This window comes from Euleptes europaea, chromosome 8 (assembly GCF_029931775.1).
Source record: "Euleptes europaea isolate rEulEur1 chromosome 8, rEulEur1.hap1, whole genome shotgun sequence".
Lineage (NCBI taxonomy): Eukaryota > Metazoa > Chordata > Lepidosauria > Squamata > Sphaerodactylidae > Euleptes > Euleptes europaea.
Genome location: NC_079319.1, coordinates 55,112,392 through 55,256,570, shown reverse-complemented (window position 1 = coordinate 55,256,570; position 144,179 = coordinate 55,112,392). Strand labels below are relative to the sequence as shown.

The 144,179-nt window shown below is 41.3% G+C and overlaps 1 protein-coding gene across 1 annotated transcript; it reads left to right on the top strand.

Annotated features, from left to right (window-relative positions):
• The first annotated feature begins 34,785 nt into the window (after positions 1-34,785).
• On the top strand, positions 34,786-140,875 carry EPB41L3 (erythrocyte membrane protein band 4.1 like 3). The gene is made up of 25 exons (XM_056854824.1): positions 34,786-34,971; positions 47,180-47,377; positions 71,353-71,457; positions 72,918-72,960; positions 79,874-79,949; positions 81,383-81,601; positions 81,838-81,925; positions 83,793-83,945; positions 90,105-90,202; positions 93,553-93,728; positions 105,626-105,843; positions 114,055-114,618; positions 120,681-120,734; positions 126,050-126,085; positions 126,242-126,307; positions 126,986-127,177; positions 128,679-128,753; positions 129,921-130,643; positions 131,122-131,244; positions 134,110-134,499; positions 135,816-135,947; positions 136,794-136,892; positions 137,769-137,849; positions 138,106-138,222; positions 139,868-140,875. Exons 1-24 carry the CDS (start codon positions 34,786-34,788, stop codon positions 138,214-138,216), a joined length of 4,206 nt encoding a protein of 1,401 aa, XP_056710802.1. The 3' UTR covers positions 138,217-138,222; positions 139,868-140,875.
• The last annotated feature ends 3,304 nt before the right edge of the window (positions 140,876-144,179 follow it).

The following is a 144,179-nucleotide window of genomic DNA, read 5'->3' as shown; positions in this document are numbered from 1 at the left end:
TTTTGAAAATAAAAGCAGGCTTAAATGCAGTTATTTTTGATTGTGCAGCACAGTCGTACACAATCTGATTCAACAATTAACCTGGGAATAAGTTCCTTGAATGGTGTGACTTTGTAGCTGAAATGCACAGGAGGAGGATTGTTTTCTAGCATTATATCTATGCTATACTATGTTGAACTTCACTGGTGATTTTTAATATCTAAAAGAGTTGCAGTGCCCACTATGAAGTCTTATAAGTCTTATAGTGGCTGAAGGACAAATCCTGCAACACCATCGCATTTTTGTTAACTCTTCATTTTGAAATGTAGTTTTCCATTTTTAGATGAACAGCTGCCTTAATCAGGGTTTTAATATCCTAACTGAATGGAAGCTTGGAGTTCTGGAGTGGGAATAAAAGTGACACACAGAGACAGAATATTCTGATTAGATGACCATAAAACAATTAATGCAAGTCCACATTTGTACTTTCCACTTGAATGGCATAGTTGTTTAGTCACCTGCTGTAACTATTGTCCTAATAACTGCAATGGACAAGGGGCAGAAAGTAGAACATCCTCTTAAAATACACTGGGGATAGCTAAACCTTGCCCCACTCCTAATGGGACAGATGTCTTTTTTTGAATGTAGTAGTTTTTAAACCTTCACATTATGGCAGCTGGCGACTTAAAATGAGTTATTGCATAGGAAGATTCTGCGCTGATGTTGGTGTGGGGGGGTAGAAGGGTGGAGACACAGAAGCAACTAGAATTGTAGCAATGAAGTACAAGAATTGCTTTGGACATGACATCACCTTGGCTCAAGAAAACGAGGGTGGGGCAAGGCTACTGTCTGAGCCATCTTTTGTCATTTTCAATAATATCTGTTCAATAAACAAATATTTGAGTAAATGCTGCATCACGTTGAGTGGGGAACGATGATAGTTATTGGAAGGAAGGGCCAGTAGAGATGAACTGGAAGTGTGTGGGTCTTCCTGCACACCAGTGAGACAGGAGAAGAGAGAGAGAGAGAGAGAGGCGGCAAATCAAGATGCAATTTATTGCCCATCTTCCAGAAAAAATGTTATCATAGATGTTTGAGAAATTTGTTTGGATAAGGAATGTCAGTACAGACAGTTGTTTTTAGGCCACTATGTTTTTTTAGTCCCCAAACAGAGATCTTAACATCATGCTAATCGCATTCCTTTTAAAAACTTGTATAAATTCAACAGAACTAGGTTTTTTTAAAAGTGGATTGTTCCATCAGTATTACTATGGGTACTCATCTTAAAAAGAGGGAGAAAATAACTCATGAAAACAGCTGATGTGTTATTCAAGACAGCATGGTTCATTTATAACTGTGAATGTGTTGTTGGACTTGTGGCAAAGATAATGTATATTTTGGATTCTGCAAAGGAACAACCATCAAATAACATGTTTGGTCGATATTGTGAATGTTTTCTTAATCCAGAATTTACATGTTATTATTTATGAAGTATCTGAACAAATACATGATCTACTTTTCTGTGGACCTACTTTGCTCAGTAAGGTGTTTATTGGCTGGCTTTCAAGGTTGTACTTATTTAACTGTGGAGAGAAAAGCTTCAGCCTGTTCAGTTCTGAACACTATTAATCGTATATAGTTAAGCAAGATGACACTATGTGATTGCGCATCTATCAGTACTTTAAAGTATTCTCCCAAGGCTTTAAACTTTTGCTTTTCACAAACTGGAGATAAACACAGGGGTACAACTGTGAAAAGATGATTACTTTCCATCTGTGTCTAGAACTGAGCTATGATTATTTTACTAGGTTGAGTGAGTACCCGGTAAACTTGATGGATTGCTTTCATCAACGGTATACAAGCTGTAAAAACACCAAGCAATGCTGTGAGGGCCCAGAGAAGTGACAACTGAAATTAAACTCCACAACAGGCTGCTAATAAGTCTTTCCCCTCCAGATTGTAGGCATCAGATTTAGCAGTAAAACAATCCTTAAACATTCCTATTATTTTAATAGTGAAGGTTTCACTCACTTTTTAATCCCTAGTTAGATAAAAGTTGATGGGATAATTTTCAAAAGCTATTCATCAACTCCTTATCATTGCATTATTTTTTGAGAAATATGAAATCTACTTTCAGATTTCTGTAAGTTTTTAAATGAAAGGAAAGCCTAAAGAATAAATAAAACGTCTAAGCTCGAGCAAAGATATTTTTAAAAGACATAAAAGAGTATAATTTAGTTGTATTGAGATGGTAAACATACTGTTTCTATTATGTGAAGATAACTTTTATAGATGAGAAAGGTGAAAAGCTTCTGTTTTTTTCCAATACTCTTGATATCTGGGAGAAGAAAGAGTGTAGATTGCAGGAAGAAACAATCCGCTTCATCTTTATGGTTTTGGCAAGGGAAGTCCTACAGGCTTATTCTTCTAGCTCCTGACATAACTAATGGCTGTCATTATGGGCATTGGAGCAAAAGGGGCCTCTAGACAAATGTAAAGCATTGGATTTCCAAGAAGTTGAAATTGGGTTATCATTTTAAAGATACCGTGGCTAAGGGTGAATATGTTGAAAGTGAATCCTGACAAGATGGAGATAATGCTGTTTGGTAAGGCTGAGGTCAAACAGATAATGCTGTTTGGGAAGGCTGATTGTGCTTTTCACCTTTGATAGAGTCCAGCTGACGATTGCGGACTCAGTTGAGCCTAGGGGTTATACTTAGAGTTGCCAACCTCCATGTACTAGCTGGAGATCTCCTGCTATTACAACTGATCTCCAGCTGATAGAGATCAGTTCCCTGGAGAAAATGGCCACTTTGACAATTGGGCTGTATGGCATTGAAAGCCTCCCCCTCCCCCAACCCCGCCCTCCTCAGGCTCTGCCCTAAAAGCCTCCCACCAGTGATGAAGAGGGCCCTGGCAACCCTAGTTATACTGGATCTAGCACTATTGTTGAAGAAGCGAGAATGCAGATACAAAAAGGCATTCTATCAACTCCTTTTAAGCCTAGACGATGCCCCCCTACCTCAGTTTAGCTGATCTGGCTACATGGATCCATACTGTGGTTACCTTGAGACTGGACTTTTGTAAAACTCTCTACATGGGTCTGCCCTTAAAGACAGCTTGGGAAAAAAACAGTTGGTGTAGAATGCTGCAGCCTAGTTACTGTTGGGCACTAGGTGGAGCATGAATATCACACCCATTCTGCAGGCACTGAACTATGCGAGTTGTTTTCTGTTGCCCCAGAAGGTCGGACCAGAACCAACGGGTTGAAATGAAATCAAAAGGGTTTCCGTTTAGACATTAGGAAGAATTTTCTACAGTTAGAGCGGTTCCTCAGTGGAACAGGCTTCCTCGAGAGGTGATAAGCTCCCCTTCCCTGGAGGTTTTTAAGAAGAGGTTAGATGGCCATCTGTCAGCAATGCTGATTCTGTGACCGTAAGCAGATGATAAGAGGGAGGGCATCTTGGACATCTTCTGGGCATGGAGTAGGGGTCACTCGGGGTGTGGGGGGGAGGTAGTTGTTAATTTCCTGCATTGTGCAGGAGGTTGGACTAGATGACCCTGGTGGTCCCTTCCAACTCTATGATTACCAATCAGTTACAGGGTTTAATTCAAGGCTTCAGTTATCATCTACAAAGCCCTTAATGGCCTTGGACCCAGATACCTGCAGGACCGCCTTTGCTGCTATACTCTGCTGCAACAGCTTCACTTAGCAAAGCTTTCTAAAGATGTCAGTCTTCAAGTGCCCATTCATGTGCGCTCTTAGTGGTGGCTCCCTTCTTGTGAAACAGCTTGCTTAAGGAGCTCAGGAAGGCTCCCACATTCCTGTCATTATAAAGAATGTGCAAAACAGAAATATTCAGGAGGTTTTTTTTAAAAAAAGGGTTTAGAACCATAGTAGAATGGAAAGGGGGGCACCTTTATAATGGAATGGTATTGTAATCCAGTGCAATGCTTATTGTAGGTATCACCTGCTTTTAGTGCATTGTTTTATTCCTTGGAATCCACTTGCTGTATTGTTTATAGTATACCTTGCTTTAGTTTGTTGTTCACATTGTTCTCTAATTTTGTAATCCTAGTCCCATTGCATTGCCTGGTTCATTCTGTCTGATTGCACTGTTTTGCATCCTGTAATCTGCCTTGGCCCTGACCTGGATAGCCTAGGCTAGTCCGATCTCATCAATTTCAGAAGCTAAGCCGAGTCCCCCCTGGTTAGTATTTGGATGGTCAACCACCAAGGAATACCAGGGTCGTTAAGTAGAGGCAAGCAATGGCAAATCACCTCTGAACGTCTCTTGCCTAGAGAACCCCACCAGGGGTCGCCATAAATCAGCTGCGACTTGATGGCAAAAATATCTGGCTTGAGTCTCAGCAAGAAAGGTGGGCTATAAAATAAAGTAAATAAAGTAAATGAGTAACTTCAGCAGATGTGTTTCTGACACAAATCTTATCAATTTAACCTTTTTGTCTGTAACAAGAAAGCCAACTCACTCAATAGCCTGAATCATTCAGACTACAGAAGTAAAGTGATTAAGAGTGTGACCCTATGCAGTTATTCCAGGACCTTGCTGTATTCTGATGTTGTTGTTTTTCCAAATGAGATGCCTCTTCCATTCTTTGCCCCTTCCCAGAATGTAAGTGCTGTAATCTAACACCTACAGTGGTTAAACTAGAATCTGTGAGCCTGTCAGCATCTAACATCATAGGCTGGCATGAGAGGGTCTTCAGATCTAAACCTGGAAAATTTGTTGGTTTTTTCCCCTCCTTCATTTTTAAATTTTGTAACATTTACGTGATGAAGAGTCCTGATGAACTTGAAACCTTCCACAATGTTTTGTATCTTCTGAGTTGGGCCCAATAATAGGTCTTACTTGTTTCTTTTTCTGAATTTTGGGTGGGCCAATATGCCTTATGACTTTTTCCCTAATCAGTTCTAAAACCACTGATGTCATGAGATTGCACTGTAAGGCACTTCCTTTGACCAACAATAATAAAAGGATATGGATAATGCAGGATCCACTAAAATGTTAATTTCTCTAGCCCTTGAGATAAGATAATCCAATTGTGGTTTCAAATGTGGTTTGAAATCATCTGATCTAGGTCATGAACAGAATATTACTCCCACTGAAGTTAGCCGGTCTAGGTCTGGAGATCTCCTGGGAGTTCTATCTATGTCACTTTTGTAAGTTCCATGGAAGAAAAGACTTATAAAGAAACAGACTACTGGATGGACTTTTGTGAATTGGTTGTTTTTTGTGCATTGGGACACAATGTACTAAAAGACCTACACAAATAGATGGAAGTAATATAGGGTTTCTAGCCGAGATTGGAGTTTTGAGAATAGGTCTTTCAATTTCAAAGGCCTCCCATGAATTTTTTTCTATTATCTTTTGCAAGTCATTTATGTTTCACAAAAGTGTGTTCATTTTATTGTTCTCTTATTCCAAATGTTTTCATTAAATACTGTGAAGCTCTTTGCAAACTGAAAGTGCAGTACTGCAGCATAATTTAAAAGCAAGGGGGCTTGATTTTAGTTGATCTTTCCAGACCAAGATGTTAGAAGATCTAAAGGTACTTGAAGATACCAAGCTTGAGAGCTACACATGTATTTACTGTATTTAAGCATTATTCTTTCCTAAATTGTAAGGGATTAGCAGTACTTGCAGTATGCATGTTATAAAGTGGGCTATGTGTGACCCATTATGTATGATATTGACAAGTTTGTTACCTATAATTAGTTAATGATGTCCATGTGTGGTAGTGTTGAACTCTTACACTCAGTGGAAAAAAGTATGGCTTTATTTTTGCTGTGTTTAGAACAAAATCCTGTAAAGGAACAATTGTCCCACTTTGTAGGACTCGGAACACCATGTACATAATTGGAAAATATAGAGACATGATTTGAATTATGTTGAAATTGTGCTCTGGTGCTGGATGGGTGAGCTGTTGCCATACAGTACAGATGCCACAATGTGGTACTGGGGAAGAGTCTTGGGGCAAAGACACCATTAGGTAGGACGCTCCTTACCACTCTCAGGGTACTACATTGCTGGGTAAGTTCCTAACCACTGGGTTGTTCCTAACCACTGCAGGTGGTGCTTGCTAGTAAAACACATGGGTTGCCTTTTATCCTCTTTCTTTCTGTTTTTTTTACTACTGGCACCCCTCCTTCCTCTGCACCTACTTCTGTTGCACCACAGAAGTATTTAGGTGTATCTACAAAAATTGGTTTGATAGGACAATGAAAAGTATTGTTCTTTTGGTCTGCCCTGGTGAGTTTTAGCGGGGGGGGGGGGCGGAAACGGAAGGACCCTTCAGATGTCACTCACTTTAGCTACTTGGGAATTGGAAACTAATTCCTATGACATTCTACATATAACAAGCCCTAAATGTTTTGCAATTAACTATAAACTAGAATACTAGAATTTATGCATATACCCTGTTTTTCCTAAGTCTATCCCTATTATAGTTTCAGTGGGGAAGGGGGGAAATGCCTCTCCCTATCCCTGCAGACTTTAGTATTTATTTTCGGATAACATACAAAGTTGTTCCTTTGCATACTTTGATATCTTCTTATAATACTTCTGGCTTGGACATAATAAGTCTTGTTCTTATAATAGCTGAAGATGTATGTGAGATTGTTTAACAATGCAGTCCTGTCAACCCATTCAGCGCAGTCCTCTCTGAAACCTGACTCATTTCCAATTAAGCCTGCAAAGCTGAGAACCACCAGCCTATCTTATCTTGAAACTCTTTGAACCTTCCAACTCAACAGTCCAGAAATCAGAAACTTCTCTTCCCGTAACTATATAGACATATCTGAAGGCGTAGGCTATTGGGGGCCTATGCAGAATCAGTATCTTATGATAGAGTTTTTGCCTATCTAAACATTTGAGATTTATTTCAAAGTAATTTGAACAGAAGGGGGAAAAAAGGTCACCAGAATATAAGCAGTTCAGACTGCAACAATTTTAAATTAATTATTTGGTAGCAAGTCCCATTGGAGTCCTACTTCTGCAGCTCACTGAAATGTGTTAAGTCCCTAATGTGCAAGAACATGTAAATATAGTACATTGTAGTACCTGCACTGAAGAGGCTTACTTTAAAAATAGAACATAGACAAAGGGTTGAAGGAGAAAAAAGAAACACGTAGTGAGGTAGCTAACTCAAGGTCATTCAGCAACGCGAGCCAAAAATAGATATAATATTCTGCTTCATTCAGCACTGGAGTTTGTGTACAAAGGTGTTATTCGGTCGCATTTATTGTGCTACTCCATGTTGTTTAGGTCTAATTTTCATGAAGACAGGATGTTTTTTTTAAATAAAAAAGTTAGAATATGAGACATATTACACAACTGTTTTCCTTCAAGGTAACTGCATTAGAATGGGAATGGTTATATGGCAGGGCAACATAGATGGCCACAGACGTGGAATTGCTAATGTGTTGAGAGATGGTTACCTTCAGTTCAGCTGAGAGTCAGCTGAGAATATGATAGCGTTTATAGATATGATCAGTAATATTGTGAGAAAAGATACTTCTTGTATCTTATAGCAGGAGAGTCAGAATTTAGCTAATGGCTTTAAAGGACAATTGGTTTGGAACGAACAGGAGGAAACAATATTGTTGATGCAAGGCATTTTTCAGCCTAGGAAGCTACAGTAATAATAAATGTATTCCTTTTCCTTTCCTTTTATCCCTTAGAAGCTCCTTGATCAATTGATCTTGAGCAGCATATATCTAGTGTTGGAGGGATATAAGGATTGAAACAAATCTTGCCACTGACAATGTAGCCTTGGGGTCCCTATCGCTTAGTAAAAAAGGCATTATGTCAGTCACAGAGGCATTGGATTTGTATATTAAAAGGGGGGAAATATAGTGCGATCGAAGTTCCTCGTAAAAGCGGCATTCCAAAAGGTCATGGGCTAATGAGTCAATAGAGCCAGAAGAGCAAGGGCAGATCCTGTCTGAGTATGGTATATTCAGAATTCTGCCCTGCATTACCATAGAAGGGTTAGCATTCAATCTAGCCAAGCAAAAAGCTCTACAGAGGTGAGGAGTTGTCAGATAATATGCATAGGCAGGCAGACCACATGGAGGGGGTATTCCGAAGAACTGGGATGAATAGACGCGACGAGCACAAAAAGTAGTGCTGTTATAATCGAGCTCTTTAATGCACTTCTTAATTTTGGTAAAAGCTTCAGTTTTCCCAAGATCTAATAAGATATCCTGCGAGAAGCCCAACAATGACAGTTTCTCATCTAAGATTTTTTGCCATGAGGATTTAAAAGGGTCATGCTTCAGAGAAGTTAGGAACCCCTCAGTGCTAAAGCACAGTTTAAGGTGTAGTTTAAAGGCGGCCAACCACAACCTAGCTTCAAGTGACATTTGGCCAAACTCGGAACGAAGAGTAACGCCAGCAACACATCGAGGGGCATTTAGGAGTTTTCGTAAGAACTGAAGCAGTTGACGATCTATAGATTCATTGATGACTGTTATCCAGATGGCAACACCAAAGAGGATAATTGGGGTAATTTTCAGGTTAAAAACCTGAATAGCCCCTGGAATATATTTGCCACCTTTGGTGTGAAAAAAGTCGACAATAGCACCAACCCCAGGTTTAATTTTGTTGGACACTGCTTTTTGATGGGCATTCCAATTTAGGTTATGGGAAAACAGAATGCCAAGGTAAACAAAGCTTGACTTGGTCAACCTCAAAGCCATCTAATACCCAGCGAAAAAGAGGCATTTTTCTCCTCTTAGTGAAGATCATGATCTTAGATTTATGAAGGTTTATTTTAAGACCTTCCCGAGAGCAGTACTCAGAAAAAGTTTGCAAAGACCTTTTCAAACCAATTCTTGTGCGGGACAGGAGAACTGCATCGTTAGCATAGAGTAGAATTGGGGTGGGATGACTTGCAAGTTTTGGGGGGTGGCAAAACTCTGAGAAATTGGTTGCCATATCATTCAGGTATAGATTAAACAAGAGAGGAGCAAGGAGGCAACCTTGTCTAACTCCCTTGACCAGTTCAAAGGGCTTGGTTAGTTCTCCTTGGTTGCCACAGCGAACCTGAGCTGTGAGGTCAGTATGAAATTGCTGGATAAGCCATAGTAACCTCCTATCCACAGTAGGATGTGATAGTTTCAACCATAGCCTCTCCCTCAGGATGGTATCAAAAGCTCCCTTAAGATCCATAAAACCCGCATAAAGGGTGCCATTTCGGGGGGAGGAAATAAATGTATTAGGAACAGATAAGCCTCATAGAATGAAACAGTGCTGCACATTGGCTAAGAAGGGTTATAAATAAAATTTTGTGGTTAGAATATTCCTAAACTTAGCGTATGTTGGTAATGAGGGAAGGAGACCAAAGACAAACAAAACACTTTGCAACTAACAGTGCAACTCTAAGCAGAATTATATCCTTTCAAGCCCATTGACTTCAGTGGAAAGGAGTAGACTTAGGGTTACACGGGTAGTATGGCAGGTCACGTGTTCTCATATGGGTAGAAAAAGTAGTAAATTTCATGTTGGGTAAATGTAGTAAATTGTTGGCGTTTCATTTTTCTTTATGATCTTGAGGCATTAAGACTTTGAAATTTATTTTCTGTGTCTCCAGTTCACTGTTGCTGTGTACATCTGCAGCTGGCATATTTTTATTACTTTTTCATCTCCTTTCCCTCCTAAAAAGTAGCAGGAAACTGTATGAGGATTACTGAAGGAGGCAGAAGAATGTTTCTTGAGCAGTAGTTGTTTTGGGGACAAATAGGCCGTTCAGTATTAAGTATAGAATTAGTATTATCCAAGGAACTGAAACAAATGTTATAATATGATGGAAATTCTCTCTATAATTAGGGAACTAGGAGAGTAAAATGTTACCAGCAAGAACTCCTGGACTATGGGACAGTTTCCCTAGGAAGCCGTAAAAATCCCATCACTTGAATCATTTACAAGTTGACTAGACAGAGTATTCAGCGGTACAATAGAGAATGCCAGTTTACAATGTCGGGGGATGGTCAGAATGGCCTAGTTTTTCCCCCTATGGTTTTATGATTTATTAAAGAGTTTTGGAGCCTCTTTGCTAGGGGCTGACTAAATGGAATTTGAAACATAGCAATTAGAAGGGCCGTTTAGTTCAGTGCCAGCACATTGCTGGTTTTGATCACTTTGCTGTAGCAGCAGTGTGAATAATGTGGATAATTCTCTCCATTGCAACAGATTAAGTATGCAGTTGTTGATATAGTTCAGATTCTGTGTGCAGGTTAGTATTCCTTGTAAAGGCTAGTGATGAAACACAGTTAATTTGTTTAAGAGCATAATGAGATTGAAGGCCTGGCATTGTTTGATAGTTACATCTATGTAAATATAAAAGGCTGTGTCCATCTGTCTGTCAATTTGCCTGCGCCAGGCAAAACTCCTCAGAACACAAAGGTAGGTTCCTCAAAATTGGCCATTGGCTTCAGGATGATTGTGGGAGTTGCAGTGGCAAACATAAAAATAATCAGAAATGCCTAGCCTGTGCGATCCTCAGAAACCCTCTCCCTGCTTTTTGCATTGGAAGCTATGGTTGTCTGTGGCAGGGATAACTCATCCAAAACTGAAGCTAGGACCCTCAAAACTCAGTTCTAGCTTCAGGATGATGGCAGGAGTTACTGGCCCCAAAACGAGGACAATCAGAACATCCTGGCCGAGGTTATTTCAAGACCATCCCCCATCCTTGTTTGCTCTAGAAGCTACAGTGGACTGTGGCAGGCATAACTCATGTACAAATTAAGCCATGAGTCTTCCAATTGGCCACAAAGTGGCTTACATTGTTCTCTTCCCCATTTTATTTTCACAGCAACCCTGTGAGGTAAGCTAGGCTGAGTATAAATAACAAGGTCAACCAGTGAGCTTTCATGGCACAGTGGGGATTTGAACCTGGGTCTTCAAGACCATCACCTGAAACTCTAATTACTACACCATACTGTTGAACAGTAGCAAGAAACCAGTCCTGGGTAAGTGATGCAAATCGTGAGGTGGCAAGTCTCCTGGCAGTTTCTGCCAGGCCTGGTTCCAATGAGTCCTCTCTCAAAGGCCAGATCAGCCCTGGAAAGGGCTATGTCACCTCCCCATGCCTTCTAAAAACCAAGGCTTGAAGGCTGAGAATACTATTCTGATAGCTTAGCAACAGCCAAGGTCATTTTTTTACAGCTACAAGTGCTGCTTTTGTGCTATAGTTTTGTGGGATTTTAATCTCCCAGTGTATTTTATTTTAGATTGCAGATTTTTTCTGCAAACCTGGGGCTTTTTTTCAGATTTGTAGAAAGATCTGGCTCCAATCTGTCATATTTAAGTATCCACAGATTTGGCCATGTTGAGAATGAGATATATTGATTCTATGAGCACCATGCTTGTTACAATCATGAATAGATGTATGATGGAAGTGCAACATTTAATCTTGATTATGCCTTTATAACAGTCTTTCTTGTGGTGAGAGAGTTGCAGATGACATCTTTGGGAGGGCGAGGAACAGGAACAGGCCTCATTTTGGGCTTCATCAATATATCATCTTCCAGCTGTCTTCTTACTGCAGAGATGAAGTGGCAGAGGCTGTCAAAGATAGGACATTTTGGAGTACATTGATTCATAGGGTCGCCATGAGTTGGAAGCGACTTGACGGCACTTAACACACACACCACTGCCTCTTGGTTTCATCCATACTACATCATCCATACTACAGAATTCAAAAGGAATTTAGAAAACCATTGCTCTATTCTTTCAGGACTCCCACTAGTTAAAAATATAAGCCCATGTCTGGTTAAGTGCATGTTTTTAACTCTTTAAAAAAATAATACCAACAATGAACTTTACAGTGCAGTCCGAAACAGAGTTATACCCGTCAAAGCCCATTGAAGTCAGTGGGTTTAGATGTCTCCAACTCTTATTTAGGATATGTAGTGTAATTCCTGCAATTACAGTGTTTGTGGAAATTGGCCAGAAAACAAATCGCAGAAATATAAATCCCAGCAATGTTAGCTGATTTAAAAAGTTTTGTTCCATAGTCTAAACACTCAGTTGTGTCCATGAATTCATGTCGGAGTCTGTGAGTTCCTGAGTCTGTGAGATAGCAATCTTCAGTCAGTCAGCACACCCATCAGGATTATAAATGGTGTGGGGGGAAGTCACTGCAAACGATCTGTCGTGTAGGAAACTAGCAAACTGATGTGGGAAAGGCTCATTCGAAAGGTGGCTGATCACAGGGGGTGAAAACTTTAGAAAGCAAACCCATTCTAGTTTTGATAATAATTGTATTTTGCTATAAATTGTATTAAACAGTTGTGTTAAAGCGAAAGGTTTCAGTTGATGGCACGCTGTAGCTTGTGTACAGCTGGTTCAAGGAGCCTATTAGCATCAGGTGCAGTTCCCTCGGAGTTGAACTCGTGCCCATTCTAGTTCTTCTGAACTCCTACTTTATTGCTGTTTTGTCTCTAATTATCCCTTGCACAGAAGAAACTGTTCCCTTCCCTCAGCCCCTTATTGTTCTTTCAGACATTACTGCCTCACTAAACGGTATGAGTGATCACTCTATACTTTGTTATACACTTTTTTTGTTTTATTAGGTCTTAATTTTTAACACAGTCTTTTCAGCCCTACACTGTATAGATGGTTAAATTGGGGCTCCTTACCACATGCTTTCACTGGGATGACACTGCACTGAAAGAAAGAAAGTCTGTCAATGTTTTTTCATGCCAGATCTGACCTACTGTTTTGGCTTGTTTGCAAGAGCCTGTGCAAATGTTTGCTTTTCCTGCATGACTGATCTAGCCCTTCAGTGTTGGCTCTTTTGTTGCCTGGCTTGTTCTACTGTGAATTACATGTCAGAATAACACTCCATTGTGTGCAGCTTGCCCCAGTATTCATTCATGAGAATAAGGACTTCTCTGGATCTGGAATACTATATTATGAATTGTTTAAAATGTCTGACCTCATATTATTATTATTATTTTTAAAAGTCCCAGTATGCTCTTTGTATAGTTTAGCCTTAAATTCAGCAACACTGTTTATAATTCAAGAATAAGAGATGTTTCTTTACTAAGGTTCTCTATGATGACAAGCTCTCACTCAAAATTTGTCCACAAATTTAACAAATAAAAAGAAGAAAGCATAAGTGAAATACTCTGGGGTTTTTTGTATATGTTTGTTTGGGTGTTTTCAGATCTTAAATCTCACACCTTCTACAGTGGATATACCTGTTTAAATCATCCTTGCATACCAATGAGGAAAGGGAGTGTCTGCAAAAACTGATCCAAAAGATGCCAGTGTCCCTCCCCTGAGCTGACACCATGGTGTTCATTAGATAAATAGATAAATAGAACAGCAGGTACTATCTGCTGTGGATCTGCTGACCCATGCACTCATTACTTTACGCAGTAGAAGAAGGATCACTGCTTTTGTATTATGACTGGTTATTTTCTGATGAAGAATGATCTAGGGATATATGTGTATATGAAAGCTTGCTTGTATTATTGGCAACTCACATCTACCACAGCTTAGACCCCACAGTTAGACTTGTTCCACCTCAGGACGTTGTTGGAGCACAGTCTGGGCTTAGTTCTAGGGATGACTTTCAGTTGGTGAGGCTTGATGAAGTGGACAAACTACTTCTAAATGTGCAGCCCTCCATGTCTTGCCCCTTGCCCCTCCTGGGTAATCCAGTCGTGCCAGCTGGATTGGTTGACTGGTGCCAGGAGGTAAAAAATGCCTCTCTGTTGGAGAGTGTATTTCTGATTGCTTTGAAATAGGCAGCTGTGAGATCTATCCTGAAGAAGGCATCCCTGGACCCAAATGACCTAAACAGCTATTACTCAGTGGCCAATATTCCATTCTTGGGCAAAGTACTTGAGTGGGTGATAGCAGCACAGTTTCACATGATCTTGGAGGAGATGGATTATCTGACATATTTTAATATGGATTCAGGCCTGGTTTAGGGATGGGAATGGTCTTGGTCGCTCTGACTGATAATGTTCGCCAGGAAAGTGGCAGGAGATATGTTGCTGTTAATTCAACTGGACCTCTGTGCTGCTTTCAGTACCAATGACTGGTATCCTGGGGAGGCTGAGTCCACTAGGAGTAAGGGGGGGGCACCATGCTTCAATGGCTCCAACTGATTCCAAAAGGTGGTGCAGATTCAACTGATTCCAAAAGGTGGTGCAGGGAGACTGCTGTTTAACCCTGTGACATTTATACTATGGGGTTCCGCAGGGATCCACCTTATTTAACATCTATGTAAAACTTCTGGGAGAGGTCATCTGGGAATCTAGAGTGAGGTGCCTCCAATATGTGGATGACAGCCAGCTCTGATTCTTCTTCAGGTGTGTCTGTGGCATAAGTGCCTGGCTTGAAACCAAAACTTGAAGACTGGCAATATTATCATGGTTGCCAACCTCCAGGTAGTGGTAAATGACAGTTAGCCTGCTATACAGTTAGTTAGCAAATCAAAAATAGCAGAAAATCAAGCATTCAATAAATGCAAAGTATGTCTTTGTTCAATTTCAGGCATATAGTTAACATAAAATTATACAATCATTGTCTGTGCAGTACAATGCAAGATAAATCATAAACAACTTGTAATTACAAGTGTCTGAATCACCGTCAAAGAGTCTTATGCGAGTATCTCGCCAAACTTGCACCAAGGAGACGTGGATGTAATCTCAATAGCGTCCCGGCTCGGTGGTAAATAGCAGGTATCTTCCATTGCTGCTGTTCGGAGTATAATAACTCCTGAGTAAGACGAGTGGCAATAATAAATCACGTATATGTAATACAGGGTGCCGGATATTCCCTGTTTCGACCACTAGAGGGGGTCTTCTTCAGCTGCCACTGTTAAAAAATCATTTTCATACTGCCATCAATTGAAATATTCTATAATTATACATACTAGACCTAATGTAACATTTACAATTTTTAAGGTCTTGTATAACATAAATATGTATATTATTACATTATGTTTGCCAAATGGATAGCAAACAATGCATTTCTGATAATATATAATATTAACAACAGTATATTACAAATTACTCACACTCGGGTTGTATAGTAACACGCTCCTCCGTTGGATGGGATCAAATGTCCTCACTGCTCCACCCAAAACTTGGTTAAGTTAAAACCGCTCAGCTGATTGCATGCATCTGTCAATATGGAGTCTTAAAGGTATAGTATCAGTGTTACAAATAGCTGTATAAATCTGTTGATGTATTCAAACCATGAGGATGTAAAGATCCAAATAGATGTATGTATTTTGTTTCTTGTTGTCTTAATAGTAGGTCTATATCTGTAACATCATGGTTACGTTTAATGTATCTCCAAATAATAAAAAAAGATCTGTCTGTGTGATTTTTTTCTATGAAATTCTCCGTTAAGGGAACTTCCATAATTTTATTTCTGAAACTAGATAAGTTTTCTCCTATTCTGTATTTAATTGGTCTGTTGGTTTTACCAATATACCAGACAGGACATGAACATTTAATAACATAAATACAGTTTTTAGAATTACATTTATTAAAGGATGTAATGTAAAGATTTTCTCATCTTTCAAGAGTCTGTCATTTAGCCTCCATCTAAATGCTTGTCTATTATTCCACTCAAAAGAAATTGGGTTGTGGTCAGAAAAAGTTCTTGGTATAATGTGTACTTTACGTAGTTGTGTAAAAATAGACTTGCTTGCCCAAATCATATCTATTCTTGAGTGTGAATCATGTCTTGCTGAATAAAAGGTAAAAATCCCAGCAATCAATGTTTTTTGTCCCATTATTTTTATTCTGATTATCACAATTCTGCCTTCTTCATCCTTGTATACAAGTTCTGGAGCCACTCCTCTGGTTTTTGTTTTAGATGATGATATAAACACTTGACCCAGCATCTTCCTTTCCAAGTATTTTTTTATCTTTTCTGGCTATATGAGTTTCTTGTAGACATATTAATGTATATTTTTGTTTATGCAAAAGCTTAAAAATCCTTTCCCTTTTAATTTTTTCATTCAGTCCATTCACATTCCATGAGATTGCTTTAGCCATGATGTTTGTTTTTTACATAAGTAATCTTATGATGCTTGTCCTCCAACTGCTCCCTGTAAAGAGAGATCTTCTTCTTCTCTCTCTCCAGGAGAGGAACCCCCAGGTCTTTTCTGTACTTTCTTATAAATTTTCCAATGTCAGCTAATGAGTTGATAGTGATTCTAACCCCTTTGTATAAAAAAGTTAGGCCTTGTGGTAATATCCAGCGGTATTTTATTCCATTTTTCTTAACGTTGCCATGAAATCTTTGTAGATATTTCTCTTTGACATCAGATGTCGAGGGATGTCTTTTAAAATTATAAGATGGACTCCACGTATAGACATTGTAGAATCATAATGTAACTGCATAATAGCGTCCTTCATTCTGATGTCATAGAAGGTGATCATAACATCTCCTGGCTTAGATTTCTTTAGCCTTGCTGGTAAAGGAATCCTGTAAATCCTATTTATTGCATGATCTAAGGCCTGTTCTTCCTGTAAGGAATCCTGTAAATCCTATTTATTGCATGATCTAAGGCCTGTTCTTCCATTTGGGTTAAGCCAGCTAATGTCTTTATTAAAATTCCTCTATCAGCTCCATATTCTTCAGGCAGATTTCGTATGCGAAGATTAGTCTCTCTGACTCTCATATCCATCATTGCCAGCTGATCTTTAGTGGATTCATCCTGGGAATGTATTGCATCAATCTGTTTTTCATGACTTTCTATTTTTTCCTTTATGTCCTTCTGTTCTTCTGTAACTTTTTAAACTGATGTATCCAATGTTTTCATTTCCGCTTGAATTGTAGTGACTTGGGTCTTCACATCTTTAATTTCTCCTGTCATTGTATCCAGTCTTTGAGTGATGGATTGGGTAAAAGTATTCAGCATTGTAGTTAGTTGATCCATCTGTTTTTATAGCTGCTCTTGTTGTTTGGACAGCTGATCATACTGTTTAGTATTTGATTCAATTTGTTTGGCAAACATCTCTGTAATTTTCTTATCCATGACGACTTCTTGAGTGGGTTCTTTACCTTTAGACAATGCAGGTGAAACAGTATGAATGGATCCTGACCTTTGGCGAGGTGCTGACATTTGGCATTAGACGTTTATTTTTATATGATTTTGGCAGGTTCAGTGAAATTAGTCTCTAGAGTGTGGGTAGTATAATATCTTTTGGCAAGTGTGGCACAGTAAAAATCGCCGTTTAAAATTTCAAATGATAATTAAGGTTTAAAAGATCAAGGTACCATAAAGTTTTCAGGACGCTCTAGATCGGCTTTTAATCAGGAAACAGGAAGTTCGCCGGTATCTTGGAATCGCGGACCTTCCGTCATCACTTTCTCTATGATTTTATAGCATGGGAGCTATTTGAGTGTTGCACGGAGATGACGCACTTCTGGTCCTACGAGGTGTCCATCTCTTCCCGTCCCTCCTCCAAGGCTTTCTGATTGGAGTATGCCATTTTCCTAGAGGCTTTTCCGGTACCTCATCTTAAGAAGAACGTGACTGAGAAATTCTCACAAGCCAAAACAAACCGCAGCCATTAAATAGGAGGGCTTTAGCTCTCTTCCTCCACTGGCAATGCTAAATCCAATTGGTAGTTTGCCATGGCTTTCAAGAGTCAAATTGTTTAGTCTACCCACAAATGAAATTGATAGAATCTTCTGCTTTATCTGATAAGTTATTTGCCAAGGAAAATTCTTGTTCGGAAGGTAAGAAGACGTGGTTTTCGGTGGTGGTTTTATCAATCGGTTAACAAGTCTTTATGAAGGTGAAATCAAAAGAGTTGTTGTCACTCACTCAGATTTCAGGAAGTGAGGTATTCTTTTCTTTAAGATAGTTAATTGGCCGGTAATAGGTAGAGGAAGTCCAAGCCTGATGCCAAAGAAGCGCTGACGGCGATGATTTCCCCCTTTTCCCAGTGGGACAGCATCCAGACCTCCGGGGGACTTATAAAAGCTCCCTCGGAGAGTGTGGGAGTCACACCGCTTTCTTTGGGTTGCAGGGGTATTCCTGCTTCCCAATTCACTAATTAGAATTGGGTTGGAGCGTTGAAACACTCCAAAATATAGCGTTTCTTGGATTTCCCTGGGAGACTCTCCCAGAGAACTAGTGCTATGGATGAGCACACTACCGGAAGTCTCACACTACAGTCATCTCAATGGTGCATTGAACACATGAAGCTGCCTTATACTGAATCAGACCCTTGATCCATCAAAGTCAGTATTGTCTACTCAGACCAGCAGCAGCTCTCTAGGGCAGGGGTCGGGACCGTCAGGCCCAGGGGCCGTTCAGGCCCGCGAAGTCATTTGGTCTGGCCCTTCATGGGTCCTGGCAGATCTCTAGCTCAGAAGGATCTAAGACTGGTGATTCGCCCTCTCCCACGGACAGGAATAGCCTCTATTCAAGGCAGAGATTAGTTTGTTTTGCCGAGAAAAGGAACCTTCTCCCCTCCCCCTTGCAGAGGAGTCATTAGCTATGGAGCTGCTAGGACCGCCCAAGAAACTGTGTTAACCCTTTCCCACCCAGTCCATGGAGAAACGTATTTCCTCTGTACTACAGGAGGGCTGGGGGCGGAAGTGGCGACAATGGAGGGGTTACAGGAGGCAGGACCAGAATGCGCAGGGGGGAGGGGCAAGTTCTTAGCCAGTGTGTCCTCATTTTATCCCTGCAGGCAGAGGTAGCAGGAGCCGGCTGTAGAATTCGGCCCCAACCATGCAGAGCCAGAGCAACTCTAGCGTGTGGCTGGACGGCTACGCCCAGCTGCTGCAACAGATCATTTTGTGCCCCAGGTGGGCGAGTGCGCCACTGGTTGGATGCCTGCCTGCTTGCCTACGCAGGGGGGGGGGTCAGCTGGGGCAACTGCTTGCTTGGAGCTTGGTCAGCTAACTTTTAAGTTGATATTTGGTATGGCCAACGAGTGATGTTATAAATATCCAAATGGCCCTTGGCGGAAAAAAGGTTCCCCATCCCTGCTCTAGGGTCTCAGGCAGAGGTCTTTCACATTACCTACTTGCCTAGTCCCTTTAACTGGAGATGCCGGGGATTGAACCTGGGACCGTCTGCATGCCAAACAGATGCTCTACTACTGAGCCATAGCCCTCCCCCAGATTTTGAAGCTCTGTCTTGGTAGGTAGTCCTGCACAAGAAGTAGGTAGCATTTCTGAAAATGGGTCAGAATGCAAGGATAGACAGCCTGACAAACTCTGTGTGTGTGTGTGTGTGTGTGTAAAGTGCCGTCAAGTTGCAGCCGACTTATGGCGACCCTTATGGGGTTTTCATGGCAAGAGACTAACAGAGGTGGTTTGCCAGTGCCTTCCTCTGCATAGCAACCCTGGTATTCCTTGGTGGTCTCCCATCCAAATACTAACCAGGGCTGACCCTGCTTCTGAGATCTGACGAGATCAGACTGTGCCATGCTGCCTTCCCTCCTCTGACAAACTTTAAGGAATATAAAATCCTTAGTACTGTTGTCAATGAGGCCACCCCCCCAATAAGGACACTACATTTGCACACCCCAGAAGACCCTCTGATTCAGCTTCCAAAGGCCTGGATAAATAATACAGTTTTATATGAAGATGGGAGTCCCTAGCAGGAATTTCCTCTGGACCACTTGACACAGCAGTAGTCCACCTGTTGGAATGCTGTTACAAGCATGTTGATTAAAGGCCTTTTGTTTTCAGCCTCCATAATATCCATCTTACCCAGGAGCAATTGACTCAAGTTTGGTGGATTATAACCTGAGGCTATAGAACCCTCCTGACTATATGGCCTACCTCTGTAATTCAATCCTGAACCTAGGGAAATGTCATCAAGCTGCTGCTCAGCCCTTGTTGGATCAGACCGAGCTGGTGCACCTTCCCTGTAACTCAATCATTCCAACTAAATCATCTTACAGACCCCCTGGATTTTCACCCTCCTGCAACTCATCTTTCCCCAAACACATGAATAGGGCATCTTAAGTCCCTGGAATGTTGTAGTTGGTTCTGCTCCTGAGCCTTCCTTGTGACTGGCCTATTTCCCAGACCTTTCTTCTTTCACTAAATCACGGGATCCCCTTGCCTTTGATTCCCAACTTCATAGTTGGTTTGGTTTTTCCAACATCTTGGACCAGCATTTCTGATCTCAGCTCACAGACTCTTCTCTTCAGGATAAGGCAACATATGTTTTTCTTCTCACCCTTTACTTTCCTTTAAATTCCCCACTCAAACCCAAGTAGGCAACATCCAAGGATACTATTGCTAGAATTGTGTTACTATATTGGAATGCATTTAATTTTCTAGCTGTGTATCTTGTTGGGGAATTAAATATTTTATTTGAGATTCCCTCTCTGTTCCATTTTTCTCTTCTTAACTGGAATGCTGTATTAGATCAGGTCCCAGATGTATACTAGACTGTTCAGTCCAAAAACAATTCCCCCAGTGACACAGTCAGACCCTGCACATAGAAAGGTCACTTTGCATGTTATGGGCCTTATGTATGTACTGGTATGGATAACAGTACTGCAAAACATAAGTATGGATGAATAAGCATTTAATTTAACAAACCATGAATCTGACACAGTTTCTTTAGACTCCATCTTTGGAATAATGAAGAGAGCTTTATAGTGATTTTAAAAAAATTCAACAAATGATCCATATGGGTTTTGTCTAGCTGTGGCAGCTGGAAAGTTTAATTATAGGCTGAGAAGCCCTACTGGGATTAAGGAAAGTGTTAGCAGAAGGGGTGAATATTAATGACAGCTGTTTGCCACAGGCCCCAAGAAACAGTGCAAGAGGGGGGAACTAAAGTGTAATGTCCAACATGTGTGTTGTGAGTACTTAAAAAAACCTGGTTCACTATTATGGAGTGCGTTTATGTTTTCGGAGTTTAGGTTTCTTCACAGTGGAGCTTCCCTGCCCCTTCCAATGAAGATGTATTTACAAAAAGAGCAGCATTTTGCAGAATTGCACACCGGCAGCTGTACGTTGTTCCGTATATGTGTACCATGCACTGGTCCATATCTAGCATCTTAATTGTGTTTTCGTTTCCAAAGAATGGGTTTAAATGATAATTTCACTGAGGTGTAATACACAGGCAAATTGAGCTGCTCTTTAAATTTGAATGATAATGCCCTTCAGAAACAAATGGTCGTTGCATAAGGAACCTCCCTAAAGAAATACATAAAATTGCTGTAGGTCATCCTTTAATTTTGGCTTGGGTTTGAGTCTGTGTGTATGCATGGAGTCAATTTCAGCCTATCCTTCACATCTAAGACAACCTCTGCAAAAGATAATAGTAAGCTTCTATAGACATGTTTTTCTTCTTCTCGTGTTTGGAGACACATCAAAGAAGTTTTTCTTGACTCACTGTGGTGAAGTCTGAGAACTCAGACCCATGCTTGAAATTAAACTCTAATGTTGGCATGAGCAGGCACTGTCAGCAAAAGACAAAAGGTATTTACATCTCTGTGTTTAAAGCCCTAATGTTCTTCAGTAAACCTTCTGACATAAGGAAGAAAGCAAAGTGCAAGAGAGAGTAATTTATCTTATCTTGGGATCTAAAAGGTCAGATAAACTACTCTTCCTTGCACCTTGTCCCTCCCTTTTTTTCTCCTACCTAACTTGCGCAGCCTTATTTTCTTCTTGATAAGGAAGAAAGCACCGTGAAGTACTTAACATTCAGGACAAGAATTCACCACATGAGTTTCCTGTCTTGCTGAGGTAAGAAAGAACCAAAAGCAAACACCATCGTACAGAAGGTTGTGCATGTCAACCCTTCTTCCGTAAGGAATGTGCTATACGTGCCTGCTATCCATTGTTTAAATAACTTGGTTTGAAATTATTGACTTGCAGTGGGCAAGCAAGGATTCCCACTCCACCCACACATACACACTGGCAACTCAGGCAGTTTATGTTGGCATGCAAACGAGTACGGGGAAGTCCCAATTTTGGAGGTTAGGATGATACTTGGGTTCCCTCATTCAAATAACTGTGTTTTCCGTCTGACTCTTTAACCTGGTTAGCTGCAGCTCTTAGCACTGATAGTGGTTTGAGATAGAATCCTGTTCCCCTTTCCTGGAACATTCTTCTCCTGTAGCTAAGGACTCATAATTGCACCAATCCGAACAACCCCTATTTAGAACAGCAGGAGTGAATTTCAGTGCAAGCACCGGAGTCCTCCTGCCTGTGTGTCTTGCCTTTGTTGAGCAACTGGTGTTTTAGGTAACTGGAACAGTTTTACATGATTTTGGGTTGAACCAGTTTCTGGATTCTAACCCAGATGAGGTACTCTCGGTAATTACTGTTGAGCAACTGTAGGCAGATCTGCTTAGGAAGTATTGTGTGGGGGGGGAGGAAATAGAAGATATTTCTGCCAAGAATAGGTAAGCTGATATTTTAAATTGTACATGTAAATAGGTTATAAAATATTTTAAAATTAGCCAGTGTCTATAGATTGAAAATTTGTGTGTAACCAGTAATGTCTGTTATTGTACTGTTGTAACTTGTCATGTAATGTTGTCTTTTGATAGTTTCAGTTAGGGGTCTGCCTCTGAGAAAGTACTTTCTGAGACATTCCACTTAAGTAAATGTATGCAGAATTCTTCAGTTTATGTGTCTGCTGTTGCACACTTTAGATGGTGTTTATGTGTCTGCTGTTGCACACTGTAGATGGTAGCCCCACCCAAACTGTGCTGTAGCACAGGGGTATGAACCCAAAAAAAATGGTATTTTTAGGGTTCAGGTATAATAGACCTGAACATGTTTGTTAAATCCACAAAAGCTGAATCCCTATACCGATAAGGGTTTTTTCAGCTTTTTTTTCTGGTATCTGAAAGGTTTTGGGACCATTATACTCTATGGGGAAGCTTTGCGGAGCTGTGGGGGTGGTTTTTTTAAGGCAGAGGCACCAAATTTGCAGCATAGCTGCTGGTAATTCTCCTATAAGAACCTCTGTTTGGTAAAGATTGGGTCAGAGGGTCCAATTTTATGGGCCCCCAAAGAGGGTACCCCATCCATCCTCCATTGTTTCCGATTGAGGAAAAATGGGGATCCATAAAATTGGACCCCTGACCCAAACTTAACCAAATGTGGGGGTTCTTGTAAGGAAAGTAACCAGCAGCCATGCTGCACATTTGGTGCCTCTACTTTAAAAAACAGCCCCCAAATTCTCCCCATAGACTTCAATAGGAGCCTTAAACCCCCCCCCCCCATTATCGCCTATGGTGGGAAATGTTTCTCTGTGAGATTCTCCGGTCTGACAGGTTTATTGTTGTCAATGGGGAATCTGGTGTGTGTGTGTTTTTTTAAGATAGAGCACCAAAGCTGCCAAAATTGGTCCAGGATCCAATTTTATGGGCTCCCATTTTTTCTTCCATTTGGGGTCCCATAAAACTGGATCCCTTGTCCCAGTCTTTACCAAACTCAGAGGTTCTTGTAAGGAGAGGCACCAGCAGTTTTGCTGCAAATTTGATACATCTATCTTAAAAAAACAGGCCCCCCCAGAGCCCCACAAAGAGTCCCTATAGGCTTCAATGAAGCCGTGCTCTTTAAAATTTAAAGGCTTCAATGGAACCATGCTCTTTAAAATTTAAGACGCCCTTTAACGGCAGTCGGGGAAAAAGCTGAAAATTTCCGACTTTTCCAGCTCTAGTCATCTGCCGTCTTTTTTCGGTTTGGCATATCTAAATGCAAACCCCTAGTCATAAGTGAAACTTAATTTAAAAATGGAGAAATAGATAAATTAGTGATATGCTTTACATTAAGAGAGAACAATGGAAATGTACAGTAAAATAGGAATATGCAAAATGCTATCATGTAAGTTCAAATCAGAATTTTAAGATTTGGTTACATTTTTTGGTTGATATGCATGTGTTTGGAAGGACCTGGAAAATCAGAGATGTTGTTAACTAACCTCTCCTTGAATTCTCCCAGTTTCATGTTTGAAAGGTCTTTGTGACATAACTAATTACTAATGTTTATGTATGCATGTTACTAGAAGTGACAAGTAGACAGGAGCAATTCCAATTAGTATTAATAGAGAGACCAGTAGATTGCACAGATAGAACTACAACATGCTCTTCTAATGGACATGAATTTGCTCTCAACATATTAATAAATTATATCACAGCCAGCCAAGCATCTGGGATCTTATGTCTCATGAGCTTTAGAAGTCAGAAAAAAGAGGAAAGGGTTTGTATATTCCTGAAATGCTAGTGGTTCTTTACTTTGTAGCACTACCACAAGCATGGAAACTTTGAATTGAAGGAATTATTTTCCAAATCTATTACAAGTAAAGCACACAATTTTTCCCCATATATATACATCTCATGCCTATTTGATGGGAGGAAATATGTCTGGTTTAAATATCCTAGAATATTTTAATAAGCAAATAGTAAAATAATACTTTTTCCCTCTGAGCACTACACGTTGTTTGGAAACAAAAAAAAGGAGCACAACTAGGGCTGAAGAAACCTCCACGTAGAATGAGCCCAGAATGTGAAACCAAAGTTTAGCACTGGTTACAGTTCTAGTTTTGAGGAAATCCTGTTTAGCTTGAACGGATGCTAATATTGGTGGTAATATAAGATAAGGCGAAATGGGAGAAATTAGCTGTAAAAAATACAAACGCTCGGAAGAGATCCTCATCCATATAGTAGTCTATAGAACTGTTCCTACCGATTTAACCTAGAATCATACATTATATTAGGGTTTCTAGGATAAATGTACATATTACATGCATGTTTAAATCCTCAAACAGTCTTAAGATGTTAATTACCAGTGCTATTTGTGTGAGAAAATGTGCTGACCTCTTCGATTTGACACTGTAAAGATGCTGTACCAACAAAATATCTGTATGACTTCATTCATTTTGTGGCTTTGATGTCTTGAATGACCAAGGTTCCCACCTAGGGTAGCCAGCTCCGGGGTGGAGCTTGAGAAGGGCTGGCTTTGGGGAGAGGAGGGACTTCAGTGGGTATAATGCTATGGAGTTCACCTTCCAAAGCGGCCATTTTCTCCAGATTAACTGATCTCTGTCACCTGGAGATCAGTTGTAATAGCGGAAGATCTCCAGCCACCACGTGGAGGCTGGCAACCCTATTCTCATCTCATCCTTGTAAGTTTCCTATTTATTTATTTACTTCATTTACACCCCACTTTTCTCCCTAATGGAAACCTAAAGTAGATCACAACATTCCCCCCCCCCTTCTCCATTTTATTCTCACAACAATCCTGAGAGGTGGTTGGGCTTAGGTGGCTGTGACTGGCTTGCTTAGCAAGATTCCTTGGCAGAGGGGGGATTCAAACCTGGGTCTTCGAGGTCCTAGTCCAGCATACTAATCACTACACTATGCTGGGTATCTTATAAGGGACTGAAGGAAACAGCAGCCAGTAGATATTATAAAATAAACGTCATACATAGCAAGTAGTTCTAAATTATAAGCACTGTAACACAAACTGACATTAAGGATTATGGGAAGGCTGTGTGATAAAATGGAATGGTAAAATTGGGAGAATCCATTATATACATTTTGTAAAGACTGTATTGAAACTTCTGATTGCCAGGAATAAAAGTTAAGGGCTGGTTTACTTCGCTTACTCCATGTCCGTGTCAGTTGATTGAAATAGCAGCTGCAACATCAATCTTGAAAACATCTGAAATTTATGTAGGTGCACCTGGAAGATGTTTTCATGGATCAAACTGTGCCACTTTGAAAAGGGACTGGTGTTTATGGTTAAACTCAAAAGAAGTAAAAAAAATACTGTAGAGAATGAACATCAGAGTTAACCTTGTGTTGTAAAAGACCCTTGCTGGTAGATTGCAGCTGTTCTTTTGCCTTTAATTCTGTTTCTGATATTCAATACATCTGGCATAATAGGCAATTGCATACCACGGAAATCTATTTTCACAGCTGACATGTTGTTGTTTGAGCAGATGTTTTGCATACTTTTCAATTTTTAACCTTAATTCACAGCATAGACAAGGAATTGCACTAGTGAAATAGGGCTTTTTGTAAAATTACCCACAACCAAAATCAGTTCATAAAAGTATCTAAAACTGTAGTGAAAATAAGACTGTATTCCTAGACAGATTTACCTGCAAGTGAAATCAGTGGGACTTCATTTCCAGATGATCGTGTTTCTACCCAGTAGATTCAGAATTCTTAAATGTATGTCAGGAAATGTTTAAGTTGTATAGTAACAGATGATTTTCACTTTTCTGAAAGTGTTTCAGTGAAAAAATATATATAACAAAGACTCAGAAACCATATAATTAATCTAGAAGGAAGCAATACCCTGCACCACTTTAAGGCCAGTTCACGTGTTATCAAGTCCTTGTGTCCCCTGCATGGTTACCAGAAGCCCCGTTGATAAGAGATGCACCAAGAGTTCTGTGCTATATGAATGTTTCCCCAGTGGGTCAAATAGCACCTCCCTGGGGCTGTTTCAGATTGGAAAGGCTTACACTCCCTTTCTCCTTTCCCTGATCTTAGTGAGGCCTGTACATGCCTGGGAATTAAGTTCTTACCACAGAAATCCCACATTGTGTCTATGAACAGGCCCCATGGTGTACATAAGAACTTTGTAACGTGTCAATTGACAGATATATAACGTATCAGAATTACCGTATGTGGGTGTTATATGTGGGTATGTTGTGTGGGTATATCGCTCCATTGGTGCTATGGTTCTGTGGCCAAAGTAATATTAAAATCATGGGCTTTTGAGATGATTATTTAGTTGCCTGTATTCCCCCTCCCACCCTGACCTGGATGGCCCAGGCTAAATCTCATCAGATCTTGGAAGCTAAGCAGGGCTGGCCTCTTCCCACTTGAACTAACAGGAAGTTCAGGGGAGACATTTCAATCAGTCAGACATCACAGAGGAAAGGGTTAACTGCTACTCCTGACAACACTGCTATGCTAATCAAATTGGGAGCACTGTGGTAGAAACATAAATGTTGATGGAGCTAATCACAGACATAGCATAGCATATAGTTTGACATAGTGAACTGACAATTTTTTTGATATCATTTGCCTCATCACCTTAATATGTGGCAATATGTACTTCGACAGTGACATTGAGGGATCAGCTAGATGAGATGGAGATCCACGTATCTTACACACTTGGATCAGAACTGTTCTAAGAGTCATTTGTGTTTGCCACTCTTGATGGGGATGGAATGGTACTGTTATGTCTAAGAGTTCAATAGAAACATGTTGGCATTGATGAGGGTAAATCCATCATGAAGAAAAATCTGGCCAATGAAGAACCTAATAAGATATTTACATTGTGGATTTTATTAATTATTGCATGAATTACAATATTGAGTTGTATTTCCTAAGACCTAATGCAGGGGTCAGCACACTTGTATAATTATGTCAAAATGCAGGGCAAGAGATTAGCGAAGAGTATAAGAGTTCATTTGCATTCCTAAAAATGCATAGTTTAACATTCTTGATAACTGACATGTTAATTAATAACCTATACAGTCTCTGCAGCCCAAACACTGGTTATTGTGAGTCGTGTATTACAAAGTGGTACATGTGAGGTCTCGCAATAAAGTAATAAATAAACACAGGAGTACTCTGTATGTTTTGTTTTAATGCATTGGCATAAATGTGTGAATGGTATGCTCTTGAATTTCGGCAAACCTTTCATTTCCATTATTTCTCTTTATGTAAAACATGTCTTAAAAGTCCTTTAGTCCCCTAAAAACCTTTGCCTGCAGTGACCTTTACATACTGGTTAATCTAGCATCCCACCTACTTCTCCAATAGACCTTAATTTAAATATATGTGTGTGTGTGTGTGTTTATTTGTTTATTTTAAAGGACCACATTTGGCTCTGGAGCCATAAGTTGCAGATCCCTAGCTGAATGTGGTAAGTGAAATCCTGAGAACGTTAGATATATAGCAGCCCCGGTGGCTTATTTATTCTTTTTGGAATCTAATCAGGCTTGGAGGGTATTTACACTAGCTAGAAGTAATACCCTACCCTCTGCAGTACTGGAGGGAAGATTCAAGAAAATCCCTTACGAACAGAGACTATGCATCTGCCCACAAAAAGAAATCGAATTGATAGAGCACCTGTTTTTTGCATGTATCTTATACAACAAATTCGTAGCGAAACTATTAGACCATTGCTAGAAAGGTTTCCCGGAAGATCTAACAAAATTAGGCTTGAATATCTTCTGTCAGATAAGAACCACCATACGACATGATTGGTTGCCCGGTTTTGCACCCTGGTCTGTAATCACAGAAAAATTGGGAAGGGTCTTCAACCCTAAAGAGTGGCAGAAATTTCAGTTACTGAAATGACCTGATTTTTAGTATTTGCCCAGGAGAGAGTCTAAGTGCCAATCTGTTGTCAGGCATGTGTAGTTTCGGCTGGTATCCATCAGGACTATCCTGTGTTTATTAATAATCTTTTGTATATTACTTTTATTCTTTTTGTAATTAATGTTTTTATATAACTGCTGGTCATGGACTGTAATAATAAAGAACTTGAACTTGAAATCCTGGCAACATTGACATCAGGGACATCTCACTGGTGTAAATAGGGGCAGTGTTATACATAAGTTCCTTTGTTTTAGCTCGTTTTGGAGTTGGGCTATTGCATCCATTTGGTTTCAGAATAAAATGGCTGTGTTCTTTATTTTGCAGTTTATGTGTGTTGCATCCTGGTGCATTTACCCTATCACTGTGCCGGAAAGGCCCATTCTAAGAGATTCATTTTGACTCCCATTTATTTATCTTAAATGTGATCACTAGTATTATTAATAATATCTCCCCATTCTAACATCTGCTCCAATTCGTTGAACATAGCATTATGATCATATAAGATGTATATAATAAAAGAGGGAGAAGGAGTGGACAGGTTAAATTGCTGATAATTTTTAGAAGGTGAATCGATTGGAGACATGCCAGCACATTTTGAATAGTTTAACGATTTACTGATTTTTTTTTTATGTCCTGCAATACATAAAGGAACATTTAAAATTGTAACATTTTAACCGGTCACACTACTATAATCAAGGATGTACATGTATCTTTCTTTCAAGTTGATGATTCTAGTAATGTTGTAATGGTAGTCCCCTGTGCAAGCACCGGGTCATTACTAACCCATGGGGTGACATCACATCCCGACATTTACTAGGCAGACTGTTTACGGGGTGGTTTGTCATTGCCTTCCCCAGTCATCTACACTTTACCCCCAGCAAGCTGGGTACTCATTTTGCCTACCTCAGAAGGATGGAAGGCTGAGTCAACCTTGAGCCGGCTACCTGAAACCGACTTCCGTCTGGAGCAAACTCAGTTCTTGAGCAGAGCTTTTGACTGCAGTACTGCAGTTTACCACTCTGTGCCACAGGAACATTAAAACACAGTCAGTTGCCTGCCCTATGCAGCCATTTCTATCTGAACTCAAGTTATGAAATTTTATTTATTTTGGGAAAACAGCATAAACGCCTGTGCACAGTTAGGTAGCTAAAATCCCAGTGAAGTCAGTGGGGATTTAAGCACCCTAACTGTGCAGGATTATAGCCAAAGGCTTTCAGGAATCTGCAGCTCATTTCAATGGAGCTTCAAATTAAAAATGTTATTATATAAAACCGTGTAAAATTATGGTTTGAATCAATGAAGTTAAACCTTATTGAACCTTAAAAGAAATTTTTTTAGCACAGTTTGAGTTTTTGAGTCAGAACCACAAACCAGAAGAACATAGCAGGACATTCAGCAAACTCTGGCAAAGATTCAAATTGTTACTCAGGCCACTTCCAGAGACTTGTGAATTAAGTATACAGGTAGCTTGCTCATAGTGGTTAGGCAGGTTTGCAAATCTTAATTCAATTTGTAAGTACATGCAGTGCAGCTTTAAAGCCACCATGCTCGCCATAAAGGGGCAAAAATTGCCTAATACCAGGAAGGCCACACCAGATAGCAAAATGCATGCTTAGATTATGAAACATTTGTATTTCAGTTTGCTGGATGTCTGAATCTCCATTGGAAAGAAATTGAAGCCCAGATAGGCAGCTGAGATACTATCACTGCCACCCTAAGCATAGTTACACCCCTCTAAGAGCATTGACTTAAAATTGACTTAGAAAGGAACAACTGCTTAGGATGGTACCATAAACCAATTAAAACAAAAACTATTTTTTAACAAGATTAGCCATTTTATTGTGGCATTAGCTTTCATGGATCTGGTGGTGGGTCTGTAGTCCGCAAAAGCTTATGCCTTTAAGATGCTAGAATACATATTGTTGTTTCTGTAACAGACTAACATGAGATAGTCTTTGGAATTTGTTACCAAGGAAGGCAGGAACTAGTGATACTAGCAATGTGGTATCAGCAGTGCTTGGGTACTAGTGATACTTCTCCAACAAGAAAGTGATAAGGATCTAAATTAAGCTGTTCTATCTATGCAAGAGAAGTCATTACAGAGGATGCATTGTAGCTATCATTAATCACAGACACCGAAAGCCAGCTGATGCTAAACTGTAAATCAGGACAAAGGAGCACTTGGTTTTACAGTAGGTGAGAGGTTGAAAACCCAAGAAAATTAGACCTGAGCAATAAAAAAGTTGCAAGTCTACTGAGGGCTGTAATGAACCATTTTAGCGAATCTTTCCTCTTTTTCTAATGGCTTGATGAAATATTTATTATTCATTTATATTCAGTTTCCAGAAGTGTTAGGTTGCAATCATGTCATTTGCAAATACTCTTTTTGCTTTCTTTATGGTTTGAATGAAATCTGGATTATTTTATTCCTATACTCAGAAATTGTTTTATAAACTTTGTGTGGGAATATTCTAGTTCTTCCAGAATGTAATATTAAGTTGTCAACCCAATATAATGCCAAGCATGTTTTTTTCTGGAATTAGGGCTAAAGGACTGAAGAGGACTGAGCATAATGCCTAGGTGGGTTTAAATTCTAGAATTTCTCTCTGAAGAAAAAGAAACGCTTCACTGCTGAAGGCCAAAGGGCTGAAGGGGCATATTCAGGAAGTCTTAAGCCCCACCACCTCTCAGTGTGAAGAAGCATGAAAGGTTGAAAGACATTTGAGCCAAGATTAATCCATTCTCTGAACACAGGGGCTGTCAATACTCTTTGTAAGTGTATGTTACACTTATTACATAGTAACTACACCTATCTGGTATTGGGGGATAATTTCTAGATTGGAATGAATGATTTGCAGGCAGGTATATTTTAGGAATCTCCCCTTTCAGTGATTAATGCACGAATTCATTGTTATCTCTACCCCATAGTGTTATTTATGCCTTTTATCTCTCTTGAGAGAAGAATGTGGGTATGCTAATTAAAAATAGATAGAGCTGCTAGCAGGATCATTTCTCCCTGCGTAGCTGATGGTATGCCACATTGTACATATATGGCTTTTAAGACTTCATTACATGCCCCATGGAGCCCCGTGGCACAGAGTGGTAAGCTGCAGTACTGCAGTCAAAAGCTTTGCTCACGACCTGAGTTTGATTTCAACTGGTTTCAGGTAGCCGGCTCAAGGCTGACTCACCCTTCCATCCTTCCGAGGTCGGTAAAATGAGTACCCATTTCTCCCTGCGTAGCTGATGGTATACCTGTACATGCCCACGGAGGAGCCCCGTGGCGCAGAGTGGTAAACAGCAGAACTGCAGTCAAAAGCTCTGCTCACGACCTGAGTTCGATCCCAATGGAAATCGGTTTCAGGTAGCTGGCTCAAGGTTGACTCAGCCTTCCATCCTTCTATGGTCGGTAAAATGAGTACCCAGCTTGCTGGGTATAAAGGGAAAATGACTGGGGAAGGCACTGCCAACCACCCCGTAAACAAAGTCTGCCTTGTAAACGACAGGATGTGATGTCACCCCATGGGTCAGGCATAACCTGGTGCTTGCACAGGGGACTACCTTTACCTTCATGCCTACTGGTGGTAACCACTGCACGAGTAAATTGCAAATGGGAGAGAATAATGGGCATTAAAATCTCAACTATATTTTACACTTAGCTCATAATTAATTTCCATGATATTCTTATATTTTAATCTGGTAAATAGTCCTTCTTTTTCAAGCCATGTGATTGTGACTGTACACTAGTACCCTGTTACCTATCTAGTGGTATGACAGTACAACATGGTAACATTGAGACTAGACTACTGCAATACTCTCTACATAAGTCTCCCCTCAAAGTCAACTTGGAAACTTCATTTGGTGCAGAATGCTGTGACTTGGTGGAGAGCCAGCGTGGTGTAGTGGTTAAGAGCGTCGGACTCTAATCTGGAGAACCAGGTTTGATTCTCCACTCCTCCACATGAGCAGTGGACTCTAATCTGGTGAACTGGGTTTGTTTCCCCACTCCTACACCTGAAGCCTGCTGAGTGACTTTGGGCCAGTCACAGTTCTCTCAGAACTCTCTCAGCCCCACCTTTCTGTCTTTTGTGTGGCGGGGAAGGGAAGGCGATTGTAAGCTGCTTTGAGACTCCTTAAAGGTAGAGAAAAAGTGGAGTGTAAAAACCAATTCTTCTCCTTCTCCTCCTCCTCCTCCTCCTCCTCCATGTCTAGTACCTACTGTCTGTTTCTGTAGGTATGTTTCTACTACGTAATTTCTGTATCATTTAACATATCGTGGAAAACTTATTCTTCATTTCAACTGTTCCAGATTTCAGCTTGTTTCTGTTGCATTGATTATTAGGTGTCCCATCCTCTTGATTGTATTGACTTGTGTTGTATAATCCAGTTTGACCTGGACTAGTCTGAGCTAGTCCTGACCTGGGACTAGCCTGAGCTCATCAAATCTCAGAAGCGAAGCATGGTCGAGCCTGGAAAGTATTTGGATGGGAGACCTTCAAGGAATACCAGGGTCGTGACTTGGAGGCAGGCAATGGCAGACCACCTCTGAATGTCTCTTGCCTTGAAAACTCCGCCAGGGGTCACCATAAATCAGCTGTGACTTGACGGCAAAAAAGAAAGGAATAATATAAATTAAAAAAAATTACCATAACAGTTTGGTGTGACGTCATCAGGCCTCACCCAGTGATTCTTATGATTTTCACTGATGGAGACCTGGGAACCCTAGGGTATTTTGTTTTTTGCAGCATAGCCCCTCACCATAAAATGTTTGGCTACTGCTGTCTGTATTCATGCGGATTGTATGAAACAACCATTTCTTATAGAACTAATAGTCCTTCATGTATTCACTGTATGAAAGTTAAATTGATAATTTAAAAAAATACCTTTGTGAGTTTGGTTGTGTGTTTTGGTACAGATGATGTCAGTATCAATGGAATAATTATAATTAGTTGTCAAGTGGATTAGACATTGGAGGAATAAGGGCTGAGGAAAGTAGATCATCAATCATGCAGGGAAGAAGGATGTGCTATCTTGATTCCCCACTTCCTCCACCCCCCAGTCGGCTGCTACTTCAATTGCCCATCAATATTGTTGAAGTAACAGACAGGCCAGGATCTGATGACCTTTCAGAGAGCAGCATTTTATTAATATGTTAGTTTTATATATCAGACTTCCTCAAAGTAGAAGGTGGGGTGTGCAAGACAAGCTACACTGTGAGAAAGACTTGGCAGTGAGAGAAAGAGAGAGAGGTTTTTACAAAGGTACCCAGTGAGTTTTTTGACGGCTGTTTGAAGATTTTAAATTGATAATTTACAAAGTAACTGTCTAATAAACAATGAAGAAATTATCTCAATGCTCATTGAAAAGCTGATAGTAGAAGGTATATCTCCATCCATAAGACAGTTGGTTTTCTAGAGAGGATAACTGGATGGTTACTGTGCTTCTCAGTTAACTAGATTATATCTTGGTGACAAAGATAAAGTACAGCAGTCATATTTCCTTTCAGCCTGGCATAAATCAATGTATGGAGCAATTAAAGTTCAGATTGTAACAATGTTGTGTTTATTTTGTTTGGGCACTTGGTTGGTTTTATGGGTGTAGTATATCGCATGCTTTGCCATAGTCCTACATTTTGATTAATTTTGAGACCTTGATTATTTTGGATCCTGGGGAGTTGCTGACATACAAAGATTTTTGCACTGAACTACCAAGCAGGGACAGGACAACTTCAGTGTATTCTGCTTGGGTTTCTACCAGCACTGTTGAACACAAAGAATGACTGATCATCTGGTTGATGTTTGGGAATCCTCTGAACTCATAACCAAGTATTGACCCTAAGCAAGTGCAAGTCTGGCTAGTGGGTTTAGTGTCTAGACTAAGGAATGTTAGATAACTCACATTCCTTTAATGTGTAGAAACAAGGCAGGAGACAAAATATACAAGCTTGAGGTCCTCTCCCAATATAAGTATGCGTAGAGGAGGGTAGACATTATTACCCCTGCCGATCAAGTTTTAAGTTTGGTCAGCTGCACTTTGTGATAGTTATGACTGTTTCTAGTTCTTAAAATCCAGCTTGTTCATACCTCTGTTATGTATTTTAATGATAATGAACACCTGAGATTTGTATTTAAGGATTTACAACTTTTATGGGGGTTTTTTAAATTTTTGAATATGGTCAGAAAGACCATTCCCCCCCCCCCCATATGTTTTCAAACTTCTGATTTTTATTTGTAGGGTGTTTTGTTTTTTGAAGCATTTTTAAGCAATTGATTCTAAAACAAGCAGCAAGTTTAAAGTCAGCATTTCTGTCAAATTGCTTTAATATGGTTGGGGAGGGGGAGATGACCGTAGTTATATCCTGAGTGTGGGAAAACCATAAAGAAATTGTATGCTTCAGTTAAGCCAGAGTTATCACGTTTAGTAACATCCTTGTTTTGATTGCAGAATAACTGATCATGACTACAGAATCCGGATCAGACTCTGAATCTAAGGATCAGGATCAAGAGCAGAAAGAATCTTCTGGTCAACAAGGAACAGTGGGGCCCCAAGAACAGCAGCAGCAACTCAGTGAAGAACACCAGAATGTATTAGAGCAATTCTCTGCTGTAGCAGCCCATAGCACTCCCGTGAAAAAGGAGCAGGCAAGTTATCCAGTGCAATGTGGTTAATTATAAAAATTCTAATGTATGATAGCAAGCCAAAATATGGTTTTTCTCAGACACAAATATCCATCTCATTAAATGGCTTTTATGTCTTTTAAGACTGTTTCTTTATTAGAACTCTGGCATAATTAAGAATTATTGATCTACTTGGGTGTGTATATGTGTGGGTGGGTGTGGGTTACAAACTACTTTTTTCATTTCACAGTCATGTAATATTTTTGCAATTTGTGTCAGATTGTCCTTCCTGCTGTGCTTAATTTAGAGTCCACTGCTGCTGTTAGAAGAGAAAAAACTATCACTGTTTCATCTCCATGTTATTTCACACCAATTTGTGGAGAAGCAGAGGAACATTGGAGGCATTTTCTGCTTTGACACCTGCTGAAATCTAATTTCAGTCATGGTAGTGTGATGTTTGAAACCAATAAAATTTCTGTTTTACTAAGTCCTGAAAATTCTTAATTGATTGCATTCTGTCATGTGGGTTAATGTTAAACTCTAAAACATCATTCACCGTTGACTTTTTCAATAAAATATTGATTATGGATGTGAAAAAGATAAAACACGTTAAATTAGTCTCCAATTCCCTTCCTAAATGGGTCACAATCTCTTAAAAATAATTTGGATAGCAGGAAGATGGAACTGAATCTCATGGGCAGCATAATCCTAAGAGGTGGTAGTTGCAGTGTGGCCGGGGATGGTGCAGCCACGTCGCCTCCTCAGCGGGTTGCTGTGCCGCAGCCAACAACCCGACCAGGAAAAGCCCATGAAACTGTTGACTGTAGTTCCATGGGCTGCACCACCAATTTTTGCTGGTGTAAGTTCACAGTATTAAAAGAGGGTGTTCCAGGGAGCTGACTAATGTCAGCCTCACCCCTGGGAACGCTCCCTTTGGCACCAGCGTGAGCCCCTGTGCTAGAAGTGCACTGCCACTGCGGCTGCACCAGTACCCATACATGGTGCTGCTGTGCCGCTTCCCAACACTGGCATAAGTGGCCTGCCGCTGGCATAAATACCCTTTTCGACAGCACAAGTGGCATTTACGCTGGCACCGGGGTCATGCCACCTAACCCATTCCCCCCCTTAGGATTGCACTGTTAGAGCCCATTCCTAAGAGAGGGGTGGATCCGTGATGTCGGGGAGCAGTGAAGCCATGCCACCTTCTCAGAGGCTTCCCAGCCGCCATGGAGACAAAAAAAGACTTAAAAAAAAAAAAAAACAACCACAGGAAAAATGCCCCATTGCACAAAGCGAGGCTGCACCAGCAAAAAAAGGTGGAACAGCCATGCTTCCGCTCAAGGGGGCATTCTCAGGGAGAACAGGGTTAGGAAGTTGCCCAAAGGCAGTTCCGCCTCCAGGAATGCCCCCCCCCCCCATGACGATGTGGGCTTTCCTTTCTAGGAAATCCCTGCTGAAATCTCCAAAAAAGGTCTGGGAAAAATGGTTAAACTGTTCTTTTTCCGTCCGCGCACACACACACACACCGCCTTCACAACTGTACTAATGATGGATTTTCCTCAGATGCTAGGAATATTATACTGTGTCTTGCTGGCTCAAGGCTAATTGAACTAGCGGAACACTTTTTACATCAGTGGAAGGCTCCGCCGCTAGCAGAACAGAAATGTATCTGTAGGAATGGTAGCAGGCTATTTTTTTTTTTTAAAAAAGAGTAGTAACGTTTGATATGGTGCATTCAATAAGCTGCTTCAACAGTCTGTAACATATCAATTTCAGACAAATTTCTGTCACAAAACTGAAGATAATGTATTTCAGTTGTTCCCTATATTTCGTTAAAAAAACATTTCTATTACAGTGTTTGAGGCTTACCAACATGCAAAAAAATAACAGAACACAGCAGTTAAAATGGCTAAAACAAGATTGCCCCGATTCAAATTCTAAAAGTTTGCCTGAAAATGTATACCTTTTCTATGTATTAGAAGGGAGGTTTGTTGGCATTTATTTATTTATTTAGAACATTTTCATGCCACTTTTACACCCAGTTTTTAGTCCCAAAAGCAGCAAACTGTCAAAACCATTCAAACAGCCTTTCAAAATACACCAAAATTTTAAAACGAATTAAAAACAATAGTTAAAACACCAAACAGAAAGGAGAATCAGTGAGAGAACATCACACGAAACAGACAAGTCTTCACCCACTGGTGGATGAAAACGATCAAGCGAAGGGGACAAATGAATCTCTGAGGGGAGGGAGTCCCATAATTTTGGTGCTAGGACTGGGAGACGCTTTCTCGCGTTGCCACCTGCCTAGCCTCAGAGGTGTGGGCACCCAGTCAAGGTCCCCTGAAGACGACTGCTGTGCTTGGGTAGGTTCATATGGGAGCAGGTTGTCCTTAAGATATGTTGATTCCAAGCAGTATAGGGCTTTACAGCACCTTGAAGCTGATAGGGAGTTAGTATGGGTGGAACAAAACGAGTGAAATGGTCCCTATGACCCACTCCAGTCATTAATCAATATTTATATTAGAAGGCATATTGTATCTAATGGTAAATTGACTGGTTCTGACTGGTTCCCATGTGGACGGCAAAAGCAACAAAACCAGCCGCTAACAGATTATAGCCCTATCTAGAGATCCCAGAAATGTATTAAAAGAAATTTATCAAAAGAAAAGAAATAAAATTTTCCAAAAGTGGCCTAATTAGCACTATATTCTCTAGAAGGGATGTTATGTTGAGAGCAGTTAAGTGTCAGTTAAAGTAAAAAAACAAGAGGAGAGTCTGTTCAAGCCACTGGGACCTTAAAGAATCCTGGAGGGGAGATCTTGGGAAGTGCCGTAGGAATTTCAAAACTGATTCCCCACATAATTCCCTACCGCTCGTATCTATAATGAAAAGGGCCTGTTCTGCTTTGGTATTGTTTACAGGGGTAATTAATACAGACTCAAAAGCTTTCATGGAATCTCAGATCCAATGCTGTAAAATGGTTGCATTTGAAACCTAGCACTGTTTTATTTGCATATTAGTACCTAAAGAATTATTCCAGTTTCTGCTCATTAATCCCATAGGACGACAGACTAAACATCTTGCTTTTTCAAATCTGGAATCTTCACCAATACTAGTGCATAGTACATTTTTATATTTATTGCGATTTTCATCGTTTACACAGCACCATTCGTACACTTCAAATTTACAATCTAAATTTAGACTGGGGGAGGAGGGAAGGCTAGGAATATAACAGAGGGTGGCAGGGTTGCCAGGGAACAATACAGCTAAATGGCAGATACACTACAGGGTTGGCAATATGCTGTGCCTTGTATCCTGGAATGAACTGATTGCTGACTGCCTTGGAACTGGTATCACTTTATTTTTACTTACGTACTTCTTCTATGCCATTCAGGTGGACATACATGGATTCTCCCAATCTTTTTATCATCAGAGCCATCCTGTGAGGTAGTATACCCTGGTAGATAGCTACTGGCCTGTGAAGACCTTCCTGGTAGCGTGGTTGCTTTGAACCTGCATTTCCTCAGTGTTAGTTTGACATTCTCTAACCTTTGTATAAGCTATGTATTGTTTATCTTATTTAAGGTTATATTGTACTAGAAGAAGCTGATAGTCTTATGGCTTCCAGGAGGCTCTTGCCTAGTAAAGGTAATTCTGACCTTTACAGTGGAAGCAGTTTGGTTTGGAGAGCATATGCTTAGAAACGTTATATTTCTGTATATAAAGTTGGCAATCAAGTGTGATTTTTGTTAAGGATATTGGAATCTAAGGACAAGCTGGGAATACACTCTGAACAAAGTGTGGACTTGCATTTTAATCCTCTGTTATCAGTTTGAGAGGATAGGTGAACCCCTTTATGCACCTGATCACGTGGGCTGTGGCTCTTGAAAGCCCCTGCTACAATAAATGTCAAGGTGGTTCACAACTCTTTGTTGTGTATACTGCAACAGACTAGCGCAACTGCGCCACAGAAATTAAGACTACTGCAGGCAGTTCTTCGAAAGAGACAATGGAATAAGGATGAAATTTTTTAAAAAGGTTGAAATTTATTTCACAGAACAAAAAGATGACAGTAAAGATGTTTGGAACTAGGATAGACTTGCAGAGCAATCCTAGAAATGCTTTCCTCAGAGTAAGCTCCATTGAATAGATCTGAGTAGGATTCTGAGTACACTTGCTTAGGAAGACACTGTTGAACGTTGTACTCCCTTGCTACAAGTGAAGTATCTGTGCATACACCCTGTAGTTTAACTTCAGCAATCTTAGCTCTACCAAGGGGGCATTGCCACTATGGAGGTTGCATTCACAATTGTGAACATCTGTCAGTGTTGTTTATGTTGGCAATAGGGATTTCTGATTTACTATTATGGAATCCCTCACCATTTGGTGCAGTTGAAAGCAGTTGAAAGGATGATGGTTCACTACTACATGACTATTGAAGCATGTTCTGCAGCAAAATTCAAGAAATGAACAGAGTAGTATTGCCATAAGATACAATTAAACACAACTTGCAGGTCATAAATGCTTTTGGATCAATCATGGCCTTTTGTTGACTCATTAATTGGACTGGCTGTAAATATTCAAACATCAAGCAGGTTGTAGGAGCCAGATAAAACATTTGAGTGGTGTCGTTGCTGCTCCCCCCAAGACTGTAACCTTTCCTCCCTGTTAGATGTTAATTGATGGGTCAGTGGCCAGATTCTCAGCTTTGCTGGATGAATTTGTCACAAAGGAGCTTTTGAGCAAAATTGAGGTCTGAAAGAATGCATTTATGCATGTAAAATGCGGAATACTGAATACAGGTTGTGTCTCAGTGGTCATTTTTTGTCCTGGATTAGATAACTGTATGAAAGGGATGTCAGGTTACCTTAGGAAGAAGAGGCTTAATTCGCTCTGAAACTAGCTTGCTGCATGAACATGTCTTGACAGTTTTGGGTCCTCCTCTAATCGTTCCTGGCATGTTTTTGTGCACAGCACAAATTAATATAAGGTATTCCTGTGACTGTCTAACCTAGAATATTTCCCCCAGCATTGGTTTGTTCTGCTTAGCTACTTCTAGAAATTAGTACCTGTATGCTTTTCAATAGAAAATACATAAAGCTGGTTTTGTTTGTGTAACATTCTCCAACTGGTTTTTTTTTTTAAACAAAAGCAGCGATGGAAAGTTGCAATCATTAATGGAGGAATGGGGTGAGCTGTTCAACCCTCATGCTTCCATCAATTTTTCTGCTGAAAATTCCCCCATGGATCTTTTCTACCCACAGGGGAAAATATATGTGTAGGACAGAAAGATGTTGTAGAACTTTGGACCATGTATACAGTACATAAGAACATAAGAAAGGCCATGTTGGATCAGACCAAGGACCATCAAGTCCAGCAGTCTGTTCACATGGTGGCCAACCAGTTGCCTCTAGGAAGCCCCCAAACAAGACCACTGCAGCAGCATTATCCTGCCTGTGTTCCACAGCACCTAATAATAGGAATGCTCCTCTGATCCTGGAGAGAATAGGTATGCATCATGACTAGTATCCGTTTTGACTAGTAGCCATGGATAGCCCTCTCCTCCATGAACATGTCCACTCCCCTCTTAAAGCCTTCCAAGTTGGCAGCAATCACCACATCCTGGGGCAGGGAGTTCCACAATTTAACTATGTGTCGTGTGAAGGAATACTTCCTTTTATCTGTTTTGAATCTCTCACCCTTGAGCTTCAGCAGATGACCCCTCGTTCTAATATTATGAGAGAGGGAGAGAAAAGCTTCTCCCTGTCCACTCTCTCCATACCATGCATAATTTTATAGACCTCTGTCATGTCTCCCCTTAACCGCCTTCTTTCCAAGCTAAACCGCCCTAAGCGTTTTAACCGCTTCTCATAGGGCAGGTGCTCTAGTCCCCTGATTATTTTGGTTGCTCTTTTCTGCACCTTCTCAAGCTCTGCAATATCCTTTTTAAGGTGTGATGACCAGAACTGTACACAGTATTCAAAGTGTCGTCTCACCATAGATTTGTACAAGGGCAGTATGATAGCAGCAGTTTTATCCTCTATTCCTTATTTAATTATGGAAAGTGTGGAATTTGCCTTTTTCACAGCAGCCGCACACTGGGTTGACATCTTCATTGAGCTATCCACTACCACCCCAAGATCCCTTTCTTGGTCTGTCACTGCCAGCACAGATCCTATCGATGTATATGTGAAGTTGGAATTTTTTGCCCCAATATTCATCACTTTGCACTTGCTCACATTGAGTCTCATTTGCCATTTTAAAGCCCATTCCTCCAGTTTGTAGAGATCCTTTTGGAGCTCTTCATAGTCCGTTTTTGTTTTAACCACCCTAAATAATTTTGTGTCATCTGCAAACCTGGCCACCTTGCTGTTCACCCCCAATTCCAGGTTATTGATGAACAGATTGAAAAGCACCAGTCCTAACACAGATCCCTGAGGGACCCCAGTGCTCACGTCCCTCCATTGTGAGAACTGACCATTGATTCTTACTCTCTGCTTCCTATTTTCCAACCAGCTCTCAATCCATAAGAGGACTTATCCTCTTATCCCATGACTATGAAGTTTGCTTAGCAGTCTTTGGTGGGGGACTTTGTCAAAAGCCTTTTGGAAATCCAAATACATAATGTCCGCAGGCTCATTCCTGTCCACATGCTTATTGACACTTTCAAAAAATTCTAAAAGGTTAGTGAGACAGGACCTACCTTTATAGAAGCCATGTTGGGGTTTGCTCAGCAGGACCTGCACTTCTATATGCTTGACAATTCTACCTTTAATAATGCTTTCCATCAATTTACCTGGAACAGATGTTAAGCTAAATGGCCTGTAATCTCCTGGGTCCCCCCTGGAACCTTTTTTATAAATAGATGTTACATTGGCCATTCTCCAGTCCTCTGGTACAGAGGCTGATCAATGTAACATATCATTGTTAGAAGTTCAGCAATTTCCCATTTGAGTTCTTGAAGAACTCTAGGATGAATACTATTGGGTCCCTGTGACTTGTTAGTTTGCATGCTGTCTAAACGTTCTAGGACTTCATGCCTTGTTACCACTATTTGCCCCAGTTCCTCATTTTCCCCTCCCCAAAATCTCTGTGTAGGAGAAGGAATCTGCCCTGTATCTTCAACAGTGAAGACAGATGAGAAGAATTCATTTAGTTCTCCCTTATCGTTCCTTTACTCCCATTGTCATCCAATGGTCCAATCACTTCCCTAGCTGGTTTCCTACTCCTAATGTACTTAATGACTAAACTGAGGCTATCGTATTTTGGTCATGTCATGAGACGACAAGAGTCACTGGAAAAGGCAGTCATGCTAGGAAACGTTGAGGGCAGCATGAAAAGAGGAAGACCCAACAAGAGATGGATTGACTCAATAAAGGAAGCCACAGCCTTCAATTTGCAAGATCTGAGCAAGGCTGTCAAAGATAGGACATTTTGGAGGACTTTCATTCATAGGGTCGCCATGAGTCGGAAGCGACTTGACAGCACTTAACACACACATACACAATGTACTTAAAGAATTTCTTATTGTTGGTCTTGATGTGTTTAGCAATATGTCCCTCAGAATCTTTTTTTGCATCTCTAATTGTTTGCTTGCATTTCCTTTGTGCAAGTTTGTGTTTGCTTTGGTTTGCCTTGTTTGGGCAAGCCTTCTAGTTTCTGAAGGAAGCCTTTTTTTCCTCTAATAGCTTCCTTAACCTTACCTGTTAGCCATGGTGGTGATCTCTTGGACTTAATACCATCTTTCCTGACCTAGGGTATACAATATAGCTGAGCCTCTAGTATTGTAGACTTGAGTAACCCTCAAGCCTTTTCCAGAGATTTAACCCTCCTAACTATTCTTTTCAACTTCCTTTTTACCAGGTTCTTGTAGGTTATCCGGGCTGTGTAACCGTGGTCTTGGAATTTTCTTTCCTGACGTTTCGCCAGCAACTGTGGCAGGCATCTTCAGAGTAGTAACACTGAAGGACAGTGTCTCTCAGTGTCAAGGGTGTAGAAAGAGTAATATATAGTCAGAAAGGGGTTGGGTTTGAGCTGAGTATTGTCCTGCAAAAGTATTGTCCTGTAAGTATCAAGATAATGTGCTAATGAGGGTATGGTATGTTAATATGGAACCATTGTATCCTGAAGTGATCTGTTAATGTGTGTAATCCAAAACTAATCTGTATGGCTATTGTTGAATGTTGTCTTTGTCTGGAGGTGTTTCAGGGCAGGAAGCCAAGCCTTATTCATTCTTAAACTCTCCTCTTTTCTGTTAAAGTTGTGCTGATGTTTGTGAATTTCAATGGCTTCTCTGTGCAATCTGACAAAATAGTTGGTAGAATTGTCCAGTCTTTCAGTGTCTTGGAATAAGACCCTGTGTCCTGTTTGTGTCAGTCCATGTTCAGCCACAAACAGGACACAGGGTCTTATTCCAAGACACTGAAAGACTGGACAATTCTACCAACTATTTTGTCAGATTGCACAGAGAAGCCATTGAAATTCACAAACATCAGCACAACTTTAACAGAAAAGAGGAGAGTTTAAGAATGAATAAGGCTTGGCTTCCTGCCCTGAAACACCTCCAGACAAAGACAACATTCAACAATAGCCATACAGATTAGTTTTGGATTACACACATTAACAGATCACTTCAGGATACAATGGTTCCATATTAACATACCATACCCTCATTAGCACATTATCTTGATACTTACAGGACAATACTTTTGCAGGACAATACTCAGCTCAAACCCAACCCCTTTCTGACTATATATTACTCTTTCTACACCCTTGACACTGAGAGACACTGTCCTTCAGTGTTACTACTCTGAAGATGCCTGCCACAATTGCTGGCGAAACGTCAGGAAAGAAAATTCCAAGACCACGGTTACACAGCCCGGATAACCTACAAGAACCAATGAACTCTGACCGTGAAAGCCTTCGACAATATTTCCTTTTTACCAGGTTTCTCATTTTAGAGAAGCTTCCTCTTTTAAAGTTAAAGGAAATTGTGTGAGATTTCCCAGGCACTTTCCCACATACTTATAAATTAAATTTGATGCTTTTGTGGTCACTATTGCCAATTGGCTCAACTACATCCACATCCTGCATTAAGTCACTGGCAGTACCACAGAGTATTAAGTCCAGGATTGCATACCCTCTGGTTGGGTCCATGACCAACTGTTTGAGGACATAGTCATTGAGGATGTCTTGTACTATATTATCAGTACTATATTACAGAAGCACAAATAAGCAAATGTTGTAGTAGTTGTGTGTTGTGTGTTGCATTTTGATTGCTTTTTTGCCATGAAACTCTAAGCAGGCCCTAACCAGTAGATCAGAGCCTTTTCTTTCTGGTTGCAAATTCCTATATAGTTGCCAGGACAATGAAAAGAGGTGATTCAGTAACGGAGAGGATTTCTCCATGCCTCTGATCCTTGGCTTGTTCTTCATATACCTTCTATACTTGTCTTGTGTTTTTTTGTCCACAGACCTTTTGGATCTTCTGGTCGTGGTTTTTGACTTTGGTGAGGACACCACTCTAGTTTTCTCTCTTGCTACCTGAGTCTGATATCATGAGTCTTCCTGTCACATGCTTACAAGTTTGTGGGTCCCAGGTCTGGAAAAGACCACTGCATTAGACAGCTTTGGTCCAGTCACTTTCTTTCACCCTAATCTACCTCAGAGGGTTGCTCTGAGAGTAAAATTAGAATGTATGCTATCCAAGCAGGAGCGGAATTTGATAGCACGGGATGGGGGGCGTGAGGACCTACACCCTACAGATGAGGAACTGCATAATTTTATTTATTTATTTTATCACACTTTTACCCTTCCCTTCCCTCCCCGGCCCAAAGACCAGGCTCAGGGCGGCTCACAAGTACAGAATTTTAGTAGTCAGTTGATTTCTCCATCTCGAAAGGGACTTATGGACTATGATAGAGAAGAGGGTGGGGAAAGGGTGGGAGGTACATGGACTTTTTTTGTTTTGTTATATTTTCTATCCTATGTGGTAAACAATAACAAACTTAGTTTAAAAAAAGGCTCTTAGCTGATGGGGTGGCTGTAGGAGAGGGAAAAATGAGCTGAATTACTTTGCTTCTCTGGATATCTTATCGCATACCATGTTTGAGAATACTTGATCAGTATGTAAAATATGGCGCCCTTAGTCCTTGTTCTGTATTAGTAGTGATTTTGGTACACCTTTCCCAGAAGTATTTCCTACTGCTGAGAAGTTTTGCGAGCACAGGTATAATTCACTTTTCCTTACCCAGCTACAAAGATCAGGAAACCGTGGGAGATAATCTGGGTTTGGGTTCATCTTTACAACCTCGCTAGCAGTTTACAGTAAATTCAGAACCCTCTGTCCCATTAAGCACACAGTTTTCTGCATGACCACTGCACTCCTGTTGTATTGCTTTATCTTTTGGAAAGAGATACAGAGGAAAGTGCAGAAGAATTTAGGGTTGACAACAGAATTAGACCCTCAAAAGAAACAGCCTTGTAGTCTAGGGACTTGAATGGGTGTTTTTGTTTTGGTGCACATTCACTTGAAGCTGTCCAAAACGTGGCTCAAACAGTTTTGAATAAAATTGCTTATGCAATACTTCATTATGCTGTGTCCTGAACACAATGTGGCTCTATTCAGAGCTGAGCGTTGTCAGATGAAAAACTCCAGCTGGGCTTGTTGTTTGGCAAAGCAGTCAGACACATTGCCCAGGTTGAGACAGAAAGAGATAGAAGTGGACCAGCCCCATACCTTGTGAGAAAAGGAGTCTGGGACGTGGGGTGAGCCACACCAAATGCTGTTTAAGACAAGGTATAAATGGAGATGGGAGCCATTGCTCTCTCACCAAATGCTGAGAGGAGTCAAGTTCAGTGAGCTCACTGAACTTGAGTCCCCTCTACATAATCAATTTTTTCCAGAAACATTTCACCAAATCCTGTTTAAGACAAGGTAGAAGTGTAGACAGGAGCCATTGCTCTCTCTTTCAGACCCGAAGTATTACTGCTAATTTTTCCTCCTCCTTTTTTGAAGGCTTTCTTTTGTCATTGTAAAGCCGACACAGGAGGATCCATGGTGTTGAAATGTACTATTCATCCCTTCCTTCTATTCCATTTGCCTATTCAAGCTTAACTTAAGGGGTAAGAGATACAGGTCTTTATATCTTCTACCACTACTGAAGAAAAGGAGTTGAGGAGAGGAATGAACAAGTAGCTGTCCCGCCCCTCAAACATCCCCTTTACATACCACCAGTCCTCACCCCAGACTTGCTTCACATGTGGCTGTTTTAGAGAATAAAGTAGAACCAATGGGGGAAAATAATCATTGAATTACATGTAACCTGTAGTTCAACACTTGGTAACCTGATGCCTCTTGTCCGAGATGAATTTCATTTTTTTATATACTACTAAAAAAGAAAAAGAAAAACAATTATAATAGAAGGTCATTGGTCCTCACCTCCCATATGCTTTACTGTAAGCAATGGAGTTGTAAGTATTGTGTGACAGACAACTCTGGGTCTGAAAGCAGATTAAAGCTTTTGGTCAGATTTGATTCATTTTCATGGTGGCTCATTACAATGAAGGAAAAAAAGACTTGGAGGATTAACTTGAGATGAATGTCAGTGTTGCAGTCTGCTGACTTATTCTGAACTCATTTTGAGGCAAATCAGATATATATTTTTTGTGATGCTCAGATAGAAATGAGTAATTTTCAAAGATTTCTTTAATGCATTATTTTATTTTTATTACTAGTGAAATTCTGCTTGTAGACTAGCTTGGAAAGATATAGAGGTAACCATTATTGAAACACTGCTATCATAATGCAACTGCTGTGTGGGGAAACACACTGCTGGTGGGCTGGGGAAGCAGTCGCCCATCAGCGTCTGGAAAAAAGGCATGAATACTAGACCATCTGACAGCATGTTGGATCTCTCAGAATCAGATTCCTGAATAAGTGAAAATAAATCACTGCGGAGATTTTTCTGAACTCGTCCTCTGAAGAAGTCAATGTGCAACTGAGCAGCAATTAGTGTTTTGGTGACTAAAAAGGCTTTTTCAAAACATTGAATGGTGTTTATCTTTGTTGCAGTGCAGTTCTATAGCAATCTGAATATTCAGTTCTAAGTAGTCCTCTGTAAAAGGGGGGATCTGATTGTGCTTTGTGATTTTGAAAGCTTGTTGTGATCAGTCGCATTTTTAAAAAAAAACGAAATTGGGACTTTTTCTCCCTATTTTCTCTTTCTAGGGCACTGTCAAAGAACGCGAATTTGCTGCGGCAGCTGCAAAACAACTGGAATACCAGCAGTTTGAAGACGACAAGCTATCTCAGAAGTCATCCTCAAGTAAACTCTCTAGGTCTCCTCTAAAGATAGTCAAAAAACCAAAAAGTATGCAGTGCAAAGTGATCCTCTTGGATGGCTCAGAATATGGCTGTGAAGTGGAGGTAAAAAAAAAGGGGGGGCTTTGTCAGTGCCTGATATCCACTGTGCAATAAATTAATTGTATTTGGTTGAAGGTTGGGAGTAACAGAGCTCTTACATCTTCTTTTATATTTCAAAAGGAAAGTGTTCCCAAAAGGAATATAGTACTTAGGAACTCCTGTGGTTGGCACCCTGGAACACGGGCAGCAGAAAACTTAAAAGAAATTGACTATTTCTGCTTCCGGGGCTTCCTTTGATTCTGTCTCTTTGTGATGACTCATTTAGCAATCCAGCCTCTTCTTCAAAATACAGTAGTGGTCCTCATGATTGTGGAGAATGTCGAGAGCGGAGCAGCAGGAGAAACCAGCAATTGAAAATAGCAGCAGTATAGATTGCAAAACTGTCCAGATTGTCACAATCCATATCTGCGTTCTCTAGCTGTGTCAGAGTCCAGTGGAAGAGAACTGTATTAGGGCTTGGCAATGAGAAGGTTTTTTGCTTTGTGTATTTGATAAAGGATGGCCCGTGGAGAGTTTCTCATCTTTATTTTCAAGGCAAGGCTCTTGTGGGTGAGTGTGGAAAAGAAGCAATTTATTTATCACCCAGGGCTGCAGCATGCAGCGGTAGTGAAAAAGGCAGACTCTCTGGTAGAGATTATTAGGAAAGGATTTGAAAATAAAATGGCAAGTACAGAAATCTGTGGTGCTGCTGCATTTGGAATACTCTGGTCTAAGAAAAGACTGTGTAGAGGTGGAAAAGGTGCAGAAAAGGTCAATCTAAAAAATCATGGAATTCAAGCATTTGTATGGAGAGAGATTCTGGCGCCAGTCCCAAGAACTCTTTCCTGGAAGTAGCCCCCTGGAATAAAATTGGACTTAATTCTGTGTAGATTTGTTTAGGATTGGCTTGACAAATGCCAGGATATTTTGGGGGCAGTGCTTGGGGAAGGTGAAGTTTAGGGAAGATTTGACAGCACTTACAGATGGCGGTCTAGGTGTCCTCTGCTAGACTTTGTGGTCTTTACCATAGAGCAGGAGTCCTCAGTGTGGTGCTTGCCAATAAAGTGGATGAGGCCAGGTGTGGCTGTTGCCCACTAGAGCTTCTGATTGGCCATTGGTGTTCAGATTGATTGTGCAGACTTTTTAAAAAGTTGCTTCAGTAACAGCTGCTACCACAGTATAAGGATCTTCACTTTTTTACTACGTGTATATGCAAGAAAATATTTTTATGCAATATGTCCATTTTAAAAGGCAGCTTGTTAAGTAGAGCTTCTACCCGAAATATTGAAGATTTATTGTTAGAGATGCATAACCTCACTCCATGACATTTTGTGGTTGGCTCTGCCTCCTGTGGCAGTGATTCTGTGGTTGATGCTACCTCCTGTGACAGCCATTTTGTGGTTGCACCCAACATCCTATATCAGAATTCCAAAGGTTCCCACAGGATCAAAAAGGCTGGGAATCCCTGCCCTGGAGACTAGGGGAAATTCTTTTTTATTATTATTATTATTTATTATTATTTTTATAACAAAAACATAACATACATATAAAAAGAAAATACAAAAGAGTACTTATTTAACAATTAAAACTACTTATTAATATAAAAGATTACAAAATTCATAGTGCCCTGAAAAACCACCACCCACCCTAAATAGTGTCCCATCACCATCTTGGACTTCCGGAGAAGTGTTATGACAGTTTTAAAGAGTAAATATAATAAAATCATTATAAAAAACATAATCAATTTTCTACAACTCATTAACTAAATTAATAAAGTTCATTTTCGCCAGTTTATCCCAATACGCGACGGCCACTGACCATGTTTGTTTAAAATTTTCCATACCCTTACCATGTAAGGACTCTGTTAATTTGGCCATTCGCATATATGTCCATAATTGCTCTCTCCAAGCATTAATTGAAGGTTTATTTACTTGCTTCCAGGTTTTGGCTATTGTAATTCTTGCTGCTGCAAAACTATATTGACATATGTCTCTTTCAGGTATACCCAATAAACAAAAGGAAGGGTCCATTTTCAGTTTGGCGTTAATCAAATTATTCATTTCTTTTAACACTTTGCTCCAAATTTTTTTAATTTTTTTGCAAAACCACCATGCATGCATAAATGTTCCTTTATCTTTTTCACATTTCCAACATAAATCCGAATCGCCTTTTTTCATTTTACTTATCATAACAGGAGTAATATAAAATCTATATAACATTTTATGTAAATTTTCTCTTATTTCATTGGAAATTGTAAATTTATATTCTTTTTTCCACAAATTTTCCCACATTTCCAAGTCAATATTATATTCTAACTCCTTCATCCATTTCACCATCACAGGTTTAATTCTTTCATGTTCTAAATTCATTTCAGTTAATAATTTGTAAATTCATCCAATCCTTTATTTCCCTTGTTTAATATAATTTCAAATCTGAATTTATTTTCATTAAAACCCTTCAGCTTATCCTTATTGAATATATCTTTTAATTTATAATACATAAACCAATCTTTTATTTTGAGCTCTTCTCTACTCTTTAACAACCAAATCCCTTCCTTACACTCTATAATCTCTCTATAAATATCCATATCTAGATTTAATTGCATACCCCACTTCATAAAGGCTTCTACAGGATTAATCCAACCTGGAGTTTTATTTTCAAAAAATCCTTTATATTTTTTCCATGTTTGGAATAAACCATATCTAATGATATGAGAATTAAATTCTTTATTTACTTTCTCTTTCTCATACCACAAATATGCATGCCATCCAAAATGTAAATTGAATCCTTACTAGGGGAAATTCTGAGAGTGTCGTTAGGTTCAGGTTCAAATTTATTGCGTATGGCCAAAGGCCGAGAGTGTCACTATCTGGAGGCCATTATTTTCCTCTCACTCCTCAATTCTTCTGAGGCAGGAAATTGTAATTCCCGCTCTGAAGGAAGGGCATTGAGAAGCTTGGGTGATTCGTGTCCATTGCTAGGGAAGGCAGGAACTAAAAATTCTATTTCCTGTCTCCTGGGTGGGAATCGCCCTAAGCTTCCAGTTCTTTTCCTGCCTTGCTGGGGAGAGCACAGTCACAGCCAAGCTACTGAGAGTTAGCTATAGCTAGACGTTCTAGAGCTTCTATCATCTCTTCTTTGTCCTACTATCTTCCATTCACCTACTGTTCCTATTCTACAGCATCTACCTTCCTCGGATCTCTGTCTTGTCCCCTTTACCTTCATTCTTCTCTCTGGAGACTCTGCCCTGAGAGTTAAGATGGCTGCCGCATCGGATAGAGCTGCGGACTCTAAAATGGCCACCAGTCTCGCCTGTAGAGAGGAAGAAGATCTGCTCTCCGATGCAGACCATGATCCGGCCTTAAAAAGATCTTGCAACTTGGCACCCTCGGTCAGCCGCTCCTGCGGACTCTCAGAGAGGCAGCCTGGGAAGGCAAAAAATAGCGCAGTAAAGAGCCAAGAAGCAGCAAAGAAGAAAAGAGGCACGAAAAGGAAGTTTGGCGCCAAAACAACCCTTGCCACTGCCGCTACCAGCAAAGCGAGCCGTGCTACTGCTGCTACGATCCCTGCAGGCTCCAATGGCTCTCTAGACCTTCAGAATGCCTGCTGCTACCATAACATTGGTTGCCAACATCCCCTGCCAACAGAGAAGTCGTCGATGGGTAAAGTACACCCCCCTTGCCTGAGGGTGCAGGGCCCAAATTGATGACTTAGGAGCAGGTGGCAGCAATGATCAACAGTACATTTAGGAAGCATTTCCAGGTGCTTCAAGCCTTGGTTTGTCACCACTCCTCCCAGAGTCTCCCGCCTAACCAGCCTCCCCCCCACCCCCCACTCACTGGCCCAGATGGACTCCATGCAAATGGATCCCTGTTGCAGCCAGGGTGAGTGCACAAGATCTTGGCCCACTAAAGTGGCCATGAAATGCATGTATAACCCCCTAGATCACCCTGTAGGGGATGATTGTTTTTCCAGTATACTGAGCACTGGGGAGGATGAAAGAGAAGATGGGGAATTTGTTTCAGACAAGGAGTTACCCCAGGTGCAGCAACAGCAGGCTAGACTCTTCTCGTCCAATGACCATCAGTCGTTGCTAGCCAAGGCTCTCTTTGTCTTAGCTCTGTCTGATGAGCCTGAGGAGACAGAGGAGATTAAATCAAAAGCCAAATGCAAGGGAGTTAAAGAATACTTCCCTCAATGCAGCCCACAAGTTAAGAAGGTGCCCCAGAGTATTTTGAGAAGGTTATTAGATCAGAGTGGGACAATCCCATCTCCAATTGCCAGTTCCCCTCTAATATCAAAAAGCTTTATGAAATGGCACCATACGCTATGGACAAGCTGGAGCTTCTGGTAGTAGTTGCTCCGGTAACTGCCTTGCAATCTTCTGACATCTTGTCAGAGGATGATGTGGGGTTCATACAAGACCAGCTGGACAGGAAATCTGAATTTCTGTCCAGGAAAGTACTCGAAGCTTCCTCACTAGCTATGCCGGCCAACGCATCTGCTGCTATTATAGCCAGGGCATCCATCGCCTGGACTAAGAAAATCATTCAGCTGCTCCCAGATGCAGACAAGAGGGTTGCTGAGGGTCTGTCAAGGGTTCTGAAAGTTTCGTCCTTCTTGGCGGATGCATCCTTAGACGCCCTCAAGGTTGCATTCTAGAGGCTGAGGATTTCAAGACAAGGTTTGTGCACGACCCCTGCATTCAGCCTGTATACTATCAGAAGAAAGAAAGAAAGAAAGAAAGAAAGAAAGAAAGAAAGAAAGAAAGAAAGAAAGAAAGAAAGAAAGAAAGAAAGAAAGAAAGAAAGAAAGCAATGATTAATGTCTTCTTAGGAAAAGCAGTTTGAAACAAGTAATGTCCTCAGGATTTGCAGGAATACTTGACTGAGCTTGTATCAATGCAGAAGAAACGGCTAGGGTGGAAGCATCCATATATGTGGTCCACACCTGCACCGCCATATAATGTAAACACAAAACAGAGATTCTGTAGCCACAACAATCATTTCGCGAGTTTATAACTGCTTTGATCTGGCTGGTTTCCAAATCGATATTAAGGGGAGCCCCAATCCAGTGCAGTATTTGATTTTCCCCCCTTTCACTAACAGATCCATTTACCAAATAGCAGACTGCTTTAGAATCTCTCCTCAAATTTAAAAAAAAACTGTTTTGTTGCTGCTGTTTGAAAAACTGAAGTGCGAAGGCGTCTTGTGTTCGCAGTTGTATGGCTGTTTGGATCCTGCCTTTATTCCTGTCCCTGGCCATTACAATTCTTAACAAAAAGGATAAGCAAATGATGTATGAAACAAAACAATTAAAGCATTAAGGTTTCTGGGACAGAAATAACTGAGAAATATGCCAGAAACTGCAATTCACTGTTATTACTAGTTTCTTCCAGTGTGACCTCAGCCTGTAATATTCTTAGATAGGGTTCAAAGTGCTGTTCATCGCTTACAATTGTTATTAAGAAGTCAGTATGTGCTCTAACCTCCTCATCTTTCAGTAGTGCCTTGTTTTTGACACTTAACAATGGGATTTGTACTTTTTGAACTAATTTGATATAATCCTTCTGGTTGCTTGAGGCACTTGAATGGGAGGTTGTTTTAGTTTGGCACTTTTCTAATTATACTTAAGTGGACTGCTGTGCTCTTGAAGAGGCGATCAAATTGTATAGGCACTGTGGATACAAGTGGAGAATTTTCTCCACTTATTGAACAATGGCTGCAATGTGTGGGACATTTGTTGCTTTGTTATAGTAGAGTACCTCTGCCTGAATTACATGAAGCCTTTTAAGAAATCTGACCATTTGCCGTTAAGGTGTGTGTGTGTGTGTGTGTGTGTGTGTGTGTGTGTGTGTGTGCTGTCAAGTCACAGCTGATTTTTGCGACCCATAGGGGTTTTCAAGATAAGAGACCTTCGGAGGTGGTTTGCCATTGCCTACCTCTGGGCAGGCTGAGAGAGTTCTGAGAGAACTGTGACTGGCCCAAGGTCACCCAGCAGGCTTCATGTGGAGGAGTGGGGAATCAAACCCGGTTCTCCAGATTAGAGTCCGCCATTCTTAAATACTATACCATGCTGGCTCCCACCGGCAGCCCATTCCTGAGCTTTGTGGCGCCTGGGGAATATGCCTTGCCTCAGACTGAGGATAAACCAAAGGAGTGTGTGATACATATGCATATGTATACAGATAATGTAGGAGCTAGGCAAACAGTAGGAAGCTGTGTGTGTGTGTGTGTGTGTGTGCGTGCATGCTTGCCCCTTTCTGTTTGGGTCGCTTTGTAAAATTTAAGAAAGCCACCTTGAGTCTGAGAAGATAAGATGTAATATAAACGTTTTAAATAATAAAATTAAATAAGAAACTCTGACCCAAACAATGTAGAATGAGTACAGGGTCCTGCAGCATCTTTTAATATTGTAGTCTGGTTGTGCTCTTGCTGCTGTTGTCACAAGCAAAGACCCTAATTTGGTCTGACTCCAGAATTAGGACTAGGTCAGCAATCTTCTTAGTAGGATTTAGCAATCCTTTGGTTTTGTTTTTGTTTTTTAGATTAGTGCTGGCTTTTTAGGACTGTAAGCTCAACGAGTATTAAAAAAAGAAGTTGGCCCCAATAGAAAGTGTGCCGTATTATACAATGTCATTGACACAATGTACGTGTGTTACTTTAATGTAGAAAGTTTGATGTATTTATCTACACATACAAGTACACTAAAAGAAAATGGGTTTAATACCCAAACACAATTTAACTATAACTGCTAGATAAACTGTTGGAAATATTTTTTTCTCCTGTAACAGTATCTTTTGTATAAAAGGTAAATTAAAAAGAGAGATTCTTAATTTGACAATGATGATACTTTCTAATCTACTTTAAGAGGTTTATGTCTCATGGAGCCTTAGTTTACATTATACCATGCAACACTTAAGACATGTGAGTTACAGTAATGGTTTTAGTCTATAATATTTATTTTGTATTATGTATTCAGGGCAGTATGTTTTTTTTTACATTTGAGTAGAACAGAGATATTATAACACAGACTCATCTAAACAGAAAACTCAAGACAGCTTTGGCATTTGAAATTATAGCATTGGATCAAAGAAATGTTTATTTACAGTATCTACATTTGTGGCCTACAAATTAAGTATAACTCAGTCTTATTAAACTAAGCTCTTAAAAAAATTAAGCTGCTCACTACACTACAGGCATGCTACTACAGGCAGAGCATATATCCAGATGAAATAACTTTGGAGGCTTTGGGTGTTCTACCATTTAACATTTTAGGTAATTATTTTTAATATTAAATTCACGGCTCATCTCTCCCCACCCCCAGCTCTTGGCAAATGAATATCAGGAATGAATGTCGACAGGATATTGTTATGAGGTTTCCACATGAGCACAACTACTTTTGTAAACCAAGTCCAGTTTATATTATGGGACATGGAGAAATGTCTTCCACCCAAGAATTCACTCCAAGATTTCAATTCTTGTGATTTACTACCTCACACACTGCTGCCAGGTCACACTCAAAAGGGACAGAGGCCACAAAGAGCCAAATGGCTAGAAAGTAAACTTCCCTTAGGGGCAGAAAGGTCCAAATGACCCCTGTGTAGGACAGACTCCCTGAGATAGATTACAAATTCTTAGGACACAAAGAAGAAACTCACTTACTTTTGCATCTCGCTGATGGGTTTGAGCACAAGCCATGATCGGCTAAGTTTTTACCTAGGGACTTAAATAAAACTAGAGATGCAAGTCAGGGTCTAGTTATGCAACAACATGGAGCAGGGGGGTCTGTGGAGACTGCTTGGGCCCAGAAAGTACACATATTACAAATGATGGATCTAGGGCTGTGATGGGCATGTTGGCAAAGCTCCAGTCCAGTTCCTAGAATGACTCAAGTTCAAGAGTTCATAAAGTCATAGCAACTCTCAATTAAGGACTCTGCCTCAACCCACAGGTTTAACCCACAGGCTCATATTTGCTGAGTTCTATGTACGTCCCATCACTTAGAACATAATACCATAGTATTCTGTCTCAAACACTAGCCAGTGACTATTACATAGGGATTAGACGGTTAGGGACTCAGATCCCTGTGTGTCATTTTCAAGGTTATCAAACAACTATTTGCATGTCTTTAGAAAATATTTAGTAATTGCTGCCTTCTTTTAATAGCTGTTAATATTTCCATTTGCTATCAATTTTGATAGAACAATATTTTGCCATGAATAACTGTGTGTGTGTGTGTGTGTGTGTGTGTGTGTGTGTGTGTGTGTATGCAGTAATGCAGTCAAAAGCTCTACTCACGACCTGAGTTCGATTCCGACGGAAGTCGGTTTCAGGTAGCTGGCTCAAGGTTGACTCAGCCTTCCATCCTTCCGAGGTCGGTCAAATGAGTACCCAGCTTTCTGGGGGGTAAAGGGAAGACGACTGGGGAAGGCACTGGAAAACCACCCCGTAAACAAAGACTGCCTAGAAAACGTTGGGATGTGAAGTCACCCCATGGGTCAGGAATGACCCGGTGCTTGCACGGGGGACCTTTACCTATATATATATATAATGAGCAGTGAGCCTTCAGAAAGATACAGTGAGGGAAAAAAGTATTTGATCCCCTGCTAAATTTGCCCGTTTGCCCTCTGACGAAGAAATGACCAGTCCATAATTTTAATGGTAGGTTTATTGTAGCTGTGAGAGACAGAATAACAACAGGAAAACCCCCAGAAATCCAGAAGACAAAAGTCAGAGATTGATGTGCATTATAATGAGTGAAATAACTATTTGATCCCCTATCAACCAGCCAGGTTAGGGTTAGGGTTCTGCTGTCGACAGAAGCAATCAATCCATCAGATTCCAAACTAGCCACCATGACCAAGACCAAAGAGCTGTCGAAGGATGTCAGGGACAAGATTGTAGACCTGCACAAGGCTGGACTGGGCTAAAAGACTATTGCCAAGCAGCTTGGTGAGAAGGTGACAACCCTAACCCTAACTGTCAACCTCCTTCAGTCTGGGGCTCCATGCAAGATCTCATTTTGTGGAGTTGCAATGATCATGAGAACGGTGATGAAGCATCCCAGAACTACACGGGGGGAACTTGTCAGTGGTCTCAGGGCAGCTGGGAGCATAGTCACCATGAAAACAGTTGGTAACACACTACGCCGTGAAGGACAGATCTTGCAGAGACCGCAAGGTCCCCTTGCTCAAGACAGCACGTGTACAGGCCCGTCTGCAGTTTGCCAATGCACATCTGAATGACCCAGAGGAGAACTGGGTGAAAGTGTTGTGGTCAGATGAGACCAAAATCGAGCTGTTTGGCATCAACTCAACTCGCCGTGTTTGGAGGAGGAGGAATGCTGCCTACGACCCCAAGAACACCCTCCCCATCGTCAAACATGGAGGGGGACATATTATGCTTTGGGGGTGTTTTTCTGCTAAGGGGACAGGACACCTTCACCACATTGAAGGAACGATGGACGGGACCATGTATCGTCAAATCTTGGGTGAGCACCTCCTTCCCTCAGCCAGGGCATTGAAAATGGGTCGAGGATGGGTATTCCAGCATGACAATGACCCAAAACACATGGCCAAGGCAACAAAGGAGTGGCTCAAGAAGAAGCACATTAAGGTCCTGGAGTGGCCAGCCAGTCTCCAGACCTTAATCTTATCAAAAATCTGTGGCGGGAGCTGAAGGTTCGAGAAGCTACACATCAGCCTCGAAATCTTACTGACTTGGAGAGAAGCTGCAAAGAGGAGTGGGACAAAATACCTCCTCAGATGTGTGCAAACCTGGTGGCCACCTACAAGAAACGTCTGACCTCTGTAATTGCCAACAAGGGTTTTGCCACCAAGTACTAAATCATCTTTTGCAAAGGGATCAAATACTTATTTCACTCATTATAATGCACATCAATCTCTGACTTTTGTCTTCTGGGTTTCTGGGGTTTTTCCTGTTGTTATTCTGTCTCTCACAGCTACAATAGACCTACCATTAAAATTATGGACTGGTCATTTCTTCGTCAGAGGGCAAACGGGCAAATTCAGCAGGGGATCAAATACTTTTTTCCTTCACTGTATAATTGAATGTGTCATGTTATACTTAGGTTTTACTTCAGTCCTGTTTTTAGATTTCTGATTGGTTCTACAACCCTAATCCTATTGCATTGTTTATTGAATGTCCCATCCTGTTGATTGTATTGACTCACTTTGTGTAATCCGCCTTGAGTCCAAGTGAGAAAGGTGGACTATGAATAATATAAATAAATAAAAATAAAATTGTCCATAGCAGCCTCTTTTTAGTTTTTTTTAATATACTGTACATGCATCTATTCTCTCTCTCTTTTTTTGCTGTTTTTTCATGGGTGTGACTATTTTAAGAGGTACTAGGTTGGAGTCTATAGGCTGCAAAAGGATCACTTTTATAAAAGGGAGTTTCCCACTGCAGCCTCTTGTTGTCACACCACAAAATGTTGCTTTTCAGAGTCAGAGCAAAAACTAGTAAGGATGGGGTGGTCTGTCAATTTCTCCCTTTTCACGACAGCCCCCGCACTTATTCCCATATTGTTATGCAGGTCACCTGACACCCAGGAATTGCTTTTCAATTATGTGAGGGTGGGTAGAGAGCTCTCAGTAGAAACAGAAAAGATCCTTTTGGTAACCTGTTTCACTCTTCCTTTATACAGGAAGGGGAAAGGGTGATTTCTCCCAGTTATTCCTTCCCAGTACAGCCCCCATACCGCATCCCATATTGTTCCTGTTACTCAGGATTAGCTGGGGGCGGGGGCGAGATAGTTGCAGTGGGAAGCACAAAAATCCATTTGGTAAATTCTTTGTTAACTCTTGCTCCATGTAGTGTTTTTGTGAGGAGGGGAATTTCATTTCCTGAAATTCACTTTTTTTAGATATCCATTGATTCTTGAGCACATGAAGCTGCCTTATACTAAATCAGACCCTTGGTCCATCTAAGTCAGTATTGTCTACTCAGACCAGCAACGGCTCTCTAAGGTCTCAGGCAGGCAGAGGTATTTCACATCACCTACTTGCCTAGCCCCTTTAACTGGAGATGCCGGGGATTGAACCTGGGACCTTCTGCATGCCAAGCAGAGGCTCTACCACTTTGCCACGGCCCCTCCCCATAACACATGAAGCCACCTTATACTGAACCAGACCCTTGGTCCATCCAAGTCAGTATTGTCTACTCAGACGAGCAGCGGCTCTCCAGGGTCTCAGGCAGGCAGAGGTCTTCCACATCACCTACTTGCCTAGTCCCTTTAACTGGAGATGCCAGGGATTGAACCTGCCAAGCAGAGGCTCTACCACTGAGCTACTGCCATTTCCCATCGCTTCCCCCTAGTGTCATGGTGCCCCCCCAATCATATTTCCTTCCCATGTTCCATTCCTTCCCTGTCATAAACCCTTTTTTGCCTCCAAAGTCTGGTAACGCTTAACTTGCCACACCCCTTCCTCTTCTTCAGATATAGAAAACTCTTCACCAGAATTCTTCTAATCTTCCCTTTGCGCAAGTATGAGACAAAACCCCAGATTTAAAAAAAATATATTAAGTAATATTCTGCTGGAAATGGGCCAGCAATTACCAGCCAATGGATTTCTTGCTCCTGGCAAATGCACAGACTTTGGTAAACCTCCAGGCATTCCCCCCTCCAACTACCTAATCTCCTGAAATTCTTTACCTACCCTTCCCTTAATCCCCCCCAAATATAACAAAGCATCTTAGCCTTGCAGTTCATGCCCCATCCCCAGCTATGTCAACCCAGCAGTTTTACTACTCATATAGAGGATGGTGCCGAGTTGTTTTCTGTTGCTCCAGAAGGTTGGACCAGAACCAACGGGTTGAAATTAGATCAAAAGAGTTCCCGTCTAGACATTAGGAAGAATTTTCTAACAGTTAGAGCGGTTCCTCAGTGGAACAGGCTTCCTCGGGAGGTGGTAAGTGCTCCTTTCCAGGAGGTTTTTAAGCACAGGCTAGATGGCCATCTGTCAGCAATGCTGATTCTATGACCTTAGGCAGTTCATGAGAGGGAGGGCATCTTGGCCACCTTCTTCTTCTCCCACTGAGTTCGGAGTACATCTTCATCAGCGGTTTTGTCGTTCCTATGCTCAGGGAGGCAGGATCCAAAAAACCTTTGCTTCCTGTCACATGTGCTAGGACCACCCTCTGATATCCAGTTCTCTTCCTACCTTAGAGGGAGAAGCAGCATTTGTGGTTAGCTCTGTAGCAAACCTTTCCTAGCCTTTGCACTTCAATAATTATTCCTGTCTAACTTTATTTCTGTGTTTTTTCTTAGTCCTTTTCCTCTTGTATCTATTGTTTTCCCTCGTCTTTGCCTCTGTCTCCCCCTCCCCTCCCCCCTCCATTTACAATATGTCTGAGAGTGGAGATAGGGCTTCAGAGGAATTAATGTCAGGAGACGAGGAACAAGTTGAAGGACTCCTCCCCCCCCCGACAGCTTTCCCTAGCAGCGTCCAAGAGCCGCGAAGAGGGAGAACAGGTGAATCGGTCCGATTTGCAGGCGGCGGCACAAAAACGAAGCCTCCAGCTGGGAGACATTCAAAACGGCGTGGAAAAAACGGGCACGGACAAGATGGCCTCCGCAACTCCCCGTTCGGCCTCTAGAGGTTACGAGGGCTAACTTGATCCCAGTGATGCCGGCTCCTCTGGAATTCATGCGACTGGGACTACCCCGGGTAATGTTGAAAATGTTCATTTTTTAATTGCAGAAGGGGGGAGGGCAACTTAAGTCTGATAAATTTAATGCGGCAGGCATTGCGAGAGGAGTTGTCCCCACAAGAATTGTTGCTAATTTGGGCAGTCACAAGATCCAGAGCCTCATCCCCGGGTTCCAGGGCTTCCATCCACTCTGAGTCAGAACGTGGGGAATGCTCCAGCGACACACGCCATGCTTGGCCAACTAAGGCAGCAAGGAAGGCACCATTGTCCTCTTCCAGCAGGAACAGGTCCACTTCTCCCTCTTCTAGCGATAGAGAAGAGGGTGAGTTCTCCTCAGGAGAAGACAAGGAGGGGGAGGAGACTCAAAATCAGGATCAACAATCCCGGTTATTTGTCGGGGAAGATTATCAGGCGTTCCTGAGCAAGGTATTGGCAGCCTTAGATCTTCATGAGGATGAGGACTCAGAGGCTTCCAAAAGTAAGGCTAAGTTTAGGGGCATGAAGGAATTCTTCACCAGACTGAGGACCCATACCCGGGCTCTGCCTTTTCCTGAATACTTTGAGGACCTTCTCAAAAATGAATGGGAGAAGCCTCTCTCTAACAGACAGCTCCCCACTGCTGTTAGAAGAATGTATAATGTAGAGTCCCGAGCTTCTAACCTCCTTCAGGTTCCCTTAGTTGAAGCACCAGTCGCTGCTCTGCAATCCACCGGCTTACTTTCTGAGGATGGGGCTGGCAACATCAGGGACCCTCTAGATAGAAAAGCTGATTATGCTATCAAAAAGGCCCATGAGGCTTCAGCCGTATCCATACAAGCATCAGCTACAGCAGCATTGGTGGCTTGGGCATCCATCATGTGGATCAGAAAAATAATTGACTTGACTCTACAAGACAATAAAAGGGTTCTGAGTGTTCTTAACAGAGTTCTGAAAGCAGTAAATTTTATGGAGGACGCCACTCTTGATTCCATGACTATGTCAGCCAGGACACTGGCAGTTTCCTCTATTTCTAGGAGGGCACTTTGGCTCCGGTCCTGGTCAGATTCCAGCCACAACAACACTTGGACAAGTCCAACAGATTTAGTGAGAAACCCGGGAAACAATGACTGCTGGGACAGTCCGGTGGGAGGAAGACTCCAGCTTTTTGCCAATACCTGGGACTCCCTTCACCCAGACACTTGGGTGCAGAAGATTATTCACGAGGGATACAGTCTAGAACTACGCAAATCCCCCCAAAAAAACCCTTCTTTCTCTCCCCCTCCGCTTCCAAACCGGACAAGATAGCCTGCAGTCAAGCAGCCATAGACCACCTGCTTCAAATCAGGGCAATCGAACCAGTCCCCCAGACAGAACGATGCGCCAGGGTATACTCCATTTTCTTTACCGTTCCGAAGAGAAATGGAGATTGGCGCGCAATCCTAAATCTAAAGCATGTCAACAAATTTATCCGGCTCAAACGTTTCAGGATGGAGACACTCAGGTCCATCATAGAGGCACTCCGTCCCCAAGTGTTTCTGACGTTGATGGACCTGACGGAAGCATATTTACACATCCCCATGTACCCTGAGCACCGAACGTTTCTCCACTTTGCATACAACCTCAATCACTATCAGTTTTGGGCCCTCCCGTCTCTCATCGGCCCCGAGAGTCTTTACCAAGGTCCTGGTGACGTTGGTGGCTCACCTGAGAGAGGTAGGGATCCACGTCTTCTCATATTTAGACGATATCCTGATGAGCACTCCTTCAGAACAACTGTCCTAACAGCACACGGAGACCATCCTCTGGGCTCTAGAGCTCCACGGTTTCCTGGTAAACCAGATCAAGAGCACCCTCTCTCCGTCCCAGTTCATCCATCACCTGGGGGTGTTCATAGACACGAACCAGAATGCAGTCTTCCTTCCGTCAGACAATGTTTCCTCCATTGTCAAATTGACAAGGACAGTGATTCTTTCCAAATCATCCGGCCTGTCGTCCTTAGTCAGACTGCAGGGGAAAATGGTGGCATGCATAGGGATTGTGCCATGGGCTCACCTCCACATGAGGGACCTGCAATGGTTTCTCAAGCCATTTCAACTGCAGATAGCTCAAAAGAGGAACCCACGCCTCACCGTCCCGAGACAAGTGAAGGACGGCTTAAGGTGGTGGACCAGGTCCAACAACCTAGCCAAGGGTCAGAACTATCTCCTGATCACCACGATCCAGATTTTCACCTATGCCAGCTTGGAAGGCTGGGGGGCAATTCTGCAGTAACAAGTAGCACAGGGTTGTTGGACACCGGAAAAGAGTCACCTCCACATAAATTGGCTGGAGTTACGGGCAATCCAGAAAGCCTTGATAGAGTTTCAGCCAAGAATCGAGAACACTCACGTCCTGCTGAGAACGAACAATGTCTCAGCAAAAGTTTACATAAACAAGCAAGGCGGGTCTCGTTCCTCCTCCCTTCACGCAGAAGCCATAACAATTCTGAATTGGGCAGAGGCTCACTTGGCGTCCATCAGGGCAGAGCGAATAAAAGGAGTACTAAACGAGCAGGCAGATTGGCTCAGCCGACAGCAGGTGGACAAGGGGGAGTGGTCCTTGAAGAGAGAGACCTTCCTTCAAATAATGGAGAAATTCAGAAGACCCATCATGGACCTCTTCGCAACAGGGGAAAATCACCAGCTCCCAAGGTTCCTGTCAAGATTTATGCATCCAAGGGCAGAGGGAATAGACGCACTGTTGTCCCCATGGCCACGGGGACTCCTTTATGCATTTCCACCTCTACCAGTGATCTCCAAAGCTCTACGAAAAATCAGACAAGAGGGCCCTAGTCATCTTCATAGCCCCTTGTTGGCCCCGATGACCTTGGTTCGCGACACTGAGAGAGCTATCGATCCAGGAGCCATGGTCCCTACCTGCAGTCCAGGACTTTCTCCAACAGGGCCCCTTACACCCAGATCCAGCCTGGTTAAAGCTGACCGCCTGGCTCTTGAAAGGTCAAGGTTGCTAGAGACGGGCTATACCTCAGAGGTCGTCGACACCATGTTGGAAGCCAGGAAACAATCCACCAGGCACATATATGATTTTTCCTGGAAGGCCTTCACTAGATGGTGCGAGAGAAAACATACTGATCCAGTGACCATTTCCACTGGCAACTTGCTTGACTCTCTCCAAGAGGGATTAGCTCAAGGGCTGAAGGCATCTACTCTCAAACGACAGGTGACGGCGATCGCGACGGTTGTTCCCCAACTGGATGGCTACCCAACGTCAAGGCATCCCCACATAGTCACTTTCTTGAAAGGAGCCTCGGCCATCTCTCCTCTGACAATTCATAGATTTCCGGCTTGGAGACTTCACGTGGTACTCCAGGCTCTGACTCGACACCCATTTGAACCCTTATGGGAAACTTCCCTGGGTCACCTTAGGATGAAAGTTCTCTTCCTCACGGCTGTTACATCAGCTAGAAGGGTGTAGGAACTGGCGGCTTTGTCATCTAGAAAAAGCCTCTGCGTCTTCCACGCGGATAAAGTAGTACTACGTCCAGATCCGGCCTTTATCCCGAAGGTAAATTCTAAGTTCCATAGACAACAGGAACTCCATCTTCCATCCTTTTGCCCTCACCCTTCTCATCCAAAGGAGAAGAACTGGCACACGTGAAAAGAGCTTTACGCATCTTTTTGAGAAGGATGGAACCTTTCCGGCACTCGGAGTCTTTATTCGTTTCTATTTCATCACCAATAAAGGTTGCAAAATGTCAAAGGCAGCTATCAGCAAGTGCATCAAACAGTGTATCCGGCTGTGCTAACAAGTTAGCAACATACCAGTGCCGTTAGGAATTACCGCTCACTCAGTCCGCAGCGCCGCTACTTCAGCAGCATTTGATGGCCATGCATCCGTGGAAGAAATCTGTAAGGCTGCAACCTGGTCAAGCCCTTCTACGCTCATAAGACACTACAAGATAAATGCCTATTTTTCATCCGACGCGGCATTCGGCAGGAGAGTCCTCCAGAATGTTGTATCAAATGATCAATGAAGACTCCCTCCCAGTGAACGTCAGCTTTTGAAGATCCCACTGATGAAGATGTACTCAGAACTCAGTGGGAGAACGGAACCTTGGCTTACCTGTGAAGGTTCCTTCTACACTGAGGGAGGTGTACATCTTGCCCACCCAAGGTGAAGAATGGATCAAGATGAAAAATGACAAAGTGTCCAGATAAAGCTGAATTTAAAAAAATAATAATTAAAAATTGGGAAACAATACGTTATATATAGGAATAATAAATAAGGGGAATTAGAATAAAGTATTTTCATGTTCTACTTGTTACTAATTATTGGTTTTAAGCTGTGCTTTTTGCAGTGGCTGCTCCTTGTTCTTTTGGGTGCACATCTGTCTGTTTTTAAAAATTCTGCTATGGAAGTCCTCAAACTGGATATCAGAGGGCGGTCCTAGCACATGTGACAGGAAGCAAAGGTTTTTTGGATCCTGCCTCCATGAGCATAGGAACGACAAAACCCTCTGATGAAGATGTACTCCTCCCTCAGTGTAGAAGGAACCTTCACAGGTAAGTCAAGGTTTCGTTCTCTTTATTCCCCCTTTTTTTTAAAAAAAGAGGATTTTCACTTTCATTTCTCTTCCCCTCCTTCCCCTTATCTCTTCGAATTTTTATTTTATCAAAACACGATTAGAAACTGACTCCCAATTCCTAAAAAGAGGAAACATGAAACAGTTTATTAGATTTTGGGAAGAAATTGGGTAAAGAGGAATTAATTTATGTTAACAACCATAGCTCTGTGCAAGAAAGGAAAGGCTACGAATTCTCCCTTCCCACTCATGCTGTCCTCATGCTGTATTCTGCATTATTCCTAAGGATCCCCTAATGCAGGGGCTGCAGTGGAAAGGGACAAAGATTCCTTCTGTGAATTTGTTGTGTTCATGGTGTACAAGATCCAAACCAGTGTCCTTAGGAATGTGTTCAGCAGTATATGAAGTATTGCAAAGGCTAAACATGTTTTTAATCTTAAATGCTTGGAAGCCCTGAATCTTAGAAGAAGAAGAGTTGGTTTTTATACGCCGGCTTTCTCTACCACTTAAGGAAGAATCAAACCAGCTTACAATAGCCTTCCCTTCCCCTCCCCACAACAGACATCCTGTAAAGTAGGTGAGGCTGAGAGAGCTCTAAGAGAACGGTGACTAGCCCAAGGTCACCCAGCTGGCTTTATGTGTAGGAATGGGAAATCCAACCCGGTTCACCAGATTAGAATCCGCCGTTCATGTGGAGGAGTGAGGAATCAAACCCGGTTCTCCAGATTAGAGTCCACCCCTCCTAACCTCTGCTCTTAACCACTATACCATGCTGATTCTCTTAGTTCTGCGTTAAATATTCAGGGGGAAAATTGGTTGATTTTACAATCATTTTCTTCTCTAAAGATGGCCCTCCATTGCACTGTTTTCTTGCTTTTTTTCTACATATGTACCTGTTTTTCCCTCATGGAAACCAACCTAATAGGAATATTTTATGATTGCTTTCAGAAGCTGAAAGATTTCTTGCCTTTTGTAGACAGCTGAGGCTTTTTGTCTTGTTCAGCATTCCTTATACACATGAGACTGCAGTGTTGCATACAGAAACAGCAGTGCTGTAAAATGTGGCCAATGAGTCACTACAATAGATTTGATTTCAAAAGAGAGCATGTTCTTTTGTTCTTCATACTTGTTCAACTCATCTGTTGTAGATCAGTATACAAAGGGTAGCCAAGCATGGAATTAAAAATAGAAAAATGAAGCTGAGAAAAAAGGAAGGGGGGATAAGAGAAAAAGCTTCTGGATACAAATTTTAAACATATGTGAATGGACAAGCTAATATTGTACATGTCTGGCTGGAACATTCTAACATTTGGTAATTCCATGTTGTTGCCACCAGTGACACATGGAATACTGTGAAAATAGTGGACATATCCTGTATCTTGTATGCAGATACAAGGGTTATGTTTATATACATTTGGCAGCAAATATGTAGTTAATGGATGTATTCAACATCAGTCTCAGAGCTGAGATGCCTTGAAGGAGTTCTTACCAGTGTAGATACAACAATATACCCCTTCTCATTGTGTATGTGAACATTCACATATTCTCTCTCTTTATTTAGGTTTAGAGAACTTCCAGTTTGCTGATGTGATGTGCTAACTTATCTTCATACCCTGATACTCATCCTCCACCTGTTCTGGGTTGGCCAGGTGCTTTTGCTAACCAGTGTTTTCTGTGACCCTCTTTGCCCATTTTCTGTAATTACTGAGGAGAAACGTCTTCAACATGGTGTCCTTCAGGTTTTCTACAATAGATCATTTAAAGTGTATAGTGTATATATATTCCTCTAGAACAGTGGTTCTCAACCTTTTTTGCTCCATTCCCCCCTTTCACCATTGTTCAGAATATAATTCCCCCCTTCCCAAGATAGTCTAACTAAAATAAATAAATAAATAAAAACTAAAATTTTACAGATTGCACATAATCTACAGGACATCACACTTTCCTGAATAGTGGTCCAAATCTCCCCCCTCCCTGAAACCTTAAAATTTCCCCCCTGCTCTAGAAGAAGGAGGAGAGCTAGTTTTGTGGGGGAAAAGATAATAAAAAAGAGATTAGGAGAGTGGGGTAGGAGGAAGAGAACAATATTCTTCCTTCTGCATTGTCTCCTCCAGCCACTTTGTCTGTGTGATAGGAGGTGTAGACTTTTCCATTATGTGACTGCTCATTCAAGCAACAACTCCCTCCATTGGCTTATTCCTGCAATATCTACTCAGGCAGCTCAATCCCAACGAGGGAGGGTAGTTCTGCTGGGGACTGCACCTCCCCACTGCCTCCTAAGTGGCTTGCTGCCAAGCAGAGCAAGCTGAATATACAACCTCAAAGGAAACCCCGTGGAACTCTCCGTAGAGTTCCAGAGGCTACTCCCGCCTTTTTGCAGGCGTAACTTGGCACCTGCAAAAAGGGGTGTTTCCTGAGCTGAAAAGGCTTAGGAAGCTGAATAATGTTAGCTGTCTCCGGGAACATGCCCCTTTTGATGCCAGCACAATCTATTGCGCCGGGAAAATGCTGCTGGTGAGGCTGTGTTGAGTCCGAGGCTCGCACTGCCGTGCGGCTCCCCAAAGCCAGTGTAAGTGCCCCTGTGCCAGCGTTAGTGCCACTTTAGCTGGCACAAATGGCACTAACGCTGATGCGGAGGTCTCACTGGCTCCTATCCCCCTTTGGAACCCCCGTTAGGATCGCTCTGTTAGAGATGTACAGTTTCTGGAAACGTTGAAGCCACGGGGGAGGGGGGATTTCTTCAGAAATTTCTTCAGGAAAAAAATAGAAATTTTGAGAAAAATTGAAAAGGTAAACAAATTTTACTACAAATTTTACTACAAGTGGGAACTTGCAAAGGCTTGCTGGGTAAATTTTATTTTCCTCTCCCCCACTATTTTCTCTTTGCCTTCCTTGAAAGCCCCCCCATAGCCTCCCCCTTTTCTTGCCTCCTTCTCTCCTTCCTACCTGCCAACTAACCTATCCTTTATCTTCTCCCCATCTTCAGTTTTCTACCCTTCCCTACCCTGGCATCCTATATCCAGGAAAACTATTCCCTTGCATGGAGCTTGGCCAGGCTGGGTACCGCTGGCCGCCTTCCCTCAAGTGGGCCTCAGCAGTGCAGGGCTCCACCATCTCCCTTGCCTCATGCAGGGCTCAGCCACGCCAGGTTCCATTGCCATTGTAATCTGCCTTGCAGTATGCAGGGCCCGGCTGGGCGCCCTCCTCTGCCAGCATGGTGTAGTGGTTAAGAGCGGTGGTTAGGAGCTGTGGACTCTAATCTGGAGAACCGGGTTTTATTCCCCGCTCCTCCACATGAACGGTGGATGCTAATCTGGAGAACTGGGTTGGTTTCCTCACTCCTGCACATGAAGCCAGCTGGGTGACCTTGGGCTAGTCACAGCTCTCTTAGAGCTCTCTTAGCCTCACCTACCTCACAGGGTGTCTGTTGTGGAGAGGGGAAGGGAAGGTGATTGTAAGTCGGTTTGATTTTTCCTTAAGTGGTGGAGAAAGTCGGCATAAAAAAACAACTGTTCTTCTGCCTTGGGCCAGGTACCTTGTGCAAGGCTGGGCGCTGCTATCTGCCTCGCCTTGCCTCATGCAGGGCTGGGCACCACCCTGTACCTTTTGTCCTTTCACAGGTCCAGTCTTTGCATTTAAGTATCCTCTGTTTGGCTGACTTGGCTATTGGAATATATGAGGACCCATGATATTCACGGGAGGGGGGATCTGTTCTCCCTGTTAGCTTTGACCCACCATATCATCTCCACAGCTGCCACTTTACATTATATTTAAATTAAAGGTAAGGGGGGGAAGGAATCCCCCCACAAGCATCACAGTTCTTGTTCCCTCCACACACCTTGGTTGCAGCTGCCAATAGCAAGCACAGTGCAGCACCCAGACTGTGCTACAAGGCCTGCCATGCTCCGGCACCCTCCACCTGCCTGACGTTGATGCTGGTGAGCCCAGTGCAGCTTTCATGGGTTGACTGCTGTTGATAGAGTTTCTAGGTCCCTCTTCACCACCGGCAGGAGGTTTGGGGGGTGGAGCCTGAGGAGGGTGGGGTTTGGACAGGGGAGGGACTTCAATACCATAGAGTCCATAGAGTGCCAAAGCAGCCATTTTCTCCAGGTGAACTGATCTCTATTGGCTGGAGATTAGTTGTAATAGCAGGAGATCTCCAGTTAGTACCTGGAGGTTGGCAACCCTAGCTGTTGAAGAGTAGCAAACAGCCAGGATGAGTCATGCAAGGCACATTGTCGCAAGTCACAAGGTGGTCAGCTTGCAACTGTAATAGAAATTATCGCCTAAAACTGTATACTTTACATAGACATCTTCGTACAATACATTTTCAGTAAAATATTGGCTTTAAAGTCATTTTACTCATTCCAAAAGAGACAATATTTCACTGGCATTTCCAAAATTCATGTTCTTTTTTCCTTTGGAAGAATTAGAAAAAAGTCCTGGGGAGGGGGGAGATTTCCCCCCCTCAGTTCTCCAGATGAGGAATAAAGGAGAAATATACTTCAGGAAATATTCAACAATGGTAATGTTAGAATTAACCCTGGGGATTTAAAAGAGAAATGTATGAGGGGAAGGAGGGGAAGGCAATTTGATTAATAGTGGAAGGCTGGTAAGAAAAAAGGAAGAAGAAATTTGATTAGTAGAAGACTGGTAAGAAAATAGGAAGAAGAGGGAAATTATGATGATAGTAGCCTTTTTAAAGAGTGCATCCAGTACTGAAATATCAAAAAGAAGCTACAGAAGTGGATAGTGAGAGCAGAAGAGCATTTTTGTGGTACCCATGTAAGTATTTTCTTAAGAATCATGTCATGCTTATCCATTTTATTCTCTGTTTTCACCATCTTATGATCTTATGGTATGTATATTTTTAACATTAGATTATTACATCTAATTCTACAGTATTGTTAAATTCCGGTCTATGTAAAGTTTGAATGTTTATTGGCAGTTTGTCATTATGAAATCCTTTCATCATTGTGGGTATAAGCAAATATTTACATGTAATAATGTTTCAGTGTTGCGCACCTTGTCTTGCAGTGTATGTGTTTGTGTAGGTGTGCACATAATCTTTCCTGGACCTGAGATTCCTAAATTCTAATGGAATGTCTATAGTATCTAGCACAGGCTGTTATCAGGGCTTGCTTCCAAATAAGCGTTCATAAGATCAGTATGCCAGTCTTCCACAAATTCTGCTGTCTAGAAGCCAGTGGATCCGATAATTAGCAGTGACTCATCTTAGAGGAACTTGCATACACAATATTGCTTCTAATGGAGTTCCCCAAGAGACAATAATCATTTCTGTTGCTTGTAAAAGGTTTGTGATGTATTCAGGGGGGAAAAACAAAAACAAGTGCCAGTATTGTGAAACAGAAGTAGTGGAAAATATTGATTTAGTAATATGTCTGTTTATATGACGTGTCTCCCTTAAAACGTTGTGAAATTAAGTCAATATATGTTTGATCATCTTGTTCAGTATTTGCTTGATCATCTAATTCTTGATTGTCTAACTCTGTCACTATCTTCCGACAGCAGATCAAGACTTTTTTATTTCATTTGGTGTACCCTAAGCTTTTATTGGTGGTGTGGTTAAGAGCAGTGGTTTGGAGTGGTGAACTCTGATCTGGAGAACCAGGTTTGATTCCCTACTCCTCCACATGAGCTGCGGAGGCTAATCTGGTGAACTGGATTTGTTTCCCCACTCCTACACATGAAGCCTGCTGGGTGAGCTTGGGCTAGTCACAGCTCTCTTAGAGCTCTCTCAGCCCCACCTACCTCACAGGGTGACTGTTGTGGGGAGGGGAAGGGAAGGTGATTGTAAGCCGGTTTGATTCTTCCTTAAGTGGTAGAGAAGGTTGGCATAGAAAAACCAACTCTTCTTCTTATATGGGGCAGGCTTAATCATGTGCAACAATCTTCCCTAACCTCCCACATACGTTCCCTGTTTGCCTGATAGCACAGCTGCCATTGGCAGCTCTTTAAAGGGTTTGCTTGGTGATGTATAGGAGCTGTGCATTGTCTGGTTGTGTGAGCTCGTTTGTATGTTTATGTTTTTTTTAATATGTTTATATAGATTTTTTGTATTATTAAATATTTATTTTTCCTATTTGTTATTTGGGTTTATATCTCGCCCTCAATCCCTGGCCAAAGCCGTGCTCAGAGTGGTGTGCCGACGGTTCTGGCTGGTCTCACGGTGGTTGCTATACTCTTACCTGAGTGCCATCTGCTGTAATTTTAGATCTAAAATTACAGCAGATGGCACTCAGGTAAGAGTATAGCAACCACTGTGAGACCAGCCAGAATGGTTGGCACACCCACATAAATGGTAACAAAAATAGGTGGGTGAGGAGTAGGGTAGGGAGGCCAGAACAGATGACACCTGTAGCTGCCCTCAACTGTTGGCCTAGAGGAATAACTTAGTTTTACAGGCCTTGTGGAACTCTTTCAGGTCCCGCAGGGCACTGATCTCATTTGGGAGGGAGTTCCACCAGGCCGGATTGAGGACAGCCGGACACTCCTTGGGCCGAGGACCACCAATAAGTTGTTATTTGTAGAGTGTAATGCTCTTTGGGGGGGGGGGTTATTTATACATTTTAAATGTTATTTTAATGTTTACATGTTTTAATACCTGATGTTAACTGCCTTAGTGACCCTATTTGGGTGGGAAGGTGGCATATAAACGTTTTCAATAAATAAAGAATTCCTGAGTATGATCTCTATTTTCAACAATTTCTGTATATTTTCCCCTGTCTGCTTCCCCATAGAAACGCTCAAAGGGCCAGGTGCTGTTTGACAAAGTCTGTGAGCACTTGAATCTCTTGGAGAAGGACTACTTTGGGCTAACGTACAGAGACATGGAAAACCAGAAGGTAAATCAGCATTTCAAAGATGGGGAAGCTGTCTAAAATCCAAGCATAAAAACCTAACTGAATGGTTGTGTGATGCATTTGTGAGAGTCATCAGGCTTAAAAACTGTTAACTGACCAACAGTTAATAATTTATTTATTTATTTGCAAAAGTACAACTTGCATGTATAAAACAGGACACTGCTTCATTGGCCTGCTCCATATTACTTAAGGGGCAGGGGGAAAGTAAGTGTTGTCTTGTATATTCGTGTTCTTTTGAATTTATTCAGGTACCCCACAGGTTAAAAGAAAATAACCATATGTACATTGAGTTTTGCAATGTAGCGTAATATTAAAGCACAGAAACAGATTTATTATTGCTACTAATTTTCTTTCAAGGCTCACATTACTTTGACAGTGTTTCTCGGATGGTGCTGACAGATGAAGTTCAGTGAACTATGAATATGCATTATCCATAGTGACAGAGCCTAAGAAAGTAAAACGCTTGCAAAAAATGAGTTGTTCTGTGGCGGCCTGCAGTAAATGTGTGGAATGAAACACACTGTATTTTGTATTGGGAGTGGATAGCCTATTTTGACTCGTGCTTTGGCTGGGGTGGGACCAGAAAGGAAACTGTGCTTCCGTATGTAGACCCCACACTGATCTGTAAGGTACTGGATGGACCACTATGGGTAATTTTTAAGTTAAACAGCATCTGTTTCCAACATCCATATTCAGCGTAATCCACCGTAGGCAGACACAAACGTTTTTGTTTTTGTTTTTTTAAGTGCATGTTCTTAGGTATAATTCTTAAATTACAATTGGGTTAATGCTGTGCAATTAAAAACTAAAAGGTGACTCACAAAATAAAACAAGATAAAATCATAAAATCAAGCTACTAAAAAACTCCGCTCTTGAAAAAACGGAGCATCAAAGCACATACAAATCCAGATAATACAAGCACATTCAAAGCCCAGGGCCCAAAACATCTGGCAACCTAAAAGGTCCTCATAACAGTCCTCAGGCTAGAAGCAAGTTATAAAAACAAGTAAAAAGATCAAATCCCTAGTTAAAATCCTAGGTAAAAAGAAATGTTCTGGTGGGATGCTTAACAGAGAACAGGGTAAGTGCCAGGCGGGCCTCAAGAGGAAGGGCATTCTACCTCTGTAGGTCAGGGAGACAGAGAGCAGGGCTTTTGAGAAGGATATCAGCTAGAGGGTGGGATAGTGTGGAAGGAGGTGGTCTTTCAACTACCTTGGCCCTAAAGAAAGTAAGCACCCACTGGATATGATGCAGCCATTTTAGGTCCTGTTGTTTTCAGTGAGAATGTAAAGCATGTGTTTTGTCTAGCTTTCTCTCCCCAAAATCACTGGTGTTTAACTTTTGCCCTATAACTATTTTTTTGTTTTGTTTCATTTGTTGTTAATTCGAAATGCAATGTTTGCTGTGCATCTAATTCACATAGTTAAAATACTGCTTTTCAGAACTGGTTGGATCCAGCCAAGGAAATAAAGAAGCAGATCCGAAGTAAGTTGTGTTCTGGTATTTATTAGAGGAGAACAGTGCGATTTTTAAAAAGCATTTTCCTGGGTACTATTTTAAAAGGTTAAGAGTTCATGTAAGAAAAAGTATTTTCTTTTTTTGAAATGCAGTGATAAATTATGGTTTACCAAGAAAGCAGATTTCCCCCCACCCACCCACCCTTGAGCTTTGAGGTGGGGCAGGGCAGGGCAGGGTAAGGGGGGGTGGAGGGGAAATGAGCCCAAGGATTCCCCAGGGTTGTTCCCATAATTGCTAACTTTTAAAAAAATGTATGAATCATACCATTATTTCAACTCTGTCCTAGTTATTGTAGCTCTTGGAGCTGATCATCTGGAAATATGCAAGGAGGGGGAGAAATGAAGATACAAATTTAAGGACTGAACTTTGGTGTCAGAGGCAGCCAACTTGTTCATGCTGGGTAAACTTTACATCTGGCTTTGGGCGGCTGCCATGTTAACTAATGTCATGCTCCATAAGTATCTGCTCTTTTGGGCAAAGGGAAAGGGCAGCTATAGCTTTTTTGGGGGGGGGAAACTCACTAGTCAGATTAATGCTGCTTTGGCCTGGCTTGACGGTTTTTCAAGCACATCTGGGAATTGCACATCTCAGGTCCAAAATCAGTATATAAGGGAAGTCATCTATTTTTTCCAACCTAACTGAGCCATCTCAGTGACCATCAGGTAGATAGTTGAAAACCATCTAGAGGCCCAGGTGTTCATTTATGTTCTAGGATTTATAAATAGACATCTTGCATAGTCTTAATGTAGATTGTGCTGAAAGACTACTGGAAAAGTCAAGCTCTGAAGATATATCACAACGATAAAATGACAGCTGAAAAAACAAAACTAGGAAAGGATGACTGAAATCTCGCCATTCTAATGCATTATGGATTTTAGTTCTTGGATAAAATGTGCAGCGTGTAGTTAGAGAAGTGCCTGCAGAAAAGAAATGCTTTGTCTGACATACATTTCTCAATACAACAATCTAAGATTGTTTTTAATGTTTACATTTGAACGATCCTGGTGTCCTTTTTTTTTTTAATTTATTGCTTATTCCATAAAAATAATACATTTCTTATTCGGTATTCCATATAGCTTATTTTTCCATATATTTATGAAGAATAATGCATAGCATAATGCATACCTTCTTGATCAAATACATATAATAATTTGAACTTCCCCCCCAACTTCCTCTAACCCATTCTTAATCAGATTACTCCTTTATTTTAGTATTTATCTATTCCTTCTGAGCTAGTATACATTTATGTAAAATTGTCTAATCCTTTCTAGTGTCCATATATACTCCATTACTTAGTAACCTAATCCCTAATATATTCAATTAGCATTAAAGAAATTTAAAATACTATTAGGTTACATAATTACTCCAAAAACAAGAACTATATATTCTTTACATTATCAAGTAAATAATAATAAAAAGAACTCATTATTTCCCTGCACCTCCCCTTATTCCCAACATTTCAGTACCCTCCGACTCTTTATCCCTTCTTTTTAGACGACTTTTTCTGTCGGGGGTTTCTATTGGTTTTTTTCTTGCTTTCTTAGTGTAGTCTCTTGGCATCCATGGTGACCAGTTACTGAATCTGGCCCAGATGAGTTTTCATCCCGTCGTATTTCTTCTTTGTCTCTTCCTTGAGTGGGATCTGTCAGTTCTGTATTTCTTGATAAAAATCTTTCAGCCTCTGCTAGTGAGTTGACTGCACATCTGCTCTGCTTGTAGATGAAAGTAAGCCCTTGTGGTGTTAACCAGGCGTACCTTATTCCATTTTTCCTCAGTATCATTGTGAAATCCTTATAAGCATTTTTCTTTGCAACCAAGTGACGAGTTATATCTTTTAACAATATTAATGATAATCCATCTACCAAAAGAGGACTATCATATTGGGTTTGCATGATTGTATTCTTCATTCTGAGATCATGAAAGGCAATCACAATCTAGGTGTTGATTTCTGCATTTTTGGCGACAAGGGAACTCTGTATATTTTATCTATTACATAATTCAATTTTTGTTCATTTAAATGGAAAATGTCAGCAAGTGACTTTATCATCGTCCCTCTAGTGTCTCCATATTTTTCCGCAAGATTGCGTATTCGTAGATTGGATTCTCTCGATTTCAAATCCAAAAATGCAATCTGGTCCTTTAAAATCTCTCCTTGAGTTTGTAAATCTCCAATTTGTTTCTCATTATCCTTAGTTTCCATATGAATTTCCTTTTGTTCCTCCTCCACTTTTGTTATGATAATTTCCATCTTTTTCATGTCTGTTTTTAACACCTTCACCTGGTCTTTAATTGTCTTAATCTCGATCAAAAGGTTGTCAAGTTTCTGGTCAAGTAGTTGGGACATTTGTTCTATCCGTTGTTGAATTTGGTTGTTGAGTGTTTCAGTCTGCTGCATCAACAGTTCCTCCAGTCTTTTGTAATCCGTGGTTCCCTGTAGAGCTGGTTGTATAGGCGGGCAGTATTAGTGTAACACAGACCATCGAGTTTCAAGAGTCCTCTAGTAAAGCCTTTAAAGACATCCGGTCCTTCTACAAAATCTCCTCGTTCTCACAGCAAGACGTGTCAAGAAGACTCTAAAGCGAAAGTATTTCAAATCAGAAATAGAACTTCATCCCTCCCCCTTCCAACTCTGAATCTTCAGTTGCTGCGTACAGTGTCACTCAAATCGTCTGTTGTTATGTCTACCCGCGGGAAAGAATTATATTTCCTCAGTCCGGTTGGTGATTTTTCTTATTTTGTCAGATTATCTCTTGGTCTTAAATGGGGGGGGGGGTTTATAGCTAGTTGGAAAATCTCCTCAGTCTTTTTCTGATTGAAAGGCAAACAAAAGGAGTTCTTAACACTTACAGGTCTCGGATGTCGGGGTTTCAGTAGTTAAAATGGTTCAATAGCTGGTGTTTGGTAGAGGGGATCTGATCCTGGATCCGTTAGAGGCGCTCACGGCGGTGGTTCCTTCCTCAGCCGGGCAGGACAACATCCAAACAGCCCCAGGTTTCATTCCCGGGGGAAGGTTTGGGAGTCAAAACCGCATTCTTCAGCAGCAGGAATTTCCTGCTCCACTTTCCACCTTTTAGGAACGTGGATCGGGGCACTAAAGTGTCCCGATTTCGGAGCGTCTCCAGGTCTCTTGAGAGAAGTCGCGATCAGATCTGCCATCTTGCCGGAAGTTGATCCCGGTGTCCTTTTTGAAGGTACACCTGGGCTCAGGAAAATACAAAATCTGTGTTTTAAGGACTTTAATGGCCAAATTTCCCTTGGAAAAAAATTATCAACATCTTGTTGTATGATTGTTTGAATCCTGGCCGACATGTTCAGTACAGGAGGACTTCTGGATAATGCAGCTATCTCTTTCAAAGGTAACACTGTGTGGGGCTCCAGAGGGTCTGTGATTGATCCTCCCTTTCCCCTTTCATTGTTCCAGCTGAGACCTTGAAGTTGGTAAAGCACTCAGATGTAGAGAGGGGAGGGGATTCACCACACTTTGTTCCACCTGCTTTCTTCCCAAGACTCTTCTCCACAGCCTGGAGAAGACCTGGAATCTCCTCCTTGCCTTTCCGTTTGGCCCCTTGTATGGAACAGTCTTTCCTGACCTCCCACCTATGTTCCCTGTTTTCTTGATAGCCCAGCTGCCGCTGACAACTCTTTAAAGGGGTTGCTTGGTGATGTGTAGGAGCTGTACATTGTCTGGCCTGGTCCGGTGATGCTGACCCTCTTGCTATCAGGACAGACATAGCAATGGTTGGCAGCCTGGGGGCTGGGGTCATGCTGAGGCCCAATCTTGGACACATTTCAAGTGGCAGTATTGTGATGTTGTGAATGTCCAGTTGAAACCGGTAACCATGCCTTATCCTGCATATTGGAACATCTTGTCTGTTGCCCAGTCGAGACACCTGTATCGCAAAAAGCAACGTGTATTTTCCTATAGAGAGTGTGTATGTGTCTACGTAACATAATTATTTTGTGGAAAGTACCTATTTTCATATTCAGTTTTCAACTATAGATTTTAAATTACTTTATTTTGTAAGCTACCTTAAACAGGTTCCCTGGAGAGGCAACATACCAAGGCCCTAAATAAATAAATTCTGGCAAAACGACTTCTCACACAGGTGGTGCTTTCCTTCCTGACTGGGCTGCAGAGAATCAAGCTGGAGCCCAGACACTAGCTTTGCCAGGTAGTTCAGAAAGGCAGCAGCCAAAGTGCCCACTTTACCTCAGAATAGGGGGCCTCCCCACTGCTTCAGATAATTTATTTAGGAACACATAGTACTTTAAGACATCATTGAAATTAACCTTAAAACAAAACACAAATCTTATGCATGTCCTTCTTAGAACATAGGAATCCCCACTAGACAGCTGTACCATAAATGGTGCACAATTCCTTTCATTGCGTGTATGGGCTGCTTCTGAATCCGTTTCCGAGTTTTACCCAACGGGAAAGCTAGTCCAAATTACATGTTTCTTTTTAATGGAATAGTATGGCTAAATTTATGCAACAAATTGAGTCTATTTGTCTCTTGCTGTCTGCTACAAAAAAATAATATCCATCTGTTTTGTTTTGAAGTCTGATTGAAATTGATAAAGATCTAATCATTAATTTAGAATTCTGGCTATGTCGAACAAACCAGTTTCAAAATGAAGTATCTGTAAGGCCACTTTAAGTGAAGAAGCTGAGAGTGTATGAGCAAAAATATCTAAAATAGAAAAGGATGAGCCAAGAATGTATGGGATGGTCTGTATACAGCAGAGGCTCACCCATGTCAACAACAATCCAAGCCCTAACAAGTGGAACCTGTAAGAAACTTGCAGGCAGTTTAAGGTACATTGTACTGTCAAGATTAGCGTGGCTTCTCTTCTGTCAGACACAGCAAGGCTATGGTAATAGAACTTGACATGCCTTCAACATATATATTCATCACTCAGTTTAAATAGTTAAAAATAGAACACTTCAAAATGCAAACCAAATGAAATAAAAGGCCCCAGAATTTCTGCAGTTATAAAGATGTATGGCCTGATTTATGTGTGAAATAATCATGTCTCTTTACCCTTTTACTAGATGGTATTTTCTTGTGCCGACTCAACCACCATAAGGGCAATTGACATTGTGTTTGTTTCTTAATTTGAAAAAGAGAATGGCTAAATTCATATATTCATGTGAATATGTATTTAAAACATTTGTATGCAGCCTTTCCACTTTAATTAGGATCCGCAAGGTGGTGAACACTCAAAACAATGTTAAAATAAAGATAAATATATATTAAATATTTTAAACACTTAAATAAAGCATATCAACACATAGACTCAAAGATAAATAAACAGGGAGGGGGGCAATGAGAGTTAATGAAAGAATGCCAAACAAACAGGTCTTCACCTGCTGGCAGACAATGATAGAGGGATACAGACAAATGGCCCTGGGGAATAAGTTCAAGAGTTTGGATGCTGTGACCGAGAAAGCCCTTTCTTGGGCAGCACATCCAAAGCGGGTCCTCTGAAGATGAATAAAGTGATCGGGGAGGTTCATACGGGAGTGTCTGGGCCTTAAGGTATGCTGGCCCTAAATCATAAAGGGCTTTGAAGATCAATAATAGCACCTGGAATTGGTAGCCAATGTTGGTGAGCAATACTGGGGTGATATGGTCCCTATGACCCACTCCAGTCAGCCTTCTGGCTGCCGCATTCTGTACCAACTGTAGCTTCTGGACACACTTCAAGGGAAGCCCTGTGTAGAGTGCATTGCAGTGGTCTATTCTAGATGTTACCAGGGAATGCACCGTAATGGCAAGATCTTTTTATTCAAGTATCCTTGAAGCTGTCCAGCTACCACTCATTCAATCATGCCTTTTTTATTATTATTATTATTTATGTATTTGTAAATTTTTAAATCCTCACAACAGTCCTGTGAATGAGGTTAGTGTGATGAGTGTGTGACTGTCCCAGAGCCTTCCAGCAAGCTTTGTAGGTCTGCGGGGATTTGTATCCAAGTCCTGTCAGGTCCCTGCCCAATGCTCCAACCACTACACCACACTTAATCATAAAACATTCAAGGTTGGATCATAGACTCACCGAGGTGCATCTTTCTCATCTTCCTGTTCCTCTTGGAATTCCTTTGATTTCAGAAAATGTACTGTTGCTAGGAAGGACACTTTTGGACAAAATACGCTGTGGACAATTCTCTGCAAATTTCCTATGCTGGTTAACCCCACTTCCTTACTACATCCTTTCCCCTACCAGAATGCATTTTTGTCCAGGGGTCGCCCTCCCAACTTGCTGTCATTGGCTTTTTGGAATCAGTTTCTTTTCAGTTGCCTCCTTGGTAGCAGTGTTTTCGTGTGAACATTGTATAGAATATAACATGTTGGTGTTGCTGTCTTTAAACTAATGTAGCTGTGGAAATACATTAGTAATATTGCCTAATCCTAAAACTTTCAGGACAGACTTTTACCAATGACCTTTACATTTGTCTTTGCAATTTTTCTCATGATAAAGACTAATGAACTTGTGCTTGGATAGTTTCTGAAAGTGCTGATTGATGTGTTCTAAATACAATTGTGTGTGCTTCACTTGGTTATGGGCACAGACTTTGAAACTCTGCTGAATGTGTAGCTGGCAGTGTTCTTTCTTATCTCCTTTTTTATTTCAGTTACGTAAACTATATCTTAGCCAAGGGAAACTGGTTTTTGCATACCAGATTTAGGGGCAATACAGGACAAATTATTATTTTCTAAGAGCTGATAACTCTGCCAGGGAAGAGAAGTGTCACTGAATGAAATGCTATGAATGCTTATGATTAAAAAATCTTTAAGAAAGCGTTGGAGTTGGTCCACACTATTCAATAACTGTTACAGGGTGCCAGTAATTCCAATAATCCTTTGTACTCTTGCAGGTGGTGCTTGGCAGTTCTCATTTAATGTGAAATTTTACCCTCCTGATCCTGCCCAGCTTACGGAAGATATCACCAGGTAGTTCATAAACAAGCACTGTTCCTAAGTTGTTCCCAAAAAAAATTCTGATGATAGTAATTTGCAATTACCCACATTCCTTCCTATATTGTCTCTTGACCACTGTATTCTAATAGCAGGTGGTAGGAAAAGGCATGTTACTGACTGAGTGTCTGCTCGTTCCTTTGGTCCATGCAGTACTTACAGTTGGTGTTCATAATCAGTGTTTTAAATAAAGATTATTTGTTGTTGAATTCTGTAACTAATAACAACATATACAGCATATACAGATGCATGAGGAAAAATCAGTAAGAGGGAGGGTGTGTGTGCTGTTTAAGTTGGCTTCCTTTAAAAATAAAGACTATGGAAATATAGTAGGAACATTAGATTGCAGTGTTTCTGTCTTACAGAATGTCTGCTATCAGTAATTTTATGTTTTATATTTCATCAGGCAACTTTACCTGTACATGCCTGGGATACCGACACCAAATATTTTCACCTGTAATACCAGCATGGTATCCCTGCAACATTAGTGCAATGTCATGGTTTGTGCTGCCAGTGGAGTTAGTATGTCTATTGTAGGCACTTGGTGGCTTGTGCAACAAAACTTAGCATTAGTAAATATATACAATATCTTGTAAAAACTACAAGCTGCAAATTTCAAGGGATTTGGTTTAAATATTAATATTCCAAATTTCAAAGAGTGAGGACTTTATTTTCATGGCTGTGCTATTTATTAGGAGTGATTGCAAATCCTATTAAGGCCCCTTTGAAAAAGTATCCCATTATATTGTCTATAACAGTGATGGCGAACCTTTTAGAGTCCGAGTGCCCAAACTGCAACCCAAAACCCACTTATTTATCGCAAAGTGCCAACACGGCAATTTAACCTGAATACTGAGGTTTCCTCCCAGCTTGGCAAGGGGGAGGGGCGGCGGGGAGTCCAGGGAAGGGGGGGCTTTGAACGGCTCCGCGCTCCCTTCAAAGCCCCCGCCGCCCCCGCGCGTGCCCACAGAGAGGGCTCGGCATGCCGGACTTGGCATGCATGCCATAGGTTCGCCAACACAGGTCTATAATAAGGAGAAATGTCTGTTATACTTTTGTGTATTTCCTCTTCCCTTCCTCAAATTAAAGCAATCTGTGTTGCCATTACGGGATTGTGCTTCCTGTTACTAAATTCAGGTATACCTGAGGGTATTCAGGTATACCTGAGTTTAGGGTTATGGTGAATGTAGGGTTATGGTGCCATGAAGAAAGGGTATAATTTAGTGTTGTTTTAATTGTAGTTTATTGATTGTATTATTAGTTGTATGTATTTTATGATGTTAGCCAGCCAGAGCCCGGTTCAGCTGAGGAAGGGTGGGCTACATATACATATACATTGTTGTTATTGTTGTTGTTGTTATTAAATGGTGTCATAGTCCTTTGTTTTTGTTTTTTAAAATCTGTTGCAGGTACTACCTGTGCTTGCAGTTGAGAGATGACATAGTTTCTGGACGACTGCCATGCTCTTTTGTCACACTAGCGCTGTTGGGCTCCTATACAGTTCAGTCAGAACTTGGAGATTATGATCCTGAGGAATACGGGAGTGAATATGTCAGTGATTTTCGCTTTGCTCCAAACCATACTAAAGAACTGGAAGACAAAGTAATAGAGCTTCACAAAAGCCACAGGTAAGATAAAATGAAGTGAATATTTGAGGTGGAGAAGAAATAATGGTTAATTCTCAATTAAGGGAAAAGAGAAAGAAGTGACCATTTAACAATAACATATCTTTACCTTAAAAGTGGACAAAGGTATAAAAAATGTTACTATCTTTCATTTAAAGCAATACATATAAAAATGCATTTTCTAAATTCAGTTCATTTTTTAAAATATTTTTTTACCCTCACTGATTAATGTTTGTCAGGGGAATGACACCTGCAGAAGCTGAGATGCATTTCCTGGAGAATGCCAAAAAACTGTCCATGTATGGAGTAGATCTACACCATGCCAAGGTACACACTGTGAACAAAACTCTAACTTATATTATTGTCCAGGCTATTGTGCCCTTTTTGCATCATGTAGCATTTTACCCTATATTTGAAAGTGTGGTATCCTGTAGTTATTTTTATTCTCAAGGACATCTCTAATTTATTGAATGCATTGAGGCCAGAAACTAATAACTAGTGTTTTTTAGTTAAAAGTAGGATCTATTAGAGCAAGAGTCTAAACCATTTTGCCCTTTATGCTAGCACAGCCTGCAATATTGCTGTGCCAGTAAAAACCCTGCTTCACTGAAGAGGAAGAGAGGAAGAGCCCTCAGAGAAATCCTCCACCTTCAGTGCTTGTGAAAAACAATGCCAACAGGTATGGTTGTGTTAGGTAACACAGTAGCAGCAAAGACCTTGAATGTCTTTGTTCCATTTGTCCCGAAGTTATTACAGGATGCCGAAAGTTTTACTTAGGTGTGACTGCTGTGATTCTTTTAAATTAGATGTTATTAAGTTAATCTGTAGCAGTAGAAAAGAGCAAGAGTCCAGTAGCACCGTAAAGACTAACAAAATTTCTGGCAGGGTAGGAGCTTTCGTGAGCCACAGCTCACTTAGAAATTTTGTTAATCTTTAAGGTGCTACTGGACTCTTGTTCTTTTCTACTACTACAGACAAATTTACGGGCCATTCCTGAGCTGTGAGGCTGAAAGTTCTGTGGCGGTGTGCAAGGGCCTGCGCCGGCATCCACGCCATGTCCACTGATGCCCGGCCCACTTGCACCTGCACGGATGCCGACGTTGGGCCATGCACGCCAGACTACCTGCGCTCAGCCTCCCGCCGGTGTCCTGATGGCACACTTTTGTGCGCCGTCCTCTCAGGGGGCATTTCTGGGGTGCTCCCAGGCTGGTCCAGGGGAGGAGCCACCTTTAGGTGGCCTCCTAAGCCCTTTCAGCCCAGGAATGCCCCCTTTTCCCTTACCTCGAGATACGCCACCTTTTTAGGTGATGTCTTTTCCATGGAAGTTGCTCCTAGGAAAGTATTCTTAGGTTTGTACTGTTATGTGCAATCTTATGATCACTGTCCAGGGAGTGAAATGGGATTTACTTCTGAGCTAACTTCTTGTTAGCTAGCTGCCCGCTCTGGAAATCCTAAGCTCATTCCTTTATACTTTACTGCTCTTAACAACAAAAATATGTATCCTAAGGTAATGTTAAGAGGTGGTGCTCCTTCTGACTACTGCTGCTGTAACCGCTTACGGTTTATTTATTCATTTTATTATATTTAAAATAGTTTTATAGGAAGAAGGGTCAGTGAAGGGCCATAGTTTTTCAGGAAAGCCCTACTTATAGCATACTGCCATAGTCCAATCTAGATGGCACCAAGGTATATACAGTGGCAACATCTTTTTGCCCAGAAAAGGCTGCAACTACCTCACCAGCCAAAGCCTGTAAAAGGCACACATGGCCACTTCTGCCACCTGCTTATCTAATAGGAGGCCTGGGTCCAGCAGCACCCCAAGACATAAGCCCGCTTCTTTAGGGGGAGAGCAGCCCCATCCAGATCAGGAGATACCTCAATTCCTGGGTCAGTCCTTCTACCTATTAGTAACACCTCCGTTTGGTCAGGGTTAAGTTTCTACTTCACCCCATCCATCACAAAACTGCTTTAACAGAGAACGGAGAGCCACGTAGATCGATGGCCACATGCTCAAAAGATGGAGAAAGAAAAATCGATACCAATGTTAATAATGAAGTTCACATCTGCTTGACATCATAATTGCAGCTGAAACTGAAAATGTAAAAGAAATAGCACAATTCTAAACACCACTGTAAAAACTACGCGTTTTTGGAAAGAGACTTCATTCCACTCCTTTCGCTTATTTATTTCCTAGGATTCTGAAGGAGTCGAAATCATGTTAGGGGTTTGTGCAAGTGGTCTTTTGATATACCGTGACAGACTCAGAATAAACAGGTTTGCCTGGCCCAAGGTTCTCAAAATTTCATACAAGAGGAACAACTTCTACATCAAAATCCGGCCGGGGGAGGTAAGCTGTGAACTCACCAGCTTCAGTATTTGTTGTCGCAAACTGGTTCTGCTTGTACTGCTTCACATGCCTGCAGAGTTATATTTCGCTTTAAAAATTAATGCTCTATAAAACATCTGTTCTTTATATCAATTAGTAGGTTTTGTTTTGTTTCAGCCTTACAATAATTATTGTAGGGCAATTATCCTTCTCTTTCCCTTCTGCCTTCCACTAGAACTGAAGATGCTCCTTCCTCTGCAAAAAGAGAGAGTACTCAGGCAACAGCCAGAGCACTCTGCTGTATTTGCAGAGGCAAAACAGCTTTGCTGCTGTTTCTGTGCTCTCTTTTTCTCTCAGAAAGGCAGAGGGGATAAAATGGTGGTGGGGAATAACTGCAGAATGCCATGGCTGCTGGTAGTCTGGGTTCTCTGCCCAATGAATGCATGCTCTCACAAACCCTCTTTCTTACTAATGGACTCTAATCTGGAGAACCAGGTTTGATTCCACACTCCTCCCCATGAGCTGTGGACGGTAATCTGGTGAACTGGGTTGGTTTCCCCACTCGTACACATGAAGCCAGCTGGGTGACCTTGAGCTAGTCACACACTCTCAGCCCCACCTACCTCACAGTATGTCTGTTGTGGGGAGGGGGAGGGAGGGTGATTGTAAACCAGTTTGATTCTTCCTTAAGTGGTAGAGAAAGTTGGCATATAAACACCAACTCCTCCTCCTATTCTTCTCCATCCTTCCTTGTAAATCTAATTACAAAGCCATATCCACATTATTTCAGCATGTATGTTTCAGAATTCCTCACATTTACCGTTATATCAACGTTATACACCTATATACCTATAAAGCAGGTTAGGTTCCTGATTACTGACTTCTTCAAGGATACCCAATGAATGTCCTGACTAAATAATAATAATAATAACAACAACAAACTGGGATTTGTATGTAGGTCTATTAATTCCTTCAAGTCCTAGCGCACCATACTGTCTCATCAGTGTGAACTTTAAATGGTATTTGCTCAGTTTATCAGTATATATGACAGAGATAACACTGTATTGAAATATTAGTCTAATCCAATGATACTCACTCTGTGGCCTGCAGAGAGCTGCATTCACCATTACCATCATCATCAACCTAAAAAACAAATTTACTTCTATCCCTGGCATGGGGCCTGAACCTCAGGGAAGTTTGCTGCGTACCCGTTCCCAGCCATAGCTGTTTCATGGTGGAAAACCACTTGTCAACCACAAACCCCACTGGGCAATGGCCTTGTCTGTTTTCCTGAATTATGGTGCAGGTACCACATTGGGCAACAAAACTCAGAAAAGCCACATATGGCCCATCAAAGAGCCACATGTCACTCCTAAGCCACTGACTGTCACTGGTGAAATCTCCACACTGCTGTAATTTTACCTAGATCTTGTCGCTGCCCCCAGAATCCAGTAATCTTTTCCTTTTAAAAAAAACAACAACATTTTATTAAGTTTTGAGGGTTACAAAAGAAAAGAGGGTAAATGGGGAAAGAGTAATAGATTTTACAAATCTTGTTAGGTCAAGCATCCAAGACATGTGTGTGTAAAGTGCCGTCAAGTCGCAGCCGACTTATGGCGACCCCATTTGGGGGTTTTCATGGCAAGAGATTAACAGAGGTGGTTTGCCAGTGCCTTCCTCTGCACAGCAACCCTGGTATTCCTTGGTAGTCTCCCATCCAAATACTAAGCAGGGCTGACCCTGCTTAGCTTCTGAGATCTGACGAGATCAGGCTAGCCTGGGCCATCCAGGTCAACGCATCCAGGACATGCCCTCCAGTATTATCTCATTATTTTCAAATATCAAATCTTACACTTCTATCTTATTAGCATCTATCAATTCTCACATTTCTACCTAATTAACATCTATTAACATCTATCTGCATAGTTCAACTACATCTTAAAACTGTTCTGAACCATAATAATTAACTCAGTAACCTTTCCCATGCTTATTGCAAATAATTTGTATTCATATATGTCTAAAAACCACTTAAAAGCCATTAATTAAATATACCTTTCTTGTAAAACAGTTGTGAATTTTATATGCTTGGTCTCTAACTATAGGAAGTATTTTAATTTCTCAAATATCTAAAATCTTAACATGCTGCTGTTGAAAGATTGCCCTCTGGTGGCATGAGAGGGATCAGAGCAAGTAGTATGAAACCACTAGGCTTTCCCCCTCCCAGCTGTCATCACAGCTGACTTATGGAGAACCCATAGAGTTTTCAACGCAAGGGATGTTCAGAAGTGGTTTTCCATTGCCTGCCTCTGTGTCACAACCCTGGTATTCCTTTGTATTCAGTACCTGGTATTCCCATCCAGGTACTGACCAAAGTCGACCCTGCTTAGCTTCCAAGATTTTACAAGCAAAGCAGAATGAGAGGGAGGAAAGGAGAGGCAGGAGAGCGTCCTTCAAATATTAAAAACAAACACTTTGGAATGTAACAGAGCTCAGTTCAGAGATAAAAGCCCTTCCACAGCTCCCCGCCTTGCTTCTCCCACTCCCGAAACTCCCCTTTCCTTGCCACCACTACATATTACCATCCATGATAAAATGCTTAAAATAAAAAACAAGAAATAATAATATCTAAAATACGTAAAATAAAATATATGAACTAGGTCAGGGGTCAGCAAACTCATTAGTCAAAAGAGCCAAATATCAACAGTACAATGATTGAGATTTCTTTTGGGAGCCAAATTTCTTAAACTATATAGGTAGGTACACTGTTTATTAACTTAATAAACTTTAATTAAAGTTTTAAGTCTTAATTAAACTATAGGTACACTGAATAAAACTTGATATCATACTTAATAGTGATCTTATTTATTGATAAAAATTAAATTGTAAGTCCCTACCATTTCCCCCTCCCCGTCCGGAGTCCTCGTCTGGAGGCCGGGTCTACCGCCATAAAAGCCTATTAGTAGACCTGGCCTCCGGCTGAGTCCCATTGGGAGGCCAGGTCTACCTGGCCTCCGGAGGCCCATAGAAGCCAATTGGTAGACCTGGCCTCTGAAGGGGGACTTTTTCCCCTCCTCGGAGTCAAGATCTATCACCAAGAAAGCCAGTGGGTAGACGTGGCCTCCCAGTGGGACTCAGCCAGAGGCCAGGTCTACCAAAGGAATCCCGCCCCGCCCAACAGCTGATAGGCGGGGGGGCAGGAACCGCCGAGCCGCCCGCCCAGCAATTGCGTGGCTAGAGGGGAGGGGAGGCTTTAGCCTCCCAACCATTGAGGGAAAGGGAAAGGGGGACCCGGTCATTCTCCACGGTGTGGGGGGAGAGACGCGCCCGCTCGCCTGCTCTCTCGTGCTCTCTCTCTCTCTCTCAGGCGCGCCGGCTCTGCAACCAGCTGCCGGCGCAAGCGGGCGCGGGAGCAGGGGCTTCGAACCAAGTTCGGAGAGCCGCACTCAATGGGCCAAAGAGCCGCATGCGGCTTGGGAGCCGCAGTTTGCAGATCCCTGAACTAGGTAAAAGGACATTGTAGCAGAACTGCTGCAATGTCCCTTCTACAATGACATAAGATCGCTGTACATTCTCCCCATATTGTCATCCTTTCCTGGGAGATCGGAAGAAACTAAAGTTTCCCTTCTCTTAGCAGACTCCTCTCGGGAGATATCCACGCAAGTAGCCAAATTTTGCCTCCGGTCTAATAGAATTCGTAAACGGCTAATTGAAAACCTTTCCCGATGGAAGGTTTTTCCTCCTTTTCTTCGAATCATCCATCCAAAATCATCAACTTTTATTATTTTATTTTATTATTTTAACCTAACCTTGATTTTTATTCAGAGCTGATATTGTATCGAAATAAAACTTGATTGATTGATCTAGGTAAAAGATAAATAGATAAACACTCTGCTCGCGCAGCCTGCACTCCAACCTAAAACCCTTACAATTAAGCAAGGGAGGTAGAAGAGAAGGTGAGAAAGAAAAGAAAGACAGTGCCAATGAAACTGGAAAACAAGATAAGAGCTTGAGTAGACTTCAAAAAGGCAGTGGGAGATTAAAAAACCAAATAAAATAACCCCTAAAGAAAAGCTAAAACAAAGAACAATAAAAGCTCCAGATATGGAGCACAGCGTCGAGCGTCCTGCAGTATCACACTGGAAGCCCACCTTCCTCCCCCAGATTTCGCAAAATCAGGCTAGCCTGCACCATCCAGGTCAGGGCTGTAGTAGACACTTAAAGGCAAGTCACTGAATTCTTTGTCAAGTTCGTGTCTGCTTATAAAACTACAGTTCTTTCATTTCCAATAAATAATTACTTCTTCAGCCAAGAATATAAAAGTAGTAAATGTTTGGTAGCAGTCCTCCTCTTTCAGAGATTTGTTTTTTAAGGGAACTGAGTTTGTTTTTGGTGTGGAGGAGCATTCAGTCATGCCATCCCTCACTTGCAGTCTGCAGGCAGCGTTTATCATCTCAGTGATAATTAGGCCTCATGAGGTCGTATTTATTCAGTGGGACTAATTTACATGTCCACCTGATGTACTGAGGCTGCAGGAAAAGTCTGCATTGTTCGCAGAGCATGTCACAATGGTAATGTCCACTTACCCCCTTCCTTAGGATTCAATTTTCAGTGTGCATTTTAAGCGTCAAGAAGTTATTTATGAGTTTTCCTGAGACTGAACTGACAGTGAGAATATGCCTTAATTCTATGAACATCAGGCAAAACTGTGTTTCCATCATGCAAAAACTCCTCCAGCTGCATACATCTCACTCCCCACTAGGGTTGCCAGCTCCGGGTTGGGAAATACCTGGAGATTTTGGGGGTGGAGCCTGAGGAGGGTTGGGTTTGAGGAGGGGAGGGATTTTAATGGTTATACTGCCAAAGCGGCCATTTTCTCCAGGGGAACTGATTTCTGTCACTTTGAGATGTGTTGCAATAGCAGGAGATCTCCAGCCACTACCTGGAGATTGGCAACCCTACTCCCCACTCACATTTGTCCTGGGGGTCCTCTGTCCTCCCACCCAGGAGCAGCTCTTCAGGAGGCATTTTGGGTTGCAGCACGAAGGGGGAGGGAAAGGCAGAATTTTGGCAGTATCTGAGCCATGCTGGTTAGAACAATCAAGACCAGTCTACCGTGTAAGCTTCTACTACACATGACTTCCCAACTAGATCTATGAACAAAGGAGACAGCATCTAATTAGAAATCCCAAATATACAGTCAATGTTATTATTCTGTCATCACTTAGTCTTCACAATTCATTGTGAAGCAGAGATTCCCCACCTCCCAGATCTGGGAGAAGAGAGAATGGGCTTTTTTTTCACAGCACTGCTTGTACTCAGCAGATGGCACCAAATACTTACATTCTTCTTTGTGAGACGCATGCTGAATTTGCTAGTGTGGGTAGCTTGAAATGTGTGTCCAAAAAATAAAAAGATGCAGGGGTAGTACTGTATATATCATGCATGATGGTGGTAGTGGTGTGTAGTAGTACTATAATGAAGGGGGGAATGAAGTATTTTCATTTTGAATTGGCACGTAGGCAAATAGCCTCAGCTTTCCCAAAACCTTCATGTTGACTGAAGTGGTAAAACAGGTCTTATTCATTAAATGTAGATTTCATGGATTTTAAAATAGTTTCTGCCTGTAAAATCTATTACTCTTGAAACTAGACATTCTCAACAAAATGTAAAGTACAAAACAGTTATGCTTTCTTTTGATTTTAGCTCAAGGTGTTATGTTATGACATTTGTATTTCCAAATAATTTTTCCCTATATCTGTTATTCTTGCCCAGAACAGGATGCACTTTGAGCGTCATTACTTAAAATTTTATTAATGGGGTACAAACACGAAAGCTGTTAGGAGATCCCCAAGTAAAAGTTGTCTGTTTTTACCTTAATTCTGCCCCTTGTGTGAGCATAATGGAATGTTACAGTCCACCAGGAATGTTTTGAAATCCGACCCAAAAGTTGGTCTTTCACAAGGGACCAAATCAAGCTTTCATCGGCAGCTATAAAACGAGAATTCCCTCTTACTTGCTTAAGTTGGCAAACTAAGCAGTGGTCTCCCAGTCAGATTTATGTCATATGTTTATACAGATGTGAATACCTCTATAGAGTGATGACTGAAATAACAATCTCAGTCGTTATGTATTTGATATACTATGCATTGCAAATAAATGAACGTTCTTTTCCTCCTCTAGTTTGAGCAGTTTGAAAGCACTATTGGTTTTAAATTACCGAATCATCGTGCTGCAAAGCGTCTGTGGAAAGTTTGTGTCGAACATCATACGTTTTTCAGGTACAACCTTTTTTAAAGGTTTATTTAAAAATAAGACACATAGGAATAAGCATCAACTCTCCTGACAGAGTCATGTATAGCATTCGTCTTGGCCATTCAGGAGTATACTGTTTTATGTTTATCAGTAATAATACTTATTTGTTCTAATTTAAAGAAAACCTGATTAAAATGATATGACTCTGCCATCAATACTCTTAGCTTTGTGTTTCTCGCATGAGCAGCAGCTGCATTACAAGGCCCTTCTGACTGTCACTAATACTTAGATAGTGCTATTTTTTCTCAACACAAATACCAGTGTTAAGTGATACATGGCAAAGTATCCTGGTTGCCTAAGCTGGGTTTTTTTCCCACATTCTCATATCCAAGTAATGTCTTTATAATGTCCTTCCCTAAATAACAAAATGCCTTTGGGACACTACAATGGTGAGAGTTTCTGATGAACAGAGAATTTCACGACATTCTCAGAGAGAGAGGTAAAAATCACCAATGATGCTGTCGTTCCTGCACTCCTTGCTTCAGTAGAAAAGGGAGATTGCTGGCAGCAAGGGAAACATTTCAATTGCCTGTACATGAGATGACCAAAAAGTTTTAGTAGTTGCAAATGTTGAAGGAAAGCGTATGGTACAACTTGGCAGTACTCAATGGAAACAATGTAGATGGTGCCAAGATTAAGCATGTGGAAGATAAGGTTTAGTTATTAAAACCGATTTTTAATGTGCCAGATTAGGGAGCACAATTTCACAATAAGAATGGATTTTATGACAAGTGTCACATTTATTTATTTGTCACTTGGATCCCGCCTCTCTCCCCGGGGGGACCCAGAGCAGCTTACATCGTTCTCCTCTCCTCCATTTTCTCTTCATAACACTCCCGAAGCATGAGCAGGGATTAGAACACAGGTCTCCAGATATTAATCTGACATTCTTAACCACTACACCACACATGTTCGTGGCAATTCCTAAGAGAAGAAGAGAGGAGGACGGTGCTTGCAGGGTCAAGGAGCTCAAGCAAGTGCATACTTCGTGTTCTCTGTGCATCACACTGATGGGTTTTGTGTCTGCATGGAAGCTGATCTCAGAAAATTCTAGTTACAAAAACGTATGAAAATCCCATCTCAGCAGCCAGAGGACGGGATGGTGTAAAGCTGCTGTGGGACAGGTCTCCGCACAGGTGGAGGGGGGAGATCTAGCCCTCCCCCTCCCCTCTGCCCTACTACTCTTCTGCAAAGCTTTCCCCCCAGGCCCTGCTGCACTTTCCTCCTATTGCTCATTCTGTCCCCATGGACTCCTTCACCAAAGTAATCTAGCTGCACAACGCTGCATTCTGAGTCTGAACGCTAACTTACCTGTTCTTGAACCCAACTCACTAATCTGCTGCCCTTGACTCTTTCTTCCTCGGGACTAATCTGCAATTGACATTTTCCCAACCCACATCACCTAACTTTTCTTTATTTGTACAACTATACCTAGGCTTGAAAGGTGGCTAATTGTTTTTTGGTAACCACACCCTGAGATGGTTGTTACCCTTGCCTGCTAATATCTTTACATGAGCCTATTCTTCAGGGGAAATACTGAGGCCAAATAGGAATTGAGCCTTTTTGCTTTCTCTCTGTCTTCTGTCAGAGTTTCTCCATTTTCACCCAACAGTGGACCTACCAATACTTCACCATGCCCATCCTGGACCTCAATCAGCCACTCTATTACTCCATGCAAGTTCAGGATGGTTACACCCCTCCATTCTTCCTCTTCCGTCACGGCGGGTAGATCTAAAGGATGCACTCTTCCAATTTGCAGTCAGACCTCAACATCAGGTTTGCAGTGGCCATCACCCATTTCAGTATAATCTGTTGTCCTTCAGCCTCACCGCTGCCCCAAGTTTCTTCATCATATGCATGGCAGTGGTTGCCGCTCACCTGAGGCGCTGTGACAGAACAGTCTTCTCATACCTCACTGAAAGGCTGTTGACAGTTGCCCGTCCGCTCTGCTGAAGCACCTTCAAGTCAGCCTTCACTTCCAAGGCTGCAAGTCAAGAGAAAGTAGTGACACTTCATGGGACCTGAGACTCCTTTTCTTCAAGATGGCCTGCCTAGTTCCCTTTGACTCAGCGCAGCAGTCATATGAACTGGCAGCTCTCAGGGCAGACCCTGTTTTATCAGTTTCCACTGGAACAAGGTTACTCTATACCCTGGCATCTCCTTCCTACCAACAGTTGTTTCTGATTTTCATTGGAATCAGGACATCATTCTGCCTAGCTTTGTCCAGACACTTCTACTGCCAATGCAGAGATGATCCTGCACTTGTTTGATGTCAGGGGGGCATGGACCTTTTACATTGTCTACACCAGTACCTTTTGTTCACTTGTATGGCTCTTCATTTCCTATGCCAGCAAACACAAAGGCTAACCTCACAGAAACTCAGCAAATGGATCTCACATACTAGGGAGCTGAGCTACCAGCTGGAATGTAAACCACCACTGTTATAGCCTAAGGCACATTACATCAGATCCGTAGCGGTGTCCCATGCCTTCGCCAAGGGAATACAGCTTCCTGAGTTCTGTTGAGCATCCACATGGGCATGGCCCATCACCTTCGTGCAGCACTATGCACTAAACATTAGAGCTCTCAGGGATGCTTCCTTTGGGCAAGCTGTTCTTCAGTCTGTCTTCTCCTAAGCAGTACCTGCACCCAGTTTTAGGTAGGTAAGCTTGCTAATATACACCCATCAGTGTGATGCACAACCACGAAGAAGTAAAGAAAGGTTGCCTACCTATAACTGGTTTTCTTGCAGTGGTCATCTGTGCATTCACAGAATCCGCTCTCCTTCCCTGCTGCAGGTACTATGCATGCTAGCAGCATCCCCAAATTTGGATGGAACTGAGTGGGAGAGGCATGGCTCCTCCCCTCCAGGCATGCATGGTGTATCTCTATGCTGGGAGCGGGAGGGGATTTTCACACTGTTTTGTAGCTACAGAAATTTCTGAGACCAGCTTCTGTCAGGTGCAAAACGCATAAATGGGGATGCACAGATGACCACTCAAAGAACAACATATACAGGTAAGCAACCTGTCTTTCTCATTAATCACATTCAGGTATTTATACAATAAACTTCATTTTTCTGTTTGCTATGAAGAGCCAGATATTTGTTTGGAACAATAGTTGACATAGTTCCATAAAGACTTTGAAGTATTCAGCCAATTCTTACATACCACAGTACTAACTAAAAATCTCATAATTCTGAGGCCAACATCCACATCTCTTCTATTGTAGAATATGGGCTTAAATACACAGAACTTCATTTTAATGCAAAATTTGTTACAAATTCATAATATTAATGTGCTTTGGTATGTTCTAGGCTCTTGCTACCTGAAGCCCCTCCCAAAAAATTCCTCACCCTGGGTTCCAAGTTTCGCTACAGCGGGAGGACGCAGGCCCAAACAAGGAGAGCCAGTGCGTTGATAGACCGCCCAGCACCTTACTTTGAGCGTTCTTCAAGCAAACGCTATACTATGTCTCGCAGCCTAGATGGGGGTAAGATGCTCTTAATGGACTTTTTGGGAGTTTTATCTCTTTGTTTCTTGAGGAACAATCTTGGAACAGAATAGATTTAAGCCTTTTGTTATCTCGTGTTTCCCGAGCTTCTGCCAGATGACATTTGTAAGTATATGCATGGTTTTTCATTTACTGTAGAAAGCTTAAGTAAAGGAACAACATAAATATTAGACTTGTGCCTTTTCTGGGTTTGTTCAGTGGCAATCCTGAAACTCTGCAGAAAGAGGAATAACGGCACTTCCATTACCTGACACCTGTTCCCTCAGATGCTTTCTTTGGGACCCTTTGCTTTCTTTCCAGCTTTTCACGGTCCCCCCCCCCCCCAGCTAAAGTGGTTTGGCACTAGGTGGTCAGACAGGATGTCCGATCTAGATCCAAGCCATGCACTCATGTTCCTAACCAAAAGGATGTATTCAGCATATATAACAATTGCTGTCAGAACCTTACTACTTTAGGTTGCACCTTGGTGCCTGTAGGGAAGTAAAGTTTCTGTGTGAGTTTACTAGCCTTAGGAGCCCTTGTGGGCAAGAAGGAAGTAGGGAAGGCTCTCTTCAAGTATCTTAAGTGTGCGGCTTGTAGTGATCTGCTGGGCATCCCAATTTATCAGTTTGAATAAGATATACATGGCAACCAATCTTAAATTATACTTTTCATTCTTTTATATACATTACTTTTCTAGGTGATGTTATTAACCTATTTATTCCTGCTAGAAATTGTTTTTTATCACACAGTAGCCTGGAGAACATTCTTCTGTGTTTCATTTGCAAATAGTACCATGAAAACTATTTCAGATTTTACTTTTATGTTGAGCTAAGCAGTTTGCACCCAATAGGTCTGATCGCGGATATTAGTAAGGCCTTGCCCCACATAGCAAGCCAGCCTTAAGAAAATGTTTGCTGCAGGACTTGTACAAATAGTTTTACTCAATGATGTCAATTACATTTCACTTGAATATGGCATTCACAGGTGAACTGTGAGTAGCCTTTCTTTCTGTGTTTCAACAGTTGCCCACTTCATGGCTTTGCTTGCATGCATACAGCTCTTTATCAAAATAAATTAATCTGTGTTGTTTCGTAATATAAATAAAGGCTTTTGAGTTAATAGCTATTTCCAGGAAATTACGAGCCTTTAAAACTAACCAAGCATGATGCTCAGAAATATAAACGTATCTATCCAGTTTTCAATACAGGGCTGCTTTAATTGCACACCGATAATGGCATATGATTGTCTCCTATGAAGTACTAAATCAGACACTTGTACCTCTTAAAATGAATGTAGCTGGGTGGGTTTCATGAATGTTGAGCGCAACAGACGCTGAAGAGTGCAGAAGGTCAACTAAAAAACAAAAAGCTCACTGATGTTCCATATAAATTAGCAATAATACCTGTTGCTCCTTGCTGCAAGTGATAATATGGGTGGTTATCACTCGCTAATAGTGATCTTTGAGTTGTACTATTCTTCCTGCTGGTTACCAAGCAACTCCTGACCTTGCTGCTATGCATGAATCTTGGAGTGCAAATTGTCCTCAGTGTTATTTTTCTTCTGATTCAGTTGTAATGGCAGGTCTGCCTTGTGAGGGCAGAAAGACAGGACATAAATTTTGTAAAATTAATTAAATGTCCTTCTCTGCAAAAACAAAATTAGTATAAGCTGCAGTATAAATGCAGTTAATACTGTGCTGCCGCATTGTAGTATGGCTAGGATAATCAGTATGGATCCTCATCGATGCAATACTCGGTTTTGCCCACTGTTGGATTTTTGCTGTCTTCTAATGAATTACCCTTAGTTATGTGTTAGGAGGAGACGTACTGTTACTAGATGTGAAAATTTCCATCTTAGTAGCATAAACAATGGACAAAGCATAATGGTCCCAAACAAGTGAAGTGTTGTGTTGTATGCATGTATAGGTGATGTCAGGTTGCTATGGGCAGGCCATAAGCCACTTTTTAAAAGGCAGGTTGTAGGGGGAATGATTGAGATTTAGTGAGGAGAGATGTTGGAGGAAAAGATGATCCAAGAATTTTAGATTGATGTGAATTTGAAGTATTCACATCTTTCAGTCTCATAGCAAAACCCTGCAGAGTAAGAAGCATGGAAATTGGGTAGGAAACAGTTTGAGGTTTCAGAGTTCTGAATACATTAACTTGCAAAATCACTGTGAACAAAGCATACATAAAGTGGAGGTTGGGATTATTTGCACTATTTATCTTGCATACCCTGACACTTATGAGCAAAGTTATTCTACGCTACTTTGATCTTAGCCAAAAGGCCGAGAAGGTTATTCAAGTGTGCGTCGGTTTTGGAATTAATCAAATGTAAATTTACCAATCACCAGGCTGACATAGGTGTACATCTGGCTTTTATTTAGTTATTTCTCTCTTGCTTTTCTTCCAAGGAGCTCAGAATGAAAGTTCATCCCACAAAAACTTGGTGAAATAGGTTAAGAAATAGAGAAATTAAAAGTACAGTGGAGAACTAAACCTGCATTTTTTTAATGTTCAAACCAAGTCAAGGCATTACACACTTTTCCATACTGAAAAGAGTAGTCCTAATGGTTTCAACATTACATGTATGCTACATGGAAGAATGCCACTTTAATTGCTACTATTGCTGCTTTTAAAGTTGTGTGCTCAATTTGCCGCTGTGGTGCATGTGCTTCATTAAAATTAAACAGTAGCCTGTAGTGTAATTCTCTCAGAGGCAATATGTTTTCATTGCATCTGGTTTAGATGCAGAGAAGGTGTTCCAGATCATTGGAAACAAAAAATAAAGATTTAGAGCACTGGATATGTAAAAAGCAATTTATAGAACCTTTGTTAAGCCTGTTCTCGGCTCAGAGGGACAAAGGGCATCTTCATGATGGGTGTTTCCTTTTCCTCTTAGCTCGGGAGGCAGGAGTTAATATTTAAATTTTTCCTGGCTTCTGAGGGTAAACACCCCCTATGGCCAGTTCTATTTCCTGCCTTGATCGGGAGAGCAGCCTTTCGTAGCTCTCTGCTGCATAGGATTAGAAAAGTCTTACCTTTAATCTTTAATCTATATCTACTTATCTACCTTACTATCTATTTATCATCTAATACTATTCTTTCTAGTTTTCTGTACTTTGGAGTTATAGAAGGGATAGTTTTAATTAGCAGGATTCCTTCCCGCAAAAACAAAACGGTGGATCAGCAAGGAGATAATTTCATTGCATCTGCCAATCTGGATCCTAGCCTACTAATGGCTATGCCTCTTCCATCCGAGGCCATCCACCCCTCTACAAGTCAGCAGATTGACTTGAGGGCAAAAACAACAAGCGCACAAAACGCCTCGTAGAGGCAGCCCTCTCTGCAGCCACGTTGAACAGAAGCGGTAAAAAGCCCGTGGCGGCGGGCGGCGCAAAGAGTTCAGCAGCGCCTGCTGCTCCTTCCTCTAAGCGCTTTCGGGCGCACAGCCTGGAGACTGGCGGCTCGCCTTTGTCTGAAATTACCCCAATTTCGGGCGCGGATCACGCAATGGCGCCAGATGCCCAGGCTCGACAACTGCTCAGGGAGCAGACCTAAGAGGCCGGCGGCTCGCACATGCCTCATGTAGCTCCGTCCTTAGGCGGCTCACCTCTGAATCAAGGCCGAGAAGCGACAGCGGAGACTTTGCCTAATGGTAGGATCTCCCTTCCCCCATTGCAAGACGGCGGGCTAACGTTCCTTAAAGCGGGGCTCTCTGCCCTTATTAGGGATGCCTACACGGAAGGTTTGAGAGCGGCTCAACCCGTCCCTATACCAAATTTCCCTCATTGCTACCCAAGCCAGGGAATGATTAATCAGGGAACACTTAACCAGACCTGTGCCAACATGGGACCTCATTCAAGCCAGGTTATTACAGGGTATGAGGCCAGTACCTCACTTGGGGAGGGCAGATGGCCCACTAAAGCAGCCCTTAAGGACAGTTCTGTCCAACAAACTATGCAAGGGGAAGAGGAGGAGGATTCTGTGCACTCAGGGGACGATAACAATGAAAGGGAAGACGAACAATTCAGTTCAGATGGGGAAGATATCATTGAACAACCCAAGCAGTCCAGAGTTTTTAACACAGAAGAATTTCCTCTATTACTATCAAAGACACTGACTGCACTTGATCTTTCAGATGACACTGAATCAAATACTCAGAGAAAAAAGGGAACAACAGAGTTTTTCCACATGCATGACACCCCTGATAAAGTAGTGCCAGTACCAGAGTATTTTCTATCCCTCATAAAATCAGAATGGGACAAACCTATGGCCTCCAAACAATGGCCTATAACATCAAAGAGGTTTTACAACTTAGATCAGAACACATCAGACATACTCAAGGTTCCCCCGGTGGAAACACCGGTTACTACACTACACACATCAGACCTGGTTACAGAGGAAGACCAGGCATTGATCAGGGATCCTGCTGATAGAAAGGCAGAACTAGCCTGCAAAAAGTCCCACGAGGCTTCAGCCTTGGCAATCAAGGCATCAGTGACATCAGCACTGGTTTCCAGAGCTGCAGTAATATGGGCTAGAAAATTAACACAGCCCATTCCACAGGAGGAAAAACAAGCCTGTGAGGGAGTGACCAGACTTCTAAGAGCAGTATCCTTCCTAGCCGACTCAACATTAGACACTATGACATACGCAGCCAGAGCCATGGCAACCACAGCAGCCGCTAGGAGAGCCCTCTGGCTACGTCCATGGCAAGCGACACACAGATCAAAATCAGTTTTAATGGGTTTTCCCTATCAAGGAAAAAGACTGTTTGGAGACAAGTTAGACCCCATACTGGTGGAAACTAAAGATAAAAAGAAAGCATTACCCAAGAGTCTCCAAAAAGAATTCAAAAATACCTCAAGTTACACTCCATTTCGGACTTACCACACATTGCAAAGATATAGACCAGACCAACGTAGAGGTCAATGGAACCAGAACCGTAACCCCTTTCGTAGAGGAGGAAGGTTTAATAGAGGAGCAAAATTTCACACATTCCAAGTCGACAAAGGGAATAAACCCGGCCGCCAAACAAAACAATGACGCCACACTTCAACTTGTGGGAGGAAGGCTCAATCTTTTTCAACCACAATGGTCAGCCTCCCAATCAGACCAATGGGTACTCAACACAATAACGCAGGGCTACCAAATAGAATTCTCCCGCATTCCAACAAACAGACTGGTAACAACTCCAACATCCAAAAACAAGGACAAACCTCAGAGAACCGCACAGGCAATACAACATCTGTTGGACATAGCTGCTATAGAAACAGTGCCTCTATCGGAACACTCATTGGGAATTTATTCAGTATTCTTCACAGTTCCCAAAAAAGATGGAGGATGGAGAGCCATCCTAGATCTGAAGTTTCTGAACAGATTTATCCCACTGAGACGTTTCCGAATGGAGACACTAAAGTCAATCACAGAGGCACTAAGACCCATGGACTTTCTAACGTCCATAGACCTTACAGAAGCATATCTACATATCCTCATATATCCACAACATCGCCGATTCCTGAGATTTCTATATCAAGGATCACACTACCAGTTCAGGGCCCTCCCCTTCGGGTTAACATCAGCCCCAAGGGTATTCACCAAAGTACTAGTTACCCTGGTAGCAGACCTGCGCAAAGAGGGAATAAGAATATATCCCTATTTAGACATATTGATATGTGCAGATTCGAGACAACAAAGCACTTTACACACACAATTAGTGATAGAAAAATTGACAACACATGGATTCCTTATCAATTACAAAAAGAGCAAATTGATCCCCTCTCAACAACTGACACATTTAGGGGCAGAGATAGACACTCAACAGAACACACTATTTCTCACAAGAGAAAAAATCAATCTCATTTCGTCTCTAGCAAAAAAGATTTACATTGCCAGGTCATCAAAACTCATGTCCCTTGCCAAGTTACAGGGTCACATGGTGGCCTGCATACCCACTGTCCAATGGGCTCGACTCCATGCAAGACAGTTACAATGGCTTCTCAGACCCTACCAACAGGATATACAAAGGAAAAGGGATATCAACATTCTCCTCTCCAAAGAAGCCAAGAGCAGCCTAATATGGTGGTCACACCAGGGCAACCTGTCAAAGGGCCTCAGATACATCTACCCTGTTCCGGAACAAATTTACACAGACGCTTGCATGACGGTGGGGGGCCACATTCCACACTCACATAGCCCAAGGCACCTGGACTCCCCAGGAGCAGAAATTACACATAAACGCCTTGGAGATCAGAGCGATTTACAGAGCCTTGCAGAGCTTCAAACAACAAGTTCAGGGCAAGGACATACTGATCAGGACAGACAATGTAGCCACCAAGGCACATTTAAACAAACGGGGGATCCAGATCATCAATTCTTCACAAGGAAGTGTTACCAATTCTACAGTGGGCAGAGTCCAATCTAACATCACTCTCTGCAGAGCACATACAGGGAGTTACCAATGTGCAGGCAGATTAGCTCAGCAGGGAGACACTCAGCGAGACGGAATGGTCTCTACATCCTGACATATTCCATCTTATCACACAGAGATTCGGAACTCCGATAGTAGACCTATTTGCAAACAGTACGAACCACCAGCTTCCACGTTACTTCTCCAGGTACAAACAAGTAGGGGCGGAACAGACGGATTCACTGACAGCACCTTGGCCCAAGGGAATGTTATACGCCTTCCCACCCCTTCCACTCATTCCAAGAGTGCTAAGGAGGATACAAACATTGAAGGCACACGTCTTGTTCATAGCACCGTATTGGCCCAGACGCCCATGGTTCCCCACATTAATACAGATGTCACACAAATATCTCTGGAGACTTCCAGACTCTCCGGAGCTACTGATACAGGGACCAGTTCGCTATCCCGACCCAGGATGGTACAAAATGACCGTTTGGGTATTGAAAGGGGGAGATTGTACAGATTAGGTTACACCGAGGACATAATTAACACTATTCAGGCCGCACGCAGACCCTCAACACAGAGAATATATAATTCAACCTGGAGGGCATTCACCAGATGGTGCAGGTGCAAAAGTATCAACCCACTCAAACCTCGAACCCTAGGCATTCTCTCTTTTTTTCAAGAGGGTCACAGAATCGGTTTAGCCACATCCACACTGAAAAGACAGCTAGTGTCGATAGCCACTATCGTTCCAAGAGTGGCAGGGTATAAAGTGACCAAACATCCTCACATAAATCATTCTTGAGAGGCATGACTATTATCGCTCCTCCTGTAAGACACAGGTTTCCCACCTGGAGCCTACATACAGTACTGACTGCACTCACAAAACTGCCATTCGAACCTCTTGCAAAGGTCAGTTTAAAATGGCTAAGGATGAAAGTATTGTTTCTCACTGCTGTAACTTTAGCACGTAGAGTCTCGGAGATAGGAGCTCTATCGGTTAGACCAGGACTGCTCACATTTCACAAGGGCAAGGTGGTTCTTAGACATGACCACTCATTCATTCCAAAGTGCAACACAAAATTCCATAGAGAGCAGGACATAATTCTCCCATCATTCTGTCCCAATCCAAAAACACCTATGGAAAAGACATGGCACTTGCTAGATCTCCGAAGAGCCTTACATATATTCATATCTAGAACAAAGGACATCAGAGCATGTGAATTACTACTCATCAACATTTCACAACCAAAAAAGGGTAAACCCATGTCGAAGGCTTCTATCAGTCGCACCATTGCCTCATGTATAAAGATGGCATATAAGGAAAGCAAACTACCCGTGCCCGTAGGCATAACTGCCCACTCGGTTCGAAGCGCGGCCACCTCAACGGCCTTCGACAGACAGGTTCCCATTGAGGAGATTTGTAAGGCGGCCACATGGTCGTCTGTGTCTACCTTTGTAAGACACTACAAGTTAAACCTTTACTCATCTGCAGATGCCGCATTTGGTAGACGAGTGTTGCAGAGCATATTACAGGACGTCTAACCCTCCCAGGGCAGGGACAGCTCTTGTACGTCCCATCATGAAGATGCCCTTTGTCCCTCTGAGCCGAGAAAGAGCCTTGGCTACTTACCGTGAAGGCTTCTTCTGCTCAGAGGGACGAAGGGCATCTTGCCCTCCCAGACGTCTGTTACTAGTTCAGTTATAGTATTACAGTTAGTTGAAGTTCAAGTTTGTATACTTAACATTACAGTTCATGAAAACACCGGGTTCAGTATAATGCCACATGTTTTTCTTAGCTTTTTCTACTAACCTCTAAGGCTTGGAAAGTTTTGTAACTGGCCATAGGGGGCGTTTACCTTCAGAAACCAGGAAAAATTTAAATATTAAATCCTGCCTCCCGAGCTAAGAGGAAAAGGAAACACCCATCATGAAGATGCCCTTCGTCCCTCTGAGCAGAAGAAGCCTTCACGGTAAGTAGCCAAGGCTCTTTTTCCAGGAGCATCCATGGAAGAGTCAGTTTTTCATAAAATTTTGGGCTTATTCAGAGCTACAAATAGTAAATTAATATTTTAGTGCAAAATAATTAGTGGAGAATAATTGAGAATGGTCACATCTAGGTTAACTGTCTATTCAGTAGAATTTGGTAGGCCTGCACCATGTAATCCAATTAGATTGAGTATAAACCTTTTGATCAACTATAAAAGAGTTCCCAGTGAATTGGGTAGCAGATGTTAACTTTTTAATTATTTTTAATTCAAGTACTTATAAAAAAAAAACCCTGCAGATTTCATGCTACTGTTTTTATAGGAGGGTTTCCTCCTGTGTGAGAAAGAAAGGGACAATGTCTCTTCCCACCGAGGCATCACATATACGTTACAGGAAGAAGGCTTTCACCAGGAGAATTGACACCTGTCACGATTACAGTGGAATGTGTACGTGGTCGGGCTTGCCAAAGTGATGAGAAAATGGCGACATGTAATCAACAACAATTACCTATTCCGCTTTCTCGTTAGAAAATTATTCATTTTGGAATATCACTGTTACTTGATTACATGCTGTTATTATCATGTAACTTAATATACTTGATATTTTATCAATGTAAATTATTCCTTAATGAAATGACACTTTTTTTACAGGTTCTAGAAATTGTTTTTTTACATATTCAGGTTTCGAAAATGTTACTTTTTTTCTTTCAAAGAGCCTTCTTTGGTTCCCTGTTTGTTTGGGGTTTTTTGTTGTTGTTTTAAGGTTCAGCTTCATTTTTGTTTGGACTGCATTTGGTTACATTAAAGTTAAAATTTTAAGCCTTTTCTTTTTTTTTCTTTTTTTTTATAATTTTTTTATTTATATAATTGAAGGGGTACAGGAAAAAAAGGGGAAGGGATAAGCGTTGTAAATATAAAAACAGTAAATATAGATATAATATAAAAAGTAAGCTCAGTAATATATTGTAAATTGTATATTATAAAACATTTTCTATGCCAATGATAGTAATAATAATAAAGAGAAGAAATGTAATACTGTGTGTCATTAGATTACTCTATATGTAATACTTTTCTATAGTATAAGAGTTTATTAGCATAACAACTATTTGAAACAGAATTCTATAATACAGTGCCAGCATATTTCAATTAATTAGTTGCAAGTCATATAAGTATAAAATAGCGCCCACTTATCGTCAAATTGCTCTGTAGATTCGCTGGATTTTGAATTTATCTCGTGAGTCATCTTAGCCATGCTGGCATATTCCAACAATTTTTCTTTCCAAGTTTCTATTTCAGGAATGTGATTTTGTTTCCAAGTTCTTGCCAAAACCGTTCTAGCTGCGGTTGTTGCATACTTAAAAACATCGTGCTATTTTAAAGGCAAGTTCTGTGGCGTTATGCTGAGTAAATAGAATTTTGGGTCAAATGTAAGCTTGATATTTAACATCAACTGCAATTCTTGATGAATTCTTTTCCAATATGTTTGTATCTTTGAACATGTCCACCAAACATGAAAATAGGAACCGTCCGTGTCCTGACATTTCCAGCAGGCGCCAGTTTTGCCAGGAGTGATCATCTGGGAAAGCATATTAGGAGTCAGATACCATCTATAAAATGTTTTATACCAGTTTTCTTTCACTTCTTGCGACACAGTATATTTCAGTTCATGGGTACAGAGTTTTTCCCATATATCCATATTAATAATTTCTCCGAAATTTTGCATCCATTTTATCATATTAGTTTACACTTGTTCCTCTTCTGTTTCATATTTCAAAAGAAGTCTATAGATTTTACCTAATAAATGTAAATCATCTTTAGATATTATCTGCTCAAATTCTGTTAGTTCACGAAATGGCTGAGGATAAAAACAGTCTTTTTGTAAATTGGACCTCAGTTGTAGATAGGTCAGCCAATTCAGTTTTTGGAATTTTTCTTGGAGTTTGGTCAGAGTCTTAATTTCTCCGGTAGGCTCTATCATTTGATTGTAGGTAAAAAGGACACCCGGTTTTAGTTTGACGTTATCATGGTAAGCCTCAACTGGGGACATTATAGATGGTGGAGAAGGACTTATTCTCTTTTGATATTTTTTCCATATTTTCATAAGCGCTATTTTGATATCGCAATCTTCTGGTATTTTATCCTTTTGAATTTTTGTTGTAGAATCCCACAAGACTTTGTGGAAACCTTGTCTAAGATCCGCTCGTTCTAGAATGACATGCCTAGCATCGGGGTATTTTATCCATTCTGTGATCCAAGTTAGACAAGCAGCATGATAGTATAATTTGAGATTAGGTAACGCCAATCCTCCTCTTTTCTTTTCGTCTTGTAGCACCTTAAATCTGATTCTAGGTTTTTTCCCATTCCAAACAAATCGGTTGATTTGTTTTTGCCAACTTTCTATTGTTCTGTCTGGAATATCAATCGGCAAGAATTGAAATAAAAAATTTAGTCTAGGAAGTACGTTCATCTTTATCGCCGAGATCCTTCCCAGCCATGAAATGTTCATTTTAGACCATAAAGTCAAATCCCTTTCGATTTTCCCCCAGATTTTCAAATAGTTTGACCTTAGAAGAGTCTTATTTTGGGGAGATATGTGTACACCTAAGTATTTAACAGAGTCTTTAACAATTTGACATCCAAAAGCTTCTTTAATATACTTGTCTTCGTCTGTTGTGGTGTTGAAGGTCATAATTTTCGTCTTTGTCTTGTTCAGTTTATAGCCAGAGTATTTTGCGTATTCCATAATGTGGTTGTAAACCTGTGGTGTTGTTTGTCTGGGGTTTTGACAGATTAAAACAACATCATCTGCGTAGCTTTTAATTTTATGTTCTTCATTTGCTGTTGTGAAGCCTTGAATCTTTGGATCATTTCTTATGTAGTTCGAAAGAACTTCCATTGATAAGTCAAAGAGGAGTGGAGATAATGGACAACCTTGCCTTGTTCCTTTCATGATAGCGAATTCTGATGACAGTGAACCATTAATCAAAAGACGTGCTTTCTGAGCAGAATAAATTGCACTAAAAATTGTTAAAAGAGTGTTTCCACAGTTCATTTGTTGTAACGTTTTGGAAATGAAGTGCCAAGAAACATTATCAAAGGCTTTCTCTGCATCTAAGAAAATCATTGCAGTCTTAATTTTAAGCCTTTTCTTGTTGTACATGCAACTAGAGCAATATTGATTGTTTCTTGCATTCTCTTACACAAGGAACATTGCAGTGTATTTAGCAGTTAATATTTACAAGTATTCTGAATAAATGGTATGGAGCATCTGCATGTGTGCAAATACATACAAATCCTCAATATTGCATATATACATTTGTAAATTAACTTAACCCCCTGGCAAATTTAATTAGCATTTATACATGTTTCTGCATGTTTTTGAAACATGTCATCTGTTTGGCAAGTTGTCATAATTCACTGCTTACGTTCAGTTAGCTTTACAGAGAATATTTTATTTCAGGTTTTACCTCTTTAAATTATATTTGCTTTTAGCATCAGTGAATGAAAACCATGAAATGTACATGAAGGATTCTATGTCTGCTGCAGAGGTTGGTACTGGCCAGTACGCCACAACAAAGGGCATCTCTCAAACCAACTTGATAACCACTGTGACTCCAGAGAAAAAGGCAGAAGAAGAGAAGGACGAGGAACAGAGTAAAAGAAAGAAAGAGGAAGTCACTCCAGTCTCAGCAATACGACATGATACCAAGGTACAGTTTTCAAGCCTCTGTTTAACTCAGCCAGCTAAAGAATTTTAGAAACGATACCATAACTGGGAAAGAAAAATAGTTCTTAAAAGTATATATGCTGTGCTCAGTGACAAATATAGCTGCATTCGCGTGTTATCTTATTTCCCTTGTACTGGTTTCAATAAGGGCATTTTTGACACTCAGGAGTGTTTTATGGAGAAGCACTTGTTAACATGTAGAAGGCATTGTGATTAAGAGCTGAAATGTCTTCTACATTTTACTTGTTTCTTACAAAGATGAGAAAGCAATTGTCAGATTAAGCTGTAGTTATTAAAAGGCTGCTCGCTACTACTTTATTTTGATAACTTTCTTCCAATAACTGTTGTGTCAGATCTTATTTTCCTTATTATTTATTTATTTATTTTTAGATCTTATTTTCCTGACTGGACAGGATATTTACTTCCTTTTAATTTAACCTTAAAATCAGTGTTACTGCCATTTCTGTAAACTACAGTATGTGAGTGTAGTTTTGCCATTTATCACATTCCACTTTTCTGCCATAGAAATGTAGAATTGTGATAATTTAGTTCTTACTCTGCAGTAAATTAGGACTATCAGCCTCATACATGTAGTTCAGTTATAAGGCGAAAGTAAAGAATAACATTTGCAGTTGCAAACTACACTGAAGGAAATATCATCTGCTGGCAGAGCTGCATTTGGGGTGTGTTTGCTTGTGTCAGTTTTTCTAGTAAATCAGAGAAGAATGCAAATATTTCTAAAGAGTAATATCTGGAGAAACACATTATCATAAAGATTTTTCTTTTGGTCCTCAAAATTTAATTCTGATAACCAATATGGATTTACCAAAAAAAAAAAAAAAAGATTCCCTCCTAGAAATGTCTGCAAGATGTGTTTTTTACAAGTAGGGAAATGTAAATTGTAGTAATTTAGCTAATTTAAAATACATTTTAATATCCTTTCTAATATGATGTACACCATGTTAATTAACAGGATTGTGGATTGGATTCTAAAAACTAGGAATTATAATGGAGTTCAGCTTACAAAACAAGGCTTTCCCACATTCCTCTTCTATTTGCAGCCCCCTAAACTCCCAACCAAAGGTTTGGGGACTTTCTTGAATGCTGTAAGATATGAAGCAGAGTTCTGCTCCAGGAATGGAGCTTTACCAACCTCTCCTTCCTACTGTAGCTTCCTGCGCCCTTGAAAAGAAACTCCAGAAGGTTGGGGAACCTCCTCAGAAGTTTGGGATGTTGGTGTAGAAGGGCTTCAGCTGAATCATGGACAAGCACAGTCTTTTATAAGTTTGTAGTGGAAGAAGCTGACTAGATTTTAGTTTATAATTTAAGTTTATTTCTAACCATCCAGGGAAACAAGAGTAGAAAAATGTAAAAGTCAAGCTTTCATATAACCCATTTAAAACCCCAATCCACTGATTTTTGTATGTAAAAGTAGACTCCTTGCAAAATTTTATACATATGAATCTACCAAACAAATTGTTAGTGCTGTCCATTCCCAAAATTCCCATCGCCTCTAGTGGGCAGAAGAATAGACTGGATTTAGTCCACACAGTCCTCCAAGTGAATGCTGAATGCTAATAACACCATCAATCTTCTGCAGCATACACACAAGAACAACTGTGCATGCAGTCCTGTACTGCATGGTGGCAGGTTTTCCCTAGTGTGCCAGTTCTGCATCAATTGAAGGCAATAGTACATATGCTGATTTTTTTAATGGAACTGGATTGTCCTCATCGGTTTATTTATATTTATTGCATGATATTTCAGGTTACAATTAATCTTACTTTAAATTATGTCATATCAGTTGACTGTATCTGTGAATGTTTCTGGGAACTGGAATGTTTTAGATTATTAGGCCTTATTATTTCTCAGTGAAGGTACTAGAGATCCATGATCTGATTGCCCATGTCTTTACCTGTCTATAGGAAGTAGCTGCATAGGATTAACCCATTCTGCCCAACCTGTTTTCTGGGGGTAAATCAATCCCATTCTGCTGCTTGCCCTGATAGGATACCCAAATGTTTTCTTTAGCAGGACAAATAGTAGCTTTGAGAATGGCATGGGAGGCGTTATCTGCCCCTCTCCCTGTACTATGTAACCACCCTCCCCTCCCCGCCCCGGTAGCTGCTATTTATAGACATTAAAAGGCACGAGAGATATACATGGATCTCTACTTCTTCATGCAGTTGTGTTCTGAGGTTAGACAAGTTTCCCTGAAATAGCAGATAAATTTCGCCAGAAGTCATCTTGATCGATGTCCACCATTACTGATCTTCTGTGATGCATAGCCACCAGCCTGTTGCATTCTAAAGTCCACATTAACATCATGTATGGTTATGAATGCTGCTCTGTGTAAACTGAGTAGTCCTTTGATCATGCATCACAATTCTCTGTTGCCCTCAAATCTGCTAATGCTGCACATTGCATCATGCTAACACATCATTTCCAAATTTTATTTGATTACCAATTTTGTTTAACACCTAGTTGTTTCCAAGCTTAATGAATAGATAGTGAATAAAAACCAGTGGTCACTTCTCTTGCACAAGCCCCATTGATGAGATTTGAGAGAGCTTATAAAATTAGAAAGGTATGGGAAACTTAGTGGCTTTAAAAAGGGATTTGTCAGAATGGCTAGGGAATGGCCCGCACTATAATTCTGTATCTGCAGCATCTCAAAGGTATCTGGGAGGTCAAAATTAGAGATAAAGTCCTGGATTACACCGACTTTGACTTGATCCAGCAAGGCAATCTTATCCTATTCCCTTTCTATTTCGCCAGTTGAAACTGTTCCACTAGAAAGTAGTATCTTGTAGTATCTTGTCCATTTTGTATCTGATTCTCTGAAGTAGTATCATATCCATTTTGTGTCTGATTCGCTGAAATCGGCACACAAAATGGTTTCACTTAGCAAATAAACTCTTTTCTTGTTTTGCAGTTACAACAGAATATGCACAGTATGAATATTCCATTTCAGAATATTCATTATCCATGTTGATGAGGATCTTTCCTAACTCATTTTACAACTAGCATGATTAGTAGCCAAGTTAACAGTTAACATGGCCTAAGTAGCTCAATCTTGTCAGATCTCAAAAGCTAAGCAAGGTTGGCCCTAGTTAGTATTTGATGGAAGACCAGTAAAGAAGTCCAGAATTGCTACACAGAAGCAGGCAATGGCAAACCACTTCTGAATGTCTCTTGCCTTAAAAACTCTATGGGGTTGCCATAAATAGGCTGCAACTTGATGGCACTTTCTACCACCACCAAGTAAAGCCAAGAGTAAGGTCCAAATGTTGATATAAGGTGATGTCCACTGCTTTTGTTGTTTTTTGAGGATTGTCATCTACCTTGAAAATATCATTGATAAGACATAGTTTTTAATAAGCTATCACTCTCTGAGGTATCTGTAGAACATTTATTAACATGGGCTTGAATCTTAACTCCATTCACAAAATGAAGTTTTTCTGCCTTTCTATACTTGCCTTTTGCACCTCCATGAAATCCACTTTTGAGGGTTAGGAGACACTAAGAATGCTGCAGGATGTTGCACAACTATCTATAGTGGAGAGGAGGAATTAGCATAATTGGGTAGAAGTGCACCTTAGAGGAAGCTATTTTTTTAACCTACGAATACTGTAACTTGTGCTGGAAAAGGAGGTATATTAGACTCTATGAAAGGTTGATTTGTCTGCAGGGAAACATTTAGCACTTCTTACGTGGAAAGTCTTGCCTTTACATGACATTACTGGACACTCCAAGAACATATGGCAATCTGTGATAACATTCCTCATAACTAAGAGTCCTCATAGATCATACCGACATTACAGACTAATATCAGATTTGGACATTAAGTTTCATTCTTCCTCCAGAATTCTGCCAATTATAATGTAATGAGGTGGTAAGAATTCTCTGTTAGAGATCTGTATCCACCTACCATGAACAACAATTCCCAGGATTCCCTGGGAAGAAGGCATGGGTTTGGAAGTTCAAGATCATACTGGAGGGTCAAACATTCTGTCCTTGTTTCACACACACAGTCTCCTGTGTTTCCTGATTTCCTCTAACCACAGTTTGCTATTATATTGGAATCAAACAAACTTTAATTCGCACTAACACATCTAAACTGTGATTTGAAATCATGGTGTTAGCTTGGAGTTAGAACTAGCCATAGATGCCCAATTCGGACATTGTGGTAAACTGTGTTTCATCATGTCTTTGGTGCAGTCCCACATAGAAACTGCACATGTACAGGCCTGCTGTGGACATTCTAAAAACTTCAGGCAATGTGAGGAGCTCTCTCACCATCCAGTGGGGTTTCCTGCCTAAACTGCCTAAAGAAGAGGGAACACTGCCGTCCCTCAGTTCTTCTTTCACCACTGCTGAAGAAGGATGTCTACGTCTGATTCCTGACAGTGGCAAGGCAAGAAGAAACACTCATAGAACTGACCATCTCCATAAGTCTTGTTATGGCAACCTGGGGATTCCTTTTGTCTGGCCTTATGGCTTCAAAACCCCTATTTTTAAAATGTTTTAAAACTGGAATCAAGATGGTGAAGTCAGACTCTAACTCCTGCCTGTTTTGCCTCAGTGAGACTCAAGACACCTCAAGGTGTCCTGTCTGCCAGCAACTGATGCTGAAGTCTTGTATTAAAAGGGTTTCCTGGCTTAAAGCCACACTGTGGAAAAGCGCTCTGAAAGGCACAGATGCAACCCCAGCTCCAACAGGAGAAAACGGCTCTAATAGGACTTCACGCTCCTCCTTGGTTCCGCCAGTTCAGACTGTGCCTCTAGTTCCAGATCCAATATCTGTGTCGGTTCCATCGGCTCTAGTGTCAGTTCCAACTTCACGACTTTCTCCTTGGAGTCAGCCAACAAAGTCAAGATGAAGATAAACCTGTTGTCAGAATTACACCACTAACATCAGAAATTCAAAAAGCCTGATTTGGCCCTGCCCACTTAAAAAAAAACACTTGGTGGGCACCAAGAAAGATGTCGGTGGGCACCATGGCGTCCCCGGGCATCATATGGGGGACCACTGCTCTTGAGTTCAGAAGCAAGCCATATTATGTTCCTCCTCTTACTATTCCTCCCGCATCTCCACCCTTGTTACTTCAAACAGTCAGTCCGCTCTTTGCAAAGGGAGCCTTAGAAGAAGTTCCACCTGAGGCTGCTAAGGGTGTTTTCTTCCTGATATTTTATAGTGGACAAAAAATTGGGAGACAAATGTCCAATTCTGGACCTTGGTTTTCTGAACAAATTTGTTGTTGTAAAAAAATTCTGTATGGTTTCTCTTAGAGATATTTTAACCTCTGGCAAGTGTTCCTGTTTGATTCACAATCACAGATCTTTAAGATGCTTACTTTCGTGTCTCAATAAAAACAGGTTTTAGAAAAGTCCTGTTTTCATTGTGGAACCAAACGTACCAGTATACCATCCTTCTGTTTGGCCTCTCCTTTGACCAAAAAGTATTTACAAGGGTAATGGCAGTGGTGGTTTCCCACCTCAAAGAGAGGAGTTGCAACATATTTTCCTATCTGGATGATTAATTAAATTACATTCCTATCCAGGGACACTGTCTGCCCATATTTCTGTTATTTTGGACACCCTCCAATGTTTAGATCTGCAGGTAAACCTAGTGTTTTCTGCCACTCATCCACCCTTTATGGTCCTGATAGTTTCCTTTGCACAACAAAGACTCGGGCTAATGCAGAATTAATTTGTAAGAGTATTCTCTCCCCTCCAGCTCAGTCCCCACAATTGATTTTCTATTCCCAGAATGCTTCTCAAAACAGGCTTTCACTGACTAGCCACTAGGTTGGATCCTTTCACACACACATGATTCCACTTGCATGAAGCTGCCTTATACTGAATCAGATCCTTGGTCCATCAAAGTCAGTATTGTCTACTCAGACTGGCAGTGGCTCTCTAGGGTCTCAGCCTGAGGTCACATCACCTACCTGCCTAGTCCCTTTAACCGGAGATGCCAGACATTGAACCTGGGACCTTCTGCATGCCAAGCAGATTCTCTACCACTGAGCCACAGCCTCTCACACTAGCCTGCCCTTTCTCGAGAGTCAGTCTATATGGTACAAGGTCTGCTCATCACCAGAGTCAGCCTAACAATCAGGTACTCTGTTCTCTGCCAGAAGTAGACTGAAACCATGCTACCAGACAGAGCTACCCTTCAAATTGTCTGTTCTTTTGTTGAAGCAGACTCAAAACTATCACTGCACTTTCCCTGAGGCAGATCTGAATTTACTCTTCTCACGCTTCCCTCCAAACCCCAGCCCCCCGAAAGGTGACTGGATAAGACGGGCAGGACAACCTTCTGTCCATCACATGACCCCACTGGACAAATCTCCTTGCCAGGAGTCTCTTCGAGTCTATCCCTACCCGTGTTCCACTTGGTCACCAATGCTTCACTCACAAGCTGGGGAGCTCAGTGTGCAAGCACTCGGGTAAATGGTTTATAGTTTCCACTCGAGTGCACTCTTTATATCATCATTCTCAAGCTCAGAGCAATAAGGCATGTCCTAACAGCTTGCCTCCCCCTTGTCCAGGGGAAAATTGCACGAGTCTGTACAGACAATACCAGAGTCATGAACTGCTTGAACAGACAAGATGGCATGGTCTTCTTGGCACTACGACAGGAGGCCTCCCTCATTTGGGAATGGCCCATCAATCACAAGGTGGGTCTCCAAGCAATTCACATAGCACAGAAGGGCAATGGACTAGCAGATGCTTCAAATTGTTCACCCCAGGAAAACCACAAATGGTCTTCGTCCTGTTCTCCCTTAGTGGACCTGTTCACCACCTCCCTCAACACCAAATGCAACCATTTTTGTTTAAGGGTGAGGAAAAACTCATCATCTCTAGGAGATGCCTTTCAAGTCCCCTAACAAAGCGATCTACTTGATGCCTTTCCCCCCTTCTCTAAAACTCTCAATAAGATGCTATGATATGGGACATCAGCCATCTTCATTGCCCCTAATTGGCCAAGACAGAGATGGTTTACCACTCTAGCCTTCATGGCCAGGAACAAAACTCACTCCCCGTAGTTCCAAACATCATGCAATATGGAGGAGTCCTACATCATGATCTCCCCACTCTGAAGCTCAAAGCCTAGTTCATTCATGCTCTTCCTTGACCTTCTCCCAGCCAGGATAAAGAATTTTCCTAGCAGCTAGAAAACCTTCCACCACACCATCATTGAAATGGAAAAGGGTTTCTTTCCCGGCCTACTATAGCAGGGACAGACCCCACAGTTTGCACTCCTTCACCAGTGTTGGATTATCTGTTAAGTCTAAAAGATGAGGGACTAGCAAAATCCTCTGTCAAAGTTCACCTTGCTGCTATAACTACCTTCCATGTTCCTATACAGGGGAAGTCTGTCTTGGCTCCAAGCAGGCAGGAGTAAGTTAGCTCAAGACTTGACAATGAAAACATAGTTGCACTTACCAGTAACTGTTGTTCATCAAGTGTCCTTCTGTGCAGGCACACATCCCTTTCTTTGTCCCTGTGGTGAGCTCTCTTTGGTCTTCCTATGGTTGTATCTTCTCCAGTGGCAACCTCAACAAACTGAGAGGTGGTCTTCCCCTTTTTATAGGTGATTAGGGCAATAAATTGCACTGGAAGGTGGGAGACCTCCTTACACTGTCAGAAACATTTAGACGTCTGTGGCTGGCCTGAGCATGCACAGTTCCAGTGCGTGCCTGTACAAAAAAACACTCGATGGACATCAGTAACAGGTAAGTGCATCCATATTTTAGAGCAACCTAGAGATGGAGGAAGGAATCAGCATGGGAATAGAAGAGAGAGCACACGAAGATGTTCTGAGTTCAACCTTTATAGTTGAGAAGTCATGAACCAAACTAGAGTGGGACGTGGAATTTCCACAGAATCTAAAATTCCATATGCATAACCATTCTGTAGCTCAACATTTTAAAACATAAGGGCTTATACTAGTATACTTTGAAAGGCTGTCTTTCAAATTTGCTTTATTGGGCTGCTACCCTTTGTTTGAATAATTATGGCATGCAGCATGGGAATTGGTATATTTTAATCCAGTGAATAAATTTGGCATTCTTTAATCTTGTGTAATTAACTTTATATACAGAGGAAATTAACTAATTAAAATTTTCTTTTTGTCCTTTTTGCTCTTGCACTTTGTTTGCTGCTCTTTCTTCTTTCTCATCAGCCACCTTTGCCTGGCACTGATGCATCACACCCATCTCCATCCTCACAATCTAGCCCCCTTGAGCCATCGACAAATCTCCGCAGGAGATGCAAGGAAAATGGTCGAAAGTCATTCGATTGTGAGGCATCCAAAAGCTCTGTTCAAAAGCTCAGCGAGTCTGACTTGGACTCTGATAGAAAAGGAAAAGTTTGCTTGGTTGAACAAGATATGGCGTTTAGCTATAAGCAAAAAGCTGGCAAAGGTGGAACATTGTTTTCCTTCTCCTTGCAACTTCCAGAATCATTCCCTTCTCTCCTAGATGATGATGGCTACTTATCCTTTCCTAATCTCTCGGAAACCGACTTCCTCCCAGAAAGCATACAGCATTTTCTCCCTATTCGCTCACCTTCCCTCGTGCCTTGTTTCCTTTTCATATTTTTCTTTCTGCTGTCTGCCTCTTTCTCAGTGCCATACGCCCTCACTCTCTCCTTTCCTCTGGCTATGTGCCTCTGCTACCTGGAGCCCAAGGCGGCCTCCTTGAGTGCTTCACTTGACAATGACCTGAGTGACAGTTCAGATGAAGAGGTGTGTACCTCGGCACAGAACACACTTTTTTTGTGTTCATTGCTTCGGTCCTAAACAGTGTTAGAATGCTGCAATAGTAGTCCTACTTTCAGAGCCTCATTTCTGTCTGTGCCGATCTGTTCAGATTTTTTTTTTTAACTTCTGTTGTGTTAAGAGTGTAGCTTGAGCCCCAGGGTTAGGCACAACACTACGTGTATGAGGTAGTGGTATTTACAAATTGCCACAAATCCCTTTTAAAGTAGCTTATTTACAATCTAAGATCTTCTAGTCTTACTTCCTAGCTCAGTAACTATTGAGCTGGTTTCAGAACCATCTAAAAACAAATAATTAAAGTCCAGTTTTTATATATAGTTGACTTTTCCAACTATAGATGTTGTAGGAGTTTACAATTAAAATGTGGTACAGTATTAATTTAGTAGCTTTTCATTTTTGTAAGACACTGGGTCAGCATCCAGTACAATGCCAAGTAATTTAAGTACTTTATAAATAAATGCATGCATGATAAAATATATCCCATCTTTGAAGTATTTTACTTGGATATGGGTATTATAACTTCCCTACCGCAGAGCTAATTGGTGCTTCATTAAATAATCCCACTTACTGAGCAACTGCCAAACTGTCGACCACACCACGCTTACACTGCTGAAGTTAGTGCTTCTTATATGAAGGGCACTTTTCCGTCTGTTTGCCAAGGAAGTAGACTGTCCAGACAGTATTTAAATATGCTTATTACAGTTCAAAAAAAGTTCCAATCTATTTTTCACAAAAAAAAAATTCAAAATCAAAAAATTTGAAATCAGTTTCACCTTTTATTGCCACTATTCTCTTATACATACATTGTGATGAATAGTAGCAACCAGATTTATGGTTTGTATTCTCTAATTAGAATATAATAATATTTACGTCAGTTAGGGTGCAGTCCTGAACATACACATTCAGAATTACTCACCTTATTTTCTGTCAAACATCAGCATGTTTGTGACATTAGGATTAGTAAACAACTGTTATTTGCAAAAGTAGTTTTTGACTACAGTCCAAAGCAAATTCACGTGGGAATCAGCCCCTCTGAACCTAGTAGCACTTGTGAATAGAAATGCACAATGAGCTGTATCTGATCATGTTTTGAGACTATGATTACTCCAGGACCAGTACTTCCATGGTAGATTACACAGATTTGTGCCTAATCCAGGGTGCTTCTCTTGTTGGACATATTGCATGAAAATTTACTTTATTTTAAACTTGGGCATGTCTGCATTACATCAGCAAAACAAAACACAGCAGTTATTAATAAAAAACAAAAAACATGTGTCTGGAACTTTCTATTTTGCTTTAAAGCTCTCTGATGTTTTACCTGAAAAGCCTTTATGTGCCAGCTAGTTACAATGGTAGTACATCATTTAGAAATTAAAGTTTGTTAGTACCTGCCTACTCATCCTTTTAACGTCCTGCTCCTAGAAAAACGTTCCTTTAGGGCCCCTATTAAGTTTATATTTCACTGCAAATCCAATTGGTGCTTCATTACATATTCCCACTGGTTGAGGAGCTGCCAAGGGAAAGACGTCAACAACTTCTTTCTAGATATGTTTTAATAGCCTTTACTGAGCTGTTATCTAGCTATACTTTTTGGTTGTAGCCCTTGATTGTAGTTGCAATTGCATAGTTGCAATTAAGGATTACTGATTTTATGTTCTATCTGATAGAAACTGTCAGTTTACACAGGCAGGATCATATTAAAAGGCAGCAGTGACATCCATGCTTGAATGATGTTTGTGGGCCACCACGTTTGGGAAAATATTCCCTCCACCATCATTGTGATGGATCTTTTGCATGTGAGAAAAGTTTCCAAATATAAAGAGAATGAGAGGTATTTTAATAAAGGGGACATACAAGTTACAGCTACAGACAGTTAAAAGGGGTTCTTGGAAACATAGCTCACTGGGCACTGGATAATTCAACCCTGATTGATGAAAACCAAATCCAGTCTGATAAAAGTTAGTGCACAGAATGTAGAGCCTGTTTAAGAGTTACAATAAGTATTTTGCACCTGGAAATATTTCAATTGTTGATGGTTGAATGCTAGTAACGTCACAAATGTAAATCTTGCTGTATATCGAAGTAATCTGGTTTTATATACTTAGTTAATAAGCAAAGTCCAAGTGCCACTAATTAGTTACCAACTAAGTAGTTAATTCATGAGAACTTTGACTCTTAATTTAGGCATATTTTTAAAGTTAGTATTAATGGAATATCACCACACTAAATACAATACTGTAGTGCAGATAGATCCATTCAAAGTATAGCTACTGGACTCTGCCGTGCTCCATAACATGTACTGCAGCATTACATGGCTTGACTATGCAAGGGATGATGTAGCTGTAATCTTCATTTGGGATAAGTCTAGGCCTAACGTGGATTACTGAACTCACCAGAAGAGTGGATGTGACACCATTTCCCTTCTCCAACACTTCCCTGAGATCAGGGATGCGGAGGTCCTCCCTGACAATGTATGAGCAAGTGGTGTCCCAGAATCTTAAGGGGTATTTAGTGTCTTATTCAAGAAGAAGATGAGTTGGTTTTATATGCCAACTTTCTCTACCTTGTAAGGAGAATCAAACCTGTTCACAATCTCTTTCCCTTCCTCTTCCAACAACAGACACCTTGTGAGGTAGGTGGGGCTGAGAGAGTTCGGAGAGAACTGTGACTAGCCCAAGGTTTCATGTGGAGGAGTGGGAAAACCAACCCAGTTCACCAGATTAGAGTCTACCACTCATATGGAGGAGTGGGGAATCAAACCCGGTTCTCCAGATTAGTGGAGTGGCTGGTTTCCCAGAACCAATTTTGCTGCCACCAAAACCAATTCAAGCTGCATTGAAAATGAACACTTTAAGCTTATTTTTGTAAAACCAAAGACAATGGTGAAGTTAACCTTTAAAAAATGAAAAAAATTAAAGTTGTTTCCTCATTGGGATCATTTGTTCTCTAGCATGGATTTCTGAGTACAAAATATGTGTACTGCCCATCACATATTAAGAATATGCGTGAGGAGTTTTGTTGCAAGTCCTCTTCCAAACACAGGGTACATGACAGGTTTCAATACTTGCATTTTAAACAAACACTGTAAATATATACTTTAATGCTTGACAGGTGTCATGAGTGCCATGTGTATTATGTACTCTAGTAACCACCCCTAAATACAAAAGATCCCATGAAGTGCAGCCGTTCAAATTATCTAATGAACTAGCAAACATACAATTGATCTTTGAACTGCTTTTTTCAGAAGAAAAAAGCCTTCACATTATCCGTTTCCATACCAGTATTTTGCAAAAGTTGTGAACAAGTAAATTTTAGGCAATTAGAAATGCCATTAAGATTTGTCTTTAAACTGGTATGCAACGATGGGGATGTGATAGAATACTGAGGTGCTAGAATGGATTTAAGATGGCAAGAACCTGTTTTCGAATGCTGCCTTGCATTTAAAAATGTGATTAATAAGATACTAGAAGAGAGCAGAATGGTGTCGAACCTTTCTCTCTGATGTGCCAATTCCCCCCCCCCCCATTGTTTACAGAGGGTTTTTACATGGTGGAGCAAACAAATTTCACTCTCATGTACAGTCCCAATGGGACAGCCCACTCTATTACCTCAAGATTTTACCACCCCATTCTGCTGCATGTTTTGAATAGTCCTGCAAGCCTGTACTGAGGTGGTGTGGAAACTCTTAGATTCTTCACATGGCAGCTTCTTCATGCAAACAGTTTGGCATGGGTTTGGAGCTGCTGCATGATAGATTTTTAAAGCAGCTGTGGGCTTAATTTCAAAAATGGCAGAAAAACAGTGTTGCGCTTACAGGTAAACATGTTTATCGAGTGGTCTTCTGTGCAGGCACACATGGGTCTGCACAGTCACAGGCCTTTTGCAGGAGAACAATCTCCAAAGCTTCCTAAAACATTCATTAATCTAGGGGAGCTCCTCGCTCCCCTCTGACTTGCGCCAGAGTTTCCCCACCAAACGGGCGCATGATGAGGCAGACAGAGCGCTGTTTCCTTGGTTCTCTCTTCGTTGCCATGAGCAGAAGTCATTTTTTCTGAAGCTAACAACACCTCAGAAACAAGATTTTTGTCTCAGAACTTGACAACTGTATGTTGTCGAAAAAATGGCTTTATTCAAAAAAATGAAAACAGCTCGGAACTAACATGGCTCAGAACTATGAGCATGACTCATGCACGGGCCTGTGCAAGGGGTACAATGCCGTGCCCTGTATTGTGTGCCAGTTATTCACCCCAAAAGCCCGTAATGAGAGAGCGGCGCAATTAAAGGCAGCCCTACGGGAGAAAGCCTTGGAGTCCTCAGATACTTGCTCAGACAAGCGACACACCCATCTAGAGAAAAGATCCAGAGCACCTTGTGTGGTGTCTGCCACTACTGCCATTCCATCAGATTCGGCAGAAAAAGCCTCTTTGGTGCAGAGGGCAGCAGTGGAACCACCGCCGAAAAATACAAAAAAGAAGGTGAAGTATATGTTTCTGACTTCACCTCTACGATGATCACCCTCCCCTTGACGCCGAAAAACACAATCGCCTTGACACCATCCCATACCTTCACTTTGACCTCGACAGTCTCCATCTCCTTGATCCCAAGAAGGGTCACGTCTTCGACGTTGACAGATAGGATTGCCTCAGGCTCAACCGTTGTTAGCGGTTTCCTGTGCTCATAGCAGCGAAGAGAGAACTGAGGGACCAGTGCTCTCCCCGCTTCCATCACATGCCCATTTGGGTGGGAAACCCCAGCCTGAGACAGAGGGGAGGGGGGAGTGCTCCTAGATTAACAACTCTTCTAGGAAGCTTTGGAAATCTCCCGCAGCAGGCCTGTGACTGTGCAGATCCATGTGGGACTGGACAGAAGCCAAAGCAATGAACCTGATTGGCTGTGCACAGTTGCTCTACGCTTTTCCAGATTATCCTCTGAGAGCCTGATACTGGGCACTTGCGTAACTGTTTTTTTGCTGCTGAGCCAAACCCTGGGAACATTGCCTGTTTTCATTTTCAGGGTATCAGTCAAGTGGTACCATCAGAAAACATCATTAATCTTACAACAGTGTATTGTTTGTGATTGGCAGTAGATGCTTTATTGATGCTAACAGAATCTGTATTGTTGTGATTGGGGACACTGTGGCACTGAATTGCCTTTATACTCTAACAAGAACTGATTGAAAATTACTCCCCCTTTAAACTGATTCAGTCTATACGTACCTGTACTAATTCCTTTTCGTTCAGTATTATTAGAGTTGCTCTTATAAAATCTAAATCGCTAATAGATGAAGGTGGATAATGCTGTGCTTTGTTTCACTTTTATCATTTGTACTTAGTAAATGTCATTCTTTATTTAAAAATCTTTTCGTCATGTTTTGTACATTGGAATGATAAGTATTGTCTTTTTTAAACTATTCTCTTACAAATGGAATTGTCAACAGCATTTCTGCCTTAGCGATAACTGATGGCTGTTGAGAGTTGCTGTTCTCTCAAAGGCAGACTGTAGCATATTTAATGTGTTGAACTCTTTGGTAATGCAGATACCCACTTTTTTGCTGGCAAGGATATCAAAATCTGTACAAATGAGGGGCTGAAAGTCAGGTGACTGTTAATGTGGATTACACACACACAAAAAATAAATTCTAATGTTTTCCTTTCAAAATATGAGCTGAAATTTCTGTAATTTTTCATTAAAAGTGTGTGTATTGTAGTAGAACAATGCTTTTGCAAGTTTTAATTCTTGTTCAGAGCCACCTGGGTTTCTAAGATGAATTAAAAGCTACAATTACATGCCTTTTTCTAGTTATATTTTGTTTGGCTTTGAACAATATACCTTAAGCCTTCCTCTGATTCTGATGTGTCTGTTTCTCATTTTGCTTCTTTAAATTAGCTATGTTTGGAAAGTAACTCAAGTGCAGTTCACAGGGAAGTAGACTTGGCTAACCAACCTGTGACTTCTATTTACTGACAAACTGGCTTTATTCTTTTTTCCTGTTAACTTGCTGGAACCTGATTACTCATGCAACAAAACAGACAGACAGTGAAAGGACAGATACTGCTGCTGATGGTGAAACTACTGCCACAGAGGTTTGTTCAGTTGTTACCACATTTTGTCAAATAATGTAACACGTATCTTCAGCTACAAGATTCTGTATGTTAGTGCTATGTGCATGTTTATTTATTGCCACTCTTACAATATACTGTGGACCTCAAGTAGTACAAAATACATAGACATCAATGGTGCATCAACGAGAAAGCATACACATATGAATAATTTGCAAGCTTTTTTAAAAAGTACTCACAAGAGATGACTGAATAAAACTGGGTACTTTTCATAATAAGCATGTATTTTGTATTCCGGTACTAGAACGCAGTTATATAATGTATTAACAAAATGCCTGTCATTATGATGGGCGGGGTATGTGGCACAGAGTTCTATACTGCAGTAGCCCCTAGAACAAGGGTGTCGAACTCATTTGTTATGAGGGCCAGATATGACATAAATGTCACTTGGTTGGGCTGGGCCATGCCTTGCCAGCCCAGATTGGGATGGGGGGAGGGTGGCTGGCTTGCGGGCCAGATAAGAGCTCTCAAGGGGCTGGATCCAGCCTGTGGGCCTTATGTTTGACACCCCTGCCCTAGAAGGTGTAGTATCATCTTCCATCCATGGAGTCCTGGCCATCCAGGGTCAGAGATGAACAGCAGATTTTCCCTTAGTGAATGACAACCATTCACCTATGTAAGAGAAAGTAAGAATCCAGTATTCTAGCCAATGAGGATCAAGCCTGTGTTTATCAGCATAGCCCATTGAGTTCTCTTTCTAGGGATGCATACAGATATTAAATATTGCAATACAGCAATAGTTTGTGCTTTAATTTTCCTGTGTGCACAAGGCAGTCAAGTTGCAAATGACTGGTATAGTGCAGTGATAGTACAATATCCAATCATGGGCGGATGCATACTAATCATACTAATTGGAATGTGACAGAATGTTCAGAAAATGTAACTTACAGATGAACTTTCAGTCTGTGTGTGAGACGGAAGATAGATCTCTTGGTGTTGACTCTAAAGCAGAGGTCTCCAACGTGCGGCCATAGCACCTGCCAGCACCTTTTCTGGCACCCACCAAGTGTTTTTAGGAAGTGGGTGAGGCCAGATAGGGCTTCTGCCCAGCAAGGGTTCTGATTGACTATTGGGAGATTTGATTGGCTGTGCAGATTTTTTAAAATGTTGCTTTGGCTTCAGCTGCTGCCACAGCACAAGGATCTGCACTGTGTTACTGAAGGTAAGCTGTGGCAATCATTTTGTTTCTGGCTCTGCCTCTTGCGGCAGCCATTTTGTTTCTGTGCCCACCATGTCCGAATTCCAAATGTTCCCGCAGACTCAGAAAGACTGGGGACCGCTGCTCTAAAACAAGCATAAGAGGCTTCAGATTTAACTGGAGTAGTATGCTAGGAGTTTAACCCTTTCCTGACACAACTTTTCTGATTTGAATTCTGTTCCCTGCTCCTTGAAACTGCTGTTCGCCCTGTAGGAGGGGGAAAAGTTAATAGTAGCTCAGCATAGAAAAAGTCAGTTACATCTGAAAAATAGTGTTGGAGGTCAAATTTGGAGCCTTCTTGGTTTCTTTAGATGAAAAATAAAAATTTGAAAAGATCAGGATTACTGATTTCCCAGGTCATTTTTAGGTTGGCCTCAAGTGTTGAAGCTCTTTTTGATAATTCATTGTTTTTATTCATTTTTTTCCTTCAAATTATTGTAATGATTTTAACTGCTCAGTATATATTAGGTAGGAAACAAATAGTACTAGAGTATGCTGGTCACCTAGACCAGGGGTCGGCAAACTCATTAGTCAAAATAGCCAAATATCAACAGTACAACGATTGAGATTTCTTTTGAGAGCCAAATTTCTTAAATTTAAACTATATAGGTAGGTACACTGTTTATTAACTTAATAAACTTTAATTAAAGTTTTAGGTCTTAATTAAACTATAGATACACTGAATAAAACTTGATATCATACTTAATAATGATCTTATTTATTGATAAAAATTAAATTGTAAGTCCCTGCCATTTCCCCCTTCCCGTCCGGAGTCCTCATCTGGAGGCCTGGTCTACCGCCATAAAAGCCTATTGGTAGACCTGGCTGAGTCCCATTGGGAAGCCAGGTCTACCCATTGGCTTTCTTGGCAGTAGACCTGGCCTCCGGAGGCCCATAGAAGCCAATTGGTAGACCTGGCCTCTGAAGGGGGACTTTTTCCCCTCTTCGGAGTCCAGGTCTACCGCCAAGAAAGCCAGTGGGTAGACATGGCCTCTGAGGAGGGAAAAAAGTAAGTAAGATATCCAAAAAATTAAACCATGACAATGACTGACAAACACTTAATGTGAACAATGTGAGCAAACTTCTAGATTCACAGACGCAGTAAACACATGAGAACATAAGAAAGGCTGTGCTGGATCAGACCAAGGCCCTTCAAGTCTAGCAGTCTGTTCCCACAGTGGCCAACCAGGTGCCTCCAGGAAGCCCACCAGCAAGACCAGTGCAGCATCATTGTCCTGCCTGCGTTCCATAGCACCTGATATAATAGGCCTGCTCCTCTGATCCTGGAGAGAATAGGCATGCATCGTGACTAGTATCCATTTTGATTAGTAGCCATGGATAGGCCTCTCCTCCATGAACAGGTCCACTCCCCTCTTAAAGCCCTCCAAGTTGGCAGCCATCACCACCTCCTGGGGCAGGGAGTCCCACCATTTAACCACGCGTTGTGTGAAGAAATACTTCCTTTTATCAGTTTTGAATCTCCCACCCTCCAGCTTCAGCAGACGACCCCGAGTTGTAGCATTACGTGTGTCCCGGGTTGGGGGCCCCACCCTGCGCCCCGGGGCTTTCCCGCCACCCTCCACTTACCAGACAAGCCCTTGCACTGGCTCCAAAGTGTGCCTCTTCCCAGCTTACAGGGACCCGCAGGCCCAGAAGACGACGGGGGAATGGAGTCGGCGCCGCAGAAGACGGGGCGCCGCGGCCCAGTGCCGCTGCCGGGGACCCGCCGCCAAAGGAAGGAAGCCCGCCCCGCCCAACAGCTGAAAGGCGGGCGGGCCTGGGCCAGGAACCGCCCAGCTGCCCGCACAGCAATCATGTGGCTAGAGGGGAAGGGAGGCTTTAGCCTCCCAACCATTGAGGGCAAGGGAAAGGGGGACCCGGCCATTCTCCACGGCGGGGGGGGGGGGGAGACAGCGCGCCCGCTCGCCTGCTCTCTCGCGCTCACTCGCGCTCTCTCAGGCGTGCCAGCTCTGCAGCCCGGCTGCCGGCACGAGCGGGCGCGAGAGCAGGGGCTCCGAACCAAGTTCGGAGAGCCGCACTCAAGGGGCCAAAGAGCCGCATGCGGCTCTCAAGCCGCAGTTTGCTGACCCCTGACCTAGACCATATTGATTAGAGTCATTATTTGATTTCTTAAATACAGCCTCTTTCAAAATTTAGTAAATGGGAAGCATGATGGGGCTATTTATTTATTTGTATCCCACCTTTCATCCCAATGGGAACACAAAGCGGCTTACATCATTCGCCTCTCCTCCATTTTATCCTCACAACAGCTCTGTGAGGTAGATTAAGCTGAGAGTGTGGGACTGGCCCAATGTAAGCTTCCATGGCATGAGTGGGATTCAAATCTGGATTTCCCAGATCCTAGTCTGACACTTTAACCACTACACCATGCTGGCTAAAGAAAACATTTATTCTCCATCTACGCACATCTTCCTAATTCAGTAACATAAAGTAAGACAAGTGTATTTATATTGACTCATTCTATGTAATGTTCACAGGGGAGTGGACATATTCATGGAGGAAAGGGGTATTCATGGCTATTAGTTAGAATGGATACTAGTCATGCTGCATACCTATTCTCTCTAGTATCAGAGGAGCATGCCTATTATATTGGGTGCGGTGGAACACAGGCAGGATGGTGCTGCTGCACTCGTCTTGTTTGTGGCTTCCTAGAGCAGGGGTAGGCAAACTACGGCTTGAGAGCCGCATGTGGCTCTTTGGCCCCTTGAGTGCAGCTCTGGGCTGCAGGATCGCGGCCGCCCACCTGAGAGAAGCCACCTTCCCAGGGCACGGTGGGGGCTGGCTTCCTTCGGCGGAGGATCGGGGCTGCACGTCGCGGCGGAGGAGAGCCTGGCATCCCTGCCCTGCCCTGGCCGGGCTCTGCGCGCACACAGAAGTCCCACAAATGTTTACGCCTTTCGCCAGCCCAGAGCCACTGCCGCACCTGGGGGGGGGCGGATCTTTGCCCGAGCACCGGGGAGAAGGAGGGGGCCCCCGATCCAGCACACACACCCCTTCCCCGCCTTCCTCACCTGTAAGCTCCAGCGTGTCCCCCTCGTGGCCTGCCCTTCCCTTCCGCCACTGGAGAACGCTAGTGAGAGGGGAGGGGGAGGACACCCCTCCTTCTTCCTCCTCCTCGGAGGCTGAGGGGCTGAGGAGGGGCGGACGTTAGGCCGGCCAGGGAGGGAAGGAAGGAAAGAGCCCAGGTGGCGGCAAGGAGGAGGAGGAGGCCGAGAGGCGAGCGTGGGAGGCCGAGGCAGCCGGGATGCGCCAGGTCGGCCGCTGAGAAGTCAGTGGGGGTCGGGGAGATGCAAGGCCATTGTTCACATTAAGTGTTTGTCAGTCATTGTCATGATTTAATTTTATGGATATCTTACTTACAATCTAATTTTTATCAATAAATAAGATCATTATTAAGTATGATATCAAGTTTTATTCAGTGTACCTATAGTTTAATTAAGACTTAAAACTTTAATTAAAGTTTATTAAGTTAATAAACAGTGTACCTGCCTATATAGTTTAGGTTTAAGAAATTTGGCTCTCAAAAGAAATCTCAATCGTTGTACTGTTGATATTTGGCTCTTTTGACTAATGAGTTTGCCAACCCCTGTCCTAGAGGCACCTGGTTGGCCACTGTGTGAACAGACTGCTGGACTTGATGGGCCTTGGTCTGATCCAGCAGGGCCTTATGTTCTTATGTCTGGGTCATATTAATATTTTTAAAACTCTGGTAAATTAAAGCATAAATACTGGTTTTTTGCAAAGCACTCCACAAAGCAAAGGTAACTCCTTTTTATTTAACTAAATGGCTGAAGTTTATTCAAAACCACTCTCCTCTCCATGAGCACCGTGAGCTGAAGCAAGCTGCTCTCAGCCCAAGGGCCCACCTCACCTGGAATATGTCATTAGTAATTCTGATCTACAGGATTGTTGAAGGGAATATGTGAAAGGAGTATGTGAAAAGCCTTAAAAATTGTGGGAATGTTATAATCTGAAATATTTGTATTCTTTATTATACATGTATATATTATTTTATTGTAATAATTTAATGTATTATTTCAAATCTTTCCTATGCTAACAGTCAGATCAGGAGGAAGACGGTGATCTCAAGGCACAGGTGGGTGTGTATATGAGTGGAGGCAGGGCTAACTAGTGGTACCTGCAGTAGTTTCTTCTTCTCAGTTTGACATTTACCAATTCTGCCTACTACACCATTCTTGTATCCTTTTAATATTGTCGCCCTTACTTTTCCCTTTCTCTCTCACTTTTTCAGAGTAGTCTGATTAAGCGCATAAAGGGTGAAAATGTGTATGTCAAACATAGTAATCTTATGTTAGAGGTTGGTATTGGTATATACCAGTGCATGTACTGTATATGTGTTTGATTATAGTGGTTAAGCTGTGAATCTACACTATGATGCATGATGTATTCTCACTTGCTAATTAATTAAACAGCTGTTTCTCTTCTGAAGACTTTCCGTTACACTGTCTTTTAGGACTCTTTGTGTGTATGCCTAGATTTTTTAAAAAGTCTTTTGTAGGTAGAATCTAGAATGTTTGTGGAATATGACAGTCCTTTAGAACATTTGATGCTCGCAGAAATGAGGACCCCTTTACACATTGCATTTTTAAAGTGTACCCATCAAATATTTTTACACATAAAAGCAAAAAAAATATAATTTGTGAATGCAGTGAATGAGTTTGAAAATATATATATTATACAGGTGTACTCACCAGGGAACTGGGTATTTTCCTCATAAGAGTACATTAAGTGGTAAACACTGGTATGCTACCATGTTCTGTGTGAAGCGGGCCTAAGATTTTCTCTGTAGCTATCTTTCAAAAATACCACAGTTTCACAAGTGTGTTGTGTTAGTGCTGTGAGACCTAATCCCTCCAAGGCTTTCCACCCTGTTTTTTGCCGACTAATTTACATGGTTTGATTCCCTCCCCCCAATATTTTTTTTCAGTTTTCATAAACTAAGTTACAAAATGTTGCATTTCCCCTTACCCCCCAGGAACTGGATAAAAACCAAGAAGACCTGATGAAACATCAGACAAATATAAGTGAGCTGAAACGGACATTCTTGGAAACCTCCACAGATATCTCAGGGACCAATGAATGGGAAAAGAGGCTTTCTACGTCACCAGTCCGGCTTGCTGCAAGACAAGAGGAAGCTCCTATGATAGAACCACTTGTGCCTGAAGAAGTGAGTGGCTGTCAATGCCACACTAAAATGTTACACTCTTCTAATCCCATTGACTTCAACAAGGGGTGTAACTCTGCTTGGAGTGACACTGTGGCCATTTATTCATGGTCAATTTTGATGCTCACTCAGAGCTCTTTTTTAAAATGCGACTTTAAAAATGCCTATTCACGGTCCCGACGCAAAAGGAGAAATTCCACACACACCCTCGCCTGCTCCTTTGTTCCTGTTTGCATAGCCATTCGCATGTGCACAGCTAACGTGCCACTGTCGTTTTGCATGGTTCCTTCAGGGCATTCTTCACGGCAGCGGCGGAGCAAACACAAAAGATTGCATTATAGGGGCTCTTTAGTAATGCGAAGCAGGTATGCGCTGGCTTCGCAGTTACTTCCGGAATGACTGTTCAGCGTGGGGGGAAAAATATGCGGGGCAATTCAGCCTGGAACGTGCTGCTAATTACCATGCAAAAATGGCCTGTGACTTCCTGTTTTTCAGCTTCAGTGCCCCAACAAACTTTCAATAGGTGTTAACTACTTCTAATTATTTATCAGAAAGGATAGCTTAGGGTGAAAAAGGGTCAGGATATGTCAAATCTATGATAGAGTTTATTAGTAGGAATAAATAACAAAAGAATTGCTTACTGTATCTTTCTGCCTAACTTAACTACAAGTGTGATGAGACAAAATTGGGTACAGAGCAGTCAGTTAGGGGGTTCATCGTCGTGGTACTTGTGCAGTCCTATATGCGTACCACGCATGCACAGGCCTGCCATAGAAAGGATTTTTGAAGCTCAAAATACTCCTTCCCCTGCCCCACATGGTTTCCTGCTTTTTCCAGTTTGGCATAGTGTTAGAGAGTCAGACTGAGATCAAGGAATCCTTGTTCAAGTCCCCAGTTGCCTATGATGCTCTCCAGATGACCTTGAGCTAATCATTCTGTCACAGCTGACCCACCACCTCATAGGATTGTAAAGATAAAAATGGAAAAGAGGACAGTGTATGCCACCCCAGGCTCCTTGGAGGTATGGCAGGATAAGACTCAGAAGATAATAAATGAGATATTGTGGTATTTCACCTTGTTATCGGGTTACAAGGCATTGGGATTTTGGGGTATTTCAGCTTGTTACAAGATTTGCCAAGGTAATTAACAACTGGTATAAATTACCTACAGAATTCTCTAGTATATATGCCAAGGAATCTTAAGGAAGTCTGGCTTACAGTCCCATCCAGTGCAGAGTTATATAAGCCCTTATAAATCAATTAACCCAAACCTAATTTTGCATAGGGCCAGGCTGCCAAGGACATCTCAGTTGCAGTTTTAGTGGCTGTTTAGCTGTTGTCTGGAAGTCATATTTCTGTTGTCTTGTTCATTTCTTCCCAGTACAAAAGCTTAGTAATTTGTGTTCTTCCTAAGTATTGGAGACACACTGGGGGGTGGGGATTTCCATTTTGTAAATTACACTATATATATATATATATATTCCCTACTTCCTCTTATTCATTAGACCAAAGAAGAAAGAGAAAAATCTGAAAAACGTATATTTTTGCAGACGGAGAACACTACGTACCTTGATTCTCAGGTAAAAAAATACTCAGATTCTTATGATACAAAACTAATTTTGTGACAGTGATTTGCTTACTCATTGGTGAACAGGATTATGGGGAGAAATGTTTCGAGAAAATAATAATGTAAAATGGTCTTCAAGATCCCTTTGAGACTTATTCTCTAGAGCCTTAGCGGGTGGAGCTTAGAATCTTTTGAGGTGATGTCTGGGTATGCATGCATTTATATACTAAATACCCCTTGCAAACAATATGTTAAGTAATATAGTGTTTAAAATCCCTCTTATCTGTTTCACACATTAAAGCAAATAGCAGGTTTCCCAGTACATCCATACACATTAGAAAGTCCCTTGCCGTATATGCCTATAAGTCCACAGCCCTTTCGCCCTGAAAACGCCCCCCTGAGTGGCAGCAGGGCTGTGCCACCTTTTTGGATGGCGCAGCCTCGCTGTTCCCTATGGGGCATTTTCCCTGTTTTTCTTTATTTTTCTTTTATAAACTTTTTTTGTGTCGCTGTGGTGGTGGCGCGGCTTCCCTGCTCTCGGCCATTGCGGATCTACCCCTCCCCCTTCAGGATCATGCTTGAATTCTTACAAAGTTTCCCATGAAGCTGTAAGAGGGATATTTTACTGGCAGTAGGATCACTTCTCATCAGACTAATAAGCAGAAAACTGTAATGGGCACAGAGTATACATTTTAATTAAAATCACATCTGTTTCTCTCTCTCTCTGAAATATGAGTTTGACACTTTATAATATTTGCACAACAGTTAAGCATGTTTATTTAGAAACAAAAATGATTGATATGATTGTGAGTAAAGTATGCTTGGAATTGAATCCTTGGATTATAATGTACCAGATGGCTAATTGTAAATTAAGTTGTGTCCCCATAAAATTGGTATAAATATTCAATGTTTTCCCGGAAGCCAGTGATATGTTAAGAAAATTACTGAGACAAAGTGATTTTCTTCTGTTAACGTTTATTTGGGACTTTGGTTTCTACAAATTTCAGTCTGTAAATTGTCTATAGGCTTTTGAAACCTATACAAGGTTAGAATTCACAAAATTTATATTCTCAGCATGGTACCACAAATGTCCTAAAAAGGTATTATATTTCACTTTCCTTTCCTAATGCAGAGATAAACATTTAGCTGTTCTAATTTAGCTTTTATATTTCAAATATAGGGCACTGAGGATTGGGTTATTGTAGACAAAGTACCCACTGAGGTAGTTGATGGTGAATCGAAAACCATCGTGACATACAAAGTAATGACTGTGAGCAGTAAAACTGGTGACATCCCAGCCAAGCTTTTAAAACCCACAACCACTGATATGCAGACCTTTGAGGACTTGGAAGGTGAATTGCAGTGGACAGATGAGAATAAGCAGAAAATGTACACCTTAGGAAAATCGTACGATACTGTCTCTGGGAAAATTGTAACCATGACCTCTAAAATAAAAGAGGGAGAAAAAGGTGTGCCATCGTCACTCGAAGCGTTACAAAAAATGGAAATGGCTGCGCCAGAATCTGTGAAAATCATTCCTGTAGTAGCAGAGTACGAAATTCTAGAACCAATCACAGATGGAGATTCCAGAAGGTTATCTGATGCAAAAAGAAGGGTGTCGGAATCATTAACTCCCATTAAAGAGGCTGATTCCCGGCTGCAGAGTCCCGAAGAGGAGAGTTTGAAGAAGATAGAGAAAATGGATCAGGATTTGCGGCTGCGTGGTACGGTGGGGAGCGTGCAGATGGCCAGAGCTGAAAAACCTCTTGACAGTGAAAGACTAAAAGGAGACCCATTTGGTCGGAAAGAGAAGAGTATATCAGAATGGAAATATTCCAGAGAGCCGCCCTTTACCATTGCTACTGCTCACTATGTTACCGAATCATCCGCATCAAGAGTAGTGGTAACATGCAACTTTGCCACAGTTTAAAGATAAAAGCATGACTTCTTTAGGCAATATGCTCACTACCCTGCCTTTTGGTCCTTATGCTGCTTGGCTTTATGTTGACAACAGCCAACCCAGCTTCTTATTATTTCCTCATGGTTTGTCAATTAACACAATACAAAGCAGGCATTTTCAGGCTTTTAAACTTTTAAAAATCAATGTTACTGAAATGTAATATATTGCTATGGCTTCTTTTGAAGGGGGAAAATGCTTCACAAGACCAGTAAAGTTCTGGTGCTAACTATTTTGCTTTTTAGATTACTGCTTATAGTCATTACAGATTTGTGCTCATTTATTTTCCCATTGTTTTCCTCTCTGTATCCCTGCCACTTTTCCTTCTCTCCTTCGTCTTTGTCTCTACTTTTGCCAATTAACATAACCTGTGTATGTCTGTTTGCTTCTCTTTGTGTGTGTGACTCTACATTTCTCTATTTAGACAAAACAACTCTCCAGTGAAAAAACTTTGGATGGTTCAGATATCTTCACTTTAATAGAATCTGCAAGAAAGCCAACTGAGTTCATAGGAGGGGTTACATCTACTTCACCTAGCTGGGCTCAGGTGGCCACTTGATTCCATCTTTAGATGTTAATTTGGGTCTGTGCTCTTTGGAGGGAGGGGAATGTTCCTTATATTTTTTTGCATGTAAGTGTGTGACCTCACTTATGTGCTTAAGTTTTCTAAGAACCTGCATGTTGGGAAAGCCTTCTCTCCTCTTATGCTTGAATCACATATAAAAACCGCAGAGGAAAATCTGTATTTTGTTTATTTGTTTTGCTTGGTTTTAGCCATTATGTTTGAGGGAAAATGCCTCCAGTTGCTGCAAGCAAGATCTCTAGGCTTTGATGACCACAAATGGGGAGTCCAGTAATATCTCCAGTTCAGCCCTGTTAGGCTAGGAGACAGGAGGTCGTGGACTTCACTTTTCACTTGGGTTAAAGACAGGACTTAGATAAACAGCAGGAGGTCTCTACTTGCCAATGAGCCAGGATGGCAGGCAGTGTGCATGGGCTCAACCGGCCAGCTCTTCCACGGAAAACTGCATAGGGGCCAGTCTCAACATTTACCCTTCCTCCCTCCTTAAAGCATGTGCTGCTATCTCAATGCTCTGTAAGTACAGGGATGGCACAGGGGAGTCCTTTAACTCATCTCTCAGGGGAAATTGCTCAGCAAAATCTTTTGGGTTAAAGACCTTGGCAGGCTTTAGGGGAGCTGACCCAACTATCTCCCCATACCACCCTGACTGCCATAAAAATGCAGAAAGCATGAAGACGTTGAAAAGGAAGAGCCATTCCCATTTCTGCTCTAGCACGGGTGTAGGGAAGAGGCCTTACAGGACAGAGGCCAGTGCTGTTTCCTACCCTCTTCTTCCCCTCACAATAAGAAAAGAAAATATGCAATCCTCTCTTTTTCAAGAAAATATCCTCAACTTCAGGAGGAATAGATTGCATAACCCCTCAATGACCACAAGTCACTGGTGTCCAATCACTTCACTAAGTGAAGGAAGGGCCTCTGGAAACCCCTTCTCAAGCTTGCTCCCTCCCCCTGGTAATTTTTTCCAAAACTGCTTCCAAAAGTCATTAGAGTTCTTGAATTCTCAAATGAGAGGCTTCCCCCTCCCATCAGCCTGTGGGTTCCTACATGTTTTTCCTCAGATGGGAACCACACCTCTTGTTCTGCTGTTCCATCAGTCTTTGATTATGTAGTACAAGTGGTACAGGACACCCCTCCTAGGGCAGAGTCCACACACCAACTGATTTCACAGTTTTACTCACTAATTCCTGAGATCTCAGAGTACTTCAGAACACTTTACGCAGATTCCCCAATAGCAGATCTGATTTCCAATTCAGTCTTCTTGGAGGAATTGGATTTGACTATCAAAAAAATATAGAAGCATCTTCTGCAGCACTAAGAGCATCTACAGCTCACTCTCTGTCTGCTAGGGCCGTATATGTGGGCTAGTTATCTTTTCTTTAGTGGATAACAATATTCCACAAGAATCAAAGGGCAAGCTGAAGAAAGGTTTCCCTGGCAGCAGCCATCACTTGTGGATGCATCCCTTGTATACCATCTAACTATCAGCAAGATCTAGGATGTCAAAGGTTGCTGCTGCCTGCAACAATACAGAGCTTTGCCATTTGGAAGTGGACCCAGCATTCCAATCATGCTTTGCTGCTTTTTCCAGACAAAAGTATTAAACTCTTTGGGGACTCACTATATTCCTTCCTGGTAAAAAAAACAACAAAAAAAAACCCGAAAGACCAAAAGACCGGAAAAAAAAACTTTGCCTACCAGAATAAAAGAGAAAAAATTCGTGCAAAAAAAAAACCTGAATCCTTTTGAGAGCTCAGTTTTACCTCTAAATCCAGGAATTACCAGAACTTCATAAAGAAGTTGCAAAGATCTAAACTCTGCAGAAGAAGCCTGGCCATGATATAACAAGTCTTCCCATCCAGCCACTTGCTTTTGTTCTAAGTTTTCAATTCTCCCAAGCAGTCCTGAAGGCAAAGATGGTCCCTGACTAACCATTTAACTTAAATTCAGGGTTAGCTTCTATAAGTGGTTAAAATAAAATAAATGGACATTCAGAGACTGAAGTGACCACATCTGAGCTACAGTTTAAAATTCTGTCCATAAGTAGGCTAGTAATTCTTTTTTCAAGCTGGTTGCTTTTGTGACTGGCTTTGCCTGCCATTTTGCTTCTTGAAACATATTAAGCAGCTCCCAGAAGCCTGAAGTCTACCCTCCCCTGCTTCTGCAGCAAACAGGACTCTCCCATCCATCTATGGGACAGTCATGAGCATATATCAGTTTGCTTGTCACTGCTGTATCGTTTTGGTTTTTTAAAAAAAAAAAATCCTCCCAGGCAGCATTTGGCAGAAAGGTTTCGCAAAACATCTTTACTGTTTGAAGTATGTTCCCACCCTGGGAGTGAACTGCTTTGCTACATCCCAGAGTTCAGACTGCCCCATCCCTAAACCACTGTAGAAAAGAAAATTTGTTCACTTAACGTGAATTTCCATTTTCTGAAGTTCCAGAGTAGTTCAGTCTCCCCCTCCCCCCTGCGTTAAAGTTATGCAGTATTCTGCCGGCTCGACAGGAGAGGCTCCACAGATCCTAGCATAATTATGTCCTGTGGGTTGTCTTCTTCTCTTTACAGTTTTTTTTAACTTCTTTTCTATGTTTGCTGTCTTCATGGATGTTGGAGTGTGTTTTCTTAATGTTTAAAGTGTATAGCGGAGGCTTTTTCAAGAGATGGTCTGGGAGCATTGCGGGAAGCCCCTCGTATTGGGGTCACCAAAGCCTAGCGACCCTGTCTGCAACAGTGGGAGGCACTTTACCCCAGAGGACAGACCGCCCCGTCCTGAAACCACTGAGAATGAAATCTGACAGTAAGTGGATTTTTCTCCCCCTTTCCCCCCGCAGAAAACACAAGCAAAGGCCGATCAGGAGGTATGTCCTGGTGAAAAGAAGACGGAGGAGCAACAGCAAGAGGAGACCATGGTGAAGGTTGTGCAGGAAACTGTATTGGTCGAGGAGAAACATGTGATAAATGTGCATGCAAGTGGGGATGCTGCTCATTTGGCTGGCGTTCAGCTGGATGCTCCAGCGCAGGCAATGCCTCATGTGGCTTCTGGCACCCAAGGGAAGGAGGGCTGTGCTGTGACTGAGGGGGCTAAAGTGGAAACGGGGCAGGAGGCTGAGCAAGCGGTAACCAGACAGGAAGAAACGGCCACTGTTTCTCATGATCAAGAGGAGGAGCAGAGTGCAGCAGCCCTGGTTCTGGATGCACTGGAAAGAAAACCTCTTTTTGAGGTAACTAACAACTTCTAATTAGTCAGTTCTACAAAAAGCATAAATAGATGCATTTCTTTTTACATTGAATTCATTAATGAAGTGTTGAGTATGTGTTAGACGATTGTTGCTGTTTAGTGAGCAGTTTGGAGAGCCAGCGTGGTGTAGTGGTTAAGAGCGGTGGTTTAGAGCGGTGGAGTCTGACCTGAAGAACCGGGTTTGATTCCCCACTCCTCCACATGAGCGGTGGAGGCTAATCTGGTGAACCGGCTTGGTTTCCCCACTCCTACACACGAAGCCAGCTGGGTGACCTTGGGCAAGTCACGCTCTCTCCGCCTCACCTACCTCACAGGGTGTCTGTTGTGGGGAGGGGAAGGGAAGGTGATTGTAAGCCGGTTTGAGTCTCCCTTAAGTGGTAGAGAAAGTTGGCATATAAAAACCAGTTCTTCTTCTTGTTTCTCCTCTTAGGATAGGGCTGCCATTGTTTCTTCCATGGATGGCTTCCACAAAGAAAAGCTGTGTTTAGACTATAAAATATGATTACACTATAACATATTAAAGTTGTACATGTATTTATTTCTCTGCATATTCATGAAGTGATATACATGTGACAACATATATGTTGCATAGAAGCGGATTTCCTACATGGATATCAGGGATCTTTGTAGGAAATATCGCATATGAAGCAGTCCATATTTCCTGCCTTGCATGGCTGATCTTGATGCTTACTGCTGGTTTCTGTTTGTTTTGTTTTTGAGTTCCGGCAGGACATCTTGTCATTTGCCAAAAGGAATGTGTGCTGCTGAGCATCAGTGCTTTACCATGCTAAATATTGTGACAAATCTTACCAGGAACACAGGACTTCAGTGGGCTGTTCTACAGAAAAATTAAGATATTTTGATCTCCCTTATCTAGGCAATAAGCTTCCCCCCTACACTTCTCATGCCTGGGAATAGTTTTCTCTACTATACAGAGTTCCAGCTGATTAATAAAAACTTTCCTCTAATTGGCATAGATATGATTTTAACCTGCTTTTGATCATATTGAAGAAAATAAACTTATATGAACCTGGGCAATTACAAAACAAAAATTAAGCTAAAAAACCACATGGCCCACTCCTTTTTAAAGATGTTCTACATTAAATACAGTCCTGGTTTAGATATAAACATTGCTGTAAAGTGCTTGTGATACATATTGATCGTTTTGTCTTACAATGGAGATCTTTGTTTTCAACATATGCAGTAACAGAGTTTATTCGTTCTCTATTTTATTCCAAATTATTTCAGAACTCCGTAACTTTTAATATACCCTGAAATTACCTTTTTTCATTACAACAGTCACCAATTGTGAAGACTGAAACAATTAGTTTTGGAAGTGTTTCTTCAGGTGGGGAGAAAGTGGAAATTTCTATGAAGGAAGTGCCCATCGTTCATACTGAAACAAAAACTATTACATATGAGTCATCTGAGGTAAGCATTTTTTATTTTGTTGGACCTAACAGAATGTAGACAGGTGCTGTGAAGATGAATGACACTTAGTGCTGTGACTAATATAACCAATTCCCAAGAATTGCATTGAATCCAGGCCCAGGAGCCTTCCAATACAGTTTTGCTCTTAGCTTCTTGAAACTTCCTAGCCATCTTTACTTTTTATGAGTAACACTCATCATACAGATAATACTGAAATGGAGATGTAAAAATGCAGTCTATTAGAAAAAGTCAAGTAAAATATTTTTCTCCAGTTCTCATTACGTCAAACGTTTAGCATCAGGATTTTTCAAGTGCCGAATCCAGTTTTTCTAAGGGCAGAACTAGACACCATCCAGAACAGCTTGTGCCTATTGCCATATTAGATTTACTACCATCAACAGGACTTCCATTTTGCCTGATTTAATTTTTAGTTAGTTTGTGCTAAATCCCTTGACTGCTTCCAGACATTAGTTTACCATTTTCACTGTATTCCTGGAAATGGAAAGGAAAAAAATGTTCGGTGGCATCATCATGTTAGTAGCCTTTAACTAAAATATCTGGATGATCACTCTCCGTGGCTTTATATGGGTGTCAAATAGCATGGGGGACAAGATGGAACCTTGTGGCACCCCAGAGGCCAGTGGGCAGGACAGGAGTCCTTAAGTACACCCTGTCACTATAAACTACCCTTCCAGAAGGCTAAAAACCAACAATAAAACAGTGTTTCCAAGGCATATCTAAGCCATGACTGATGGTATCAAAAGACACTGAACTATAGATAAGTATATTTCAAATCTTTAAGATATTTATCATTACATAGGATTTTTGTTCATTTGTTTTCCCTAGGCAGATCCTTGTGCCGATTCAGATCCCGGAGTTCTGATGAGCGCACAGACCATCACATCTGAAACTACCAGTACTACAACTACTACACACATCACCAAAGTAAGTTCCTGAGAAGTCTGTACCCCAAACAAGTTTGACTTTGATGAAATGGATAAAAATGTGGGAAACTGAAGGCCAAATCAGATAAAATGGAAGAAAATCTTTTGTTGTTGTTGTCTGTACTAGCTGTTGAGCCTTTGATTTGGACTGAGGGGAGGGGGTACATTTCTGTCTCTCTGCTGCTTTCCTGGCCTCAGATGGCCCCATAATGCTGTTATTTGCCCCTTTGCCTGAATATTTTTTCAATAATACAAAATTCAGCTCCACTTGAAGTTGGAAAAAAGATCCTGCAGGAAATTCTTCACCTTCCCCCATATTGTGGTCCCAGTCCAATTTAAGGCCTCCTACAACTGCTATTTACCAAAAACTACAATAAACTTACATTGGAGATTCAAGCTTGAATCTACAGCATCTTGTCTCGTGGCTCTGAACCAAGGAAACCAGACCCCTCAGAGTCTCATTTAGCCAAGTAAACATTATATGTAGATTCTGTGGCACTTGCCTGAGTTACTGTACAGACCATCTAAATTATTTGCAGTTACCAACTCTGGAAATAGGCAAGCAGGAGTCCACAAATATGGTTCAGAGCGGCAACTAGATATTTAATGCCCATGATCAAGGAAATTTCGCAAGAGTAAGACATTTGTTAAACACTGCTACCCAGGAAAATGGTGTGTGCCTTCTTATCAAAACAGTGGGAGAGGATGATGGTCTGGTAGAGCTTGATACATACAATGCATCCAACTCATCTTCCTATATACATTCCTACAAACACTAGGCAGTGGTTGCCAAAGCTGTCCGCTTATTTTGCTGGATATTTTGCTGGGACCAAAAGTTAAGTGCCAGTGTTTGTTAGTCTTTGTTTATTCCCTCTAGACAGTGAAAGGAGGCATATCAGAGACAAGAATTGAAAAACGAATAGTCATCACAGGAGATGCAGACATTGACCACGATCAGGTATAGTATATAAGCAATAAATTATCCCCAAGTTAGTCTGCCATGTTCTAACTATAAATATGAGGACAGTGTTCGTATTGGCATGCCTTTAAAAATGGATTAGCCTTTAGATCAAAGATGATATTCCTGTTTTGAATCACTTCCAGCTCATTTGTAAACTGTGTAATTTATCATGAAATCTCTCTTCACCTTGCTACTGATCATGCATGTTCCACCTCCTTCTTGTTTTTGCCCTTCTGTGGTTTCCTTGGGCTAGGCGCTGGCTCAGGCAATTAAAGAGGCCAAAGAGCAGCACCCTGACATGTCAGTGACCAAAGTAGTGGTACATAAAGAGACAGAAATCACACCAGAAGATGGGGAGGATTGACCACAGGTAAGAGGCTGAGATGTTTCCCAGACACTCGCTGGGCTGGCATGTGACAAAGGCATTTCTTCTTTTGTAATTCAACTCTAACCCCCTCTATTTATTCTGTCTGGCATTTGTACTACATTTTATGGAAACAGTGATTCTGAAATTTACTGTACTTTCATGGGACCATCATTTCCCCCCCTCTTTGAAACAATGCCAGTTAGAGAAATAGAATAAACCCATTTGCTTGTTTGTGTCTGCTTGCTAGTTGCTATGCATTTTCCATTGGATTGTGGAATGCTGCTAAATAGTTTCTAAAGACAGCTTACACGTATGACTTGCAGGAAAGCGGGAAAAATTTTTTAACTGTAAATACTTGTGTCTTTGGTAATGACTTCAGCCTATCACCGTATGGACAAAAGTATTAGAATTATAGGCTTTTACTGCTACATTGTTCAGGTATGGTTGAAGCACTTTTAAGTGTTGTCTTAGTTAACTTCGTAATAAGCACGGATCTACATATCTTTGTCTCCTTGTTTTTATATGGCTAGTACTATGCATTATTTCTTGCGGGCAGTCAATACAGCTTTCCTTGTCTGCTGTTCTTCAACAAAGGCATGCTGACAACCTCTAGCTAAACAGGCATCTTGACAGTATTGCAATTATTATATGCATGTGCTAGAATACATTGTGCATACTAACATGCTATGCAAGAATCCTCAATACTAGCTTCTGTAGGTGGCTTTGAATGTTGTGTGCAAAAAGGGATTTTTTCCTGCTTTGCGGGAACTGACAGCAACAGTTTCAAGCAGTGTGCGTCCCAAATATCGAAAAGAGTCATATATTCCCATATGGAATATCAGTAATCACCAATGGATTTTGAATACCTTCTTAATAGATTTACAGGCTGCAACCTTCAAGTGTGGATAAAATAAAGGATAAAAAAATTCTGAGGTGGGATATTCCCAATAGATCAGACAAATAAAACATTTCATTGGTGGGTCTCCTTGCAAAGAACTGGGTATAAAAAAAATATGTATTGTAAGCACCACCACACTTCTTAACAATTGTTTGGATGAATAAATAATTAATATAAGCAGCTGTAATATACTGAGTCAAACCATTGGTCCATCTGGTCAAGTAGAATCTACTCTGCTGTACAATGGGTCTATATGGTTTTATGGGGGGGGGGGGGAATCTTTCCAGCTCATGTAGGGGATTGAATCTGGAATGTTCTGCATGCAAAGCATGTGCCACATTACTGAGCTATAAGAAACTAAAACCGATTACTCCTTTTTGCTGCAGTTTCAAAGCCTGACTAGATATTTTGTTTACTCAGCTTTCCCCCAAGAACTTAGTGCAATTTTTCCATATGAAAGACAGGTGATCCCTGTCTTCACCAGGCTCAGAAACCTATGAAATTTGTCCCAGCATAATTTTATGGAATTGTTGCATATTGCTTTAAAAAACTGAATGCCTGAATTGTATGCCTGAGACAATTCTACTAGAAGTCATTCATACTTCGTACTAACCTTTCAGTCAGCCCTGCTGTAAAGAGTTAATTCTACTAGACTCGGAGAGCTATAATACTGCTTGTAGCACAGTCATTTCCTACTATGATTTGTTATAGATTATTTCATTGAATTTAACTACATTTTCTCTACTGCAGGAATAACGTAGCTTTCATATGAATTCAGTCATGTACGCCATTGGGAATAACAGAACCAACATGGAGTCTTGGTTCTCCCCAGCAGGCTTACATCTCTCCAGAGAAAATTTCAGTGTGGAAGAACTGATCTTGATTGCTACTAAAGACACTGGCAGAAATATTGTCCCATTTACAGCAATCTGAATCACCATTAGTAACCCAATATTGCATGAAGCAGCAAACAAATTACAAAAAAGGCAGCATTTTAATTTTCCAAAACTAAGTTTCCATCTATACCTGCACGTTCATCACCAGTATAAAACAGCGATCTCATGTTACACATAAAACAGCCAATGCCTTCACAGATTATTGGAAGTATAAACAGATCACATTTTCTTAGGTGGCAAAACTTTTGTTTAGGGTAAATGAAGATTACCCTATAACGCTAAAAGCTGTATAGGTACTGTGTATAATGTTTTATCACCTTAGATGTGCCAATAACACAGTTTATTCAGTAAACACTTTGAATCATATACTTATGTCATCTGGTTTTGTTATTGTCTAATAAACAATGATCAATCTCTAACGTTGTTTAAATGGTTACAAGATGTGCTTTGTTTACCTGGTTTTAAACCTCTAATAGGTATCAATAATTTTAGATTATTCAAAGTTTAAAGTTAGAAATCTTCCACCCTTCACAAATTCTTATCCTATAAATTGTTGTGATTATTTTAAAGTGTATGCGTTCATTAGCATTACAGCATTATTACTCTGAAATCTTGATTTAAAAAAAAAATATTTCCCTTTCGTTCTCAGAGAAAATGTTTCTTTTCAGAGTGTGGTTGCATTTTCCTATCTAGGACAGAGTTAAGCCTTAAACTGTACAGAACACCTACTGAAAAATTCTTTGGTATTTGGTTTTCACATCCATTTAAGGGATACTATCTTCATTACACTGTCAGTCACATCACAACACATGGTGAATGTATGTTTCTGCATAGTGAAATAAAAGTGGTAAATGCATCCAAATTTGTATTGGTCTATGTCTAAGAACATGTTTTCTGTATTCAAAACTTCAAATACCATTTGTATGATGTAAAGGACATTTTAATGTGCATAACGTATGTTCTTCCACCGTGCCACACTGTATTTATACAGGTACACATAGAAAAGCAGAGGCCTAAAAAAATAGTGTAAACAAACTACTTCTGTACAATTGTGTACATAGGACAGAAGCCCTCAAACTTCTATATTATATAGCTGTGTAATGTGCTTCACATAAATTAAATGAAGAGTATAATCAGCTATTTTTTAAGCATTGGCTTGGGGAAAATTATTTTGTATTTTCCATTCTAAATCATGAGTCAATTACCCATTTCAACAAGTACTCTGGGCACAATCCAGTCAAAGTTAAGCACTTCAGTCTAGTTTATTTCAATAGGACTGAAATAGTGAGATTTTACAAATGCTTAATTTGGGGCAGATTGTGTCCTGTACTATTTTGGATTAGTTGCTCATTAACGTTCACAGTATTCTTTAGTTAAAGAGAAAAGGTAATAAAGTGTATTTTGTAGAGCTATCAAAAATACGTAACACAACTTTTGCTGGTAAAAGCTAAGTGCACACACAAATGTTTCCAACTGAATTGAGTGGCAGGAGCTTCTGTGAAGTAAGATCAACTCTTTTGGGGTAGATTAAATGGAATAAATATTTTTAGATGATTTTATATATATATATATATATATATATATATATATATATATATATATATATATATATATATATATATACGTATATATACATACATATGAAGGGAAATATAAACTATATAAAAATAAGAGCCCTGATCGAATAGTTCTTGTATGTGTGGAAGTACAGGATCAATTCAGGGGTTCAGTGACTTCCTACAGTATTGTATAGTCACCAACAGACTTGTGACCTGGTTGGGATAATTAGAATTAGAATGTATATAGCCACGTAAGCTTGAGAAAGGGCCATACTAATTATCAAATTAATGGCTGCCATGAGTTTATGAAGAAGGGGGCCACAAAACAAAGAAGGAAACAAATGGTATAGAGAGAAACAAATTATTTAATAATTTTTGCGACCCCTATGCATTTCGCGCGCAGCTTCTTCAGAGGTTATCTAATAAAATGAAAAAATAACAATATAAACATATGTGATACATAATTCAAAACATTTTAAAAATTGTTTAGAAAAATTGTACATAGGACAATTCACAGAGTGGGTGCTAATTACATCTTAATATTGAGATGTAATAATAATAAACAACAATGTATATTATGCATTGGGGATTTTCGGATTAAAAGCTTTGCACCCAAAAGGGTTAAAGGAGACCATTTCTTGGTTAAAGGGTAACATTTCTTCTGTACTCAGGAGCCAGTAACCAGCTGGAACAGCTCACTTTTGCCTTAATGCACGCAAGAGAACGTTACTAAAAAAGAATCTGAAAGGTCAGAACTAGGGATGTCCAAAAAATTTTGGGGTAATTTTCAGGTTCGGGTTTTTTGGGCCCGGTTTTTTTTGGGAAACCTGAAATAAGCCAAATACCCATACCGGTCAATATGGGCATTTGGCTTATTTTCAGGTTTCCCAAAACAATTCAGCCCTGGGGGGGGGTGTCCTTTTTTGAGGTAGAGCCCCCAAATTCACAGCGTAGCTTGAAGGGACTCTCCTTGCACAACCCCCAAAGTTTGGTGAAGATTGGGTCAGGGGGACCGATTTTATGGGGTTTGGAAGGAGTCGCCCCCTCCTCCATAGAGAAATATTGCCGTTTGCAATGATTCTCTGTGGAGGGGGGCGACCCATCCCGGGCCCCATAAAATCAGACCCCCTGACCCAATCTTCATCAAACCTTTGAGGTCATGCATGGAGAATCCCTTCAAGCTATGCTGTGAATTTGGGTTCCATCTCGAAAAATGCCCCCCTGGACCTAAAAAAGCCAAATAATTATTCGGCTTTTTCCAGAATTGCCTATTTGGCTTTAGCTTTCCAGGTTTGTGCATTCGGTAAACCTGAACTGGAAATTTACCGAAATGGCTAATTTCGGGCTTATTTTCGGGTCCGGTTTATCAATATGCACAGGCGTAGTCAGTACTAATTAATGTTAATTTAAAAAGTGATTTCTTTGTCAGTTTACAATACATAGTATACTTTGTTGTTTATTTAATTTTCTCAATATTGAGATGTAATTAGATATTGCACTTTGTACATTCTCTGTGAGTTGTCCTATGTATAATTTTTCTAGATAATTGTTTAAAATGCTTTTAATCATGTATCACCTATGTTTATATTATTATTTTGTTTTTTCCCATTTTATTAGATTCCCTCTGAAGAAGCTGCACACAAAACACGTAGGGGTTGCAAAAATTATTAAAGAATGCATTTCCCTCTGCACCATGTATTTCCTTGCCTTTGTTTTGCCATGAGTTTATGCCAGATGGAGCTTCTGGTTGACTAAAGTGGCATCTTCCCAAAATTCCAGCATACCCAGCACAGAACACACCCACGGGCAATCACATAGGACTTTTGATCTTCTGATCAGGCCTAAGAAGTATCTACCTTGTTAACTGGGCCTCCTGGAAAACTCTGGGTCAGAATGAATGTTTTTACTTGTCTCCGCAGAAATTGCTCTCTATATAATTCTCCATGTTACAATAACATAGGCATAGATGTGAACTTGCACGTCAGGATAAGTTCACACAATAACAGTTGATATGGGTTGAGTATCCCTTATCCGGACATCCGTTACCCAGACTGACCCGAAACCAAACTTTTTGAGCTGATGTGCAGGCATTATTCACAGGCCCTCAGCAGCACACCAATTTGCTGATGGTCAGTGTGCACAAAATTATTTAAATAATTCTTTAAAATTACATTCAGGCTAAGTGTATAAAGTGTATATAAAAGATACATAAAACATGAATTTTGTTTACACTTGGGTCCCACCCCCATTATGTATATGCAAAGATCCAAAATACAGACCACTTTTGGTCCCAAGCAGCCCGGATAAGGGATACCCAACCTGTACACTTAGCCAAGCACCAAAAGACCATACTGACTCCTTCCCACTAGTTTGACACATATGCCACATGTTGAGTAGCCCTTTATTCTAGTCATACCTGTATGCTGATGCACCTTTGGCCCTTGGACACGTTTACAATACTACATGACACTGGCGTATTGGAACGTTCGTGCTGTTATTGTAGGAATCAATCCTCACCCAGTCATTTTTAATTTTTCTTGAAGGTGTTTGCACAGCTTGTTCTTCCCAGTCCAACCATAAGCTTCTTTTTCTTAATGAAAAGCAAAT

Coding starts and splice junctions, on each gene's coding strand:
- EPB41L3 (XM_056854824.1), top strand. CDS start 34,786: ATGACTACAGAATCCGGATCAGACTCTGAATCTAAGGATCAGGATCAA. Junction 93,729..105,625: donor GTCTCGCAGCCTAGATGGGG/GTAAGATGCTCT, acceptor ATTTGCTTTTAG/CATCAGTGAATGAAAACCAT. Junction 134,500..135,815: donor AAAGAAAACCTCTTTTTGAG/GTAACTAACAAC, acceptor TCATTACAACAG/TCACCAATTGTGAAGACTGA.